Genomic DNA, 144,179 nt, shown 5'->3' with positions numbered 1-144,179 from the left:
CACAAAAATAATTTATTTCCAAATTCTCAACCCTTCACCAAGTTCCAAACTCTTGCCATTCACAAATCAGCACACTACAAGAGGTCAAATCCTTTATGGCACTTGACCTAGGGCTTGGTTAGAAAAATTACAAAACACATGCTCCAATTTTGGAACCCTAGAATATTTAAAAGGATCCCACTAACTACCATTTCCCAAGTGGCCATGAAATTCCAACCAAAAAAATTGCAGTTAGATACCCATCTTTCCTGAATGCACCTAAATGTTGTCCTAAAAACCTAGTTTCGCTAAAAATTCAATAACTTGAGCAAGAAAAAACTTAGAATGATGAGATCAAAATAAAATAAATTTTTATTAAATATATATCTAAAAAATTGATTAGATCTAGTCTAATAGTCTATACAGTTCATGCAGGGTGCAAACAATAATAAAAATGACTCCAAAACTGAATTTTCTTCTTTGCAACTTCTTCCAATCCGCACATTAATGCCCTCCAGACCTCAAAAATGAGATATATATATCTCCTATTTCTAATTCAATAGTTAAAACCACTATTTTAATAGTTATAACCCTTTTCCCACCAAGTTGCAATTTTGAGCAACTTTTACAACTTTCAACAATGCAACTTTGTATAAAAGTGCAATTTTTACATTTTTCACTTGATTCCACTTCCAGGACTTGGAAAAGGTTCAAAAATACATTAAAAATAAATAAAACCACCTAATCCTAGGCTTTATTGACTAAAAACATTAAAAAAACCCAAATTTTCCTAATGAGCAACTTTTGCTTATAAATTGCATAAAATGCCTCAAGCATACAAAATGGTGTCTTGTTTTGACAACCATAGAATTTTCATCCAAGATTTGTTTATTTTAGCCTAAGTAGGTGAAAACAAACATGAAAACCAACATATAGACTAAGTGCCTTGGTGCTTTGCACCATACTCCCTAGGTGAAAAGGAACTCAAGTCTCTTGATTTGGAATGTCTTCAAGTTTGCTCCCAAGCTTTTTTCATCTCAGGTTTGTTTATTCTAGCCTAAGTAGGTGAAAAAAATCATGAAAACCAACATATAAACTAAGTGCCTTGATGCTTTACACCATACTCCCTAGGTGAAAAGGAACTCAAGTCTTTTGATTTGGAATGTCTTCAAGTTTGCTCCCAAGGTTGATGATGTCTTTCTTTGAAAGACAACTTGCATCCTCTGTTGTTTTATTTTCCCACTTGACCAAGTATTTATAATATCCTTTCCTCCTCATATTTTTTGTTTTCCTTTTGCCCAAAATGGCTTCAATGGTAGGTTTATGCACTTGTGGTATTTCTTGTAGTAAATTTGATTCTTCTTGCTACTGCACTACCTCAACTTCCTCATTATCTTTTGGAGCCTTGAATGCATAGATATTGGCCACATTAAAGATATGAGAGATCCCTAAATCATTAGGTAAGTCAATGTGATAGGCATTATTGCCACATTTCTTCAAAATTTTGAATGTTTCTCTCTTCTTTATCATTAACTTAGTATACTTCTCCCTCGGTATTCTCTCCTTCCTTAGGTGAATCATTACTAGATCCCCTACTAAAAAATGTAGGTCCCTTCTGTTCTTATCAGTATTTTCCTTGTACTTTCTTGCTCAAAGGTCCAACTTATCCTTAAATTGTTGATGGATGTCCTTCATAACCTCCACAAAATCTTCAGCTTGTGACTATCTCCCAAGTCTCTCAACTCCAAGACTCCTCTTGGATGGCCTCCATATACAATTTAAAATGGAGTTAAACATATATGTCTTTTCACTGAATCATTATATGAGAATTCAGCCTATGGAAGAACAACATCCCAAGAAACTCCATGTTCTTTGGTTAGACATCTTAGTAGGTTACCCAATGACCTATCGATAACTTTAGTTTAGCCATCTGATTGGGGATAGTATGCTGAAGAAAATGGAAGTTGTGTGCTCAGCCTCTTCCATAATGTTCTCCAAAAATTTCTAAGAAATTTAGAATCTCTATTAGACACAATGTTCAGTGGTAATCCATGGATTCTAACAACTTCCTTAAAGAAGATACTTGCTATGTGAGAAGCATCATGAGTTTGTTTACAAGGTAGAAAGTGAGCGATCTTAGAGAACCTGTTAGCAACAAAAAATATGCTATTAAATCCACTTTTGGTCCTAGGAAACCCCATGAAAAAGTCCATGTTGATGGAGTCCCATGGCTTAGTGGGTGTAGGTAAAGGAGTATACAATCCAATATTTGTTGATCTCCCTTTGGCCTTTTGACAAATCACACACAATTCTATAAACTTCCTAATATCTACCCACATCTTTGGCCAATAGAAAAATATTCTAACCTACTTTGAAGTCTTATCAATGCCAAAGTGCCCTACAAGACTCCCACAATGCTTCTCTTTGACATTGTTCTCCCTAACTGATCCTTTAGGTACAAAAATTTGATTAACTTTAAATAATAGTCCATCTTGTAATATAAACTTAGAAAAATTAGTATGATACCTTTCATTCATTGTTTGACAAACCTCATATGCCTCCTTGAATTCTTCATCTCCTACATACATGTTCTTCATGGCTTCAATACCAACACTACTCACTTGAATTTCTTTTACTATCAAATTCCTCCTACTAAGGGAATCTACAACTTTGTTTGATGTCCCCTTCTTGTGTTTTATGGAGAAAGTATAAGATTTCATGAATTCCATTCACTTCATGTTCCTTTGTTTCAACTTTTTTTTTTTTCTATTCAAGAAGCTAAGAGCTTCATTATCAATAAATAAATAAAAAATTCTTTGGACACCAGATAATGCCTCCACTTTCTCAAGGAGGAACCAAAGTATACATTTCTAGATCATAAGTTGAAAACTTTTGTTTAGCTCCATTTATCTTTTCACTAAAGAATTTTATATTAGGCCTCTCTTCTTGGCTTAACACTCCTCCTATTGCCTTGTTACTAGCATCACATTCCACTATGAACACCTTGCAGAAATTAGGTAATGCTAAGATTGGTTTCTTTGCAAATCTTCTCTTAAGATACTCAAATGACTTATCTACCTCATTATCCATACAAATTTACATTTTTTGCCCCTTTTATAGTATCAATCATAGGGGCACAAACACCACTAAATTTCTTCACAAATTTTCTATAAAAACTTGCAAGACCATGATTTTTTTTTAACTCAGTGGTTGTCCTAGGTGTAGGCCAATTCAGAATTGCTTCTACCTTGGATGGATCCATCTTTAACTAATTTTTGGAAATGATGAACCCATGGAACACCAACTCTTCCTAAAAAAATGAACGCTTCTCCAAATTTATCTTCAATTGCTCTTTATGTAACCTTTCAAGGACTAACTCCAAATGCTTTAGGTGCTCCTGCCTACTCCTTCTGAAAACAAGAATGTCATCTAGATAAACAACACAAAATTTGTTAATTAAAGGCTTTAAGACTTCATTCATAAGTCTCATAAATGTGGTAGGTGCATTAGATAGGCCAAATGAAATCACAAGCCATTCATATATTCCCTTATTTGTCTTGAAGGTAGTTTTCCATTCATCACCTTCCCTTATCTTGATTTGATGGTAACCACTCTTTAAGTCTATCTTTGAATAGTGATTTGCACCTACTAGGCAATCCAAAAGATCTTCAATTCTTGGCATGGGGAACCTATCTTTGATAGTTATCTTGTTAATGGCTCTAGAATCTGTACATAACCTCCATGTACATTCCTTATTAGGAGCTAGTAATAGGTACAAAACAAGGACTAACACTTCCTTATGAAGCCCTTGGCCAACAATTCTTTAATTTGTCTTGCTAATTCTACATTTTTTTAGGAGTAAGCTTTTAGGCTACCTTATTAGGTAATGTAGCACCTGGTATCAATTCTATACAATGGCTTATCTCCCTTTGTGGAGGCAAACATTCTAGTTCCTAGCCTGCAACAACACTCTTATATTGTTCAAACAACTTCTAGACTTCTCTAGGTCCTACTTGATGTTCCATACTCTTGGCTTGGGGCTTAGCTTTTACTTCATTCTTAGGTTTGACTATGACGGAAAAACATGGTGTTTTCTCCTCCTTAATGGTCTACAAAAATTATTTACCTCCTACCATTATGACACTACTCACCCTATGGCTTCCATCATTAGGGAGTGGCCTCATAGTGTAGGTTTCTCCATCCTTGGTTATACTATAGATTTTTTATTTCCCATCATACCTAGCATCTACACCATACTACCAAGGCCTCCCTAAAAGCAAATGGCAAGCATCCATTTTAGTCACATCACATAGAATTTTATCTTTATACTCCCCAATCTGAAATTGTACCCATACTTGTTCACTATAAAGGCATGTTACTCCCTATTCAACCAAGACACTCTATAGGGGTAAGGATGAGGTATTGTTTGCAATCCTAACTTGTCTACCATCTCCTTAGAAGCCAAATTATCAGGAACTAGAATCAACAATAACTTTACAAACTTTACCACTTACCTTGCATGCAGTTCTAAACAATGACCTTCTTTGTGGTGGCTCTTTATTAGTAGGTACCTTTAGAGAGTTCTTTTCAGCATGAGATACTCTCATATCTCTAGATCTATTGTCGTGGCATAAGAACTTGTACTTTGTACATCCTCATCTTGCAACAAATTAATTCTTCTTTCACTTGGGCTGCTCACTGATCCTTGCTTCTTTGGACACCTAAAAGATTGGTGACCCACTTGATTGCAATTGTAACACCTTCCTATAAAAATAATTGTTCCCCTTCTACCAAATCTACCTCTTTGATTACATCTCCTTCCTCTAAAGGAACCCCTTTTGCTACTATCATTATTAGCCCCTTGACTCTTCTAGCTTCCCCTTGGTTTCTTGGGTAGTTTCCTTTTCCTTGAAATCTACCTCTTCCTCTAAAAGAGTTCCCTCTTCCTCTACTACTTTGTTCACCTTTTCTTTTTTGTTTCTCCTCAATCCTAAGAGCAAGTTGATAACATTTGTGGACTGATTCTATTGTCACCAAGGTTGGTCCATCTTGTATATTATATCCAAGCCCACTAATATATCATGCAAGCTTTTTCTTTTTATTTTCATACAACTTAGCTCTAAGAGTCAAAGTATGAAATTCTTGAGTATAAGCACTTACATCCATGTCCTTTTACTTGAGGCTATGTAGCCTTTTGTGGAGCATCACTTCATAGTCCTCTAGAACAAACTGCTTCATGATTTCTTCCATCATCCTCTTCCACGTGGCAATGGGTTGCTTCTTCTCTTCTACCCTTTCATTTTGGAGAAAGTTCCACAAACTTAGGAATGGTCCCTTCAACTTGGCTTTTGCTACTTTCACTCTCTGATTTGTAGGTATCTCCACTGCTTTAAAATGGTTTTCAAGAACCTCCAACCATTCCATGCATGCTTTAGGTTCCAACTTTCCATTAAACATAGATAAATCCCCTTTGTCTTTTCTTCCTACCCTCTATAGGGCTGCTACCATGATCCTTTGATCTTTAGGAATATTAGGAAATTCATCTCCTCCTCCTTCTTCTTCTTCTTCTTTAGACTTCTCACGGTCTCCTCTCCATACTTGCCCTAATTTCAACTTATCAATTTCTCTTCAAATTGCTCTATTTTTCTCTCTAATTGCCCTACTCTTAGCCATTTGTTCTTTCACTATTTTTTATAACTCAATGTTGGTTATCCTCAAAGGGATATCCTCTCTTTCTACAATTTTTTTTCCCAAAATATATTTAGTGGCTCTGATACTACTTAATGTAGAGAGCACAACTAAGAAGCTTCAAAATGGACTTCCCACTCTTGCAATCAACCAACTGGCTATCAACTCTTCAACCTTCTTAAAAGGTTTCAAAATACTTCAATCCTCTAATGGATCAAAGAAATACATTGGCCAACTTCACCAAGAATCCAAGGACAAAGAACCAATCTTGCGCACTTTATGGGTTTTGCACAAATCTCTCACAACTAGGTCAGTATTAGGAAAAAACCCTAAAAGTTTTTACCAAGGGTTCTAAGATGTTAAATGATCTTAGGGAACCTATTTAACATAGACTACACTACTAGTTTGAATCATACACTTTCATAAAGCCTCAAACCCCAATTTGGCCTAGCAGCCTTATGAGCCCCTTTTAGCCCTCCTAAAATTGCTTTTTGGATCTAACTTCACAAAGTTTCAAACAAGACCCAAAAAATTAGGTTTTTGAATACCCTTTTTTAAAGTTACTTCAAACCCCAAAGAACTAAGTTCTATCGCCACTCCAATATTCCCTTTCCTTCACAAAGCAACACAGACCTAAGTGATCAAGTTAGGCTTAGTTTACAAAGAAACAAATAGGAAACTTGGTTGTGGGAATGAACTCAATACTTAGGAATGACCAAAATAAATAAAATAACTGATGTCCAAATTATAAGCCCTTCACAAAGTCCCAAACTCCTGCCATTCACAAATTAGCACACTACAAGAGGTCAAATCCTTCATGGCACTTGACCTAGGGCTTGGTTGGAAAAATCACAAAACACATCCTCCAATTTTGGAACCATGAAATCTTCAAAAGGAACCTACTAACTACCATTTCCCAAGTGGCCATGAAATTCCAACCAAGGAAATTGTAGTTAGAGGCCTATCTTTGCTTAATGCACCAAAATGTTGTCCTAAAAATCTAGTTTCACTAAAAATGCAATAACTTGAGGAAGAGAATACTTAAAATGATAAGACCAGAAGAAAAATGAAATCTGATTCAAAGGTATATCTCAAAAAACCATCAAATTTGGTTTGACAATCTGTACATTTTGTGCAATGTGCAAACAATAGTAAAAATGACTACAAAACTTAATTTTCTTCTTTGCAACTTCTTCCAATCCATGCATTAATGCCTTCCAGACCTCACAAATGAGGATGTATCTCTACTATGTCTATTTTAATGGTTACAACCACTATTATAATAATTATAACCCTTTTCCCACCAAGTTGCAATTTTGAGCAACTTTTACAACTTTCAACAATGCAACTTTGCACAAATGTGCAATTTTTACATTTTTCACTTGATTCCACTTCTAGGACTTGGAAAAGGTTCCAAAATACCTATAAAAAATTAAAACCACCTAATCTTAGGCTTTCTTGACCAAAAAATTAAAAAAACCAAAATCTGCCTAATTAGCAACTTTTGCTTATAAATTGCATAAGTGACTTAAGCATACAAAATGGTGTCTTGCTTTGACAACCATGGAATTTTCATCTAAGGATTGTTTATTCTAGCCTAAGTAGGTGAAAACAAAAATATAAACCAAGTGCCTTGGTGCTCTACACCAAAGCCCCCCAACATCTTTATTAATTCTTGCATATAAATATCTCTTGCTTTTGTTGTTAAATATATTTTCATTATCAATAAATATATTTCTATATAGTTACAACTTGACTTTTCATTCTTATCTTGAATTCCTCCTTTTATTTACAACCTTTCGTGCAATGTGATATGAGAGCAAACAATACTTAAAATAACAAAATTGTGTTAATAGGATGGCAACAGAAATAAATTTTCATATAATACATTTAGTTGTTTATTAAGTATTTTTATTTTATTTTAAAAATAATTTCATTTTTTGTAATGTTGGAAGAATCAAATCTTTGATTTGGTATACCATTTCCCTCATCCTACAATATCATGCATTGTTATTTTTTCAAATAGTTGGCTTCTTGGGTAGTTACTATAACCACTTTCATAAAACTTCATTCTAGAGAGTTATTCAACTTTACAGAGTTTTAAAAAGCCTACTTATGCTAGAGTGTTTCCAAACTTGATAAAATTTCCAAATAATGTGAAATGTTTGATTATTGTGCCCATTGAGGAACCTTCCACACGAGGACATCAGACATTCACAATATCTTATTCTTAACTATAATACATTATACTCTATTAAGAGACAAAATGTGATACTATATCTAAGATATAAATCAAGAAATTAATGATACCTATTGTCATGGTTAATTAACAAATACTCAACAATCCACTCTTGATTTGCGCTTTCTTGTTTCTTCACCATGTATCCATGCACATGTCTTCACAACTCAATGTATTTCATAAGTCATTAAATATTAAATGCATGATTATAACATAACCTTTCTTATTATCTTATCTAGAAAATTATTGAAATGTCACATAAATGTCAAAATAAATGCTCCCAATTTCTATAGGTAGAGGTTTTTACATTCATGTGTGAGTATAATATGGCTTAAGTATAAAAATTGGTTTGTAAATTAAAAATCTTGTAATTGTATTTCCCTAAATTTATTTTGTGTCCTAGGTCTCTAAGATTGGTTGACATTGTTCACATTTTCAAATATGCACAGGAAGTTTTTTTAAATAAAGCCCTAAAACCCCTTTAAAAATCCTTTTATCATGAATTTTCAATAATTCCATGAAAATATGTTTTCCTTAGCACTTGACCCATCTCCAACCTAAGTTTACGTTTGGTTACCCCATCCTTTGTTTCATTTTAGTTTCTTAACCCAAGGGAGTCTTTTGTGATCATTAGATTTTAGATGATTGACAATCATCAATTTCCCACTTTTGGAAGATGCATGAAGTTTAGCCAAAGAGAGAAAGTGAGCATTGGATACATGTCTTAGTGGGACCCGGTGGTGGTGACATAGCATTCAAAAGGTGTCAACATTCTAGGAGATCTCAATGGATCAAAGGAAGAGATGTCTCAAAGCCCCATAATCAATCATAGCCGTTAGATTTCAGCAGATCAATGCCTGTTGCTTTCCCAATTTTCAAAGATACATGAAAATTAACTAAAGTGAGAAAGTGAGCATTTGACACATGGACATAGTGGGATCAGACTTGGGTGTGGACCACAAAAGGGTGTGTCAGAGCAAGTTGATAAAGTGACATGTTCTCGTTGGCTGGAGGTGCTGACTATAACAATAGAATTTCAACTGTATAGAGATCATTGATTGGATGTAGATCAATGGTTGTCCCTTTCTCACTTTCTTAAGTTGCATTAAGATTAATTAAAGCAAGAAAGCAACATAATGACACATGAAAATGGTAGGCCCATTCAATGTTGTGAATCACCAAAGGTTGCTGTTAGTACAAGGTTCCAAATGGAAAGTCTTGATTTGCCAAAAATGTAGAGTGTAAAAAAGGGTATTGCTTTTTACTAATCATTGATTGAATCAAGATCAACTATCATTGCTTTTCTACATTTTGAAGATATGTAATATTTAACCAAAGTGGGAAATGCATGAAGAGAGACACGTCCTTGTGGGCCACTCCTTTTATAGCTAGTAAAGATGTTAGGGGAGATGATAGGTATTCATATTTAATTGGTTGTTCTATAGAGTGGGGCTAGGCACATAAGCATAAAGAATTTGAGACTTGTGACATTTGAATCTCTGAAAGTTACAAAAGGCAATGCATCATAATATTGTAGAAGCAAATAGTAATGGTTTGTAAAGCCATGAAATATAGCTAGGCATATGATCAAGAGGTAAAAGAAATGGTTAAGAGATAACTTTTGAAGTTAAGAAGAGGCTCAGTTACCCATGATCGAGAGATCATAAGGAAAGAGAAGGTGAAGTCCGATGTTACGCAAAGCTATGATCGTAAGATCATATGGGCTAAGACACATGTTGGAGATGCTACAAAAAGGTTTATAAAATGCTAGGTGTAATTTTGTGGCTCCAAAAGAAGACATAGCTTTTAGTGTTTTGATCTTATGATAAGTTGTGGCTTGTAAGATCGTAAGAAACTTAAAGGGCCTCTTTCGAAGAGATGAAGGGTTTGAATTCCAAGTCATCATAGGCTTGACATGGTAGTGAGAAAGAAGAGGATGATTTGACAGAATAATTCAAAGATATAAAGGCCACATGGCAAGGTTGACCATTGAATTCAATTGACTCAATGACACCGTTGACCTAGCATTGTTGTAAACACTATCAAAAGCAACTCATTGATGGTGGACAAATCCTTTGATCACCTGCATCCACCTTTTTAGTGTTCTTAGTGCCTGATAAATGAAAAATTTATTCTACCACCATCATGGTTATCCATCTACCAGTTAGAGTAGTTATGGACATCACTTTTGTCTCTTCAGGGCTCAAGTTTGCATGTAAAAATCAAGTTTTTCTGCATAGGGATGGGCATCTGATCAAATATTCCTTGGATCAATAGTTATTATTCTCTACAACTTGAAGATATTGGTTGAGTTTTAGGGTTTCAGTGGAAGTCTTCTTAGTTATGCCTAAGCTATAAAGGAAAATTGTGTAACTCTTTCAAAGGGTTGGTCTCTTCTCTGATTATGTATCAATTGTATTGTATACTCTACTACTGTAATATTATTTTCCTTTGATTAAATATATTTCTCTTTTGTACCTCTTTGTTCCATTAATACATGTGCAAAACCTTCTTGCCTTATGTTAATGTGTTTCTTCCATTCTTCAACCTATATGTTGTATCTATTTTTCCTTTGAATGATATAGAGTGATGATCCTTCCTTATAAAATTCTATTAGTTTCTAATATACATGTGGTTGTTGAGTTAAAGCAAAGATTGAATATGTGTACTTTGGGAATATATTGATGAACTATGTAGTTCTAGGTAGAGATAAGACTGAATGTGCTATTTTGGTGTATCACCCCTCTAGATTAGACTAGGTAGTTTGATTTCATGCATTTCCTTCTATGAAGTAGTTGGAGATTGTTGTTTCACAAGGTTTCCTTTAGGTCAAACTTTAGGCAAGGTTGAAAATTTTTGTGACAAGATTTTTTGGCATGCTCGGTGGGACATATATTGAAGCACTTCTGAAGTCTACTAGTTCTTTGGTGTCAAGAAAGGAATTTCAAACTTATGCTAAGGGAATAGTGTTGCTCTTAGCATTTCAAGCCTTCAAGAGGCTCTCATTCAAAGCATTTGGAGACTCCATCTCTACATCTTGGTTTCCAAACTAGAGTTGTTGTAAGTCATGCACAAGGTTCAAACAAGGGCATCTTCTAGAGGTATTTTTTTAGTTTTGTGAACTTTCATTTTCAAACCCTTAGAGGAAAAGAAATAGACTCTCTCTATCACTAGTTAGGAGTTTAGAAGTAGCACATACACCTACTAGATCTCTTTCTACTCCTCTAGATGATAGATCACAACCTAGAGTACCATTTTTTTAATCTAAATAGACCATTATTCCACCTGGCCCTCCCTAGGAATCAGGTTTTTGCTACCTTCAATGGAGGGAGTCCTCTCATCTTATCCCAAAGAGATGACATCCCAGTATATGCTCTTAAAAGTCTACCAGATTTTACTAGTGAAACTTCTATTTCCTGAATAGAACATATTCAAGAAGTTTCCATTTTTGCAATATACATGGTATTATAGAGGATGATGTTGTTGTTAGACTTTTAGCCTCATCACTAAAGGGAAAATCTTTACAATGGTATAGGGGATTACCACATAGCTCTGTCAATAACTAGGATGAGTTAGGGGAAGGATTATGCAAACATTTTGAACGTAAAAGTGATCACCTATCACTTTTAGAGAAGCTGACTATGATTAAGAGAATACCCCATGAATATATGATAGATTTTAATTATAGATTCCAAAATGCATGGGATAGAATACCTACTATAGTAAAACCTTCCCCTGGTAATGATTTATTGTATTACCTAAGAGCTTTCAATAGTGATATTGCTACTAATTTACAAACCTTGGGAGGGGATACCTTACCACTTGCATTTAAAATTTCCATAAGAGAAGAAAATACTTTGATTTGGGGAGGGAAGTTAGCCCCAAGTCCTCCAATGCCTTTCTTTCCTGACATGCCTGCTCATTAGCCTATAGTAGGCCCCATTCCTACCACATCCACAAGTAATTTTTTTTCCATAACTCCAATAGCCTCTACATCTTCTAATGAGTTAGGAGAGTTGAAGAACATGATGTAAACTTTGATGCAAAATATTGACAAGATCAAGGATCAAAGCACAGATATGGCCAAGAAGTTTCAAGACCATTCCTTAATAGTTCTAAATATGAATAATAAGTTGGTGACCTTGGAAAGGAAACAAGCTCAAGGTAATAGGCCCTTTTAGTCTCATTGTAAAAACCCCACATATAATAAGCCATCAAATCAAGGTCAAGGTTATGTTCCATACAGCCAAGATAGACCTATGGGTAATGCCTTTGCTGCAAATACAAGCATAAATCCAATAAGGAAATTAGTTGCTCAAAATAGTCTTGCTCAAGAAAAAGAACATTGTCCTTTTAGAAATTATTTATATGAATATTGCTTGTGCCATAAGGCAGAACCATCTTAGACATTAGTCACATAGGATCGAGTAGCAGGACAGTAGTATGGTGCCCATCAACCTACTGATGATTCTCATCTATAGTAGTAAGGTGATTTTTCTTTTATGAACCATCAGCTAAAGGATCATTGTCATGCTAACCATGATAACTATGATGCTATAGCTCATAATACTAGAAGAAAAAGAAGAACCATTGAGAGTGTTGTACCTCCTCCATCAAACTAGGCTTCAACTTTAGGTATTTCCCTCATGCTTTAATTATAAATGCAAAATTTAATGTTGTCCCCAATAGAATAAAAATGTAAGCAAAAAGAGGTCTACTAAACCTCAAGCTGCTCAAATTTTGTCATCAATTCCTATATTCCCTAAGACTCTAGTCAAAATAGTTGGCACTCCTCTCAACATAATAGATAATATGAAGAAGACTAGTGTTAATATTCCTATGTGGGATGTTCTCACTATGCCACCATGGTTGGAGCTACTACAACAAAAGTTAAAGAGTGTGAAGGTGTCAAATTAGTCAAATACCTTAGATGATGCAACAAGTTTGGTGCAACCAAAAAAAGAAGGGGACACAAGTAAGAAAAACAAGCCTCCTCCTTTTTATGTCTCCTTGATTATAGGAGACAAAATAGTTCATAATTGCATGATACATTCTAGAGCTAGTAGTTTTGTGATGCCTAAATGTACAACTGAACTCCTTGGTATTAAATATGAACAAATGATTAGAGATGTACTTTAGTTAGATGGTAGCTTTGTTACAACAGTAGGAATCTTGAAAAATGTGGCAATGGCATTGCATAAATGCCCTATTTGTACTATCACTCAAGACATGTTAGTAGTTGAGCTTCCTCCACATTTTTCCATCTATCTTTCACTACACAGATAGGTGATTATATTGTATCAGATTGGTCCTATATGTTCGTTAGGACAAGATATGGGACAAAAGCTTCCCTAAGGGAAGAACTTTTGGCCCTTAATCACATAGAGACATACACACATAGCCCTACAAACATGAACTACATAATTCATGAGATGGATGAGGAGTGCATAACTCATGAACATGCTACACTCTTAATAGAGGTGCCTGATTATCTTTTAGATGAGTGGGTCACTGCTTTCAGAGACATGCCTTGGAACTTATTACATATTTGAGAAAGGTGCTCCTATTCCAAATCTCATAAAAATAGAAGAGAACATTGATGGAATATGGAACATGTTCTTTGATGGCTCAAGGAACAAAAATGGTTTAGGTGCTAGTATAATGCTTGTTTCCCCTAGTTTGGAGAAATATTACTTTTCATATAGGCTCTAATTCAGTTGCACTAATAATGTGGTTGAATATGAAGCATTGATTTGAGGCCTCCAACTTGCACAAAATAGGGGGATCAAATATTTAAAGGTCTTTGAAGATAGTGAGGTGGTTGTTAACCAAGTAAGGAGCCAAAATATCACAAAGAATAATGTTATCAAATCATACAAGCACATAGTTTGGGATTTGCTTGAGGGCTTCCAAGCATTCAATATCTAAAGTGTCCCCAGAAGAGATAATAAAAATTCTAACAGACTTGCAAAAATAGGTGCTCACTATGATGTACCAGAGCATGTTGAGGACAAAAGAGAGCAACACATTAGACTAGTTGTAAGACCTATAGTTCTAGAAAACCATGCCAATTGGCAGGTGTTTGACTCTAATGTGTAAATTGTCAACTTTCTGCAAAGTGAAGCAAAATTCTCTTATAGGAATCAATCCAAGAAAAAAATTCAATATGGTGATCAAATCATGAATCTTGGCTCCAACAAGTTGCCTAAGGGTCTAATCACTTTAAAGGGTATTTTCAATCCTAATGATCAAGCAAGGAGCGAGATTCTAAACCTAGCTACAAATAAAGATGATCACATACCAGTTTGCATTGCTAGTGGAAAGGTTCTCAGTTTGGGAAAGGTATGCTTTGAAGCTAAATGAGAATTATTTTTTCATTTATGTCAAGAATTCAATGATGTATTTGCATGGACGTAAGATGATTTAAAGGGTTTTGACCCAAGTTTGTTTCAACATACCATAGATTTAAATAGTGATGCAAAGCCTATTAGGCAAAAGAAAAGACCAATCAATCCTAAGATTGAACCTATGATGAGAAAGGAGCTATAGCTAATATTATTTTTCCAATTAAGCATTCCTCTTGGGTAGCGAACCTTGATCATGTTAGAAAGAAGAGTGGAGAAATTAGATTGTGTAGATTTTAAAGACTTAATAGGGCCTCTCTCAAAGATCACCATCCTCTTCCTTCCATGGAAAAAATATTATCCCACATTAGTGGCTCTGAAATATTTTCCTTCCTAGATGGGTTTTCAAGCTATAACCAAGTGTTATTCTAGGAGTCTGATAGATACAAGATAGCCTTCACTACTAAATGGGCACTTATGCCTATAGAAAAATGCCTTTTGGATTAACCAATATAGGTGCTACCTTCCAAAAAGAAATGGAGATGGATTTCAAGAGCATACTCAAGAAATTTTTTGTTAGTCTACCTTGATGACATAACGGTCTACTCAAAGAATGTGGCAGACCACTTTGGTCATTTGAGGCAAGTGTCCATCTAGTGCAAAGAATATGGTGTGTCCTTAAATCCAAGCAAGTGTGTATTTTCCACTAGTTAAGGAAAATTTCTAGGACATATTGTATCTAGGGATGGCTTAACCATTAATCTAGAAAGAATAAAAGCAATTCGTGCTCTTCCACTCCCTATTCATAAGAAGGATCTAAATAGTTTCCTTGGTAGAATCATCTTTCTAAGAAGGTTCATTCCTAATTTTGCTGCCATGGTCAAACCCCTTACAACCATGTTGAAGAAGAATATGGTTTTCACTTGGACAAAGGAAGGGAGAGCTAGCTTTGAAGAAATCAAAGAAATAATGGCATCAACTCCTACCCTTATCAATCCCAACCTTGATAAAGATTTCATTCTCTATACCTTTGGGGGTGAGTCGAGAATATCAGTTGTCCTAACACAATTGAATGATGTAGATGAAGAGCAACCTATAGCCTTTTTTAGTGAAGGGCTAAAGAATTATGAGGACAAATACAGTTATGTGGAAAAATAAGTTCTTTCTTTCATAAGAGCTTTAAAGAAATTTAGACAGTGCCTAGTTCCACATGCAAGTGTGAAGGAGTTCCTCTTGAACAAAGATATCATTGAGAAAAAAGCTGGATGAATCACCAAGGTCATGGAATATGATGTTGACGCAAAATCACAAATCTTGTGAGAGGTAAAGGATTGTGTGAGTAGATGATTTCATCCCAGGAAATGAATGAAGAGATTGCACTAGTATTGAAGGATAAACAACCAGCAAGGGATGAAAATCTAAATAGTTGGATACATGATATGACAACCTTCTTATTGGGAGGAGGATATCCACAAGGATTAGATAGAGCTAAAAGAAGACAATTCATATTGCAATCTATTGATTTTTGTCCTAATAGATGGGATTATTTTTAGGAGAGATCTCAATGGAGTCCTATTAAGATGCATTAACCCTAAGAAAATAGATAGAATGATCAAAGAGTTTCTTGATGGCCCTAATGGTGGCCACTTCTCAGCTAGAACAAAAACCATAAAGATAATGAGAGCTAGTTATTATTGGCCAATTCTATTCAATGACTATCATAAGCATGTGAGGAAATGTGAGAAGTGTGCCTTCTTTTCAGGTAAACAAAGGTTAGCAGCTCTTCCCCTTCATCCTATTCAGGATGATCAACCATTTTCCTAGTGGGGTTGGATTTCATTGGTCCAATCAATCTACCTTCTAGCTCTAGTCACAAGTGGATCTTAGCTACAACATACTACTTTACAAGGTGGAAAAAAGTAGTAGCCTTGAAGTATGCCACGAAGACTTTAGTAGTGGAATTCCTTGATGGAATTGTTACTAAGTTTGGTATCCCTTCAAAAATTATATTAGATAATGCCAAGTCCTTTATTAGGACTCACATTTTCTCTTGGGAAGTTGATTATGGTATCTATTTGAGCACTTCCTCAAATTACTATCCCTAGGGAAATGGCTTGGTTGAGTCCTCCAATAAGAACCTAATCATAATTATCAAAAGAAAAATTGAAGACAATCAGAGGTGTTGGCATTCAAAGTTAAGAACAACTCTTTGGGCTAATAGGATTACACCTAAGAGAGAAATTGGGAGCTCACCCTTCATGCTAGTATATGGAAGGGAAGCAAGGTTTCCTATTTCACTAGAGTTTCCCTCTCTTGAATTAGCTCATCAATTATAGATGATTGAAGATAATTTCATGACAGTCAGGATGGTGGAATTGATTAAACTAGCAGAAAAAAGATAGCAAATTATGCAAACACTTGAGACACATCAGCAATAGATCAAAATGATTTTTGAAAGGAAGGCTAAAGCTAGGGTTTTCAAGGAAGGAGACCTTGTTCTCAAGTGGATGCAAACAAAGCTAAACTAGGTAGACACTCCAAGTTTGATGCTATGTGGAGAGGCCCATATGTTAACACCAGTTGTAAAGAGGCCAATTCTTTTCAATTATCCAGGCCTAATGGTGATATTCTGCCAATTCTAGTCAATGGAATTTACCTTAAGCCTTACTTCTAGGGAAGGTTAAGGGTTTTTGTACATAATAGAGTAGTTTCTCCATTTTTAATAAGTGCATGAGCACAATTTATTTCTCTGTGAAATAGCAAATTTTTGAGATTTTTTGCAATTGTGAAGGTTATAGTTTTTTGCTGTAGAACAAGGCTCATTTTTTGAAATTTTGTGCCCAACAGATTGCTAAGGCCACTAGTCTATGCTTAGCAAGCAAGCATCCCCTTTGAGTCACCAAAAATGTTAGTCATTTTAGTAAACCCCTAATTGTATTGCCCTAGATGTCTTTTGTGCCATAGGTCTCTAAGATTGGTTGATGTTGTTCACATTTTCAAATATGCACGAGAAGGTTTTTTAAATGAAGCCCTAAAAAAAAGCTTTTTATTATAAAGTTTCGCACAACCTTTTTAAATAATTCTACAAAAGTCTGTTTTCCCTGGCACTTGACCCATCTCCAACCTAGGTTTACCTTTGGTTAGCTCATCCTTTGTTTCATTTTAGTTTCTTAACCCAAGGGAGTCTTTTGTGATTTTCAAATCTCAAATGATCAACAATCGTCACTTTCCCACATTTGGAAGATGCATGAAGTTTAGCCAAAGCAAGAAAGCAAGCATTGGGCACGTCTTAGTGGGACCTGGTGTTGGTGATGTAGCATTGGATAGGTGTCAACATTCTAGGAGATCTCAATGGATAGAAGGAATAAATGTCTCAAAGGCCCACAATCAATCATAGCTGTCAGATTTCAGCAGATCAATGCTTTTTGCTTTCCTTGTTTTCAAAGATGCATGAAAATAAACTAAGCAAGAAAATGAATCTTAGACATGTGGATGTAGTGGGACTAAACTCAGGTGTGGTCCATAAAAGGGTGTGTTCAGAGCAAGTTCACAAAGTGGCATGTTCTAGTTGGTCAGAGGTGTTGACTATGACAACATAATTTCAATTTTATAAAGACTATTGATTAGATGTAGATCAATGGTTGACATTTTCTTGCCTTCTAAAGTTGTACAAAGATTAACTAAATCAAGAAAGTGACATAATGACACATGGAAATGGTAAGGTCATTCTAGGTTCTAAATCGCCAAAGGGTGCTATCAGTACAAGGTTTCAGATGACAAGTCTTGATTTTCCAAAAAAGTAGAGAATAAAAAAGGGTATTACTTTTCCATGATCATTGATCAAATTAGGATCAACAATCATCACTTTCCTACAATTTGAAGATGTGTAATGTTTAACCAAAGTGGGAAAGCAACAAAGAGACATGTGTCCTTGTGGGCCACTTCTTTTGTGGCTAGTAAAGATGTTGGGGGATATGATAGCTGTTTATATTTTATTGGTTTTTCTACAAAGTGGGGCAAATAATTTGAGACACGTGACATTTGGATCTCCCAAACTTATGAAAGGTAATAGATCATAAGATCATAGAAGAAAATAGTAATGGTTTCCAAAGCCATGGAATACATCTAGGCATATGATTGGGAGGTAAAAGTAGCAGTTAAGAGATAACTTCTGAAGTTATGAAGAGGTTCAGTAACCACAATCGAGAGATTGTAAGGCAAGAGAAGGTGAAGTTTGATGTTATGCAAAACCATGATTGTAAGATCGTATGGGCTAAGACACATGTTGGTGATGCTACAAAAAGGTTTATAAAATGCTAAGTGTAAGTTCATGACTCCAAAAGAAGAAATAGCTTTCAGTATTCTAATCTTACAATAAGTTGTGGCTTGTAAGATCATAAGAAACTTAAAGGGCCTCTTTCGAAGATACAAAGGGTTTGAATTCCAAGTCATCATAGGCTTGACATGGCAGTTAGAAAGATCAGGATGATCTGGCAAAATGCTTCAAATATATTAGGCCACATGGTGAGGTTGACTATTGAATTCAATTGACTTGATAACATAGTTGACCTAGTGTTGTTGTAAACACTATCAAAAGTGGCTCATTGATGGCAGACAAATCCTTTGATCGCTTGCAACCACCTTATTGGTGTTCTTGGCCCCTGATAAATGCAAATTTCATTCTACCACTATCATGGTTATCCATCTACTTGTCAAATCAATTATGATCATCATTTCTATAGCTTCGGGGTCCTAGTTTGCATGTAAAAATCAAGTTTTCTGCATAGGGATGGGCATCCGATCAAATCTTCCTTGGATCAGTAGTTATTGTTCTCTACAACTTGAAGACAATGGTTGGGTTTTAGGGTTTCAATGGAAGTTTTATTAGTTATGCATAACCTATAAAGGAAAATTTTGTAACTCTTTCAAAGGGTCAGCCTCTTCTCTAATTCTATATCAGTTGTATTGTATACTCAGCTACTATAATTTCCTTTGCCTCCAAGTGAATATATTTCTCTTTTGTACCTCTTTGTTCCATTATTACATGTGCAAAACCTTCTTGCCTCCTGTTAATGTGTTGCCTCCATTCTTCAACCTGTATGTTGTATCTATTTTTCCTTTGAATGACATAGAGTGAAAATCCTTCCTTATAACATTCTATTGGTTTCTGATCTACATGTGGTTGTTGAGTTAAAGAAAAGATTGAATCTGTGTACTTTGGGATTATATTGATGAACTATGCAATTCTAGGAAGAGATAAGACTAAACGTACTATTTGTTTTATCACTCCTCTAGATTAGATTACGTAGTTTGATTTCATGCATTTCCTTGTCCCTTTTCCTTCTAAGAACTAGTTAGGTGCACCTAATAGTGAGGAAGCCAACCTTCTCCGGAGACTCACTCTCATTATTCAAGTCCTATAGCTTGGAGATTGTTTACATGTTTCACAAGGTTACCTTTAGGTCAAACTTCAGGCAAGGGTGCAAACTTTTGGTTCAAGTGGTGTGATGAGTTTATTTGCCTTATGACCTTTATTAATTAATTGAACATTTTGTTGTTCTACTTTGCTCTTACATTAAGTGGGTAAATGTCGAAACGTATGTATCATACAGCTTATAATTCTAATTTTTGAATTTAATTATTAATATTATCTTTGCTTATTATTTGTGAGCCCACTCAAAAATGGCATCTAATATATAGTTATTGATTATGTTTTGTACATCTTATATATTATTATGATGTGAATAATAATGTGTAAAAGAATGATTAATCATTTTGGCAGGAGCCTAGAATACAAGGGTAACTTGTGGGCCTTTCATGAGGGGGTCTTGGGTTCAAATAATACTCAAACTTAATACATAATAATAATAATAAATTCCAATAAATTATATTAATAATAATTAATCTAGGCTTTGGTCATTTACCACTATAAAAAAGAACAATTTATCATAAAGGATGCGTAAAGACATCTTTGATAAAATAGTGGTGTATATATTAAGATTCATAAGATTGTGATTGTTGAGGAGTTACACCAATGACTACAAATCATGACCAACTTACTCAAAAATGGGCATCTAAAATACATTTATTCATTATGTTTTGTATTCCTTATTATATATTGTGAATAGGGATGTGCAAGAGAACAATTTATCATGAAGGATGTATAAGAACATCTTCGATAAAAATAATGGGATGATGAGTTACATCATTGATTACCAATCTTGATAAACTTTTAGACATATTATATTATGTGTCACATAGTATCTTTGGCAAATATAGTGGTGTAATAAGTTTTAAGATGCATAAAAGCATAATGGTTGAGAAGTAGCATTATTGACTATGAAGCATGGTGAACTATATGCCACATTTTATTATGTGTCATGAAGCATCTTTAGAAACAAATTATAGAGCCAAAATAAAGCACCCAATTGGTAAGTGGATTATGAGATAATTGTTGAGCATTACAAGAATGTGAAAACATCTACTATTATCAACATATTGACTCATCATGCAAAATGGCTCTAGAATTGAGGTCTAGATTTAGGCACCATGTATGGGTCATGGTTTTGACTCATGCTTAATGGTTTACCACTTATGGGTCCTTGTACCAAATCTATACATCTATTTCATAAAATACAACATCCCTAACAGTATCCACAACAAGTACATGCCTTCATCCAAATAAAAATATAAAAAACATATGTTGTACAACTAATATTTTGAGCACATATTCCACCCTCTATCTTATAATTTTTCAATAGGCGAAATACCCTTCTTAGAGAGTGCGCACATACATTCAAATGACTTTATTAGTCTTCTACCATAGGTATGAAGAGTTTAATAAGACTCACACTAAGGAAACAATGCTTTCCATAGGGCTTCAAATTCATTCATTAAGTGATATGTTCTATGGATTCATGAATAAGTTTTTATGGGAGAAATTATAATCTAAAATTCAAAAAATAAGTGAGCCCACATTATCGCTTCACAAGACATCATTAGAAATTTACCTTATAGACTTTAGATAAATTTTTAAAAGAAGAATTATCTCTCTCTTTATGATGTTAATATAATAATATATTTATTTTTTAAAATCATAAAACCACTAACTTTTTGAAAAATTTTAATTATTTTTTCCATTAACTATTTGTTATGCCCTACATACACGTCCTTACATTTTGTGAGCAAAAAGTTGGGTCCCCTCTCTTCGTTCTTGACTTACCTCATTTGGGGTAGGTTACTTTGTTTGGTTTTGGTTTTTGGTTTTTCGATTTTCATATCCCTATCCTGGATATGAGACCTTTGCATGTGGAAGAAGGAAGTGATGATTCCCGACCTTGGGGCGAGATGTCCTTGGTCTCCATAAAAAGTTACTATTTGATCAGGGATGAATCTACTCTCGTGTGTCTTGGATGGCAGGGGGAGATTTCTATGGTCCTAAAGCTAGACGTGCGGTAAAGTTCATTAATGAAAGATAAGTACAATTGATGCACCCCTTTATCTATCATGATAACCATGCTATTTAAGACACCTAAAAAGATTAATTATTAGTTTGTTTGATAATCATAGTTGTGCTCTACAAGAAAAGGTGTTGCTCAGGTTGTCACCCTACCTAGAAGTGTTTGTTTTGCAAGTCCACAAATGAGTCTTCTCAAGGCCGAGCTAGTTCTGGTTCGCATTTGGATACAGACAAGTTCTAACATTGTGATACTCCCCTTACCCCAGTGCTCCTTGTTGGTTGTTTTGGTTCTCCTTTTGTTGCATTTATTTTCTTCTACAAGTCATGTCTTCTAGGTCCTTTTTGCAAAGTGTGTTCTTTCTTTCATTTGTTCACTTGTCTTTGTTTCATGGTTTTCTTGCCACTTCAGTGTAGTTTTTGTGGTCATGCGGATCCTCCTTTGGTTGAGTTTGTGTGCTGCAACTCATCATTTTTTTTGTTTGTCGTTGGTCAAAGCCACTTGGACTCCACCCTTTGTGTGTTGTCGAGCTAGTTTTTGTGTTCCTTTAATAGTCCAAGTTAGGCAGTTTGGACTTTGGGATCCTATGAAGGGTGCCTAGAAATCAGAGTTCAAAACACATCCCTTTAATGGGGGGCATAGTCAATTCCTTTTGTGTTGTTTGGTTTGGTGGTGCCAGCTCCATTTATTCTAGTTTTTTTAGTGCTTGCTCTACCAAGAGGTGGTCTTTGCAATCTAGGTACTCTCTGGTACCCTATTTTGCTCCTAGTTTTCATGTGAGGTTGGATCTCTTTGGGCGACCTTCTTTTGCTCGACCAAAGAAGTTACAAGCATACCTCCATGGATGTCTGGGTGGTGGTTTTTGGCTCTGAAAAATGAAAAGTTCAATTATGTTGTTACTATTACATCCACATGTGCAACCTCAACCTTGGTAGGATGAGCAATGGCTTGTTTGGTGTTGCGCTAGCAACTCCATAGCATTTTGGGTGGCAATGAGTGGTGGTTTTCCACTTTCTTCGTCTACCTGGATGCAAAATTCCTGCTTGGGTTGAGTGTCTCACATCATTTATAATTTATTTACTAGTATTTCATATTTGAATGGTTGTCACATCAAAGGCACTGAACATTTATTAGTCCCATGTGTCACGAGTGTATGTTGAATAGTATTCTTGTCAATCGTGTAGGGACAAGTCAACGACATGAGCTACGTCATTGAAAGTTTTATTTGGGTGACACATTTTTGGGTTTCTAATATACAACAAAAAATATGATTTCAGGTTTTGAAACTATACAATTTGGCACTTGAGAAGTTTGAAATTGCAACTTCTCAAGATTCAAGGATTCTTCACCCCATTATTGGTGAGAGATACTTTTCATGCTCCCAAGGTATGGCTTCTAATTACCTTTCTTTTGTCTTTTGTTAGTTGCTATATCTATTTGGGGTTCTGGGTTTCATGTTCCTTCTCCATGTGGCACATTTATCCTTTGTAAGGATGAGAAGGCATGGAACCCCGAATCCTTAAAATCTTATATCTAATAAATGAACTATTGTGAAAGGAAGATCATGGTATTAACAAGTGTCTAATCTCTACAAGTGGTAATGGGTATTAGCTTTGGAGGATCGACAAAATTGTTCAGGTATCATGGCTACACAAAGACTAATGTAAATTCTAGAAGATGGAGGTCTCCTAATCAAAATAGTATCCCCAGAAAAAGATGGGAAGATGATATTTTGATGGGTCTAGGTTAGTAGGGTCCCAAGATCCAAACCATGGAAGGTTCAACTAGCAACATAAGAGGCAAGGCTTCCCAAGAACACAAGCCCTAGAAGCAATGAGTTAGCAAATGGAAAGGTACTAGCATAATTGGCACTCCGCATGAGCGAGTCAAAATTGTTCATCCTCTGAGGTTGATGAGGCTTCCCCTTCCACTTTCAACCCTTTTGATGTCATGATGTGGGAGAGTACATAATGAAGACCTCCCTACAAGCTAGATTTTTTGGCCAACTTCAATAAACTACTCAATGGGAGTTTCACTTGCTTTTAGAGGCACCACAACTCTGTGGAATACAAATCCAGGTCTAGGGATTCCTTTTCCTCATGACTTCGTCGGGTGATCTTGAATTACATGGTAGCCAACAACCATTGTTCCATGTTCAAAGGTTTTAGAACTCCAGTCCTTCTAATGCACAAACAAAGGTGCTTAGATTCCTTCCAAATCCAACCTTCCACCACCAATGTGGCCGATAGACTCATTAATGATGCAGTGGATAGTTAATGATGACAGATAAAGAATTCCTCTTTTGTCAAACTTTGTGTTTCCCCACATACCCAATGCATTTAAGGTTGTCAAAGAAGTGGAGTTTTCTTATCAATTTGTGGGCATCTAGAGGAGATAACTGATAGAGATGTGACAGAAAAAGTGTATAAAGATCAACATTTACAGATCAGATTTTCCTTGGGAAATCCCTTTTCTCATTGCCCACTTCTTTCTATCCTGCTTTCATGGCTTTTCAAGTGTAATTTCCTCTTTCATTGCTATTTTGTGTGAAGATAGCAATAGATTTTGTAAATCTCAAAAATGAAGGCACTAGGTGAATTAGTTAAGGTAAGAAGTTAGTTTCCCATCTAAAGTTGTAGATAGTGACCTATATATAAGATCGTTGACTATTCTAGGGTCTATAAAATTGATGATTTTGTGTTCCATTTCATTGTAACACCATTGTTATGAATGAAAGCAATACTACCTTTTCTTTTGCAAATTGGCTTCCTTGAAGCGTTGTTCAGCCCAGTGCTTGCAGATATTTTGAGATGTTATTAGAGTAGAGGAATCCTGGAGTGCTTGCTATGGGATTCATTTATCGTCAAAAGCAGTGAGATCTTTCTATTTTATCACCGTTATCTTCCTTGTCTTGGATAAATTTAAATGATCTTGTTTACTTCGGTATTGTTTTATTTGCAATACTTAGTAATGTTAGATTGATTGATCGAGCAAGTACTTAAGTTGTCCCACCATTCAAGTATGTATAGTTGATAATACTGGTGCAAAATTGGACTATATGTAGATTAAATCTCTAACTCTATAGGCTCTATACTTTCATGTTATTTTCTTCCTGTAACCCCCTTTGGTTCCATCCTATGACATTTGCCCAACCCATTTCAAGTGACCTATTGCCAAAATCTAATTAACACATAATTGTTGAAGACTCCACCAACCTTATTGTAAATTCAGTCACCTCCTCATCCAACTTTGCCCATTTCTTGCATGATCAAGATCCAATCTATAGGAGCTTGGGAGTCGAGAGTTCCTCCCTCTGCTTTTTCAGGCAATATTGGTCGAACATTCCAGTCCAGTGACAATTGTTACTCTATTGGCAATGTAGGAAACAAAGTTCTATCAACAGTATTCTTATAAAAATTTATAAGATTAAAGTTTCTCACCAACCTATATTAAATAATTAAACTTATCACAACCTCAACCTCTCCCCCATTAAACCACAACTTTAAGAAAAATAAAATTTAAAAAAAATTAACCACATCAATCTAAATGAAATATTCTTTACATGGCTAGGGAACTAAGGGCTTGCTTTGTTGAAATTGAACCAAAATTGATAAGAAAAAAATCTAAAAAAATTTAATCATCAATTTGAATGTATTGACCTGGAATTGGAATATGAGTTTAGAATTCCCATTTTTGTTCAAAATGAAGATTTGTTAATTCCATCTCAAGAAGTAATATTGAAATTAGAATTAAATTAAATTTTTATTTTTATGTTTTCTGCTCAACAAAGCCCAATATTGAATTAACAAATACATCTCCCAAATTCTAAATATAAAATAAATACAGCATTTGCTAATGCCAGCAATCAAACACACTCGAAACTGAGTCCAATTGATGCCACCTGAGCAGTTTTATAACCCTTTATCCAGGATCATCTTGAGAAAATAAATACGCAGCAAGAGGCTTTTCCTAGTCAATGTCTCTCTTGTGCCTCCGGCACATAAACTAATAATATAACTTAGCTATTTTTAGACTATGTGAATCCTACATTACATTTTCGCCAGTTGAAGTCGATTGATTTGTAGAGCAGTATTCAGATTCGAGCCAAGTTTGTTGTTGATTTCTTGGGGTAACACTTCTTGAGCAGTCGTTCTTTTTATCTTCTTCGCTAGCACTACTGTCTTTCTCTTTTCTATCTATAAAATCAGCAAATGCTTTCAGTGCGTGTAAAATTCTCGATGAGCAGGATGATGTAGAACGATCTTGCGAGTTATTATAATTCCGAACAAATTGAAAGATCATGCGAACCAAAAAGACAATGAGAGCTACAAATGATGCCACTCCACTGATCAAGAAAAGACCCCAAAAACTTTTCAATTGAAGTTGAGTTGATTCAACCTCCGTGGCTTGTGTATCACAACGAGATCTACTTAACCATTTGTCATGAATTCTCTGAAGCTCGCCACTTTCTGAAAGGGTCAGGATCGCCGTTGACATATCAATTGCTAGCTGTGAGTCCTTTTGGAAAACCTGTTAACATGCAACAGAAAATGAAGAGAGTTTGATGTTCGGCGACTTTTATCAGCCAAATATCATGTATGCAAAAGGAATGTTTAGAAGCAATCGACATAATCAATTGTTTTACTTACAAATCCCCATCCTGATTTGGTAAATGCTGGGCCAACAGTTGTGAAACCGCATTGCTTAGAGAGAAAGAGCTGGATAATTGGCGATGAATCCACAATTGCTGCTACCCCTCCAGGTTTGCTTGGTCCTAGTGTCAATGCTCTCGCATAACTTTCTGGAGAATTAAGAGGAACAAGTCTGGATTCATTTATATTTAACTCCTCCGATAAATATCTTCTTATATACGTCCCTTCTTGATACCCAACTGGTTCATTGCTTTGGATTAAACTATCAATCCCATTTATTGTCGGTGAAAGCTGTTGTACCGTAAGAATTGAGGTCAGGCTTGCAGTATAACTGGAATTAATGATCAAAACAACAAACAACCATATCAAAAGCACCGCTCGCCCCAGGTTGGTCATAACATTTTCTCCTGCATTAACCCAAAATAATTGTCAGATATTGCCAGCATTAACATGCGGCGCCTCATAAGACCATACGACTAGGAAAATTTATCAAACCTCTAAACAACATTCTCTATAGTTTTGCTTACACTACTGGATAATTTGACAACTCATAAGAAGGGGTTCGAGAAACAGAGCCAAACGGAAATATTTGGATTACTCACTGTGAGCGAAAAACATTGTTGAGAAGCTGAACCTGCAGAAAAACATTAAGCAAAGCATCAGATGTTTCATCATTTATCCTGAGAATATGGCTGAAAAACCATGAGCTCGTATTATTACCTAATGATGCAGTACAAAATAATTTTGAAGAAATAACAGAAAAGATAAAATAGAATAACGGAATAGCATTCAACAAGACACGAATTTATGCTAAAACCTTGACAGAGGAAACATTCAGGAACAAAGTATCAGCAGTTTTATTGTTCAGAGGAAAATTTACAATTTTCGCATAGCTGCTGCTATTACAAGTTGATTGTCCTTTCAAGGTTACACACATATCTATAATATCTTCAGGATAACGATAATTTCAACTTTTAAAAAACCTAATTTTTTTTCCAAAGGAAATTATAGATTATCTCTTAAGAAAATGTAGTTTTTCAGATACAATTTTTTTGGTTATGTTGTTGTCACAGTCCAACACTCTCTGCCTAAGCAATAATTTATTTGATACCAACCCATGCCCATTCATCACCTTTTCTGCAAGCCAAGAGAAGCCAAACTCCAGAGTAGTATTGGTTTTGTAAACATGCCTGCATAATTTTTGGCATATGAACTTTCTCAAGAACTACTGCACTTCTATCAATAACTTTTTTTTATCTGCAGTATGCTTGGCCATGCTGTGATGAACAGAATTTTAGCTAAATGGATAGTACTTTGACTATCATAGAATAAATTTACATTGCGCTGCATTTCTTCAAACTCACCCAATATACCCTCGACCGAGTTGCATCTTTGCATGCATGTGAGACAGTCTTCATGCAAAGATACTATCTTTTATATATTATCCATCAACTGTTCCTTGTAGTTTTGACTTCCATGAAGGCTTGACATCCACCAAATAGGTTCTCCAACAAGAGTGAAGACATAAAGTAGATCTTTTGTCCAGATCAACACAACCAAAAACTAAATCATTGCAACCATTTAAAACTTACAGTCACTCATGCCTATAAGATAATGAAGCAGCTATTTCACTTTTGCCCAATGCTCTTTATTCGGATTTTGTATGTTTTTATTGACAATACCAACTACATGTAAAATATTTAGTCTCGTACATACCATCAGTGCATCAAACTTCCTACTCCAATAGCATATGGTACAAGAGACAGAAATGATATAACTCTTTTCTTCTTTATTACTAGAGCATAAACTTGAAGAAATCTTAAAATGGGAAGCCTAAGGCATATTTACTTATTTCACATTCTTCATTCAAAATCTTAGGACAATCTTCTCCACTTACTTTTGTTATGATAAGAAAAGGTTACTATATTTCTTGTCTCTGTGTATTTCTATTCCCAGAATTTGTTTTATTGCTCCTAAAGCCTTCATATCAAACATCCTTGTCAAGTGGAACTTTAACTTGCTAATACCAACATTGCTTTTAATTCTTACAAGCATATTGTCAACGTGTAACACTAAGATAATGAATAAACTGTTTTCAAACTTTTGTAGTAAAACTAAACACAATGGTCATATTCACTCCTTTTAAAGTTTTGCTTCACCATGAATGAGTCAAACTTCTTGTCCCATTGCCTAGGTGACTATAGTAGCTCATATGATGACTTCGTTAGTTTGCAAACATATCTTCTTTTGTTGTCTTGAAGAAACCCTTTTGGATGTTCTATATATATCCTCTCATTTAGATCTCCATATAAAAATATGCTTTTACATCTAGTCATTCTAGCTGAAGATCAAGTAAAGCAACTAGTAAAAATACTGCTAAATACAAAAAGCTTAACAACAAGTGAAAAAGTTTCATGAATATTAATATTTTGCATTTGAGAATATCCTTTTGATATCAATCTCTCTTTATCCCTTTCAACTTTATCATCAACACCCTTCTTCAGTTTGTAGACCCATTTGCAACCAATGACTTTCTTGCCCTTTGGGAATTCTACGAGGCCCAATTTCATTCTTTCCAAGGCATCCATTTATTCTTCAATTGATATTTTACATTTAGCACATCAAATACCATTCATCGCTTCTTGATAGCAACTAATTTCCATATCATTAGAAATAATAGCAATAGAAATATGATCTTCATATATCTCAGGAGGATTTCTGACCCATGTAGGTCTCCTTAGAGTTGGTTGTAGCATTTTTTCCACATTTTCATAAATATTTTCTGCACCTTGTCTTCTTCATTTTCCTTATTTTCTATAGATGTACGAGTTCCCAACTGAATTTATTGATATTCTGGTACTTTTTAAATTCATTTCAACTTCTAATATGTCTGATTTTATGATAGGAGATTACTCAAATGCTACATCTCTTTTAGTGATTGTTTTGTCGGCTGTAAGATCTCACAATCTATATCAGTCCACTCCATCACCATAACCAAAAAATATATACTTCTTTGCTTTGAAGTCAAACATAGAATGCTGAGCTTTAAAAATAAAAGTCTATGCATCACAACCAGAAAGAAGTAGATCTGAGTAATCAGGAAATGACCTATCCATACCTCTTCCAAAATCTTACAACAAATGATGGTAACTGTTTTACTAGATGCTAAGCTATAGGGATTGCTTCTTCCCACAACTCTTGTTATAAATTAGCATTACTAAGCATCCTGATGATGATTTTTACTTTCTCCCTATGCTTTTTATCATCTTGATTATGGACTACAGAGTGTGATCTGAAACATTGATGTATAAAACTACACACAATCTTATCCAGAGGTAGCAAAATAACTGAGACTCATGGTTGTGGAAATATAATATCGTTAATCACTGAGAATTATCCTCTCTCCTCTATGAGGGTCATGTTCATGTATTCAACAACATCATTTTGCTAGAGAACCGTGGTTTTGTGCCTTTCATCACAACTTCCTTGCAATAATTTTCATATTTCAAAAATGTGAACATGCTCCCATTATCTGTTCTTAAGAAGTTAATTCACTTATTAATATTCTGTTCAACCAAAACTTTAAACTAGTTAAATACAAACAAAACATCTTTACCTTGGAAGAATATAGACCCCAGACCTTTCTTGTCACAAGATATGATGATCCTCCAAAAGAAACTGGGGGGGATCAATCCTTAAACATATGAATGGATATAGTCTAGAATACCCTTGCTTGTATGACTAGCTGTTTTAAACTTCTATCTACACTTCTCAAAAACATAATACTTATAGAAACTCAAATTTGGAAGTAACTAACGATTTATCTGTACCTTTGTCCCTTTCTCATTTACATGGGCTAGTTGTTGATGCCATGAATGAATAGATTCATTCTTCCTCAAATACTACCGCCACTTCACTTATTCCACTACTCCTTTTTAGCTTGAAAAGATTCCAAAGTATTTGAAGCCTTCATAACCAACAAAATGCCTTTGGACACATTTATTGTTCAACCTTAACATATAAATTTATAACCTCTAGAACCCAAAACTCTCAAGGAAACTATTTTTTTCAGAGTTTAGGTATATGTCTTACCTCAATCAATGTCCTTAGAATACAATCAAACATTTAATCTTAAATCTCTGTATGTCCCCTAATTAGGTCTAGTCTCAAGTAATACCAAATTAACACAGATTTGATATATATGTCCCAAGCGAAGGGATAGAAGACATTTGAAGTTAAAAGAACTATTTGTTTATTTAATTACATTAAGTTATCTGTGTATTTGTTAACACTCATATCTAGCCTTATTGCTGTTTTGACTCAATGAAGGAAGGTGTAGACATTATCCAAGGTGCCTAGAGACCAATTGCAATGGGCTCCCTTACAGATCCAAGCCCTAAGTCTATCTTGGGACTATGCCCACAAGGCGCTCACCATTGCTGATCCCTACCCTATCTAGGGACAGATAGCCATTGCTTGAATTTACATAAGCCCCTCCTTGGAAACATCACAACCTTCCCTTTCTTAATCCAAATAGAAAATAGAGTTGAATATCTTTGCAAAATCTAATTATAAATATCTACTTGTATGTTCAAGTATATTCATCAATTATTTAACAATAGTTTTCAGCACTTTTCCTGATATAGGAATTTATGTATATGACAGTCTGAGACTGGCCTTATTCCCTGCCAATTCTGCCGGCTGTACAAATCTCTAATCCTTGTTCTTATTTCACCGGGGTAAGATCGATTGGAAAATACAGTAGTTTCATTTCTATGTGGCTCAGTATTCTACGACACTATATACTTATGCATTATTATTGATTTCTACTATAGATCTTACAGGACTATTACTAATTCTCTGAAAAATGAAATTGGCATCACTCTATTGTCACCCAACAATGCCACCTTCCACTACCTCTAATATCTTTAAAATAGACACAATGTAAGGTGTTGTTTCTCTTCTACTCTAATCATCCCAATCCATTCACTTAATTGTGGACCAACTACTGCCGGCATCCACACTTGATATTACTTCTATGCTGGTTCATTAATAATTCCAAGCTGTACTTTAAATCCATGCTCTCCCGATGACTTATTTGTTGTTATTGGTATGTTCTAATTGTTGTCAATAACTAGTTATGATTTGTCAGGAAAGTCAAACTATAGTCGTTCTTTAATGTTGCGTAGATTGTCCCCATATATCTATTTAAGCATACATATATATTTCGGTGAGGGCTTCAACCATACCCTACTTGGTCGCTGTTTACTACACTATCAAGTCAATGCTTACTATATCTTACCATGTTGGGATTCTGACATGAATTACTGTCTTCCTTCCGCCATGGTTTCCTTATCAAGATGACTATTGTTTAATGTTTGTTCTATGTGAGGGTCGTGTCCTTCATTCACATCCCTACACAAACCGTCAGCACCTCTAGGTTTATGCTGGTCATCACATATCTTTGTTTGGAGTTTCTTCCACCAATATATTGCTTAATGGTTTATTCCTTTATTTATTTATTAATAAATATTTATATATTAATTGATGATTATTTATTGATTAACTAATTTCTATTTATTAAATGATCTATATAAATATGATTTATAACAAAAAATGCTCCTACAACATAATCAAATTCTAGAGTGTTTGTAATGCTAAGCGAATGGAAGTAACTAAGTAGTACATGTGTTAGTGTAGTTTTTTATTTTTCCTATTTTGATAGGTTTTTCCTACACTTCTAATAATCTCGCTTAGGTTAATAAAGCATGTCTTATTAGGTGAATGGTTGTGAGGTGTCACCTTCTTACATGTGAGCATCCATTAGCTATCTTAGGAAGATACTTTGCTATCTTTAGTCCGATAGATGGTTGCTCCTCATTGGTTGGTGTTGCCACCTCCTCCCTCTTCCTAGCCTATATAAGCATGCTACCTGACTTGTATTTGTATCTTTTGTTTTTGCATCCTCTTAATGCTATTTTGCTTCCAGCATTTGCATTACTCTCTTGGAGACTAACTCTATGATGCTATTTTGATTTTGTATCATTTGCATTCATAGTTTAGATATTTACTCTTTGCACTAGTTTTCTGGGTTATTAATCTTTTCAGATTCTAACATGGTATCAGAGCTTTTCTATGTGCAAGAGTAGATTTTAGTTTCCTTATTTGAGAGATTCGGAGGGGGCAAATAAAATTTATTGTAGTTTTTTGAAAAACGAAGTATGCTCTTCTCTTGCATCTTTGGATGATCCTGAGAATCAAAAAAGTTTTGACAAAAACAATTTTTCTCTGGGGTTTCAATCTCAAATCTGACAACCAACTTGCATATTTGGAGTTTTCAATCATTTTTGCAGGTTCCAACATGCCATTGATGGACTTAAGAAGCTGATCCAGCATTTGCATGTCATATTTTGGTTGCTAGGGTCGTTTTCTGATTTTTGGAGCCGTTTTTTACTGTTAAAGGCGTCTGATTTACACTACAGCAACATCTTCTGTTCATTAGCAAGAAAAACCATCTGGGTATCTTTTAGATTTTGCATGCAAGCTGTATATTTTTCAGAATCGAGCATGCAAAGCTACAGCCATACCCCTCTCCGTTGGCAGCCACAGATTTGAATGCAGTTTTCAAATGTCTCGTTCTTGCTCATACGGACTCCAATTTTGATGATTCTTATTATGAACTTGGCTATTTTTTTGTGCTCTATCCACTAGTGGAGTTATTTTTTGATTTTCATGCATGAATTCTTCAGAAATTGCAAATTCTCAGCCGTGACTGTGCACAGTTCTCGTTTTGGAAACTTCAGAGGATCATAACTTTCTCATACGATCTCGTATCGAGGCAATTTTTTTTTGAAAGTGCATGATTTTTCGAGTAGATCGCAGTGGTGCTATTTTTTTCCTTGATTATTGTGCCCAAGTTTCACTTTTAGCATATGCTCTTCATGAGGGTTTGTAATGCATTGAAATCAAGACCACTAAGTATCTCTTTCTAGTGGTAGTTGTAAATGCACTAAAATAAAGTGCCAAATCATATTTCTTTGGGGGGGGTTCTTTGATTGAGTAAAAAGGGGGGGGCATTGTCGTGGCTGGGTTTTCTTCTTTTTAGCATTTCTTTGCATTTCTTCATCATGGATCAAACAAATATGCCCATCCTAACTCCATAAATTATTTTGAGTGGAAATCAAACATGATAATTCACTTAAGGAAAGCTGGATTAAATAGGATAACTATGGGACTTGAAACTGAACCTGCTAAAGATGAAGATAAGCCTAAGTGGTTTAACAAATGTGATGAGGCATTTGGAACATTGTGTTTGTCTGTTTCTCCTGACTTGCTATTTCACATTGAGTCTTTGGATACACCAAATGAAGTATGGACAAAGCTAGAAACACTATTTGGCACACAAGATTCAATGAGGGGTCATATGTTGGAAAATGAATTAATAAGTTTGAGTCCAAGCAATTTCAACACAATCCAAGATTTCTTCACCAAACTGAAATCACTAAGGCTGCAGTTAAAACAATGTGGAATTGAAAAGAAAGATGAACAACTGATTCTTAGTATTCTCTCTAAGCTAAGTTCAGAATATTCTGTGTTTGTCTCTACCTTCTATGCTACTAAGGGTGCACTTGGTACTCAATTCACCATGTCATCTTTAGATGATTTTGCTGTCAATCTCACTCGAGAACAGGACAAGCTAATCCAGATGGGCATTCTTAAGTCCTCTAAGTCACATGCCTTGGCTGCCAACCAAGGCACAAAAGAACAACAAGGACAAAGTAGTAACAACAATAGTAAGGACAAGAAACAAAAGAATAGCGAGGAGAAGAAGGATCAGATATCGATTTCTTCAAAAGCAATTATTGATACACCATCTTCCAAGTGTGATAAGCCTAAGAAAGAAAAGATCAAATGTGCCTATTGTAAAAGACCTGGTCATGATGAACATAAATGTTTGCAGAAACAACTTGATCACTTGACATACATTCTTGAGAAGAATAATATCAGTGTTCCTGAGTCTATCAAACAAAGTTCTAATGAAGGGTCTAACAAAGAAAAAGAAAATAGCAAGGGGAAAGGAAAAGGCAAGGCTCTTTTTGCAGTTGCTTCCTCACCATCCACTTGGGTTCTTGATTCGGGTACTTCACACCACATGGCTTCATCTAAGGAAGAACTTGCATCCTTGAAGCCGTGTACTATGCCTTCTATTTTGATGGGTGATAACACTCTTGTTGAGGTGAGTGGGAGAGGGTCTTTTGATGTGGGGCATGGCACATTCCATGATGTTCCTTATGTACCCTCATTATCAACTAATCTCCTATCGGTACACCAGATCACTCACACAGGTTTAGGCAAGCGGGTTGAGTTCACTCCCGATTCAGCGGAGATACGTGAGTTGCACAATGATTCTACAGTTGCAGTTGGGAGAGCAAATCATCAGTCACGACTCTATATGTTTTCTCACTTTGTTCCTGATCCTCTTTTGACTGTTTCACTCACTCACTCTAATGATGTGAGCAAATTATGGCATGAGCAGTTTGGCCATCTTAACTTCCACTACTTGCATCAGCTTAACCAACAGAGCATGGTCACAGGGTTGCCTTCTACTTTGACATTGGAGTCACTTGGAATACATGATAGATCTTCTAATGGGTCAGATTCACTTGAGCAGTCTTCTACCTCCACTTTTGATGCAGAGAGTGATTCAGAGGACTCACCTCCTTCCTCTCCTAGTCATTATTCACAGGTTGATGATTCTCCTCTAGATTCTCCATCTTCTGGTCCACTTTGGGCTAGACAGACCTCCCAATTCGCAGGTGATTGGGTTGGGGATCCATCAGACACCAAGCAGACTTGTTTACAATTCCAAGATGCTCTACATATCTTCATTGCTATTGCCTCAAATCCACAGTCCTTTCATGAGGCTTCTGGTATTTCTGAGTGGGATACAGCTATGCATGAAGAGTATAGTTCCTTGATGAGGAACCACACTTGGGATCTTGTCCCTTTTCCTAAGGGAAGAAAACTTGTTCGATGTAAGTGGATCAACCGGACAAAATTTGCAAGCTTTACTGGAGGTGCGGGATGCTTCATCTTTTGGGGGGGCCTCTTCCTCTCACTTGGAGTCCTAATTTTCTTTGGGGAGTCTCTTTTCTCTCTCTTTTGGGGGAATTTTATGTACATGGTTACCTCATCAGGCTTGACTTGCCGGGACCCATTTCTACATCCACCTAAGCTTCGCTTATGGGGGGGTGTTAGTGTAGTTTTTTATTTTTCCTATTTTGATAGGTTTTTCCTACACTTTTAATAATCTCGCTTAGGTTAATAAAGCATGTCTTATTAGGTGAATGGTTGTGAGGTGTCACGTTCCTACATGTGAGCATCCATTAGCTATCTTAGGAAGATACTTTGCTATCTTTAGTCCGATAGATGGTTGCTCCTCATTGGTTGGTGTTGCCACCTCCTCCCTCTTCCTAGCCTAAATAAGCATGCTACCTGGCTTGTATTTGTATCTCTTGTTTTTGCATCCTCTTAATGCTATTTTGCTTCCAGCATTTGCATTACTCTCTTGGAGACTAACTCTATGATGCTATTTTGATTTTGTATCATTTGCATTCATAGTTTAGATATTTACTCTTTGCACTAGTTTTCTGGGTTATTAATCTTTTCAGATTCTAAAAACATGATCCAAGCGGTGAATACAATAATGTCACAGCATTGCCTTCATCTTTGAGTTTTACACCCATACTAGTTAATTGGCACATAAGATTTTCAAAACATTTAAATCATCAATAATTTTGTCACCTCCCTTTATTTACGAACTGTCTGATTACTTTTCCAAGAAAGTTTGATTCATTAAAGATTTTTTCATGTAATGACTTTTCCTTCTACTCCATAAGCCTATTGTTGTTTCCTCTCCAACAATTGAAAAGAACATCTACTAGACACAACTGAATTATGCTAAGAACTCTTGTATCTAGATCTTCCAATCCTCATTAGTGTTAGAGTAAACGGTTCTTTTCCATTTCACTCTTCTATTAAGTTTTCTGAGGTGAACAAGTTTATTAGGAGGAATTATTTGTTTTGGATATTATTTTTAGGAGGATATTGTTGAATCAAATTTTAACTCGAATTACTCCTAAAATATGGTTAAACCCAATTTGGACACCACCCTTCTAGATGATAGGTGATCGATTTCATGAGGACTCTACTTCCTCCAAGTTGGGACACTTGTCTCAACCTTGTCCTAGCCTCCAACTAGATCTTGCCTATAAATAGGCTAGCTCTTATGTATTTCATCATATTGGAGATATATTGTATATGCTAGGATAGCATAATAGACATTTCACTTGATGTTGTTATGCCTCTAAGCATTTACATCAAGATTATCTAACAACTTTATTCTACTTAATTTATTTCTAGTTTTGATCTAACACTTTCAATTGGATTTTGGATTGTATCTATTTTCTTAGCAGATTCTAACAATCAAAACTATATTTGCAGATTTCTTTGGCTTCCAAAACCTTGTGTAGGCCTTTTTGTACTAATAAATGATGCAACTTGAGCTTCCATGTGTAATGCCACCCTAGCGACATGATTCGAGACTTATTTTGCTTCATATATTTTAGGATTGTAGTAGGAGGCTAGATGATACTTTACATGATGAGTTTTGAGATACACTTTCTATGATCCATTTTATATGCTATCATTTATGGATTATAGATTTCTAACCCTACTAACCCATCTAACACTAATATTATTGTTGATATGATTCTATATGATTACAATGTTATTTGTAGATATGCATGTTGGTTGGTCAATGATGCAAGTGTGTGCATGACCAGGTACTAAAGCCTCTATACTATTTGTTGATTCGGAGATGAGACCATGGTTCCAATAGACACCCTACACTGAGAGGATCTATTAGGGAGTTAATTACCCATGTCTGCGAACTTGGGTTTTTCTTTTAATATTTGTTTGGTTTAATGATATCTTCATTGTGACTTCATTGTAACCTTTTTATTTATGTTTTGAGTACTTAGATATAATGATCTGAGTATATATGGGTGCAAACATATATACCCAAATAAATATGCTTACATATATTAATGTGTGTGTGGGGTTTTAGCTCTTGCTTGTTAAGTTTGCATAAGGTCTAATTATTTAAGAAATAACAGAGGAAACAAATAAAATAAATAAGAGAAATTTGAACTAAAAGTGTTTATGAGGTTCTAACATAGAGCCTCCTACCTTTCAATGGCACCCACAACCAATCCACCTACCTAACTCTTCATGAAACATAAAATGGAAAAAGGAATGTAACTCATGACTTCGTAAGACCAAGTTATAAAGATAGTAAAAGATCACAAGAATTGAACCCTTGATCTCTTAGAGAAAATCGAGGAGACTTAACCATTGTGCCATGAGAATCCTTTGAGCGAGGACTTCTTAACAACCTAAATAACCTAGTAGTTAGTTAAATTAAAACAAAATAAAAATTATTAATTAAAGGTTTGATTTATTTAATCAAAAGTTAGGGGGTGTCGATTGCAACGGATGCAACGACATATAGTCTCCTATTAATATGGGGTTTTCTCGAGGAGAAAAAAATTGGAAATAAATTGGTGGGAAAACTATAGGAAAGATTTATGCAAAAACTATAGTCAAAATTGCCATTAGTGGATATTTGCACTAAGGAAACTTCAGAGAATCTAAGAGGAAGGAGAGAACTAGGGAATCTTGGAAATGTAGGAGTGCTACCTGTAGATATTAGGAAGCTTGGCTACACCTGCAACCTTCTCAAGAAAACAAGTAGGCCAAAATCTCACTTCTTCTATCTCTCTCTCTATGCATCTTGACAATATTAGGAAAATAATAATGGAAACAAATCTATTAATGCTAAATGTATAAAATGAATTTATTGTTTGTAACTGGCTGTATGAATCTATGTGTTTTTATTTCTCTCAGAGTGTGGATGTCTTCTCGTTTGCATTTGGCCATGCTATGGCTTGAATTTCTTGAGATTGGATATCTGTATAGTTTCCAGCCTGGTGATTCAGCCTAGGAGTATATATGGAAAGCTGCCCTATATCAAAAACAAATCTAGAAATTCAACTCGTATCATTCTTTATATTTTTTTGAGTTCTCAAGAACAAATGCGAACGAATACTGCACAAATGCGAAGTTTTGTGCATTGACAGCTTGTCAAATACCTTAAAAAAAATGCGCAACAATAATATAAAAGTGCAGAAATAGGAAACAAAAATGTAACCCTGTTAAACAAAAGCGCAACAATAATGAATAGATGTACAGTTTTAAGAAATTGAAGAAAAGCGCGGCTACATTGCATGGATGTGTGGGTGTACTGCATGGAAGCACAACAACAATGAATTAATGTGCAAGAATATGAAACAAAAGTGTAGGAGTAATGAACAAATGCACAACAATAGAGTTAACTTAGCCAAATAGGCAAATTTTGACCTCCAGTCAACACCAATGTATAACATAAAATAAACATTGACGTATAAGTGTTTCTTATACTTTGAGTTACATTTTATGTTATACATCCTGCACCTTTTGAGATAGGTTTCATCCTCATAGGAGTTGAAATAAAGATTTTAGATTTTGAGGTTTAAAAAAAATTTCAGACTTGGTCAGATTTTAGAAAACAACAATTCAGCCTGTCTTTTTATAATTTGAGACCTTTGTATCTGCATCTAAGGCATTCTACTTCTTAGAAAGGTGATATTCTTTCTTATAAAGTGTTTGACATAAGTTTTTTTTCTTTTTTTGTTGCTTATGTATGAATTAGAGTTTATTGGATTGACCTAGGGGTATGGGACCCTAGAAATGTGCCCAAAACTAGTTCTTGCTCTTGAATGATTGATTTGCATTTCAAATTGAATTTGTTTTGGTCACCAGAGGCTTATGGACTTTGTGACTTGTTAGAAGAGCAAGTTTCTTACAAAACTGTGATTTTATAATGTTGCTTCATATGAATATTCTTTGATGTATGAGTTAGGGTTTTGGATGAGGGGTATGGGACCCTAGTTTATTATGCCCTATAACTCTTTGTGCTTTTAGATTATTTTTGTGAGTAGGGTAGAGACCCTAGTTGAGTGGCTCACCATAGGTGTTGGTGCTTGGAAGTGGCTTCCAGAGGATCCTATGTGTTAGACACTAAAGCCTTGCGCAAGCTGGCTCTACCTGTGAGTTGGTTAAAAAGTGATGACATTAAAACTTATGGGTTATGGGGATTTGGGACTTCACATTAATTAAGATAATAAGGATTTATTGTTGGAGTACTCAGAGAAAAGATGTTCTATGGAGTAGGACAATCTTTGACTCAAGGGAATGATCCCAAAACTACAGGATTGTACATATCCTATTGGAGTACTCGTGGAGAAGACATTCTGTGCGGCAAGATAGTCTTTGGCTCAAGGAAAGGATCCCAACACTATATGTTACATCCCAAAATTTTGCCCTAAATTTTAAATTCATCATAGCCATTGGTTTAACGAATTATTTTCATGTGAAGTGAGTTAGTTAATTATAGACGTATAAATTTATTTCTTTCCTAAACATGTGAAGTGAGTTAGTTCAATTATATGCGTTGTATCAACTGATAATGAGTTATTTTCATGATCATGTGAAATGAGTTCGTTATTATAGATGTTGATGAAATCTCTAACGATCACTAGATGATCGCAATGGTTTTGAATTAACAATTAATATATTTTGAATTAATGTCTTGGCGAGAATGTTTGTTTTAGTGATTGCACGAAGAAGACTAAAGAGAGGGGAAGCATTGCTAAATGGGATCATCAGAAAAGGATGGTCAAATGATCCAGTAATCAGAATCAACAGGTTTGACCTACAATTACCCTGGCAAGGATACTAGGATTTGACAATATATTGCATTGTGGAATAGCATGCGCTATTAAAGAAACAATATAATAAATAATATAAATTAAACATAATTCATACCTTTGAAGAGTTGTTAATGAATTTATTATTTAATCATTATCATACATTCTCAAATATGAACATATGTATATAAAAATAAGGTGACACCAATAAATTATAAGTTATAATCTAACGATGCCACTTCATCAATGCATACACATGAACCTACATAAGAATGTATAATAATAATTAAATAATAATAAAAACTCTTTAACTTCTTATTTTTACTTTCCTTCTCTTTATTTGATTTGAAAGGCATTCGAACAGCTTCTTGTAACTGTTGGTAGCTGAAGAGCCAAGCAATTTCTTTTTTTTATAGTCTCATGATCGTGTCTTAGCACAATCTTTTTATTCTTCCTTCTCTAGTATCGGTGGCTCTCTGTTCTCTACATTTGCATATAGTGGAGAGACTAAGAGTAATTTCCGACTGAAACCACTGCTCTTCCGTTTTTCTCCATATCACCTTCACGGTCCATATTTGTGGTATTCTGAGCAAGGAGCGGAGTCCATTCTCCCAACCATAGAGAATCCAAAATAGAACAAAGGTGTCACGTAAGATACTGCCGAACTATGTTTCCCTTTTATATATTCTTTCATAATGCTAAGTCTGTCGTGATTCATGTAGAACATAAAGACCAAGCTCAGATACTATCGAACCTTGTTTGCATTTCTTTTCATGTTGTTGCATCAGTTGTGTGTCCTTTTTGTCAGCCGACTGGATTGTCGTCAGTGTTTCTGTAGCCGACGAGGTGATTGTCGTCGGTGTTTCTGTAGCCGACGGAGTGATTGTCGTCGGTGTTTCTATAGCTGACGGGGTGATTGTCGTCAGTGTTTCTGTATTCTATAGCCGACAGGTAAATAGTTTGTAGTAGACATAATGTTTGTGGTCGACGGACCCTTTTGGGAAGGTTCGATAGATAGTATTTATATCCCGTTTGGGATCATTGTATCTCATCTTCTATCATTCAACCTATCTTATCAAGCATAATGTAATGTTCTGGCATATGCGAATAATCTAAAGAGTTCTGCTGTTCGTGTTCATTATCTGTGTGCATTTCTTAGTTAACCTATGCAGTAAACATTTGGCGCCGTTGTCGGGGATCGAACCCAAGTCACCCGTGTGACAGGCGGGAATACTCACAAACAAAATACATTAACGGACTACAACAAGAAAAATATGCTTCTGTCACATCACTTTCACATTCATCCCGCTGCATCTGTAGCTTTCTTGCATAGAATCCAAAATACTGATGCCTATTTATTACAAACCGAATCAAGGGGACATTAAATATATTTAGAACATAGAATCTTTCATTTCTATCATTGATGTTCCTTAATCATGATAGTGTATCAATCATGCATGAACAATTAATTCAACTCAGAATTTATTACATCCATTTATATCACACAGAGATGAAAATAATATCATGAAATTCAACACTGAGGAATGCATCGGCAATAATGCCATTATAGATGAAGAGGTGTAAAGCAAATATAGTGGATAAAAACTCACGAGCACCTAGGAATCACCAGCATGGTAGCCTGAGAAGGTGAGGAGGTGTAGAGAGTCTGGACAAACAAGAATGGAATTAGAATAAATAAATAATAAACAAGAACTATAATAGCTCATGCAAGTTCCAGATATGAAATATGTTGTCGAGTGGTGGAGATTGGGTTTACGAACCCAACTTTGAAATCCTTGGCCAGGGTAGAAATAGGCAGATATGCCGAGCATGTGATCTTTATTGTTTGTCCAAACGCTTCAGTTATTTTGGAGAATAATTGTTGCGACACTCAACCCACCTGATTACTCAAATGGCTGGGCTTATGAACATCCCAAGCCCAACCCTGAGGTAGGGAGGGTCGTTCTATTAAGTTAGGATGTGTGGGGATAAGTAATGGTCCGCGGTTGGGAGGTTAAGCCTATGTCAATGCTTCTCCTCTCACCAATGCTGAGGCTTGGATAATGAGATAAATGGATTCTTTTATTATAACTGCATGTTTCTTTTACTTTTAACTTTAGAAGAATAGATAGAGACATTAATTTCTAGATGGAGTAAACATTTACTTTTATGTTGAATAAGCATTTTAGTTGATATAATTAGCCATTACTTTATTTTCAGTTGAATATGTTAGAAGTAGTTAATTTGTTAGTAATACATAAACATTTCTTTTTGTTTCACGTGAAATCAGCTCTACATGAAAGATAGTTAGAATGGAAAGAGTTTCTTTCAATTATAATCAGTTGGTAGAAATCATAGTCATGTGAAATAGAATCAATTACTTATAAAATCAGATTATTAGGAGTTTAAAATTGGTTATGAAAAATTTGCATGGGCATTGGGTTCGACACTGAACCTAGGGCACCCTACCTTCTTGAAACCAGAAAGATTTTGGATTGGTTACAGGATGCAAGTACGTAAAACACCCTGCAAGAAAACTCGACACCCCATCTTTCCCTACCTCATTAGAAACATGACTAAATATGACTACACCTGTTGTTCTATACCCCGAGATGATGAAACTTTGAATCCAACAATTTAGCGGATGAAGAAAGAAAGAGTCAAGTGGACTCCTGCCAGAAAAGCGGCATATAGAAACAAGCTGATACAAAGCTGGAATGCTCAGCAAAGCAACCCTCTTTTACAGTTTCATAGATCCTGGATGGTGTGAGATATGTACCAGTCTGAACCAAAATGTAGTGTTGCAAAGCAAGATTAAATGTTATGTTGATGTAAACCTCCTCAATAGAGGAAATTTTGTAAATAAGGTTGCTTAGTGAAGCAATGAAATAAATTAAGTTATTTGAAATCATGTGATTGTAAGACTTTTCTTTATTGTAAAAGATATCTTCTATCCACATAATTGACACAAATGCAAATTAACAGATGGGAATCGTAAACATAAAAATTAATAGCAACGAGAACACTAAAAACCAAGATATAATACACGAGAACCCTCAATCTTCCAATGAACTGCTACTCCAAATCTTGCAAGAAACACAATTAAAGTTAGAAACCATGGAAAAAAGGATGAGTGAAATGGCAGCCCAAATAAGGTAGAACTGCGAGGAAGTACAAACCACACCACCTCTTAGAGCGGAGAAGAAAGAGATAGTAGCTGATTTATTAGCAGATATAAAGAAAATAAAACCACCTAAGTTTTTCAGTTCTGAGTCCGAGGAGGAAGCAGAAGCATGGTTGACTGAGATGGAACAATATTTTGAAATTAGGAATTTCTCTGAGACCTCAAAGGCAATTTGGGGAATATATCATTTCACCAGAGAAGCTGCAACCTGGTGGGGAAATACCAAGGTCGAACAAAACATTAGAACCACTGAAATTACCTGGAAGAAATTTGTGAACATATTTCAAAAATGTTGGCTGCCTCAAACCTTTTATGATCAGAAGCTTTTAGATTTCCAAAATTTAAAGTAGGGAAACATGTCAGTACATAAGTACTAGGAGAGGTTCACCCGATTGCTTAAATACGTACCACCTTATTAGCAAGATACTAATTTAAAGGTGAATGGGATTGAACAATAGGATAGAAGGAGTTGCTGATGTTCTCGCTCCCCAAACCATGGAAGAGGCCCTAGAAAAAGTTGTTCAACAGGAACACAAGATCAGAAAGGATGACTCCATCTGAGACAACAAAAGGAAAAATACTTGGAATTCGGATGGTGCTCATTTTGGACCTCATAAAAAGCAACTTAAGGACTATAAGAATAACAAACCTGAGTTAAAAAGCAATGGAGCAAGGGATGTCAAAAGAAATTATTATACGAATAAGAACAACAGGAACAATGAGAAGAAGGGACCACCAGGAGGATGTTTTAACTGTGGAGGGGATCATTGTATGAAACAGTGCGCCATTAAACCCAACATCAGCCAACCACAACGACCATCTTTGTTGCAGCAGCAACAAGCCTTTTAGCAAAGGATTCACTCAGTCCTAGATAATAGACAAGCAGAGCAGTAGATAGGTCCCATTGAAACTCCGGGTAAGATTTAAAGGAACCCTATGTCCATATTAATTGATACTGGAGCATCTGAATGTTTTATATCAGCTAGTTTGTTAGGTAGATTTTTTAAAAGATCTAGTTTTATGGCAAAACCACGGACAATCAAGTATGAAAACCAATCAAGGGCTATGGTAGAGCAATGCCTATTTGAAGCTCAGGTTGACTTCCCAAATTTCTCAATGGAATTGAACTTATATGTAGCACCCCTAAGGTCATACAACATTATCATAGGAATTAATTGGCTCAATGAACATAAGACCAAAGTAGATTGTCTTGCCAAAACTATAAACTGTGTGGATGATCAAAGCAGACCAACAAGCATTTCAGGGATTAAACATGAAATTAGATCAAAACAGATTTGTACAATGCAACTTAAGAGATGGGAGGAAAGGCTGTAAAATTTTTGTAGTTAGGATTGAAGATACAAGGGAACCTAAAACAATCACATATGGGAATGACTACATTTATGAATATGGGGAAATCAGACAAAAGTTAAAAGAGTCCTTCGAAGAAAAATTCCCTTATTTGAAGAATTATCAAGATGTGTTTCCTAAGGAACTTCCTGGACTACCCCCTTCCCAAGCATTTGATTTTGCCATAGACTTGATACCAGGATCGGAACCCATATCCTGAGCCCCATACAGGATGACAACTACAGAGTTAATGGAGTTACAAATTCAACTTCAGGATATGCTAGATAAGAAGATGATTTGGCCTAGTGTCTCACTGTTGTTTGTAAGAAAAAAGGATGGAACCATGAGGTTATGTATAGATTATAGGATGCTTAATAAAGTCACCATCAAAAACCGATACCCATTGCCGAGGATAGATGATCTTTTTGATCAAATGAAGGGTGAGACAGTATTTTCAAAAATTGACTTAAGGTCAGGATACCATCAGCTTCGAATAAAAGATGAGGCTATACATAAAACCGCATTTAGAACCAGGTATGGACATTATGAGTTTACAGTGTTACCTTTCAAGTTAACCTATGCCCTAGCGACTTTCATGAATTTAATGAATAGTATATTTCAGGATTGTCTAGACAAGTTTGTATTGGTCTTTATAGATGACATTTTAATATACTCTAAGAATGAAGAAGAACATCAGAGACACTTGGAAATAGTTCTGCAAAGATTAAGAGAACACAAGCTATATGGGAAAGTATCTAAGTGTGCTTTTTACCAAAAGGAAATTCAGTATCTAGGGTATCTAGGGCACATTATATCAGCTTAGGGTATAGCAGTAGATCCATCTAAGATAAAAGCAATTAAAGAATGGCCCATACCTAGAAATGTATCTAAAGTTAGGAGCCTTATGGGTTTAGCTAGGTTCTATAGAAAGTTTGTCAAAAAATTTTCAAGGATAGCCTATCCGATCACTTCACTTCAAAGAAAGGGAAAGAAATTTATTTGGACAGAGAAGTGTCAATCAGCCTTTGAGTTTCTGAAAGAAATATTGACTACTGCACCTATTCTAAGGGTACCTGATCTACAAAAACAGTTCATAGTTATAATAGATGCATTCAGAGAAAGATTAGGAGGTGTGTTAATGCAGGACGAATAGGTCATTGCTTATGAATCTAGGGAACTGAAAAATTATGAACAGAATTACGCACCCCATGATCTTGAATTAGCAGCAATACTGCATGCCTTGCAAATGTGGAGACATTACTTAATCGAAAAACCTTTTGAGCTTAGATCTGATCACCATAGTTTGAAGTATATTTTCACCCAACCGAATCTTTATGTTAGACAAAGGCAATGGCTAGAATTCTTAGCAGATTATGAGTTCGACATAAGTTACATTAAAGGTAAAGAAAACAAGGTGGCAGATGCCCTAAGCCGGAGAAGACACATCTCAACGATAACTACTGTAAACATCAGGTTGAGGGACCAAATTTTACGACACCTGGAGCATAATGAGTTTTATACAAAAATTAGCTTGGCTCTTATTAGAGACCCACTAGATCCTAAGTATTCAGAGTTTAGCTTAGAAGAGGATGGATTATTAAGATACCACCATAGAATCTATGTACCCAACAACCCTAAACTTCGAAAACTGATTTTAGGTGAATATCACTCAGCTCCATATTTAGGACATTCGGGAGTAACGAAAATGTTATCCGATATAAAATCTTTATACTTTTGGAAGGGAATGAAAAGAGAAATAATCAAGTTTGTAGCAGGATGTTTGGAATGCCAGAGAGTAAAGGTAGAACATCGATGCCCAGTAGGTCTGTTACACCCAAATGAAGTACCCAAGTGGAAATGGAAGGTGATCCATGGATTCTGTACAAGTGTTACCTATGACTCGGAATCGACACGACACTATTTTGGTAGTGGTTGACAGATTGACTAAGGTTGCTCATTTCATACCATGGAATTTATCTGATGGAGCACCCAAGATTGCCCATAAGTTCATAAAAGAGATTTTCAGGTTGCACAAAATTCCGAAGAAAATTATTTCAAACAGGGATGCTAGGAAAACTTCCAGATTCTGGCAAACATTATTTTACAGCTTTGGGCACCAAATTGAATATTAGTTCAACATATCATCCTGAGACAAATGATCAGACAGAATGGGTAAATCAAGTATTAGAAGATCTAAGAATGTACTGTATGGACCAACAGTACCAATGGGAAACATACTTACCCCTGGTAGAGTTTGCATATAATAACTCCTATGAATCCACCATTAGAATGGCTCCCTTTGAGGCTTTGTACGGTCATAAATGCAGGACTCTAGTGAGTTGGAATCGGTTGGAAGATAGAATCATTGTCGAGCCTGAAATGCTTCAGGAAATGGAGGAACAAGTAATTTTGATTCATCAGAGGTTAAAGGAAGCAAATAACAAATAAAAGAGTTATGCTGATGCCAAAAGAACACCCAGGGAATTCTCAAAAGGGAACAAAATGTTATTAAGGGTTAAGTCTTAGAAAAGTACTATTAAATTTGGCAAGAATGCTAAGTTAGCCCCGAGATATGTAGGACCCTTTGAAGTTTTGGAGGTTATAAACCTAGTGGCTTACAAGATTGCTTTACCACCAACCCTTGCCAAGATGCATGATGTCTTCCATGTGTCATATCTTAAAAATTATATTACCCACCATGAACATATGATTGATTGGAAATTGCTGCAGGTGCAAGAACCAAGAGTGGTAGAGGTAAGACTGCTCAGAATACTCGAGGTGTGTAAGCTACGCTTACAAAATCGGGAAGTGATAGTGCAAGGTCCAGTGGGACCAGTATGTTGAACATAATGCCACCTTGGAGGATTATCATGATATTTTTCAAAGATATCCCTATCTTTTCTTTGAGATTGAAAACTGAATATTTCTTTTCTTTCCGTATAACTGGCTAAGTACTACTTAAGTTTGCTATTATTTTCATTGAGGATGATGAAAAATTTAAGGGGGTGGGTATGTTACATCCCAAAATTTTGCCCTAAATTTTAAATTCATCATAGCCATTGGTTTAACAAATTATTTTCATGATTATGTGAAATAAGTTAGTTATTATAGACGTTGATGAAATCTTTAACGGTCACTAGATGATCGGCAATGGTTTTGAATTAACAATTAATATATTTTGAATCAATGTCTCGGCGAGAATGTTTGTTTGAGTGATTGCAGGAAGAAGACTGAAGAGAGGGGAAGCATTGCTAAAAGGGATCATCAGAAGGGGATGGTCGAATGATCCAGTCATCAGAATTGACAGGTTTGACCTAAAACTACCCTCGCAAGGATACTAGGATTTGACAATATATTGCATTGTGGAACCGCATGAGCTATTAAAGAAACAATATAATAAATAATATAAATTAAACATAATTCATATCTTTGAAGAGTTGTTAATGAATTTATTATTTAATCATTATCATACATTCTCAAATAGGAACATATGTATATAAAAATAAGGTGACACCAATAAATTATAAGTTATAATCTAACGATGCCACTTTATCAATACATACACATGAACTTACATAAGAATGTATAATAATAATTAAATAATAATAAAAACTATTTAACTTCTTATTTTTATTTTCCTCCTCTTTATTCAATTTGAAAGGCATTCGAATAGCTTCTTGTAACTGTTGGTAGCTGAAGAACCAAGCTATTTCTTTTTTTATAGTCTCATGATCGTGTCTTAGCACAGTCTTTTTATTCTTCCTTCTCTGCTATTGGTGGCTCTCTGTTCTCTACCTTTGCATATAGTGGAGAGACTAGGAGTAATTTCCAACTAAAACCACTGCTCTTCCGTTTTTCTCCATATCACCTTCACGTTCCATAGCTGTGGGATTCTGAGCAAGGAGCAGAGTCCATTCTCCCAACCACAAAGAATCCAAAGCAGAACAAATGTGTCACGTAAGATACTGCCGAACTATGTTTCCCCTTTATATTCTTTCATAATGCTAAGTCTGTCGTGATACATGTAGAACATAAAAACCAAGCTCAAATACCATTGAACCTTGTTTACATTTCTTTCCATGTTGTTGCATCAATCGTGTGTCCTTTATTGCATAGAACCCAAAATACTGATGCCAATTTATTACAGACCGAATCAAGGGGACATTAAATATATTTAGAACATAGAATCCGTCATTTATATCATTGATGTTCCCTACTCATGATAGTGTATCAATCATGCATGAACAAAATTAATTCAGCTCAAAATTTATTACATCCATTTATATCACACAAAGATGAAAATAATATCATGGAATTCAACACCAAGGAATTCGTTGGAAATAATGCCATTATAGGTGAAGAGGTGTAAAGCAAATATAGTGGATACAAACTCACGAGCACCTAGGAATCACCAGCATGGTAGCCTGAGAAGGTGAGGAGGTGTAGAGAGTCTGCACAAACAAGAATGGAATCAGAATAAACAACTAATAAACAAGAACTATAATAGCTCATGCAAGTTCTAGATATGAAATATGTTGTCAAGTCGAGTGGTGGAAATCAGTTTTACGAACCAAACTTTGAAATCCTTGGCTAGGGTAGAATTAGGCAGATGTGCCGAACATGTGATCTTTGTTGTTTGTCCAGACACTTCAATTATTTTGAAAAATAACTGTTGGGACATTCAACCCACCTGATTACTCAAATGGCTGGGCTTATGAACATCCCAAATCTGATCCCGAGGTAGGGAGGGCCATTCTATTAAGTTAGGATGTGTGGGGATAAGTAATGGTCCGCGGTTGGGAGGATAAGCCTATATCAATGCTTCTCCTCTCACCAATGCTAAGGCTTGGACAACAAGATAAATGGATTTTGTCATTATTATTGTATGTTTTTTTTACTTTTAAACTTAGAAGAATAGATAGATACATTAATTTCTAGATAGAGTAAACATTTACTTTTATGTTGAATAAGCATTTCAATTGATATAATTAGCCGTTACTTTATTTTCAGTTTAATATGTTAGAAGTAGTTAATTTGTTAGTAATACATAAACATTTCATTTTGTTTCACATGAAATCAGTTGTACATGAAAGACAATTAGAATGGAAAGAATTTCTTTCAGTTACAATCAGTTGGTAGAAATCATAGTCATGTGAAATGGAATCAGTTATTTATAAAATCAGATAATGAGGAGTTTTAAATTGGTTATGAAAAATTCATATGTTACACTATAGGAATGTACGATGACACTCACCTAGGTGTGGTTGAACCCCTCACTCTGTTTTCGTCTCTATTTGTCCATTCTACTTGTGATTTCATTTTGGGCACTATGCTTTTGTGTGGCCTTATGTTACCTTTGTACTTGATTTTGGGTATAAGCCTTAGACTACCTTAGAGCCTATTTGGATCATGGTTTTGTCTCATAGCTCTAGGGAGTGGTTCCTTATGGTTCTACACGATTTGGTGCAAAAACATTTTGAGGCTGTACTGTTCAACATTGGAGTTTCTATGATGCTTATGAAGATGATAAGAAAATGTTTCCAAATTATTATATACTTGATGTATTTTGCATTGATGTAACATGTATACGCTAAAGGGCGGGAAACTTATTGTTATATTCAAAAGAAAGTAATATAAAAGGGGTGGGTAAATAGGAAAAAGGGGTTTAAAGGGGAACTAATGATAAGTAAGATATTGTTGACGTTTCCTTCTTTGAAAGTTTAATAATGGTAAATGTTGTGGTTATTCTTTTGGAAAGTATAATGTACAAAGTATTCATTATGAAATGTGTTCAACCTTTGTGTTATGATCTTTAATTTACAAGTACAATTTTTAATGTAATTATGTCTTAGAGAATGGACTTACTTAGACTAGTCAAACTTAAATACTTTAAGGAAATGAGTCTAGGAACTTAATTGTTAGGGAACCTATTAGGATTCTTACACCTATGATCAAAGAGAACTGAACAAGAAAAAGCCATTTGAAAAATAATTTACTCACCAAACTTAGTAATATTTAGACTTATCCTTTCAAGTTCACTGTTGGGGCATTACACCATGGCTCAAAATTATTCTTCACATTAAATTTCACCACCTCAAACCTTGCATTCAAAATATCATTTGATTATATAAAACAAATACCAAATCCTAACACGGTCATTGCAAAAAACAAGAAAAGAACTACTTTAATACCACTTGCGAAAATGTGAGCACACTTAATTGAATAATATTGTAGCGCAAATTAGTTAACAAGGAAAAAAAAGATGAAATGGAATAAGAGAATGATGCTCAACAAAGCATGCATGTACATGGTAAAACCTTGACAATTGAAGTTGATAAAAGAAATAGAGGAAATGAAGATTGTATTGCAGTGCCTAAAGATGTATTCAATAGATACATAAATAGGAAAAGAAAGTGTTGGTTACGTAATTGATAACCACCCAATTGAAAAACAACCAAACTAACAACGTTAATGTAGTAAAAACGTTCCCCCCCTTAATACATTAGGCCTTAAAATGAATCCCGGAAAGAGTTCAAACTTCACCTTGCCAAGAGGCTTAATGAGTATATTAGTAACATGTGAAGAAAAGGGACAAAGATGGAGCTGAACATGGTGCTCGATCAGCTCTCCTTGAATATAATGACAATCAATCTCAATATGTTTGGTGCGCTCATGAAAAATAGGATCCTTAACAAGATTCAATACATCTTGATTGTCACAAAACAAAAATGGTGTCTAATCCTCTGAAATATCCATATTTGCAAGGATGTGACACAACTATATCACCTCATGCACATTTTCTCATGCAACACAATATTCAGATTCTATGGATGAAAGAGAAGTAGCATTTAAATTCTCACTTATCCACAAAACAGGTCTAGATCCAAGAGGAAAGATATACCCGGATGTTGATTTCCAATTATCTAGATATCCAACATAGTTCGAGTCAACATATCCTTGCGAAAAGAATATTTTATTCTTCTTATATTCCAAACCATACTCAAGAGTGCCTCGGACATATCGCAAAAAATACTTGACTGCCACCTAATGATATTGCTTTGATTCCTGTATAAAATTGGGTAGATAGCTAACAACAAAGCATAAATATGGTTTGGTATATGTCTAGTAAATGATACTCCCAACATGCTGTCTATAGAGAGTCGCATCTACATGAGGTGAATCCTAGAATCGGTTGTAATAATCACATTTTTGTATAAGATTGGATAAAAATTAAAATAGCAATAATAAAATAATAATTTATAATAATATAATTACATAATAATAGAAGAATATGATATAATATTAGATATTGAAATAATAATATAAATTGTAATTATGATATATAACAATAATTAAACTAGAAAAACAATAAATAATGGAAAATTGACTATGCAATACCTCTATGTTGGTCGATCCCTAAGCTTTTCCCACATGTAGACAAGAACCATAGAATGAGTGGCATGATAATTAGAGTGTATGATCAGAGGAGATGAGTATAAAATATCACCGACGGCTTTGTAACTGAACTCAACCCATTGTGTCACAAACTCTAAATACTAATACACTGTGATCATATTTATTAATGTAAGGTTGGCAACATAATAGGATAGAAAAATAATGATCATCGTGTTCATTTTTTACTCTTCGCATTTGTACCACAAAATCATTGCAGGAAAGAAAACTCTTATCTAATATCTGATTAATCCATTGTGAGTTTTGTGTCAACGAATTCCACAAATGATTTTTGGGGAAATAACGATTAGAGTTTGAGTATGATTGCCCATGATAAAAGCAATAACATTAATATCGATTGATTAAGATGTATTGTTTGGTACATTAACAACTATCTATTTCACATCGCTTGTAATACATTTCAACAAATTAATTATCAATTACTGAGGAGGTCAGAAGGTGCATTACTGGAAGAGACACACTTATTGAAGGTATGGTGCATACATAATCTATTTGAAGCCATTAAATTGGGGAGGAAGTCTATATAATACAAGAAGACATAGGATGTGGTGGAGAATAGGAATAATCAGCAAGAGAAGCGTATATAATGTAATAACCCCAACTGGTTATAACTTCGTGAAACACCAAATTCTTCTCTAATTCAATTGTTTGACATTTCGTCTAACACTTTGCAAGCAAGCTCTAATACCACTATAATATCCTTTGCCCAACCTAACTAATTTTAGCACAAGGAATATTGTCAAACACTTATATGTCGCCTTTCTCTTTTCTAATTATTTTGTGTTTCAAATTGTTTGATATAGTTTGAATGATGCTAAAAAAATTTAGAATGTTCGCAAATGATATTACAATACCTCTTACAATGAACTAACATGCAAGTGCAGTTCTTTGTGGTATTGTCAATGCATATACAAGGAAACTAGATATGGAATGCATATCTTGTTAATTTTAGGATTGCTACAAATGTACTAACATGGCCACTATAATTGACGATTTCCAAATGCAGATTTGGATCTCATATAAATACAAGAGGAGACATGTCTCTTCAAGAGACATGAAGAGGCACATCTCTATACTTAATCACCATTTAGTTAATAAATAACTATATGTATAACTCACCTTTAAACATATATATAATATTAATATATTAACCATATATGTAATATTATATTATATTATTATATTATTAAATAATAATATATATATATATATATATATATTATATTACATATATAATATATAAATTATATATAGAAGATATATAATACATAATATAAATAATATATATTATATTACATATATATTATATATTATATATATAAGATACTTATCTTAAGGATAATTTACCATCAATGAGGTAGCTTTGATAAAATGAATCTAACAGAGGCTACAACAAAGTTATGCCCTGTAGAGACGTGGTGGTGAAACAATTACATTCAAGAGCTTCATTACACAATAGACTCTTCTGATTATAAGAGCCCAATTAGTTAAGTAATTTATGAATACATGGACGTGTGTGTGTGTGTATATATATATATGAGACATAGAACAATGTTCATATAAATCATGAATACAAATACTCAAAGTAATGAGTATATCACTTTGACCGATGCTATACTTCAACACTCCCTCTTAGCAAGGCAAAAGTGACAAAAAAATATTTTATGAGATATCAGTATGAAGGATATCTATACACAACATATTATCTGACCTTAACACTCTGAAATACTGACTTGTGAAATAGCTACAATCACAAGGTTATAAACATTATCATAACATATATTATGATCTCTAATTGTTCGAAACAATATTTAGAGAAATCATAATGCATTTGTTATCAATGATCTATAGTTATCTGAAACAATATCTAGAATTTTCATGATAACAGGCCTATCATTTGCAAGATCGTCATCTTACAAAGATTACCTTCTGTCTGTTTGTTATCATGACGTCTGGCAAAATCCGGCCCATAGAACCATGATAACAAGTCTACCATTTATAAGATTGTCATCTTATAATGGTTACTTTCTGTTTATATATGTAAATGAAAGATCGTCACCTTTCATTACATATCATAAGTGAAATATTAACCACCATGAATTCAATGAGATGGTGGTACAAAGGCTTTCACCTCAATTCCCTCTCATAGAGAAGAGCACATTATAAAGAATTTCTCTTAGAACTTCTCCTCAAGGAGAAGATATCATCCACAAAGTATTGTATCTCAAAATTTCTCCCTCTAAACATCGATCTTGGGAAGTCAAGTCCTCTAGTTACCTCCTTAGAAACTCTCTTTACCCAAAGATGCCTATCACACTAATCACTCCCTCATGATATATGTAGGAGTAAGCCCATAAACATCATACAGTCACTGACATGTATTACTAGACTCCCTCTGAGTATCAATCTTCTAGGCTCCTGCATTGGCTTCGAAGAAGTGTCATACTCCCTCTTAATGTAGAAGAATCTCATAATCTTAATCATCAAAGATATTTCTTCAAGAGCCTCACTTTATCCATCTTAATCGTCAGGGTCTTTGGAACTACTATCATTAAATTTAGTCTGCACAATATTTGGTAGCATATGTGAAGTACCAACCTTCTTTTCTTGTAAGAATATCCTCAAACATAAAGGAAAAGATCAAGGAAAATAACCCTTATAGTATGTATAGAATTACAAATAAGTTAATAGATAAATGTAAAAGATACAAGTACTTATCTGCCCATGAGGGTCATGGAATATCTCCTTTTCTAAGGATGGTTCAACTGGGAATGAAACATTGCCTATTATTCCCCCCATAATGTAAAATTCTCACTCTTATATCATTAATCACTTTTACATCACATCAAATTTGACGACTTCTTTCTAAGTTCCAACTTGCTCTTTTCATCCACTAAAGCGCCAAACATTTATTAATCTTAATAGCAGAAGCTAACACAAGCTCGTCCACAATATGCCAATATCTTGATTGAGTATGATTGTGCCACTTGAATGACTTTACAACTCATACATCAAGTTTCATTTATCAAAGAGAGACTCGTAGTTATTTTAATTAAAGTCACAACTTTCTTAAGATGTACACAAGGGGTAGGTTGTAATGTCCCCATCTTTTTAGCCTCTCAATGGAGTTCTTAGCCTTTCATTCTTTGAAGGCTAAGTGGAGAAATAAGGTGAAATAATTAAATTAATTTCTTATAAAGTCATTAAATAATTCAAAAATTAAAAGGTGACTTTATATTTAATTAATTTAATTAAAAAGTGACAAATAAATATTAAATCATAAGTCACTAAAATAATATTATATTATGGAAAAAGGAATCTTCTAGAAGCACAACTAATTATTGTTGGAAAGGAGGAAGCTTCTAGAAAAGTGCAATAAAATAATATTTTATATTCTTCTAGAAGGGGGAAGGAATAGAATAAATAGAGGAGAGCATAATTGTAGGGCATCCAGATTTTGGTATTGACATTTGCTTGTGCACTTGTGGAGCCAAGGGTTTCTGCAAGACATTTCAGTCATTGAGAACGATAACTCTCTTTAATTGGCAACTTTGAGGCTGTGAAACTATCAGCTGATATTGTTGCATTTGCTGGAGGTGATATTTCAGTCATCTTATTGAAGCTTATTGAGTTATTGTAGCAATTCAGGAAGAAGATACACTTTAGATTTAAGGGTCATTCAATGCTCTCGTTTTATCTGCACTTTGGAAGGAGTTAAGTAGCGAATTCAGAGGCATATTAGGAAGTTCATACCCATTTACTACAGTGTTGTGAACAATACCGCTACAATGAATGACTGATTCTAATCAATTTTAAAGCTGCCTACCAATCTCAGGTTCCTTCATTTTATCTTCATGTTGATGCATTATCATCTACATGGTTCTGTATGGATAGTCTAGTTAAATTGTTGAAGGCATTGTAACCTTATTTTATATCAGAATTTTATATCAGCAGAATATCAATTTTGAAGTTTGTAATATAATGTTAGTTTGCATGCTAATTGTTTGACATAATGTAACTTGGCTGTAAGTGTTAATTTGCATTGAATAAATGTCATATATTGCATCAAGAAAAAACAAAAAAGTTGCATTTCATGTTAGGTGTAGTCTAAGCGGAAGAGAAGTCATTTTTCAATCATCCTATGATATTAGAAGTCATTTTTTTAATTCTGAAAACAAACTAAAAATAAAATCAGTCATATATCCCATTACTGTACAAGTGTTTGACAAAATTCTTAAAAGCAATATAGCAAGTTTCAATCAGATTTGGACAGGGATATTACATAGGCCCATTCACATAGTTGCATGAATTTCTGTCCTCTTGACTGTTACAATTTATCAATTACTGAAGATTCCATCACAACATATGTTTACTCCCTCTAGATTAATATGATCAAAATTGTTGATGGCACTCAATTTCCCATGAGACTTCCCACATGGAATCCGTCTTCAACAGTAATGGTTACTTATTCATGTGGTGGCCATGACTCTTGTTGGAACTATTGGACAAGATTCTCCTATGAATTTTCAAGCCAAACTTCCTGCATGTGATAAAATGGCATTGTCCTCCATTTCAGCCAAAAATGAGCCTGCAAATTCATTAGGCCCGATTTGTATATACCATCGTAAGCTTGAGACGTTCTTCATTAGTGCCTTTCTCCCATACGGAACCTATCTATGCTTGATTCAATTGTTTTGACAAAACTCTTTGGCATACATCGTACAATCTCACTTGTCGGCTTGTGATCATTATGTCTCCCGCCAATGATTGGTATGATCTACACACTACTTCTATGCCTATCTTCACATTTTTTTTTGAAAGTTTCAGATTGTAATCGTGCAATCAGAATTCATTTTGTTTGCACTGTATTCTTCTACATTCTGCACTAGTCTTGGTTAGTGCAACAATTTTTTATTTTATTTTATAAACTAAAACAATCTGCCATCCTCCTCTCTATTGTGACCGAATTTCACACCATGCTTGCAAGCTTCCATTATTCAAACACTTGTTTACATTTGCAGTTTGGCTCTGATACCATGTTAATTTTAGGATCACTGCAAATGTATTAACATGATCACCATAATTGATGATTTCCAAATGCAGATTTGGATCTCATATAAATATAAGAGGAGACATGTCTCTTCAAGAGACATGAAGAGACACATCTCTATAGTTAATCACCATTTAGTTAATAAATAACTATATTTTCAGCAAAGAGAGATAAGATATTATCACATAAAAGTCATGAAACTAAGAAGGCTATCTTCGAAATTATGGCATCCTATGTATCGATAAAAAGAAATGATAGAAGATTCGTACATTTTCAAGTTAGTGATATTGGACTGATAATCACTATATATCGACATATTAGAGCATCTTTCAGAGATAGATCATTATTGGGCACAGATTTTGATTATGGCTGTATAATATCCATATCTAAAGTGAAAGCACATTGCCATTAGTAATAAGCTATTACTACATATAAGTACATATTTGTGTAAAGAATTCATGGGTATACCATAGAAAGATCCAATCACCCAGCATATGTTTAATCCTAAAATCAAGGATAACAATAAAATTAACATTAAATATATTCTTACAAGTGGTCTAACATATGTGTTGTTCTTGAAACAATAATACCAATATCTACATATATCTTATCAATTACAAAAGCTTGCATCGATGAACCATATTAGAGAACATAATAAGGTTTGTAGAAAAGAAGTTTCTAGCAAGTGCCTTGAAAGGAAATTGTCTCAAATTCCCAAATTATACCAAAGAGGGACATTATAATGGTATCAAAGCATAATCCTACCATCCTGTGAGTGAAGGCTTACAGAAACTTATGAAGGATAACAATAAAATTAACATTATATTCTTACAAGTGGTCTAACATATGTGTTGTTCTTGAAACAATAATACCAATATCTACATATATCTTATCAATTACAAAAGCTTGCATCAATGAACCATAGTAGAGAACATAATAAGGTTTGAAGAAAAGAAGTTTCTAGCAAGTGCCTTGAAAGGAAATTCTCTCAAATTCCCAAATTACACCAAAGGGGGGACATTATCGTGGTATCAAAGTATAATCCTGCCATCCTGTAAGTGAAGGCTTACAGGAACTTATGAGAGGAGGATAAATAAAACTACAATGAATGACTTAGAAATGAGGTGAGATCCTATATGAACGACTTAGAAAATGAGGATGAATAAAACTTGGAAGAATCCATTAGAAAAGCAAAAATGGTAGAATCAAATCCTTCAAAGGAAAGATCTAAGAATTTTTCAGCAAAGATAGAACATAGAAACAATGACTCAAGAAAAGATCCTAAAGAAAAAGAATGTTATTTCTGCAAAGGACAGTGAAGTGTTGTGCATCAATGCCAAGGCAAGTATGCTCTCAAGCAAAAAGAGGATACAATGAGGAAAGGTCTATGCTTTCAGTGCAAAGAACCATGGGCATCAAGACACAAGTATAGCAAAAGAATCAAATCAATAGAATAGAAGCAACATTTTAGAAAGAAATAGAATAGTCACATAAGAAAGAAAGAAATGATCCTAGAGATCCCAATAGTATCCAAGCACAAAATGAAGGAGAGAAGCGATGGGTTTTCGAAGAAATTCCACTTGATGAATAAATTTGAAAATGGAGTTAGTAACCAATACTAGAGGAGAAGGGAAAATAAAATAGAATAAGAAATAAGTAAATTTGTTCACTTTCAGTTGGTGAAAACTATTCAAGGGTCAACAAATAATATGGTGAACATTTGATTATCAATTTTTTTTAAATATATATATATATAGAAGGGAAAATAAAATAGAATAAGAAATAAGTAAATTTGTTCACTTTCAGTTGGTGAAAACTATTCAAGGGTCAACAGATAATATGGTGAACATTTGATTATCAATTTTTTTAAATATATATATATATATATATATATATATACATATATATATTAAAAACAAATTGAAAATTTGAAGTAAAATAAGAAAATTAATACAAAATATTTAGTTGTATTTACCCACACCCAAGGTCTTCTCACAATTTCCTAGTATGGAACTACAGAGATCATACACTTCTAGAGACTTGAGAAGGGATAAAGTCTCTCCCAAAGGATTATAGAGATGGGTAATCCTAAAGGGATATCCATAGAGGCCTTAGGACGAGATAAGGTCTCTTCTGAGGGTTAAATAGACGGGTATTCCTAGTGGTCTGGTATGAGATAAAGTCTCTCCTAAAGATTAAATAGGGAGAGATATTCCTAAAAGGATACCCCTAGTGACCTTAGATGAGATAAAGTCTCTTCTAAAGGATAATAGAGATGAGTCCATCCTAAAGGTATACTCATAGAGACCTCACGGTGAGATAATGTTTCTCATAAGGATTGTAGAGATGGATAATCCTAATTAGTTTTGCTTCTAGAAAATGCACTCTTTAGAAGCTTCCCACTTTCCAATACAATAATTAGTTGTGCTTCTAGAAAATTAAATTAATTAAATATAAAGTCACCTTTAGGTTTATTTATTTATTGACTTTACTTTAAATTATTTCTCCTTATTCCTCCACTTAGCCTTCAAAGAACGAAAAGCTAAGAACTCCATTGAGGGTCTAAAAGATGGGGGACATTACATATAATCAAACACAGTTAGCGGGTGATGATTGTTGTTATCAACAAAATAAACAATAAAAAGAGATAAGATATTATCACATAAAAGTCATGTAACTAAGAAGGCTATCTTCGAAATTATGGCATCCTATGTATAGATAAATAGAAATGATTTTAGATACGTACATTTTCAATTTAGTAATATTGGACAGAAAATCACTATATATCAACATGTTAGAGCATCTTTCAGAGACAGACTATTATTGGGCATAGATTTTGATTATAGCTGTATAATATCCATATCTGAAGTGAAAGTGCATTGCCATTAGTAGTAAGCTATTACTACATATAAGTACATATTTGTGTAAAGAATTCATCGGTATAGAAACATCCAATCACCTAAGATACTTTAATCCTCAAAGGATAACAATAAAATTGACATTAAATATATTCTTACAAGTGGTCTAACATATGTGTTGTTCTTGAAACAATAATACCAATATCTACATATATCTTATCAATTATAGAAGCTTGCATCGATGAACCGTATTAGAGAACATAATAAGGTTTGAAGAAAAGAAGTTTCTAGCAAGTGCCTTGAAAGGAAATTCTCTCAAATTCTCAAATTATACCAAAGGGGGACATTATAGTGGTATCAAAGCATAATCCTACCATCCTATGAATGAAGGCTTACAAAAACTTACGAGAGGAGGAAAAATAAAACTACAATGAATGACTTAGAAAATGAGGTGAGATCCTATATGAACGACTTAGAAAATGAGGACGAATAAAACTTGGAAAAATCCATTAGAAAAGCAAAAATGGTAGAATCAAATCCTTGAAAGGAAAGATATAAGAATTTTTCAGCAAAGGTAGAATGTAGAATCAATGACTCAAGAAAAGATCCTAAAGAAAAAGAATGTTATTTCTGCAAAGGGCAGTGGAGTGTTGTGCATCAATGCCAAGGCAAGGACGCTCTCAAGCAAAAAGAGGAGGCAATGAGGAAAGGTCTATGCTTTCAGTGCAAAGAACCATGGGCATCAGGACACAGTATAGCAGAAGGAATCAAATCAATAGAATAGAAGCAACATTTGAGAAGAAATAGAAGAGTCACATAAGAAAGAAAGAAACGATCCTAAAGATCTGATGTAGGAGTATCCAGAGGTATAAGGGCAATCCTGTGTCACCCAAAAAAAAAATATACCTAGATATAGTTTTTGTTTCATGTGTTTTCATTTATGGATACCCATTTGGGTCAAATAAATGTTCCAAATCTCATAATTCCACTATTAGTGTTCTGGGTTAGAGTTTTTAATCACCTTGGGATACGTGTAAATGCCAGAAAAATAGGAGTATGTAATTGAGCCATAATTTTGTGAGTTAGAAGGTGTAAATTGGCCAGATGATTGTAATTGTAATTTAGAACATTCTAGAAAAAGAATCAGGTCAAAAGGCCCCATGGTTTGAAAGTTATTGCAGTTTTTCAGCTTCTGGGGGACCTCCTAAGAATGCTTCAAAGTCAGGTCTGGGGCATTAAATGACCTCACATAGGGCCAAAAAATGGGGTCCATAGGGCTATAGAGTGCTTTGAGAGCTTTCTAAAAATGTAAACGGTTTGTCAATCGGAGCTACGGTTCAAAAGTTATGCCTTCCGAAAGTTCGGCTACCATTTCTAGATTCTTCTAATTTTGCACTGACTTCTAATGCGACTTCTGGAGCCTTCTATTTGGGCGGTGGATGCCAACTAGGGCTTTCTAGAATGTATTCCTAATCCTTAACACTTTGGGGTCTATTTAAGAACATTTCTGGCATTGTAAAAGGCAGTTCGGAGTAGAGTTGGAGAGGAGGTACTGGAAGGAGAAATTATCTCCAGATTTAGACTATTGTAAGCCCATAGGGTATGTTTTGAAGTCTGTTTCCTCTGTACTGAGTGTATTAGCATATTTTCATAATTAATAAAGTTTCCCTTTTCCTGTTGCGGCCATCTTGTTATTTGGCTTGACCCCATCAAGATCCCAATAGTATCCAAGCACAAAATGAAGGAGAGAAGTGATGGGTTTTTGAAGAAATTCCACTTGATGAATAAATTTGAAAATGTAGTAACCAATACTAGAGGAGATGGGAAAATAAAATAGAATAAGAAATTAGTAAATTTGTTCACTTTCAATTAGTGAAAACTATTCAAGGGTCAACAGATAATATGGTGAACATTTGATTATCAATTTATATATATATATATATATATAACAAATTGAAAATTTGTAGTAAAATTAGAAAATTAATGCAAAATATTTAGTTGTATTTACCCACACCCAAGGTCTTCTCACAATTTCCTAGTATGGAACTACAGAGATCATACACTTCTAGAGACTTGGGAAGGGATAAAGTCTCTCCCAAGGATTATAGAGATGGGTAATCCTAAAGGGATGTCCATAGAGACCTTAGGACGAGATAAAGTCTCTCTTGAGGATTAAATAAAGGGGGATAATTCTAAGGGGATATTCCAAGTGGTTTGGGATGAGATAAAGTCTCTCCTAAGGATTAAATAGGGAGGCATTTCCCTAAAAGGATACCCCTAGTGACCTTAGATGAGATAAAGTCTCTTCTAAAGGATCACAAAGATGAGTACATCCTAAAGGTATACTCATAGAGACCTTAGGGTGAGATAATGTCTAGAGATGGATAATCCTAAAGGGATATCTACAAGAGGCCTTAGGAAGAGATAAAGTCTTACCTAAGGATTAACTAGAGAGGGATAATTCTAAAGAGATACCCCTAGAGATTGAGGAAGAGACAAAGTCTCTCCTAGGATTATTCGTAAGGAGCCATCATGGAGAAAGCAATAGGAAGTGTTACATTATATCAAGATAAGCTCCTTCTTTAAAATCATTCTTAGTAATTTAAATTGAATTTTGAGATCTTTGAATTTATATTTATAACTATATAGTCCTACAATCGAAATTGTATTGCAGGACTATGATCAAATCACACTGGAGATTTGAATTGCTTGAGGACAAGCAGTTTTGGGAAGGGCAGACTGTAATAACCCCATTTTTGTATAAGATTGGATAAAAATAGTAAAATAAAATAATAATTTATAATACTATAATTAGATAATAATAGATAATACTATAATTAGATAATAATAGAAGAATATGATATAATATTGGATATTGAAATAATAATATCAAATAATATAAATTATAATTATGATGTGTAACAATAATTAAACTAGAAAAACAATAAATAATGGACAATTGACTATGCAATACCTCTATATTGGTCGATCCCTAAGCTTTTCACACATGTAAACAAGAACCATAGAACGAGTGGCATGACAATTAAAGCGTGTATGATTAGAGGAGACGAATATAAAATATCACTGACGACTTTGTGACTGAACTCAACCCATCATGTCACAAACTCTAAATACTAATACACAATGATCATATTTATTAAAGTATGGTTGGCAACATAATAGGATGTTAGAGAAATAATGATCATGATATTCATTCTGAACTCTTCGTATTTGCACTGCATATTAGCTAATGACCACAAAATCATTGCAGGAAAGAAAACTCTTATCTAATATCTGATTAATTCATCATCAGTTTTGTGCCAACAAATTCCACACATGATTTTTGGGGAAATAAGAATCAGAGTTTGAGTATGACTGCCCATGATAAAAGAAATAACCTTAATATCGATTGATTAAGATGTATTGTTTGGTACATTAACAACAATCTATTTGGCATCACTTATAATAAATTTCAACAAATTTATTATCAATTAGTGAGGAGATCAGAAGGTGCATTACTGGAAGAGACACGCCTATTGAAGGTATGGTGTATATAGAATCTGTTTGAAGTCGTTCAATTGGAGAGGAAGTCTCTATAATACAGGAAGACATAGGATATGGTGGAGAATAGGAATAATCAATGAGAGAAGTGTATATAACCATACACAGTCAGTGGCTAATGATTGTTGTTATCAACAGAATAAACAATAAAGAGAGATAAGATATTATCACATGAAAGTCATCTGCAACTAAGAGGGCTATCTTCAAAATTATGGCATCCTATGTATAGATAAATAGAAATGATAGAAGATTCGTACATTTTCAAATTAGTAATATTGGACAGATAATCACCATATAGTGGCATATTAGAGCATCATTCAGAGATAAACCATTATTGGGTGGAGATTCTGATTATAGCTGTATAATATCCATATCTGAAGTGAAAGTGTATTGCCATTAGTCATAAGTTATTACTACAAATAAGTAGATATTCGTGTAAAGAATTCATCAGTATAGAAAGATCCAATCACCCAGCATATGTCTAATCCTCAAATCAAGGATAACAATAAACTTGAAATTAAATATATTCTTACAAGTGGTCTAACATATGTGTTGTTCTTGAAACAATAATACCAATATCTACATATATATTATCAATTACAAAAGCTTGCATCAATAAACCATATTAGAGAACATAATAAGGTTTGAAGAAAAGAAGTTTCTAGCAAGTACATTAAAGGGAAATTGTCCCAAATTCCCAAACTATACCAAAGGGGGACATTATAGCAGGAGACTTGTAAACCTTTTTCCATCGGCTTACAATCAGTCTTTCCAAACTTATCCACAAGTGTCTTGTCATATTTCACCTGAGAAATAAAGATATGATGCTTTTGCTGCCAAAAAGCTAAGCCAAGACAATAATGTAGTAGCCCCAAATCAGTCATATCAAAAGATTTTTTCAGATCATGCTTAACAGTATCAATGATATTATAATGATAAGATCATCCTCATACAGAACAAGTATGACAATCTTTGTTTCAACCTTTTTGAATATAGATTAGGACCACAAGAGCTATGAATAAAATCATGCTATAGAAGGTGACCATCTATTTTAGTGTACCAAGCATGAGGTGGTTGTTTAAGTGCATATTTAGATTTGATTTGATGACACACGTTGAGAGGATCATGTTCATCAATAAAGCCTTGGGTTGGACTATATAGACTTCATCTGTAAGATCATCATTCAAGAAAGCACTCTTGACATCCATCTAGTGAAGCTTCCCCCCTTTTTATGGAGATAGAAACGCAAACAACTCGAACAGTTTTGAGCTTAGCAGTGGGCACAAAGGTCTCTTTATAATCAATTCCCTCTTGTTGAGCAAATCTCATTGCAACAAGACATGCCTTATACTTGTCGATAGATCCATCTACCTTGTACTTAGTTTTGAAGACCCATTTGCATCCTATGGGCTTCTTTCCTGTTAGCAGATCAAGAAGCTCCCATTTACAATTTTTAACTAAAGACTCATATTCAACATCCATGGCATTCTTCCAATGCGGTTGACTAAGAGCCTTACGTACTGTATTAGGTTCAATGCCATCCTCAGTTGAACTCACTAGGGCTAAATTTATGTTATTTCTTGTTTGACTCTATGTCCTAGTCCTTGTAGAGAAATCTAGAGGAGCACTTAAGTGAGAGTCTCGAATTGTACTTTGAACTTATTTAGGATGAGGATGTTGGTGTTGATTAGATACCTCCAAAATACCTAGATCCACATATAGATCACGATATAACTCTTCTTCCCCTCTTGGTTGAGAAGAATGCTCGATCTCATCATCAGATTTTGAATCTTATGAAAGGAAAATGGAACTTTTGTGTGTAGTTGAGAGTCAATAGAAGATTCATCAAAAACCACATCTCTACTTACAAAAATATTGCATGCCCCAAGATCCATGAGACAATACGCTTTCGACTGTGAAATATAGCCCAAGAATATACACTAGAGTGTCTTTGAATCAAGCTTCTTTTGTTTCTATGCTAGGACATGCATATATGCAGTATAACCAAACACTTATGAAACTAATGGTTTTAGCCACTGCATACCTCTTCTGGTGTTTTACTTTGGAGAGCCTTAGTGGGAACTCTATTGATTAGGTATACTGCAATTTGAATTGCTTTTTCCCAAAACTATTTACTCAACTTGGTTGTAGCAAGCATGCATCTAGCCATCTCCATGATAGTTTGGGTGCGTCGTTCTGCAATACCATTCTGCTGAGGGGTATAGGGAGAATTCAATTGTTTCTTAATACCATGGGCCTTCAAGAACTTCATGAATTCAATAGAAGTGAATAACCCCCTATATCTGAACGGATAACAAGATGAGAATTTCCAGATTTATGAAATACTTGAGAATAGAAGGCTTAGAAATGAGATAGCCTCACTTTGCTTCTGAAGAAAATACATCCATGTCTTTTGAGAGAAGTCATCTGTAAACAAATGAAAATAGCAGCAGCCCTAAAACGAAGCAGGAAGAAGTCCAGAAAGAACGATATGAACAAGAGCAAGTGGTGAAGAGGCATGATAGGTGTTGGATTGAAAAGAATCTCAATGTTGTTTCCCTAAAAGATAGTCAGAGCATATAGGAAAAGAAGAGGAAAGAGGAGGAAGACCTCATACCAATGAATGTGAGCTCAACTGAGAGAGTGACTAGGCATGGAGAAGGCCATATATGTATTGCCAGAGAGAAGCTGATTCAATAGTAGAAGCACAGAGAGAAACACTTGAGGAGGAAGCAGTATCAAGAGAAAAGAGATGACCACTTTTGAAACCACAAGCAAGTACCACTCCATCTTTTGAGATATAACAGGATTTAACAGCATCCTGGACATGAAACTCTACCTTAAGTCTATGATTCAAAAGTTGACTAACAAACAAAAGATTACTAGTGAAACTATGAACATAGAGAACATTGGTTAGAGTGTAACTTCCTATATCAAGAGGGATAGTAACTATACCAATTCCTTTTGCCACATGTTCCTTATCATCAGCAATACGAATGAGACCACCGATAGGTGTGGGATTCAATGTATCAAACAACCCTTTATCACCAATCATATTTTTACTGGTGCTAGAATGAATGAACCAAACATCTCATGGGGATGGAGAGGTTTGGGAGACAAGTACTAGATTCTAATTAATACCAAGCATGTGTATCCTCATCAGAGGGTCCATCAGAAGTCTCATCTTGTTGTGTAGTAAAATTGCCACATTGATGATGTTGATGAGGGCATCCACAAGATTGGTGAGAATAGTTGCAACTAGAAGAGCTCTCTTTACTAGAAGCACCTTGAGTAAGACCATTGTACCAACATTGGTCAGTATCATGAGTGTGTCTATTACAAATGTAGCACTAATGAATGAAGGGCTTCGGTGCTGGTAATTGTGGTGACCGGGATGGTTGTGGCAACTGAGAAGGTCCCATGTGAGCTTTTTAGCCACATCTGCGAGAGACGAGTTTTTTCCTCGAACTCCTCATGTAGAGAGTGGAGTGTTTTTTCCTATAGACAAAAGTTTATCAATTCTTCAAAGGAAACTTGTTGTTTCGTGATATTAAACGTAGTGATAAAGGTCCTAAATTTGGAGGGAGGAGCACACAAGGTGATTGGAATAAAGAGTTTATTCTTTGGTGTAGGAGCACCTTAAGCTTGTAACAAAGGCCTAAACCAATGGGGTTCCAAGTGGGGTAGGAAAAATATAATAGGGTCACATGGATCATGTAGACCAAGTGTAAAGGGTTGGAGTTACTATAAGCCAAATCCGGCATCAAATTGTACTTCAAGACCAATTATGAATAGTTGCTCATTTAGGATCAATTGGGGTCAAACTAAGGAAATTACCCCTTGATCATGTTTCTAATGTTGTTTCATGTTCATTATAGTCATGCTAAGGGGTTAGTGGTCCTATGGTACTTAGGACGTTGCAAAATGCAAAAATTGTCAAGTTATTGAAAAATGTTGTCTAGTTGTGCAAATTTGTTGTTAACAGACAACTAATTCAAAAATTGGTTTTGAACCATTGGGAAATGGTTCAAAAACATCTATAATGGCTCAAGAAAGGGTGGTGAAGTATTTTGGCAAGTTGGGAGATCAATACATTAAGGAATTTTTAGCAAATTGTGTTTTACAATTCACACTTTTCATGTATTTGGATTGGTAAGCAATGATCGCTCCTAGATCCTCGTAGAGCATTGTTTTACCTTTCATTTGCATGTACTTTAAGTTTCTAAAGTTGTAAGGGGAAGGAGGAATAAGTATTTTTGTATCACTTGTTTAAAAACCTTACTAACTAGGTTTTGGGGGCAAATCATGGATTTTGGACTTTCATTCACAACTCAAAATTTTTGAAACTTGAGGGATTGCAAGGTCCAATCATGTACTATAAGATTCTGAAACCCTTTCCGTTGCCACTCCAATTGGCTAATTTTGGGAGCGAAACCTAGTGCTTGGCATCTCAATGTGACAAGCGTAATTGTGTAAATAGAGTAGCATAAATTGCATGGATGAAGCAAGGGGTTTGAACACTTTGGGAAGGTGAATTGGCATGTGTTCCAATTGATTGGAGTGTTGAAAAGACCAAATTGCGTAGAGAAATGCCCAAAACAAGAAGTTATAAGAAAGTCTATAGGTCGAATAATCACCTTATAAAAGAAAAAGACCAAATTGTGTAGAGAAATGCCCAAAACAAATTGTTGAAAAGACCAAATTGTGTAGAGAAATGCCCAAAACAAGAAGTTATAAGAAAGTCTATAGGTCAAATAATCACCTTATAAAAGAAACCCTAAACAAATGGCGAGATCTTGTCATGAACTTGGTAGTTTGACAAAGGTCCAAATAGGTATCCAAATTGGAGGTTTTGTTTTGGGAGGACTTATGTTGAGTGGAAGTTATAGCCTGAAAATTGAATAAGGAGGCCTAATTGGGGCTTACAAGCCTAATAACCCAAATAGGTGAGATCGAGTATTTGGAGAAGGTTGAATCTTTGAAACCTATCAAATTTGTATTCATTTGACCCTAGATAGATAATCCTCATGTTAGAAGAGATGGTGAAAAAGAGAAGTGGGCAAACTACTAAAATGCTCACATTTTGAAGACTTGTGCCCATTGGAAAAGGAACTTGTAAAGTGTATCCTTTGGTTCCATGATTTGTGAAGGTCGTGGGTGCATTGTATCATGTTGAACAAGTGAAGAAGAAAGTTGATAGATTCCAAGGGCTTGCTAGTGACTCTTTTGTAGGATAGGCTTAGAGGCCTATTGTAAGGTGAAAGACCATCAAAGAAGCTTGCCTTATCAAATTGGTATCAAAGCAAGTTGATCTTTGGGAGTAGGAGAAAATAGGGCTTTATGTCATTTCAAGAATTAGAAGGTGAGATATCCATCATGGTGACCAATATAGAGCTTGCAAGAACAAGAAGCATAAAAAGAAATGGCTTAGATAGGAGTTGGAAAAATTGAAGGACCAGATAAAGATAGTGGGGAAGAGATCTATTAGAGAAGGGGATGGAGATGAAGAAGAAACCCCTGGGTAGGATGATGAAGAAGAGGTTCTTGCAGAACAAAGGCCATTTCTTAAGGTCCATAAGTCCATGGGAGTTAGGGCCATGGAGGGAAAAGAAGAGATAGCCACATTCACTAGTAAAATGGATGCAAATGTTGTGATGGATTGGTTGGAAGCCCTAGAGAACCTTTCAGAATGTGAAGGAATGCCTGAAGGACAGAAGGTGAAGATTTCCAAATCAAAATTGAGGGGAGCAACCCTCACACGGTGGAACTTTATCTAGACAAAAAGGGAAAAGTTAGGAAAGAAAATGATTTCTTCCTGGAAGGGGACAATTGCATAGAAAAAGTTAGAACCTAAGGACTATGAGGTACAACTGCATAGAAAAAGTTAGAACCTAAGGCAAAGAGAAATGGATCTAAATGCATAAACTAAAGAATTTTAGAAGTTTTGTATGAGTTCTAGGATTGCAGAGGAATGTGTAAAGGTGGCCAGGCATCTAAATGGCCTTAGAATGAACATCCAGGAGGAGTTGAACCTTTTCTGCCTTGATATGGTACATAAATATTATCAATTAACCCTAAAGGTTGAGGAGAAAACAAAAAGTAGACAAGAGAAGAGTGGTAGAGGTAGAGGGAAGAATAATAGAGGCAATTTTGGTGGAAGATCAGGTGGCAAAAGCAAGAGACTCAAGTAGAAAAGGTAGCTATAGAGGAAGAAGATCTAATGACAGAGGTGGAGAAAATGAATCAAGTAGAGGGTTCAAGCTTGCTAACATGAAATACTTTAGTTGTAACCAATTAGAGCACCCTTCATATAGGCATCTAGAGAAAGCCTCTACTTCCCATGGTCATGAGAGAAGAGCCACATCAGTCCAAAAAGATGAGAGAATTATAACTTCTCCTAAGTTGAACTTGGCCTCAGATGTAGGAGAGACTTTGATGATAAGGAGGACATTGATCAAGAAACCAGTCAATGCAGAGAAGAGTAATCTACCCCAAAGGAGAGCATTGTTTAGGATCAATTGCAAAATACAAGGTAAGGGTTGCAAAGTAATCATTGATTCTGGTTTTACTGATAACATAGTGTCTAAGGAAGTTGCTAACAAGTTAATGTTAGAAATTGTGCCCCATAATAGCCATACAAGGGTTGAAAAGTAATCATTGATTCTAGTTCTACTGATAATAATGTCTAAGGAAGCTACTAATGAGTTAATGTTAGAAATTGTGCCCCATAATAGCCCATATAGAGTCTCTTGGTTGAATAAGGAGCAACAAATAGTGGTGAATGAACATGCTTGGGTAGAACTCAATATGGGGGTTATAAGGACAAAATATTATGTGACATATTTCTTCATGGATGCTTGTCATCTTCTCCTTGGAAGACCATGGCAATTTGATAGGAAGGCACATTTAGATTGGGAAAAGAACACTTATTCTCTTCAAAAAGATAGAATTTTGGACATTGGACCTACGTCCATGGTTCAAAAAGTTTGATGGATTTTGGACTTGCATCCACAGTTCAAAAATTTTGAAACTTGAGGGATTGCAAGGTCCAATCATGTACTATAACATTCTAAAACCCTTTCTATAGCCACTCCAATTGGCTAATTTTTGAAGCGAGTCCTAGTACCTGGCATCTCAATGTGACAAGTGTAATTGTGTAAACAAAGCAGCATAGATGCATGGATGAATGAAGCAAGGCATTTGAACACTTTGGGAGGACGGATTGGCACGTGTTCCAACTCATTGAAAGTGTTGGTAGGACTAGATAGTGTAGAGGAATAACCTAAAACAAGAAGCTGTCAACAAATCTGTATATTAGCCCTTATAGGTCTAATAATCACCTTATAAAAGCAACCTTAATCAAATGGTGAGATCCTATCATGAAACTTGGTAGTCTAATGGAGGATCCAAATTTTGTTATGGGAGGGCTTTTGTTGTGTGGAAGTTATAGCTTGGAAACTGAATGGGGGGGTCTAATTGGGGCTCACAAACCTAATAGCCCAAATAGGTGACCTTGGGGTACTGCAAGGTCCAATCATGTACTATAAGATTCTGAAACCCTTTTTGTAGCCACTCCAATTGGCTAATTTTTGAAGTGAACCCTAGTGCCTGGCATCTCAATGTGATTGGCTTAATTTTGTAAACAGAGTAGCATAGATGCATGGATGAATGAAGCAAGGTGTTTGAACACTTTGGGAGGGTGGATTGGCATGTGTTCCAACTCATTAAAGTATTGGTAGGACCAAATTGTGTAGAGGAATAGCCTAAAACAAGAAGCTATCAGCAAGTCTGTATATTAGCCCTTATAGGTCTAATAATCACCTTATAAAAGCAACCCTAATCAAATGGTGAGATCCTATCATGAAACTTGGTAGTCTAACAGAGGATCCAAATTTTATTATGGGAGGGCTTTTATTGTGTGGAAGTTATTAGCCTGGAAACTGAATGGGGGGGGGGGGGGGTCTAATTGGGGCTCACAAACCTAATAGCCCAAATAGGTGAGATTGGGTGTTTGGAGAAGGTTGAGTCCTTGAAACCTGTCAAGTTTGTATTCGTTTGACTCTTGGAAGATAATTCTCACATTAGAAGAGATGGTGAAAGGTAGAGGTGGGAAAACTCCTAAAATGCTCATGTTTTAAAGACTTGTACCCATTGGCAAAGGAACTTGTAAAGTGAAAGACCATCAAAGCAACTTGAATCCTCATCATCCTCTACTGTCTCTCCAAGAGCAAGAAAATTGGCTCAGAGAACAGACACACGACACAAAAAATCGGCAATCTTTTCACCAGCTTGCACATGAAGAGTATGCAATTTAAATTGCAAGTGAAGTACCTTGGCCTGATTTTCACCTCAAATATCATGGAAAGAGTCTCCCAAGATTCTTTATACGTGTTAGCATCACGATTATAAGGTTGAACTACATCAGATATACTCAGAGTAATCAGCATTAGTTCTTTTGCATCAGCATTGTCAAACATCTTCTATGCATCAACATCAATCGGACGTTTAGTAACGCCTGTAACAATCTCCCATAAGTCTTTGAAGTGAAGAATAGTGCACATCTTGATCTTCCATGTGGCATAGTTAGTCCCCTTGAGAAGTTGGGTGTCTAACAAGAGTACTTTCAGTGCAGACATGACGATCTCAAAATAACACTAAAAAAAATAATATTCTATTGATAATCTTTATTGAGGAAGAGACAACACACACTTTATGAAAAATAAGATAGTCCTTTAAGGACAAAGAGAATTAAGATAGGCACAGTAGTCGTGTGCAGTGAGATGAGGACACTTCTGTGGGTGGTCTACCTCATCTTTGTCATCTGCATTGTAACCAGCTTCAAGTTGCACATTGATCTTCTTGGCCTGGCAATGAACATCAAACAGGAACTAGTCGAGGATCCCTTTCCAAATCAGCTCATCAAACTTGAGATTTCTGATGTTTTGAAGAGCATCAAGGATAGAAAAATAAATAACAGTACTGTCAGATACTGGTTTTTGTGTTCCATGATTGCTCTCCATACTGCAGGCATCATAGGGAGTATGTGACATTCACCCTAAGAACGTGTGTCTAGGAAATAGTTTGTGTGACTGCTCATAACTACGGGATTGTGTGGGAGTCCACAGGGAGAATTTTGTTCAAACCTCCAATATTGGCAGCCACCACTCTGCTACCACAATCAGATACTGTAGAGAACACTACAGCAAAAAAAACAATGTCTCCAAAAAAAATGATAACTCTACGGTGTGCAATCCTTGCATGGATTTCTGCTTCTTTTGTGGGTTGCTCCGACTTTCACAGGCTTCCCAAACACATGCACCCCTTACTGTCATCAGCAGATCTCCATGACCACGGGTCCTATGCTTCCGGTGCTACCAACCAACTTGGAGAATAATATGGGCTATGTGCATGTTCTTCAATACACCACAGACTATTATGCATGTGGTCTTCAAATAGGCTGTGTATACCATACATAGGCTGCAGCCTTGTGGATATGACAATGTACAGTCAATAAATAAAAACTCCTACGGCTCCTCATTAGTACCAGAACCTCTACGCTTCTGTTGAAGGCTGCAATACACAAGTTTTCGATAGCAAGAAAAACTACTAGGCTTGCAGGCTCGAACACTCTGATACCAATTGAAGTTGATAAAAGAAACAGAAGAAATGAAGATTGTATTGCAGCACCTAAATATGTGTTCAATAGATACATAAATAGGAAAAGGAAGTGTTGGTTGCGTAACTGGTAACTACTCACAGAAAAACTATCAAACTAACAACCCTAATATAGTAATGCTAACATTAATATGCCCAGGAAACATCCAGGAATTAATGGTTCCTATTAATTAAAGGAAAACCCACAATCTCCAAATAGCTGTTGCTATTAAAAACTAATTTTCTTCTTAGGGTTCAAATACCTATATAATATGTTTCAGATAACAATCACCATCAAGCATTTAAAAAATTAAGTTTCTCTCTTAAGAAATTATAGCTCACCTTTGAAAAATTAAGAAAAACTAACTTTTTGATTCTGTTCTGTTACTATAATAGTCTAGCAAATACAACTTCAACATCAAGATCTCTTTGCTTGAAACTAATATCTATTGAAAAGAAATCGCTAGAAAATAATTTAAAGGATATTATTCAATCAAATCCCACCAATATAATCTGATCATAAAGATTTCTATAATTTTCACATTTATTTCTTTGTCTACGATAAACCTGAACACATACAATCCAAACTTTTTACAACGGAAGTTTTTTTTTTTTTTTCCAAATATTCCTCAATTCTGCAACAAATGTTCAACTATTCTTACTGTTGCAAATATTTGTTTTCCTTCAGGTAATATCATAATACTTCTTGATATGATCTCTACGACAAATTACTAGATGGATCATACTGATCCTGGTATCCAACAGTTGCAAATCAGTAACCCGGATGAAAAAATCAGTGTCGTCGGGATGTCTGACAAAGTGAAAGAAAGGCAGATTTAGGGTCGCTCATACTAAAAAGACCAGATGAACCATAAGATATAACTAGCAGTGGAATTTAAGTCTTGATTGCAAACAATCATATAGTCTGGTTTGGGAGAAAAGTGCATGAAAGCAGATTCTCCAAGGATAATAATAATGATAAGAGCTGTCTATGGTAAACAATAAACATTAGGTTCCCCAATATTTATGTTAGATATATGCTGTATTTTTTGAATGTTTTATATTCTATCATGTTGGTTTAGGGATTTGAGGACCATTGGCATTTGAGTGCAAAAGTTGTTGCATTTGAATTAAAATTGAGTTCATTTTTAAGGTGATTTTTTTGTCTATAATTTTTTGTGTTCATTGTATTGTGCTTTTGTTTAATGCTTTCTTATAGTTGTGTGTCTATATATAATTGTACATTGATATAGATTGCATGCAAGTGATAATTATGTATATTGAACAATGGAGATAATACAACTAAGTGCTATTTTTGGTATTTCTTTTGGAGAGGGTTTCCTAAGATAAATAATCGTGTTATATTGTTATTGCACCACTACTTTCTTGGCCTTGCACTTAATATTTTATTAACATTCCTTCCCTTGTATTGAAATATTAATATCATTTCTCATTTTGTGGCATTGAAGGTACAGTGTAACTACATCTTTGAGATGAAGGATTTACCAGCCTTGTACTAGCCCACTTCATGTGTAAAAGCTCTGTGCAGGTGTGTCTCATGGGAAAAACAAATGACTAGAATTTCAAGAATGAAAATAGAGAGACTAACCAGTCAAAAAATTGAATTATGAAAGTTGAAGATGGAAGATCTTCCTGTAGATAAAGATCAGTGGGTTGTGGCTGCAAACAAACCCTCATTTATAGAAGGATGGGCAAATATTGATATGAAAGGGAAAATCTCAATCTGATTGTGCCTTTCAGATTTACTATTATTCAAGATCTTGGGAGAATTGAGTACTAGGGAACTATGGAATTAAAAAAGTCTTTGTATTAAATAGAGTCTCTACTACATATACGCTATCTTCAAAATGGAATGCAACTCTGAGATGAAGCATTTAAATGCTTTAAACCATAGTCACCAGGAGATGGCTATTGGTTCTAGTATATGAGATGGGTATGTTCTCTCCTAATTTGTACTGAAGGGAAGTGTGATTGTGAAGGGGAGGGTTTTTGTGTAATACTTTATTGCACCTCTTTCATAATAAGTTAGGAAAATATGTTTCATTCATAGAGAGTTACTTAGAACATTTGTCCTTCCTGCTCTAAAGGTAATTAGGTGCCATCCTTGCCTCATAAGTGCCACCACTACCTACTTGTTTAGTTTCTCCCTTCTAGGCTGATTCTAAAATCCTACTTTTTGCATTTATCAAGAACACAAAAATATAGAGAAAACCAATAAAAGGAAAAAGAAAATCTCCACGAGAACAATGATCTATGATTGAGGGCAAACCAACACCAGGAAATGAATTCCCCATGATATACATGAAACCTCTGGATCAAAATGATTAATAAATTTCCCATTAAGAAAAATAAGAATGAAGAATCTCACATACCAAAGAATAGTAAGAACTTGCTTCTGTGGATGTCCACGAAAATCATCATTTGATCTATGCTCCAAGATCCATACAACAGCTCCTATGATGAGAAAGAATGCCGCAGTTGTACACCACATTTCTATTGTGAATGGCTTCATAAAAGCCCAAGTGCCACTAGGAGTGACCCTCTGGAGAGAAGTCGCCACAGTCAGCCCTGCTTCTATGTAAGGTTGAGTAAAGTCCACAATCTTTGACCGATTGGTCACAATCAAGATGTCCCCAACTGCTGCATCAAATTTCTACAGTACTCCAGTAATAAATAAATACTTCAAGAATATAAGCAAATTTACTTGGTGCACAAAAAAGACAATGCGAGAATTATATGAGAACTATAGCCTGTAGCTGATCATATTAAAGCATATTAGGAGATATAAAGCCAAGAGTTCTGCTAGTACCAACCTTTGAGGCAACCTCCCGCACAAGCTCATTATAATTGGGGTTTGATTTCCCATTTCCAAAAGGTTCAAATGTGTATGGAAGGGCATAAGGTAATAAGGCCACTGCAGCAACAAACACATCAATAACGAAGCCCTTCATCATGTTGTAATTACCTTCCACTGGATGCTCAAGCTCTTCAAATCCCACCTTTCTGGGCACAGCAATTATAAGATGCTTTCCATTATTAGGAAATACCCACCCACGTGGTATTAGTTTGTTTTGACCTGGCCATACTATATCAATCATTTTCTGACCCACAGTTTGCTGGTTGTGTGGTTTGGCAACTCTGATTTCAGGAGGAACAATAGAAAGGCCTGATTGATTAGCCCAATAACTTACCTTACGAAATCCTGTTCCAACTATATTAATGATCTGAAAAGTAGCACCAAGCAAATTTCGAGTTTTATCAAATTTTATAGGACCAGTTAAGCCAGTGAAATTTGTTTGCAGTAATATTTTCCACAACTGTGGACCTCCTATGAATACCTTTAACTCTGCTAATTCTGTTTTGTTTCCACTTGCATTGGAGAGCCGAGGATAACTTGTAAAATTAACTGCTCCTTTGCTCAAGAAATTGTCAATAGAACGGGCAATTGTCCAGACTGCATCATAAGCATAGAGTCCAAATGCATTCAAGTGGAAATCAATGATTCTAGCTTTGTAAAGATTGTTCCACCTTACTGTAAAAGCATGCTCCTGATCAGAAATCGGAATATGCCTACGTATAGCAAGGACTCCTTGAAGTGAGTTCATGGTTTCATAATCAAGTCCATATGAGTCCAACAGGGAAGAAAGCCAATCTGTAGCTAGCCAGACATAGGTACTGTTCATCATTCCAAGGTAAAGTGCCTCAGAGAAAAGCTCAATACCTGTATCTGGATTCATATGAACAACAAATACCCTCGACTCCATCAAAGCTAACTGCACCAATGCACTTTCAATTTCACTTTTACTGGCTCCAGGAGGAAATGGTATTTTGGTAACAATCTTAGCTTGTACTTCTTCTAGTGCATCATTCAAAGCTGCTATTCCGTTTCTCCCATAATCATCATCAGTATATGCAACTACAATATCTTTCCAGCCATACAAACCAATCACAGCTGCAACTGCCGTCATTCCATATATATCGCTGTGTGTCATGCGAAAAAAATAAGGATACTGATATGATGAGAGAGTTGGATCTGTTGCTCCAAATGACAGAATTGGTACGTGAAGTTCACTGGCTACATGTGAAACAATATGAGCAATAACCGAAGATTGTGGTCCTACTATTGCAACATTGTCTGTTTTCATCAGCTCCAAAGCTGTAATTATAAAGGGCGTTAAATGGATAGTAGCTTATAACATTTGTTTTGTCTCAGTACAGTAAAGAATAAAGCCTAAAAGATAGACCAATAGACTCAAGAAATTGTAATACTGAATAGTGTGACAGAACTTCATGAATATAGGAACTTCATAAGTGTTTTATGACCAAGAAAATGAGGTTCTATGAAATAAGAAACATATACTCAATGTAATGGTGTTGATGTGCATATACAGACCTTTTTTCTTTAGTTAGGTCTTCAGTTTATTTTATGTTAAAAAATATATAGTAATTTTTTATTTTATGTAATGACTCATTTTTTTGGAAAGAAGCTTCTCAAGAAATCAGTCAATAAGATTAGTTAAGAACTTTATAAATAAGAGCTTTCCTCACTGAAAATCAGATAGAAAAATAAAACTATTTTTGTTTTGTTCTAGGAGAGGTTATAAAAATATTTTATTCTAAAAATAATTAATAAATTAAAACAACTGATAAAAAAAGGTTGCTGGTCTTCAAAATACTCATGGCACATAAATTTTAGAGAATCCAGAAAATCAAGATGAACTGAGAATAGGCAATCAAAAAGTTTGGAAACTCTCCAAATACCATAGACAAGACATAAGCACTTCTTCCCCTAAGGATGGTATGTGTTCTAGGCTAAGTTACCGATTCGAGCTTCCTGCCCGTGGGTGCGGATGCTGAAGCAGACGGATTCCGGATGCATCCGGAAGCCTTGCAAAAGCTGGCTGGAAGCCAGCAGCAAGCTCCCGGACGTGTCTTTGGCTTCCAAACGCATCCAGGAGCCTGTGGCTGGCTTCCAACCAGCTTCTGCAAGGACTGGCTTCCAAACAGCTTCCACAGGGCTTCCGGATACATCCGAGAGCCCAGCAGCCAAAAGGCCCAAAAAAACAATAAAAAACAACTTAACTTTCCTATTCAGCACATGTTTTAATTTCTTTTTTTAGGGTTTTTTGCTATGAAACCCTAAAATGACCCTAAAGGTGAATATTGAAGCATTCAAAACTCTTTTTGGAACTTTTTTGCACCTACAGTCACTTCTCATTTGGTCTCTAGTTTGCATTGTCATTGTGAAGCCAAGTTCAGCATTTTCGAAAAGGATCAATCAAAGAGCGAGAGATAGCTTTCTCAAAGGAGTTAAAATCATTCAAAGGGTCAATCCCATTCTTGAGTATTTTGATGAATTTTTTTGACTTTTTGATGAATTTTTTCAAGTTTTTGAAGAATTTTTTCAAATTTTTTTTTTTCGAAAGATATGTAGAAGCAAGTTTGGGTATCTATTTTAGTAGTTTTTTCTCACTTCTTTCCACTTGTGTGCATGATGTTCATAGATGTTAGGACCTAATTAGAATTTATTTATTTTCTTATAGAATAGGTTGCAAAAAACTAGGCAAGAATGGATACCGGTAGTGGTGCTAGTCAAAGTTCAGTGGGGGGCCAAGGAGGGGAAGGGACTAATAATTTCAAAACTGATATAGGTTCTCCTTTGTGGAGACATACAACATGAATATCATAGGTTGCAGGAGGTGGCTCATAGTATTGGAAGTGAAATTATTCTCGAAGTAACAAAGGAAAACCTTTCAATAGCTCATATTCCCGAGTAAAGTTTCATTTTATGGGCCCTGTTGGCAAAGGATTTGGAATGTGCAAAGGCAAAAATGGTACTAGGATGACTAGTGCAGAAATACTTTCATTTGTAAGAGAACAAGAAGTTGTTGATGCATTGATCAATAGATCAAAAAAAGCTACTATCAAGGTCCATCCTCAAAGAGCAAGATGCATGCACCTACTGAACCAATTGCATCCTCCCAACACCCATTCTTGCAAGTACCTATGCCAAGAGAGGATGAGGAAGAAGTGGGAATTTCAACCCTCAAAAAAAGCCCATTGCACATCGCATTAAAATGGAGGCAAGAGAACGTGCTAGTGAAGCTATTGCAGGTTGCCTCTATGCGAATGGGTTTCCTTTCAACTTGGTGAGATCACCATATTGGAAAGAAATGGTGGCAGCAATCAAAGAATCACCAGTTGACTACTCAAGCCTGGGGTATGAAAGGTGCACACAACTCTATTGCAACAAGAGAAGACATTTATAGAGAAAGAACTTCAACCAATCAAAAATATTGGAAAATTTCGGGTCTAACTATTGTATCGAATGGTTGGAAGAATACAAGAAACTGGCCACTAATTAATGTGATTGCAGTTTCCCCCAAAGGGGCAATGTTTTTGAAGGCTGTTGATTGTGAGGGGCAAGTGAAGGATTCTGAATTCACTTCTAGAATTAGCACCAAGGCCATCGAGATGGTGGGTAGTGAGAATGTGGTACAGGTGGTCACAGACAATGCCAGAAATTATAGGGGTGTGGGTGCTTTAGTTGAGAGTTGGTATGAGCATATTTTTTGAACCCCATGCACTTTTCACTCCCTTAACTTGATCATGCAGAGGATGGGCACTAAGTAGATTGAGTGAAGAAAATATACCAAGAGAGGGAGGACATACAAATGTTTGTGACAAACCACCAAATGTCACAATCCATTTTTAGAACATACTCCAAATTGGGGTTGCTAAAGGTAAATTAATTTTTTTAAATTACCAAGTTTCATGGATTTGTAATTTAGTTAAAAAATAAAATTTATAATTATATTGTCAATTGACATATTGTTAACTTGCTTAGGTTGCTAAGACCCGTTTTGCATTGGGCCAAATGATCATCGGTAATCAATGGGGCATATAGGTCTCAAATTCAAAAAGAGCACAAAGGATCAGGGATTTGATCTTGAATGAGAGTTGGTGGGCTCGTGTGGCATATGTATTGGATTTCACCGAGCCCATCATGACTATGCTCTGTTTTGCTAATACAGATACACCTTGCTTGGGGGATGTCTATGATGGCATGGACACCATGGTTGAGAAGGTAAAGCAATCTATACAAGCACATGAGAGTGACCCCACACAAAGCGAAGCCTTATGCAAACAAGTGCAAGCAATTATCCACCATTGTTGGAATAAGATGACTACCCCATTGCACCTCCTTGCATATGCCTTATCTCCTAGGTACTATAGTGAGGAGGTAGTTGGTATGTCGGGTAGAGTTGCAACATTTTCGAATGAGGAGGTTGTTGAGGGGTGCCACAAAGCTCTTACAAGACTCTTCCCACTGGAAGAAAAGCATGAAAAAGTGAGGGAAGAATTTGGGTTGTTTGCTTCAAGGTTAAAGCATTCTCCATTTGCACTAAAGGACCAAAATAGAATGGGAGCTATCACATGGTGGTACATGTATGGTCAACCTTTCAAGCATCTTCAACCTCTTGCAATCAAGGTCCTATTACAAGTAAGTTTTTTATTTTGTTTTGTTTTGAACTTTTATGTTTACATTTGCATTCTAGAATTTAGTGTTTCACACATTCTTTAAAATTAATTTTCTTTTCGTCTGTATGTTTTGTGACAACTATCTAGGCTGCTAGTTCTTCTGCTACTGAAAGGAATTGGATTACATACTCCTTTACCCATTCGGTGAAGCACAACCGATTGGGCTCCGAGAAAGCTGAGGATTTGGTCTTTGTCCACACCAACTTGCATCTTTTTTCACGTAAGAATGATCATTACAAGGAAGGGGCAACAAATCTTTGGGATGTAGCCCCTGAGTATGTAGATTTGGATGCAACACTTCATGATCTTATTACAGTCGGAGACGGTGATGATTATAGTGTGGCACGTGTTGCATCTAGCATAAGTGGAACCATGTTTGGTTCAAATGATCTTTCATCAGTTGGAGATGCTGATGAGAATGTGGATTTTCTTGTGAATCCCTTTGATTCAAAGTCAAACTTTGATGCAAGTTGATTGAATCTTCAATCATTAACTAAGTCTTTATTTTGTTGGAATCTTGAACATGACCTATTTGAACTTATTGTCTAAGACTAAGCTCTAATGTTGGACAAGCACATATTGATATATCATATGAATTTTGATAAAGGGTTAAGTATCATAGTCATACTATCAAATGGTTTGTTTTTGTATATTTCTTGCATTAATTTGCATATATATATATATATATATATACATATATACACACACACACATATATATATATATACATATATATACACACACACACACACACACACGTTTTCTCCCGCATCTACATCCAAAAAAAAAATCTCCACATCTTGTATCCGCTTCGGAATCTACATCCGAATTGGTAACTTAGGTTCCAGGTATTAAAATTAATGTTTGCTCTTGTAATGTCATAAACTGCATGCCATGCAATCTCACATTACATAGGCATTCGATTTAGCCAACTCTATGACAATCTTTACTTTTTAATTTCTGTCAACTTGCCTTGTCACTTGTGACCTCATTTTCCTGACTATTTGACCCAGATCAATCATAGACACGTGCGCCATGGAGGCATCCATGAGCCATGGGTTCATCCTACATATCTCTGCAAACAAGTTGGTCATTGGAGGGTTACACTGTCTAATTACTTGTAGTGTAACACCCTTGTGGGCCTCCATCAACATTAGGGTGACACCCAACCCTCCATATCTCTCCATCCTGAACTCATTTTGACAATAAAACAAAGGGATTCATTCTCTCAAGATCTCACACTCTCAATCTCATATTTTCTTACATTTTCCTCATCTCCATTCTTTCTCATAGAAAATCTCTACCAACTTGGGAGGTATATGCTCTTCCTCACAAGCTCTTCATTTGGTGTTGAAGGGAAGTGTCTTTTTCCTAGTTTATCATATTTACATTATTTAGCAAACCTCTTATGCTAGCTCTCTCTCTCTCTCTCTCTCTCTCTCTCTCTCTCTCTCTCTCTCTCTCTCACACACACACACACACACACACACACTCATTCATTGTTGTATCGTTTATCTATTTGAAGCATTATCTATTTATCTGGCTATCCATGGAGGTGGAAACATCAAAATGAGTCTTTAACTGTAGAAAATCTCTTATCACAACTACCCCAACATTTTTGTCTTTAAGAAAAGTTTTTGAGAATCTATGATTGTAAAAGTTTTATCATGCAATTGGAACTTATTTAAATCCGACCTCATTTCTATATTGGAGGTTGATTTGATAATATGGTTATAAACCACATTTTATATATATATTGCAAACTATAGAGTCAGTTGTAAATCAAACCTCAAACATTATAAACCTCGCTTAAGTGGCCAATTACATTGTTAATAACACCAAACTTCATTAAGTTTGAATGAATTATTAATACTTGTAATGTCCCCTTTTTCTGGGACATTATAATTCAGTATTGCCAGCTCACTCCGCCTAGGTTTCGGGGGTGAGAAGGTTCTTTTTGGGGTTCAGTTCGAGATTTGGCCTAGACATTTCTAGTTTCAGACCCATCGGAGCAATTTTGGTAGGTTGTCCGAATACTTACTATTTTTAGTAAGTGAACAGAGCTCAATATTCTGGATATCTCAGTGTTGGTTTGGAAGTGTCTCGCCAAGATCTTTCCAACGAGCTATTGCATGTGCTTATCTGAGTTCGTTTGTGACTTAAGGACAAAAAGGTGTTTTATCCCACATTGCTAAAAGATGCGTGCATCACATTGAGAAATGTGATAAAGGCAACAGACTCTACATGGGCACATATATGAAGATTATATTATTGAAGACAAATATCAATCTGGGAGCTGGAAACAGTTTTGGTTATTTCTTTGAGGACACAAACCCTTGAAGAAACTTTGAAGGTTGGACACAAACCTAGCCTTCGTTCAGGTTCTATCTATATTGCCAATCTGACTGTTATTCCTGTTTGTAAGATTGGATATTATGAATTGTTGCATGTTATTGTATTGTTGTTGTATAATACAGTAATTTGGGTGGATTGTTTCACTAATTCCTGGTGCATATATGTATTTCTGAATATTGGAGGAAATGAACAAACTTTTATGAGTTTTCTTGTACTGAAATCTGTTGGTTATAAATTCATTAAAATTCTAGAAATTGTAACAAGTTCTGTTCGGATTTAATACTGCACTTTTATATCTCAGGTTTTGGGAAAATATCCGGAAAGGGATATTACAATGGTATCAAAGCTGGTTTTCCTGCTAACCTGTGAAATTATAACGGCAAATAAAGTACAGCATGGGCTTTTGTGAGAACGAAATTTCTCATGAATGACATTCTCTTCGCTATTGAAAGACAGAGTAGAGGGATTGATAGGCCGAGCACGAGGTCATCACATTTAAGATTGTTATTGCCTGCATTTGTCAAATACTCAATTGCCAGGAGAAGTTTGTACTCTACTGGTGTTTATTTGTAAAAAGTGAGTTGTTGGGTGGTATTTGAAAACATTTGGAGGGATTGTTTCATGTTGTACAAGTCTGGTTAGGCCCAGAACTGAATTGCTTGAGATGAGAGGAAGAAATTGTGACAGAGCCTTGCACTCCTAAGTCAAACCCTGATACATTTTTATATGAAACTGAGAAAAAAATAGATCATTATATTCAGACGTGAAGCCGTAGGAGGAAGAAGCTAGTATTTCTGATAAACTACATACCTTCAGCAGATATTTCATGGTCGGATTGCCAGTACGGCCTAAGAATATTCAGAAAAGGGTTGTGAATCTAAGGCAGGCTTACGTTAAACGCTAAGAAGTGTTGCTACAAGTTGGGCGTTTTTAAATATATACACATTGCAGTCATTTTTCCCAGCCATAGGAAGGGATTCAGTTTGGATAGCTGGGCGTTGGGCCTGCTAAGGTATTTATTAGATTGTTCCTTAGAGTTGGTGACGTCCTCAGCAACACAATGGCTAAATGGTGGAATAAGGGAGGATTTTCTTCATGCAGGGTTAAGGAGTATCAAATCAGAATGCGTGAACGAGGGACAAAGTTGGATAGTCACGCAAGGAAATATATAGCATTCTAAGCCGCGCGGGAGTACATCGAAACCATTATCGCGTGCTCAACTAAAACAATTTTGGAGTCACAGGCAGAGTCATTCGACACTACTAGCAGGGTGGCACAGGCGTTGAAAGTTGGGAGGTCACGTGGTCAAACCCAGGGCATACAGATATCGTGTTGCAGGTGTGAAACGTCAAAGTTGGAAGAAACACGCTAATGGAAAACTTGCAGTAATTGGTATCCCGGCTTGACTGGAGTGCTCGAACTGTGATTAAGTGTTTTGAGCCGACGTGAATACATCTAACTATGATTTCGGGAGGAAACCGCGAGTTCACAAGATTTGTAAAGGTTGCGATAGAGATTATTATCACCTCACAGGTTGTATGTTGTAAGCTTGAAATGAACTTACAACTATGCGTGACTATTCTGGGCCGTTGGGAATAACAAAACCAGAGTTGCAGTCTCGAAGGAGTGGATAGAGGCCAGTGGAGATTCTGGTGCTCACACAACAAACACAGAGGTTTAGCAACGCCCAGGACCCTTTTACGAGCTGTGGTTTGAAGAGTCTTTTGATACACAAAGTAAGGTTGAGGACTGACAGGTAATAGCTACCGGGTTCACCCTATTGGGACAGAGGCATTGAGTCAACTAGAAGGACACGCCAGTAGACTTATTTCCATGATACTACCACGGCTTTGGTCACCAGGTTCCCTACTATACTCATTCATATATATGTTTATTTTTTCTATTGTACGGGAATGACCTTGCATATTGTAGACAACGGCTTGTTGAAAGTTTGGATATTGTACATGGTAGTTATGTTGATGAAAATCTGAGAACAGCAGTTGGGAATAAATAAATATCTGCTTATTCCATATGTTCTTATCTCTACCAAATCTGCTAGTACCGGAAGAATATTTTGAAACATTGCCTACATGATAAGCGTTTGACGAAATTCCTATTACTTGAGTTCATTATTTTAACGTCCAAACTTTTAGAGCATAGTACAGTGGTATCAGCTTGACTAGCTCTGCTATCAAGGAGAGTGTTCGACATTAATCTCAGAGTGCTTGGGTATAGACCAACGTCCATCAATCTTGACAATAAATACGGTTTTCTAGTATAGAAATTTCATACGCAGTAGCTCAGTTGTTCAAAGTGTTGTTCTGAATATATTGGGGGGTGTGGTATATCTGTTTAACAAATTTCCAGTTACAATTCTGAACCTTCTAAATTTAAAATTAACTCAGAATACTACAGTGGTATGAGGCAAATTGTCGTATGTGTTAATCTGAATCCAGATAAGCATTCAGCATTGTAAGGGTGTGAGTACAACTATGAAACATTACCTGTTTCAGATCAGAACTTCTTGATTAAAATCAGCCTATAAATTTCAAAACAACAAGAATATTTGAAAACCGTTTTGGGGGATACTGCAAGAGAAAATAATTTTATTTTAATATTCCATTATCAGCTATGGGAAAAGTCAGGAAGGATATTGTCAAATGGCAGCACCAGCTAGCCCGAGATTTCCAACTCGATATTAAAACTGAAGTTAAAAGACTGTAAAATGAGTACAACAAATTTCCGTTAAAGATTCAAAAAGACTTCCCTTTCATTGATTATGTGGACTTTTAGCTAGAGCTACAAAACAAGACGGATATGATAAGAAACAAATACTTTGAATTGGCTCGAGAACTCCTTGCAGAGGACAGTTACAGGAATTTGCATGAGGAAGGCATTAATCAATTTGATAGTAGTTCTAAAAAAGAAGAGCAATCTTTGGATGTTAATACACAAAAAAATAATAAGGGCACCAATATACTAGCAGGTAATTGGGAAACAGAAGTATCTCTTGGAGCTGTTTACACTAGTCCTTTTGATGAGCACATTGATGGCCCAGGTAGTAGAGCTGACCAAACCGCCAATGTTGGCAACTCCAGCATCTTATTTGGTGACATGGAGATTAACTTGGATGAATTTTATGATGATACCAGGCTGGAAATTATGTCAAAAATTGAGAAGCAAATGGGCAGCGATGTTGGTAGGACAGATGATCTAGCACACGTTGAGTTAAAGGATATGTTTGAAAATGTTGTTTCCCAAGGTGCTGAAAAATCAGAAAATTCTAGGGAGAGCAGCCCACTTGTGTTTGAAGGAGATGGGCAAAAACCATTTTCGCTTCTTGACTTGTTGGATATGCTTTTGGTCAAAGAGGACAAGGTTATCCAAGTATTGACAAGGATAGATGATTCTTCTAAATTGGTTGAAGATCTCATGCGGAAGATTGTGATAGAAGAGAGACATGGTAGTGTATGTGGTGTCATAAGTCCTCACTTACATACTATTTTTGAAACTCTGAAAATGATAAAATATGAATACTTGCAGCTATTAATGGATAGAGATCTAGCAATAAAATTTGGAAGGGACAAGGAGAGTGAGGTAGATGAGCTATGTCTTCAGTTGAGCTTAACACATTATTCTATCCACAAAGCTGAAAATCAAACAAGTGGGGCAGCCACTTATGAAGAAGATGACAGTGGTTCAAGGGCACAAGAAATCATGCAAATCATTGAAGGAATTCATAAAGTGGGTAGATGTGAAGGCAAACAATGTGATTCAATCACGTGTTTCCCTTTTGATACTTTCTATGGTGAGACAAATTCTATGGTTCAGCAAGTTGATGAGTCTGAAAATTCTGATTTTTATGACAGCAGCTGTACATTTTCACAGGAGGACATGGTTAGTGATACAACAAGTGGGGATAATTCAGAGTTTTCAGCTAATGGTGAATCATCATTTTATGAAGACCTTGACATGAGCGAGAGTACCTATGGTGGAGTGGGAAGTTCAGATTTATCCTTTGCATGCACTGAGGGATTTTTCAGCTTACCCAGAGTTTTATCACCTAGCTCTTATGAGATGGTCACAGGCTACTTATTGATTGGTGATTTCACTTGTTGGTATATTCCAGCTATTAGTGGTTTGTCTATGTATGATGGTAGTATATCCGCTGATTCTATTTGGCCTTTAGGGGTCAATGAGTTATTTGCAGCTGAATGGGAGAGCATACATTACCCTACATACCACATTAGGTGTCTACATTTTTTACTCAGCAGTATACTGGAGACAGTGTTAGCATCCTTGATGTTGGTGATTCACCAACCACTCTTTCCTTTACCCAAGATCATGTTGATTGGGTGATCGGGGATCCAGGTGCTAATAGTATCTTACATCTGATGGTTTATGCTGTGTTGTTACACAGTCGCAGGATTATGATCTGTGTGTTTCAGCCTTCTAACATATCAGAGATCCAGAGATCAAGATTACTTCGTTTTCACCTGGGTGATTTAGTGATTGAGTTAGATTGTCCGGATCTAACATTATCATCAGTACAGATATTGCAGGGGTGGTAGAGTGGTACAGTGGTGCAGATATTACAGAAGTTGGTCAGAGGTATCTCAGACAGTGCGCGAGTTCTCACTTGAGATCCAGGCGGAGCATCCTTATGTATTGCCTTTCATTGGGGAGCTAGGGGGAGAGTTTGGATGTTATCATCTTGTGGTGGATATTGGCTTATTGCTGAGCTCCCATTTTCACTTGATAGTAGAGACTCGTAGGGTCACTTATGGAGTGAGACATTTGGTTTCTACAAGTATGAGCGGATTGCTTGAGGGCAAGCAATCTTTGAGAGGGAAGGCTTTGTAATGTCCCCTTTTTCTAGGACATTATAATTCAGTATTGCCAGCTCACTCCGCCTAGGTTTCGGGGCGAGAAGGTTCTTTTCGGGGTTCAGTTCGAGATTTGGCCTAGACATTTCCAGCTTCAGACCCATCGGAGCAGTTTTGGCAGGTTGTCCGGATACTTACTATTTTTAGTAAGTGAAATGAGCTCGGTATTCTGGATATCTCAGTGTTGGTTTGGAAGCGTCTCGCCGAGAGCTTTCCAACGAGCTATTGCACATGCTTATCTGAGTTCATTTGTGACTAAAGGACAAAAAGGTGTTTTATCCCACATTGCTAAAAGATGCGTGCATCACATTGGGAAATGTGATAAAGGCAACAAACTCTACATGGGCAAATATATGAAGATTATCTTATTGAAGACAAATATCAATATGGGAGCTGGAAACAGTTCTGGTTATTTCTTTGAGGATGCAAACCCTTGAGGAAACTTTGAAGGTTGGACGCAAACCTAGCCTTCTTTCAGGTTCTATCTATATTGCCAATCTGACTGTTATTCCTGTTTGTAAGATTGGATATTATGAATTGTTGCATGTTATTGTATTGTTGTTGTATAATACAATAACATATTTTGGGTGGATCGTTTCACTAATTCCTACTGCATATATGTATTTCTGAATATTGGAGGAAATAAACGAACTTTTCTAAGTTCTCTTGTATTGAAATCTGCTGGTTATAACTTCATTAAAATTCTGGAAATTGTAACAAGTATTGGTTTTCTGTTCGGATATAATACTGCACTTTTATATCTCGGGTTTTGGGAAAATATCCGGAAAGGGATATTACAATACTTTTATCAAATTGATTAATATGATGGAAAGTCACATAATTTTCAAATAGCAAATTCTATTTGCAGCCTAACATGTAATGTATAATTTAAATTCCATTTTTAATCTACAAAATGAAACTTCATAGCAATTCGTTGATTCCTTTTTGGATACCCATTATGTTGGGCATATTGCAGAGTTTATACACAATTTGGCAAGGGAATACTATGAATAATGTTATTCTAAGAGACATTTTGAAGGTCGGGGTCTGGGGGGAGGACTATCATGCCATTCAAACATCAATAATCCATCCATGAATACCATTAGAGAAACTAAGCCCTCAAGCCACAAAGTCATCTATAAGTCAACAATAAGGCATGACTTAGGTGCTTTTCAGCCCAACCACAAAGCAATGCTTCCCCAGAATTCTTCATGCTTCAAAGAGCACCTAACCACCTACAAAGAACCTAGCCATCTAGAAACAATTGCATGACAAAAACCTTGGTTCATCTTGATACATATACATGCATATCTAAAACACGATAATACAATGCCCCATTATCATGCTATGACAAAGTAACATGTCAACAAATTTTGCTTGGCTAATTCATCTATTTCCATATTCAGCGCCCTTTCCAAGAGTCATAGCTCAAACAAATGAATTTTTCTAATCTATCTTCTTAAAAATGGAGACATTTAGCATACGCTTAACTTGTTTAACTATTTATTTCATCATGCTCATGTACATTTTAATGCAATATTCATCTATCGTGATATCTAGATATGATTATATAAGTAATTGATTTTTTTCCAATGCAAATCTGGAACTACATACTGCATATTAACAGGGATATTCAGATGTACTTTCCCAATGCAATCAGTGATAATCAAAATGCAGATTTTTATAACAGCATATTGAATGATTATACGATATTTAATTGAAAAGGCGTACTATGTGTATGTATATATAATAAACATGTATATATCATATACATGTATAAATGTGTATGTAGGTAAAAAAATAGCAATTTCATGGTTTTTCAATCACATAAATGAAATTGGATTTCAGTTACAATCACAAGTTTTTTATATAAATTTACCTAATGTTCTAATGCATTTTCATTGTAACATTTCAAATTTTCCACTTTGTTTAACAGTAATAACAGATTTTATTTCCCATTTCATCTTATGAAATTTACATTCTAATAATCACATTTTCAATTTTTAATTGATTCATATAAGTATGAATTTGTATGAGGAAAACATGTAAATTGTAAGTAGAGTTCACTAGTCTATGCATGCAAACTAGGACTCTTAGGGCTATTTCACTATTCACATTGGAAGGTGAAGATCCACTCAGTGCAAGATCCTTGGGTTTAGGTGACTTTTGTGTTCCTTTGTGATGAGTTGAAAGGTGACTATGTAATTGTGGAAGATGAATGCAATATGTAGGAAAACGCATAGTGAAATGATGATTTTCAGCACACATAAGAAAACATAAAACTGATATGCAGATTCAGGTTGAAGATCTGGAAAGTACAGACGAAGATTGACCTATGATATGAAATTCACGTAGAATTAAGGGGACTTAGTTGCATTGAACAACCTGTGTTAGCATTAATGCTGATGATACTACATTGGGGGTGTATCCTAAGCGTTGGAGAACATTGATATGTTGTATTCATGACCATGTTCGTCATTGTCGACAAAATGGTATGGTTTTCTGTAAAGTTTGGAAGAATAGCAATCAGAGATCTTATGATGCATAGTAACTAAGAGTTAAGTGATGCGCAGTTAAGGATATGTTCCCGAGAGTGTCCTAATGACATGGTTAAGAGGACTAAGTTTGAATCGATGGTGTACAGAAGTTACACTTGATTTACTGAGAGCAGCGCAGAAACAGAGCATTTGTTTGGCTGCTTCTGATGTTTGCATTGTATCTCTTAGCCAAGATATAATAAGGTAATGCATAGTCAGCCAGTGACAGAAGACAGTCTAGTGGCGACGTCAGCAAGTGCACAAAACTTGAAGTCACACATATGAAGTTTTGTATAGATTGTGAGCCGACAACATTATTGTAATTGTGATTTAATTAATTATCTTATTTTAATTAATTGGGAAAGCCTCAAGGCCGACTCAAGGAATTATTATGAAGATACAGTATAAAGGAAAGTTGTTTTCCTTATTTGTAAATAGTCTTGGTGTAGAGGACCAAGTGGAATGTGAAATATTAGTGCGCAAGGAGCAGAATGCTTATTGAATGCATGTAAGCGATCTAAGAGATCATTGAATGCACAGTATGAGATTTGGTTACAAGATCTGAAGAAGCAGAGGTCCGATTGACAGGATAGAGATAGAGGAAGAAGTACATTTCAGTTCTATTATTTTGCAAGGAATAATACAGAGATCATTTGGACAGTGGGTTCATTGATCTTAACCTTGAAGTTCTTTGGGCAGTGGGTTCAGCTTTCTTCCACAACTCCTAACAGGGTTGGAATCTCCAAACAGGGACTCATATGTATTGAATGTTGTAACAGACTCCTAACAAGGAATATTTATATTAGTGCATCATCTTGTGGGTACCATTCCCACCGGGGTTTTCCCTTTGATCAAGGGTTTCCCTAGTTAACATATCTAGTGTTAATTGTGTATGAGTATCTTGTTGTGGTTTTAGTTTATATTATTCACCTAGTTAAGTTTGTTTAAGGATAATAATTGTGATAATAGTTCGATAACAGATTCACCCCGCCCCCCCCCCCCCCCACCCACACAAGTTATATCAGTGGACTATATATTCTAACCTGCTCCTAGGATTCAATTGCCTTGTGTGGCTGGCTCCTAATGTTTCAGATTTAATTACAGTCACTCAATAGTCATCTTGATGCTCAGTCATTCAAGTAAACGCATGTACCATTCCTTCCATCCACCCAACACATTGAGGCTCGTAAGTGGTATAGATAAGCTTGCATTCCCCATATAATTAAGTGATCACCTATGTAACCTTTCTTGTTTATTTTGAATTGTAATCCTATGATATATTTAGTCGAGTTTGGATTCAAAACTAGTAGTGAAATATCCAAGCCCTCTTCTTTCATTATATTCAAAGATTTCTAAGATGAAAATTATCAACTATCATGTGTTTAATCAAAATAGGTATATAATTATATTTGGAAGTAATGATATGATGTAAAAAGTTGGTAACAATATAGTGTGATGGTTTAAATTATGGCATTGTAGTTCTTGACATCAAGGTTCAAATCCTTTATGGGATGTAATTGTTGAGTGTTTATGTTAGGGATGAGATATTGTGATTAAAGCAAATTTGTGAGCATCCCTTTATCTTCCATAGGGTGCATGGTGTTAAGTAGCTCATTGTCAATCTCCCATCTCAAATTGCCGTTGTAGATTCTTAAGATATGTACTTTCGAATTCAACTGTGTGAATTTTGTTATCATCAACATTTCGGATCATATTTAATGATTCATCATCAAAGTGACCATATGCATTTCTTGTTTCTCAATCCTCGAAAGGAAGGTCAGAATCATCAGCCTTTTATTGAACTGATGTGAAACTCCCTATGTCCTTGCTTCTATCAAGTGATTAAGCATCTTCTCCATCTGCTCTTGTCCACTTGCTAAGGTCTTACTGAGTTGTTGTTGACTTCTTGTTAACTCCAACAAAGTAATTATATCCACATCTGCATAATTCCATCACTGGGTGTCATGATTCTCACAATAGGTTGGTAGAATCACCAACTCTAAAAGCACTATAATATACCAACGACAATTTGGTACTAAAATGCAATGATACTCGAACTCAATCTTTTGAGTACTCACTCTACACTTTACTATCACAATCATACAACACTTAATTAGCACTCTACTCACACACCTATACGGAAAAATAAACTTGACGCTTGGCCTTTGACACTCAAACTTTGACAACATTCAACACTCACCCTTTTGCACCCCTTGGCACTTGGTACCCTTTCATACTCAACCTTCAGCATTTGGCATCCTTCAATATTCACCCTTAGACAATTAGTGTTTTGAAGATTACTAGTGCAAAAAATTGTAGAAAAGAGCAAATACACATAGCACAATATTTTACATGGAAAATCTTGATAAAATTATACCACGAAAAAATTATATTATCAAACTAAAAAAGAATGAATGAAATTTACAATTGATCAATCCTTATACAAGAAGATTGTAAAACCTACAAACGAAATCCTAATAGGTAAATGACATTTAATAATTAATATTTAATTATTATTTGGAAATGCAACTGCATAAGAAGAAATCTTAAGAAGGGAGTAAAGGTAATTTAATAAATTAAATTAAATTAACCCTTTACTCTAATACCCTCCCTTAAGATGAGCAACAATGCAGCTACAAACAATACATGAAAAAACAAGGAAACTACAAAGCTAAAAGGAAACTTGGGTCTCGGCAACAAGGCATGATGAGGTACCCAATCATAACCAAATCTCTATAAAATAGAGAAATAGGGAAAACCATATGGGAAAAACCCTACTCATAAAAGAGATAGAAGCTAAAAAGAAAGAAAAGGAAGGACTTGTCACTAGGACCCCAAGGAAAAACTCTTTCACCCCAAGCATAGAATGCAGCTGAAGATACCACGCGGATGCAAAATTTTTAGTGAAGATGTCTACAACCTAATCAGTAGTGGGACTATACTCCAAGCTAAGAGAGACATCTTGAATCATATGCCTAATGAAGTGCATGTGAAGCTCAATGTGCTTGGTCCTCTAATGCTCAACTGGGTTGCAGGAAATGTGTATAGCACTTTGATTGCCACACCAAAGAAAGGTGGGACTATCAGGTGGAAATCCAAACACTGTCATCAATTCTCTAAGCCATAAAACCTACTAATTAGCTAGCATAGCTACCTTGTACTCTGCCTCTGTAGATGATAATGCGTGAGCATGCTGCATCTTACAAGACCATGTGATAGGTCCATAACCAAGACAAAAAACAAATTTATAAGTTGACTTGCAATCATCAATATCACCAGCCCAATCTGAGTTTGTGTAACCAACAATGTGAGAATCACCTAATGTGTAGTGAATGTCATAACATGTAATACCTTGAATGTACCTCAAGATATGTTTGGAAGCTTGCCAATCACTCTCATGTGGATCATGTGAGAACCTACAGACAAGTCCAACCGCAAAGGAAATATCAGGACATGTGTGTGTCAGGTACAACAAACTACCCACAAGTTGTCTATATAAAGTGGAATCCACTGTAGGAGTAGTGCAAGTGGTGAATAAAACAACTCCCGACTGAAAAGGTGTGGGAGTAGGCTTGCAATCAAACATGTTGAACCTGTGAAGCATATCAAGAGCATACTTCTGTTGGAGTATGGCTATCCCATCTAAAGATTGAACAACCTGTAGGCCCAAAAAATAGTGCAAAAGTCCAAGGTCTATGATCTCAAACTGCTCTCTCAAAGCTCGCTGAACACTCTAAATCATGGCAGATGAGCTACCTATAATGATGTAACCATCTACATAAGAACAAGTATCAATAAGTCAACCTCATGGTGCTGAATGTATACGATAGGATTGGAATGACACCGAGTGAACTGTGAAGCAAGCAAGAAGGAATCCATCTTCTCATACAAAGCCTGAGGGGCTTGTCTGAAACCATATAAAGACGTCTGAAGCTTGCATACAAAAGATGAGTTCTACACAAAACCATGAGGCTTCTCCATATAGATCTCCTCATATAGGTCTCCATGTTAAAAGGCACTCTTCATGTCCATCTAAGAAATTGTCCATCCCTGTACAAGGCAAATAGATTTCATCTTGGCAACAGGAGCAAAGGTCTTGGAGTAATCAATACCCTCAACTAGTGAAAAGCCCTTTGCAACAAGACGTGCCTTGTACCTATCAATAGAACCATCTGCAACATACTTGGTATGGTACACCCACTAGCACTAAACCAACTTTCTTCCTCTTGGAAGAGGACAAAGATCCCATGTGTGGTTCTTCATCAAAGAAGAGTACTCCTCATCCATAGCCCTATCCCACTCTAAGTGTCATGTTTGCTATGAAAAACTCTATGGATCATTTGAAATGGCATGACTCAATAGTTTACTACCAGAAATTTGGGCACAAGGGCCACGAGAATCTGAAGGATCACCTGCCATAGGTCTTGCTGCATCAACAGCATCACGAGCCCACTTGCGCACTCGCTAAACAACTAGTGGAAGTGGTGAAGGGAGATCAATATCAAGATCTTCATCAGAGGATGCATAATCTTGTGAAGGAGTAGAGGAAGTACTAGGTAATGAGGGAGAAGCTAGTGATGGAGGCTCCATCTAAGGATAACGCTCATCAAATTGGACATCTTGCCAAAACAAGACATCTATGGAATCAGGATCAAACAACTTGTATACCTTCACATCCTCACAGTAGCCAATAGAGATGAATGGTTGAGACTTCTTCTCCATGGATTTCCGCTGAGCATCTAGAATAAATGCCCAAGACTCACTACCAAAAATATAGAATGTAGAAACATTGGGCTTAACATGAGTCCAACCCTCCTCAGGAGTCGAATGTTGCAATGCCTTGTGGGGCATCCAATTCTGAATACAATTGGCACAATTGATAGCCTCAACCCAAAATGAAGAACTCATAGCTCGAGATTGTATCATACAATTGGCCATCTCTCGTAATGTCCTATTCTTTCTCTCTGCAACCCCATTTTGCTGAGGGGTATGGAGAACTATGAACTGATGCTGTAAACCATGCTCAATGCAAAAATCTCTAAAAGACTGATTCACATAATCCCTGCCATTGTCAGTGCTTATACGCCTGACAGAAAGACCAGACTACTTCTCCACAAATGTCTTAAAGATTCGAAATGAATCAAAGACATCAAACTTGTACTTCAAAAAGTACACCCATGTGCGGCTAGAGAAGTCATCTATGAAGGTAAGCATATCAAGTAACTAAAAAGGATGGAGTGGGGAATGACATAAGATCACTATGTATCAACTCCAATGGTGCCTTAGCACGTGTGGATCTACCTGCTGGAAATTGATCTTTGTGATGTTTGCCAAGTGCACAACCTTGACAAACACCGTCAGTACAAGAGATCTGAGGTAGTTCAATCACTAGCTCTTATGTACTCATCTGTTGTAGATATCTATAGTTGATATGACCAAAACGCTCATGCTAAAGCTTTCTCACTGTGTTTGCAAGAGCAATAAGAGAAATGCCTGTAGAATCAGAGCTCTCAAAGCCATCAAAGTGATATAAGTGAGATTGAAGATCAACACTCCTAGTACCAATAACCAAGTCAGGAGCATGAACGTCTCAAATAACCACATCATGTGGTGAGAACTCAACTGTCTTACCAGAGCCAGAATGACAAATCTAAAAGAGAGATAAGAGGTTCGTAGAAATGGTTGGAACTAAGAGAACATCCTGTAGTGAACCACCCTCTAAAGAGAGTTCCTGGACCTAAAACTGAAAGCTGTGTGGAGTCACCAACTGCAATTTGTGTAGTAACACTCTGAGCAAGTGAGGTAACCAAATCAGGTGAGTGTATCATATGGTGGGAAGCACCTGAATCAAGAATCCAAGTAGTTGTAAAAGACAATGCTCGTACAGAGAGAGCATGTCCTTTCCCTAAAGGAGGAGGTGGTGGCTTCGGAGAAGTAATACTATGTTGTTGCATGGCCTCCTCTAAAGCCTCAAGATTTTTCCAATGCCTAGAAAGTAGATGTCCTTCCTTGCCACAAAAGCTGCAAGGGTCACCTATAAACTTCTTAGTTTTGGAGGACGACTCACCAAACTTAGAAGATTTATCTTTTAGAGTGGATTTTTGAGCATCTGATTGAGTAATCTTGGAGGAACTCTCACTACTTTGGCTTCCAATTCGGCTTCCTTGTAGATGTCTGAGCGACCAATGTCTATGTCTTTGAACGTGTGATAGTATCCAATTGTGTAAGCTTGGATTGCTCTCTAGTCAATCGATCACAAAAAACCTCAAAAGTGGGCATGATTAATCTGGGACCCAAAGCATCCATAGTGGAATGGAAAGTAGAAGAGAAAATCTGAAAGTTTCCTCGAAGCTTTTATAGAATCAGATAGATGCACTCCTTATCTGTCTTCTCTTTTTTGCACCTTATAACAAAGTTCTTTGCTACTTGAACCTCATGAGAAAGTCTTCAATAGAGGGAAAAGTATGTGGTACAAGTGAAGTAAGTTGTGCCTCAATCTGAAGTGCTCTAAACTCGTTGATGGTACCAAACAAGTCCTTGAACTTGTCCCACATTTCTTGAGGAGTGGAACACTCATCAAGATGAAACTATAAGTTGTCTGAAACACTCAAATAAATCAGATCCATAGCTTCATCCATCTTATTCCTATGCCACAAAGTCTGATATTGACTCCAAAAACTGGCTGCACTATATCTAAACAAGACCACAAACCCTTTGAACAAAGAAGTTGTTGCATAGTAGATTTCCATGTGTGATAGTTATGTGGGTTTAGAAGAACTAGACAAGAAGAGGTCTCAGCCATTGTTTTAAGAAAGTGTTTTGAATTTTTCTGATATGCTGATATTGTACTAGAAAATAATGAAAAACACCCCCCACAATGCAAAGAATCGAACCCAAGCTGCTAGAAGGAATGCGTATACAAGAAAAGAGCAAAAAAGCTTCAATTGAATATCACAAATACCTGGTAAAAAATACTAGTGAAATGACAAAGAATTTGGGAAGTTCTTGAGAAGAGCTTTTTGATACTTTTTTCGAATTGGAAAACAAAGCTAAAACGAGCAAGTTATGCCCCCAAGAAGATAGAAAGCATCATCTAACTTAGAGCAAAAAAATAGGCACCAAACTGGAGAAAAGTCCAAAAAATACCTTCACCATCATGCCTATCTCGGAATCATCATTCCGACGCTTTCTTCAGATCCAAAAAATGCCTCTGTATGCTCAAGTTACAACCAAAAAACCACTAGGGCCTTCGTATAGAAAAAAAAAATGCAAACCCCCCATCCCCCACCCCCCCCCCCCAAAAAAAATAATTAAGGGGCTTAAAAATTTAGCCCCCAACCCCCCATGTGACCGGAGGCTAGGCGGTGGAGGTTAGGCGGGGCGTAGGGGGTACAAGGCGGCGAGCGGAGGCGAGCACGATGGTGGTGGCCGAAGGGTTGCATTTTAAAATGTGCTTATATATGTTTTTTTAAAAATCTGCATCGTAATGCGTGCCTAGGGCCATACAGCCCTAGTAGGCAAAAGCAATTTGTCTCAGATTTGCCCAGTGTTCAAAATTGAGAAATTTTGTATGAAAATAAGGGTTTTGATGTCTTCTGAAGCCAACCGTTAGGTTTGTTTGGCCTCAAAGTGCTCCAAAATTCAGAGACCCCTTTATTTTCACAAAAAAATCCGAAAACAACTAGATTTGTTCCAAAAAACCCTCGTTCCTGCTTTTTTTAAAAATTGAACAAGCTACAACAAATCTGACTCTGATACCATGAAGGATTTGAGCAATACAAATCCACAAAACTCGAAGAACACCTATATGCAAGAGCCTGTCACAAAGAAGAAAAGACAAAGAAGAGGCAAGGGTTTTACTCTAAGAATATGGAAAATTATATTATCAGACTGAAAAAGAATGAATGAAATTTACAATTGATCAATCCTTATAGGAGATCGTAAAACTTAAAAGAGAAACCCTAAGAGGTAAATGACATTCAATAATTAATATTTAATTATTAAATGGAAATGCAAGTGCATAAAGGGAAATCTTGAGTAAAGGTAATTTAATAAATTGAATTAAATTAATCTTTTACTCTAACACACAGTGTTACTCTAAACATGACTTCAAGTTGCATATAACAACCAAGTTGAAGATTCTTAATTACAAACTTATTACACTTATTATGAGTCATATAGCTACATGTTCAACAAATGTCCAAATTACTATTTTTGGTAAGTTACCAAATTGACTTACTATTAATTGTAAGTTGCCTCATAAAACCATCTATTTATGAATCAACCTCAATTGATGACTCAACCATCCATGATGAACCAACCACAACTAGTGGCAATCCATGATGACTTTACATTCCATCACTCAAAACCCTTGGACACTTGGCACTCTTCGGAACCCTTTAGCACTTAGCACTCAACACCCTTTGCCTCTCAAATTGCGACACTCTTCAACACTCGGTAATGTTGTCATAGTCTTCCAATTTGATCAGTGGTATCATGTTATGGTTTCACAGTGAACAATAATAAAATGTGCATAAAAATTAGATAAAAAAATAGTATTATAAATTTTATCAATAGATCTTCAACAAAGAAAATATCTTTATTATCGAGATAATCTCCAATGTTTTCTCAAAAGGAGAGTACAAAATTTCCAAATTATGCACAAGGTCAAATATCTAAGACAATATTTCCAATGTTAGATGGGAGTGAGGAATAACTGCCACTTGAACTACAAATATAGACTAGGGAGGGTCTTCCAACTCTAAAACTACATGTAACCAAACCATCTTTAGCCTTCATCTTCTGGCAATACAAAGAAGAGTTTAAATACATTCTATGATGATTCACAATGCCTAGCCATCTCCTTATAAAGAGCGCTCCAAGTAGCCTCTGAAAGGTTACAACACGTCTGCGCAAGTATCTAAAATGTTACAATACCAATATGGTTTATTATTTTATTATATTATTAATTAGGCCCCTTTACATAGTAATTGAACTAATTCTAAATAAGTCCTCATGATATAGTTTAAAATTTAAGAACAATTAATTAAGTCACCTTATTAAAATGGTATATGCAATTCTTGTTTCTCAATCCTTGGAAGGAAAGTCGGCATTGTCGACCCTGTATTGGACCAATGTGAAGCTTGCTTTGACATTTATTTTGTCAAGTGATTGAGCATCTCCTCCATCTCTTGTTGTCCTCTAACGAGGCTATTGCTGAGCTATTGCTAACTTCTAGTCAAATCCATTAATAGGGTTGTCATATCCACATGTCTATTTCCTATTCCATTACTAGGTGCCATGATTCTCCCAATAGGATGGCAAGACCACCAACTCTAATACCACTAAAATGTACCATTCACAATTTGGTACTAGAATACATGGATAGTTGAACTCAACCTTCTAGGTATCCTCTATGCAATTTCCTATCACAATCGTACAACACATAGTAGCTCTCTACCCACACACCCAAATAGAAAAACACACTCGACGCTTGGCATTCGACTTGACACTTGGAAATCAACCTTCAATAGCACTTAGTGCTCGGCCTTCAACATCCTTTATCCCGTTCAACCCTCAACCTTTGACACTCTTTAACACTTGGTACCCTTTGACACTCAGAACCCTCAAACCCCTTCAACACTCAACCTTCGGCAACACCTAGCACTCAACCTTTAACACTCTTTAGCACTCACCCTTTGAAACTCAACCTTTGACATCCTTTACCACTCACCTCTGACCACTCGACATGTTGTAACACTCAATCTTTGGCACCTTTTGACACTCGACAATATTGTCATAGCCTTCTAATTTGATATGTGGTATTTTGCAATGACTTCACAACAGATGATAACAAAATGTGCACACAAATCCAACAAACAATAATATTATAAATTTCATCAATAGATCTAGACAAAGAAGATATCTTTATTTTTCAAATCTCCAAATTTTTTTGTGAAGGATACTTTCCAAATTTGCACAAACAGACCCAAGGTGAAATATCTAAGATGATATTTCAATTCATAGATTGGAATGAGGAATAAATCCCATTAAACTATCAATAAAAACTAGGGAGGGTCTTCTGCCTCCAAAACTGCGACAATGAATTCAAACCACAATTCTAACTAGAATTGATTGATTATCACAATGCCCAGTTGACCCCTTATAAAGGCCTCTTAGAAGTGCCTAGAAAGTTACAATAGTTCATAGGCTGACATTATTTTATTATTTTGGCCGTTTTATTTAATAATTAAACTAATTAATTAAATAAGTTAATGTGATATTATTTAAAATTTAGGACCACTTAATTCACTTTATTAAAATTGGGGACATTACAGTCCTCTTAGCCCAAATATTGCTTTCCCTCAAGCAATCCATAAACTGTCCTCTATTAGACAAACTCCAGGATCCCAAACCATGCACAAACATCAGTAGCCATATCATTGAAATTTCCATGTTGCATCATGACCACGTTCGTACCCTCCTGAAACCATCTAGATCTGATACTGCACAATCTTCAATAAGCTTCCACTGCTCTACTCTGATATAAGCATGCCCTACCCACAATTGGAAGTAAATCCTCATGATCCCTTAAAGCATCTTTTTCATCATCAACAAATATTGGTCCATGATGCTAAGACTTGTATGATGTCACACCATTTCTGATTTGCATCTCCAATTTGTTCTTTGGTTCAACTAATTGTAGAACTAGCTCAATTAAAGGGTCATTGGTAATGCTTGCATCTCCATAAAGTTGTTCAACCAATGTTGACTTGGCAAAATTTGTGCAATAAGTTTTCTTCAACCTTCAGCAAGTCTACCAAATTGATGGCTTCACAACCTACAATAACAAAATGCACACATAGACTCGACAAACAATAATATTATAAATTTTATTGATAGATCTTCCACAAAGAAAATATCTTTATTCTTTAGATAATCTCCAAATTTAACTTTGAAGGAGACTACAAATAGGCACAAGGTAAAATAAGTAATATGATATTTCATTCGTAATGACACCCACCAAAACCTCAAATAGAGACTAGAGAGGGTCTTCCACCTATGAAACTACAATAAGGAATCCAATGTAATGTCTTGAGGGCCTGATGACCATATGGCTGAGGGACTTGGTTGTTAATCACGATTGTCAAAGACCAAACTAAGGTGTACGGTGAAGCTGAAACAAAAGTCATACAACACACCTGATGTTCATATGGTAGCAGCATTTGTATTGTGAGAGCTTGCTCAAAGCCATACATGTAGGAGGAGAAACACCATACAGTGTCTAGGAATTGTGTCATCTATGTTGCTTGTAGAGTCCATATGGTGGATTAAGGGTATAAGCGTATGGTGGAGTTTAGGTGTATGGTGCTTCTTCCTTCTAGCCCATGGTAAGGACTTGGACATATAGCCAACAATCTTCTGTTACGGGCGACACAATACCTTCTATTGCACACACCCTTTATGGTTTTGTCCTTTGGAGTTTTTAGTCTTTCAAATGATGTCGTAAGGTTCTATAATGCAAATGCTAATGAAAGCCATACAATAATACCGCATAGAACACCAAAGGATGAATGTCAATTATCAATGATGCCACAAACAATTGAAGATTCAAACCATGATGGCACTTTAGATTTGCCAAATCTAAAGTCAAGGAAAAACAAAACAAAATAGGGTAAGGGATAAATCCTACCAAAACTATGCTAGCCAAATAGGAAAGATTTCACTTTCCAAATGGCAAAATAGAACTCCATTTGGAATTCATAGTACAAATATAAAATCCTAGTTGCTTGAGAAATGCATCCTACATGCCAGTCATAAGTACCTTTGTGGGGCATCTCCCAAGGGTGCACAAAAAGTGTCAACACAACAACTACTACACTTATAGCAAAACTAAAAATGGGCCCGAGATATATAAATCAATCAAGACTACAAATATTATTATCTTATTTTATTTACTAATGTGGACATTATAGTCCTCTAGGCCCGAAAATTGCTTGTCCTCAAGAAATCACAAGTTGGGGTGCTCCAAAATCTATTTGCCTTCCCAAGTGGCATCCTTTATCAAAAGATCCTTCCAACACTCAAGGAACTCCTTGATGGTGCTTGTCCTTAGCTTCTTCTCCAAGTGTCAGTGACCTCAACTGGTTTTAGAACTAATTTTCCTTCTTCGTTGCTAGGGGGTAGATCCTTTAATACTGTGACATGTTGTCCCACGACCTTCTTCAGGCAAGACACATGTAACACATTGCGGATTCGACTCCCTGTAGGCAGCTCCAATCCGTAGGCAATTTTGCCTACCCTCCAAACCACATAGTAGGGCTTGTAGAAATGTGGTCTCAACTTCTTGCCACATGCCTTCAAAGAACATTATCGATAGGGATAAAACCAAAGGAAAATGAAATCACCAATTTCAAACCTATCTCGATTTGGTACCTGTTTGCATACATCTTTGGTTGGTTTTAGGCACTCTGAATATTTTCCTTGAGAGATCTCAAAATATCCAAACCTTCCTGTAGCCAATCCTTGCCCTTAGGCACCCAACTATCACTCAATGTCATATACACAAATGATGGAGGTTCATAACCATATAAAAATGCTTTGAATGACATTATCTCGATTGACATGTGGTATGTGGTATTGTAACAGTGCTCACCCAAGTGTAACCACTTAATCCATATCTAATGTTGTATCGAGATGTTATTCTTGAAATAACCTTCCAATCACTTATTTACAATCTCCATTTGTCTATCAATCTATGGGTGATAGCTAGTACTTTTTGACAATTTTGTTCTTGCAAGACAAAACAGTTTTGTCCAAAAGGTGTTGAGGAAATAGCTATCCCTATCGCTTACCATGTTTCAGGGAAGACTATGTAGCCAAAATACTTCATAGAAGAATAACTCTTCCACCTTTGCTGCTTGGCACCCAATGGAAATAGAGAAAGTGAGCATACCCAGTCAATCGGTCAACCACTATGAAACAACAATCCTTTCCTTACAGCTTAGGAAGTTGGGAAATGAAATGCACTAATATGTTGTCCCACTTTTGTTCTAAAATTAGCAATGGTTGAAGAAGACCTCCAGGTAGGGTGTACTCAGAATTGTTATGTTGGCGGCTAGCACATTCCCAAATGAACTATAGGATATCACTCTTGAGACTCTTTCATAAAAATATTTCCCTAATTTGCCTATATATCTTCAAGTATCATGGATGTCTGACCAAGGGTGAGTCGTGCATCTCTTTTAAAATTCTCTACATCTCGGATTCGAGTACCAAAAAAAAATTCTCCTTCCTTGTACCTGCCATCCTAAATCTCACCATTCATCAGCTAAATGTGTTCTTGGAGTATTCAACAAATAGGTATACCTTCCAATCTATTGAGATCAAATACAAATTGCATATGGCAAGCCTTCTTGACAGCATGTCTACTACAACATTATTTTTAACCTTCGCGTATTTAATATCAAAATCAAAATGTTGGATTATTCTCACCCACTTCAATTGTCATTTTCTCACTCCCTCTACTCTAGGAAATATCAGGTTGTTGGGATTCGTACAGACGAAAAACCTTGCTCTAACGAGTTACTGCCGAAACTTTGTGAAGGCATGCATGATGGCCAACATTTCTTTTTCGTAGATGAAATACAACTGTTCAGCTCTCAATTCTCGAATGTAATACAGTGATAGTACTGCATTAGCACCGCCTTGATGCCTTCCCCAGATGCGTCACACTCTACAATGAAAGGTTGAGAATCGGACAAGAACTCATGGCTTCCTTTAGCTTTTCAAAAAGGCATTGTGCCTGCTCATTCCACTGGAAAGATCTTTTCTTCGTCAAATCAGTCAAAGGCATACTTAGTTGTGAGAACCCCTTTACGAACCTTTTGTAGTAACTACACAATCTAAAGAATCAATGTTGTTTTGAGAGAGTTTTGGGAGGTGGCCCATCCAAAATGGCTTGAATCTTCTTCAGATGCACCTGAACCCCTCGTCTATTGCAGATGTGTTCGAGATATAATATTTTTGTCATTCCAAATTCACATTTAGACCTTTTGGTAAACAACTATATCCATAATCTCCAACACTTTGTCTATGTGTCTCAGATGCTTCTCCCATGTCTTACTGGAAATATGTATGTCATCGAAGAATAGCAACATAAACTTGCGGAGTTTCTTGTTGAAGATGTGATTCATGCAGTAATGGGATGTGGACGAGGTGTTTGTCAATCCAAACAGCATGACCAAGAACTCATAGTGTCCATGATGGAAATGGAAAGTTGTTTACTCCGCACCCTACTCCCTCATGTAGATTTGGTGATAGTTGTAACATAGATCTATCTTGGAAAAGTATATTGCATTGTGTAACTCATCTAGCAATTTGTCAATCATGGGAATAGGGTAACTATTCTTGATGGTCTTCTTATTCAATGAACAATATTATGTACACAACCTAAGGGTTCTATCCATCTTCGCCAAAATTACTGATGATGCAGAGGGGCTAGAGATGACCCTAATCCATCCCTTTGCAAGAAGCTCCTGGATTGTCTTTTCAATCTCATCCTTGAACTTTTTGGGATGGTAGTATGGTGTGGCGATTATGGGCTTGGCATCTTCCTCCAATTCAATAGCATGTTCAAATCCACAACTTGGGGGTATGTCAGGTGGAGTGTTGGTGAAGACCATGTGGTGCTTATCCAAGAGTGCTTGAATCTCTTCATCCTGGTTGTGAGTCTTCTATCCCCATATAGGTTCTGCTGAAACAAAGCAATGTATAGCCTAGACAATGTCATCATGTATAAAAATTGCCTCCATTCAATGTGATGAGATCTCCCTCAGGTCATCGTTCAACATTCCCCATATGACTACCTTTTTTCCATCCACCTCAAAGGAGAACTCCATTCTTTTGAAACTCTGCATGTATGTGTCCGTAGTCTCCATCCACTAAATGCCTAGTATAACCTCCATGTTATCCAGATCTACTACAAAGAAATCATTTGTTACCATGTGGTTTCCCATGGTGATGCTCAATTGCAGGACTAGATTGGTACAAGACAAAAGTTGCCTCTTGCCATCTTGAATTCAAACCCTTGGTGTGCGTCCATATGCAAACCCCTTTGGTTCACAAGTGATGAGTCGATGAAGTTGAGTGTGGCCCCACTGTCGAGATGACCACAACTTGCTGTACTTAAAGAGTATCTCGTACCTTGATATCGTGTGCACCTTGACATACTAGCAAGTAGAGTAATGATGCCTACTTGTACCAACATAGCAATCCTCTCTACACAGTTTAGGTAAACTTCCTTGGAGGCTTGTTGGCCTTCACCTTTGGTCTCAAATTCCTCATACTCGTCGTCATAGTACATCATGTTAAGGAATGTGAGATCTTATGGCAGAGTATTCTGATCACTACTTCTCTGATATTTCTGTGACTATTAACCTTGTTAGAAATATTAAAAGATTAAAACAATTAATACAAGGTGTCTACATCCTTTGCAAGATAATGGAGTATAGAGATAATCACTATTGTCAATGCTTAGTGATTTGTAGTAGACCGTAGTCTGCGGTGAATGTATTCCATCTGCAGAAGATCACAGATTGGAGTGCTTAATTATAAGTATACAAATCCCAGTTGCTTGAGATAATAACATGTATTGTGTTGGATGCTTTCTCTTAATCATCAGATCAATATATATATATATATATATGACAACAAAGGATCATGTCGATGTAGAGACATGAACCTACCTGGCATGATCCACGTAGGGTCACGTCCATACATGGACATGACTCGCGATAACATAAAAAGTCTCATTAGTTAAGCCCGATAACCTCAGGGCATAAACAAATATTATTCTAAGCCATTTCTTGAGCACACTATGCATGTGCAGACCCGATCAAGGGAAACATATATACTGCTACATAATCATGGTAATGGTTCAATCAATGATGAACATTACTATTATCACGGTAGCATCTTTGCACAGTGTCAAGGGTCTCCATTGATTGAGACTGATCACAAATATAGATTCCCAATATGGGCAATGCAATATATTACTATGGAGATCAATTAATTGGTTCTAATTTCATACATCAGTATATGTGCATGTGTGTGTGTGTGTGTATATGTATACGTATATGTATGTATACATATATATACATGCATATGTATATATATGTATATATATATATATATATGTATGTACTCTTATGCATATGCTGATGTTCCCTGATCAGATTCGAGTGATACTACATTTCAACACTTGCTCTTAGCGAGGCAGGAACTGATCAATCCAATAATGAGATTTGCATCAACAGTGTACTCACCAACAAGAGTATCTCAATAATTATCTGAATTCTGGCACATTCTAGGACAATGAAGTAGTCTATCAGACAATCAACCTTGATTACAAAACAACATCATAAGAATCATGATATCCGGCTCATTCTGGGACTAACATAGTTTATCATGATTCTTATTGTCATATTTTCCAACATGATCTTCAGACAACATTTTAATGTAGTCTTAACGACAATGAATCAAGGATTTAAAACAACACAAGCAGAATCATAGTATCTAACACAATCTGAGACAATAACTTAATAGAGTCAACTATGATACTTTTGTTATCATTCTCTCCAGCATAGTTCAAGAGAACACTTAATGAAGTCTATGATAACAGGTCACTCTATTGTTGAGTTCGTCACCTTACAACTGAGACCTAAGATCTCATAAGATGAAAGATTGCCACCTTTCATAAACAAACACATGTGCACAATACTAACTCTTTAAAAACTAAAAGACATACATAGTACACAAAACTGAGATTTTGGTCTCAGCAGTTACAATTACAATTACAACTTTGTCATACCAAGTTTTCCTCTGAAGTATTCCACTTTTAACTTCGCAAGAACTTGGGTGAATATGTCAGTAAACTGTTCTTCAGTGTTGATATATACCAACTTGATGACCTCCCTATCCACCATATCTCTAACATAATGAAAGGGTATCTTTATGTGCTTGGATTTCTTATGGAAGACTAGATTCACTGAGAGTTTGATACAGCTCTACTTATCACAATGTATGACTGTAGATTTTAGAGGTTTCCCAAATAATCCAACCAGTAACTTTCTTAACCATACTGCTTCTCGAGCTCCCTTAGATGCAGCTATGTAGTTAGCTTTGGTGTAACTCTGAGCAACAACAGATTGCTTCCCACAAAACCAGGAAATCATTGCAAATCCAAGACTGTAATAACCCTGATTGATTATAACCTTTAATGAACACCAATTTCTTCACTATTCAATTGTTTGACATTTTGTCAAACACTTGGCAAGCAAGCTCCAACGAGATGAAAGTATTTCTTTATGCAAGGTTGTTGTTTATAATTTTTGAACAGTGGTGAATGCAAATAGGTGAGCCACAAGTGACACTCCAACTACTAAAATTAAATAATCAATCAAGCTACTAATAGAAATTTTTGCTCTTAATGCCCAATTGCAATAGTGATCACTTCTTTTAAAGATATATCCAAAATAAACTTAAATCCACACCTCAAATTCCTCTATTCAATGAACAAACAAATTACAGTTTACGTGTGAAGAACCTGATATAAATTGGCTAGCAGCAGACCAACACACCAAATTAATCATCCCTCAGCCATCAGCAACAATGGTAGACCTGTTCTGGATGATTGCAGCTGAGAAAGAAGCATCTGCAGTCACCTAAAATAGATGTTCTTGCAGCCTATTACCTGCAGACCTGTTAGGGTAATCCACTCCCAGTAAACTCACAGCTAATGCTGCCCAAAACCAATAATTTCCAGCACTCAAGTCCAAGTAAAACAAAGCTACGAATGACACTAATAGTGACGCTTAGGTGCAGGCACAATAGGGGTATTCAATCGCTATTTTCCAACGCTGACAGTGCTATCCAAATTTCAGATTGAAGTGGCCTTGAAATGTAATGAATTTCTGCCGAGAATTGCAGCCACAGTCGTGCCTTAAAGCCCAGATTTATCAGACGCCCAACAGCAGCAATTCCCAATGCCAATCGGCCAGTATTTAAGGTGTCCAGAAATGTAGTTAAACAAACACTAGTTTGCAGATAACTTTTATGCCAATGCACAAAAGAATTCAGCGTCCCAAATGCATATCACAACTCATAGTAATAGACCAAACTCATGCCCAGTACAGGGGTAAATGAGCACACATATGCAAGCCCTCTAACCATCATTTCTTCAGCAACATAATATCTTCCTAGCCACAGAACAAACAGTAATGGAAGATACAAATGAACTTACAAAATTCAGAATGCCAATTCCATTATACCTCAGCAATGGAATGGAAAATCACCAACTCCAAATAATATCTCCTAGCCACAGATAAGCACAGTGCGGGAGACTCGGCAAATATTCAAAATAAATAAAATCACTATACCTCAGAAGTGATTCAAGTACCTCTCAGCCTCAAACCCTTACTTCAGCAAGGGCACACAATTTAAAAAAACTCAGAAAAGCCACAAAGGCAACAAAAGCAAATAAATATCTAACCATGCTTTTCTCAAGAAATGGGCTTGTATTTATAACTTCCAAATTCCCTTTTGTTGCCAAAATGTAACTTCACTCAAAAAGCTTCACCACAAAACATTAATTAGGAGCTTCCTTTAGATTCTCTCACTTCACTTGGCTTAACTAATTAATAAATGACACTTTCCAATGATAACTCAACTCTCAACTTAAGTGAAATTATAACTTAATAATAAGTCATTTAATAATTAATAATAATTAGGCCACTAAAAATATAATAACTCCCAAAATACTCATCATTTAAATATGTCATCTGAAATAGGAGTCATACCTATGCACTTTCCAAAAATAGAGAGTGTCCATCTCAATCAACACCAACTTATCACAAATAGTAAGTGCACAAAACTAAGCTCAAACGAAGTCCAATCTGAGCCAAACGAAGAGCAACCTCTAGCTCATTGAATTGTGGAGAAGACAAGACCCTCCTAAGCCAAGCCACTACCTCAGAAAACCCTCTATCCACAATAATTAGCCTACGAGGATCACAATAATAGGCTAATCCCTGAAACTCTAATGTCAACAAAATGGGGACATTACAAAGACTGAAGCAACATCCTGTAGTGCTTTTCCAATCAGTAGAATATCTAGCCCAATCAAAATCTGAAAATCTATGAAGTTGTACCTCAACTTTGTCATATTTTAGACCGAGTCCAATAGTGCCTCGCAAGTACCTCAAAACACGTTTTGCTGCCATGAGATGAATCTTCTTAGGTTCACACATAAACTGACTGTAATGGTCCTGCTCAAATCCGACCTTAAAATGCTGATTGAAGGCTCGAAGAATTTTGTCAAACACTTTGCATACAAGAGGTCATATGACTGATATAACTTTTCAGATTGCTGCAATGACTCTTGTTTTGATTTGCATCAAAGAGAATGCTTACAAAAAGACTCCAGATTGTCTAAACAATGACCTAATATGAATGTGCAACTAATTTTGGTAATATTCAATACATATATGTGACTTAAACTACTTGCAAAATGCAGCTACAGCAATTAGTAATTATGACAAATACTTTGGATGCAACCTAGGATGGCATTAATGCACTTACAACCAAGTGGCATTAATATAGACACTTAGTATGCAAAATTATAACATTATTTATGCCAAAAAGAGAACTTACAGCCAATTGACATTTTGTCAAACAATTGGCATGCAAACTAATAAGCTGATCATCAAACTCTAGGTTTGCAATATAGATAGTCTAAAAATTGCAATGCTCTTTCAATTGCAAAATCTTAGCCTTCCTTTGATACCAATAATGCCAAATGGCAAACAAAGACAAGTACAATACGAAAATAGTGAAGTGCTGAAGCTATATTTTGTACTCAGCTGAAAACCTACATTTCTCAAAAAATATGCCAAATGAGAAGTGAAGAACCTGATTGTAGATGGCTGTAATAATTGTCTACAATGCTGCCCCTTCTTCTTTGCTTTTTTCCAATCTGCTTTTTCCACTTGCTTTTTCCGGATTTGCTTTTTTCGTTTTTGCTTTTTCGAGCTGCTTTTTCGGATTGCTTTTTTCGGAGCTGCTTTTTCCGCCTGCTTTTTTCTGGGTCTACTTTTTCGGCCTGCTTTTTTCGGACTACTTTTTTGGCTTGTTTTTTTTCGGTTCTTCTTTAAAATGGCTTCCTACAATTTCGGACCCTCTAGAAATGACCTCCAATAATTTCGGCCCTGCTAAAAATGCCTCCTAAAATGCTGAAATGCTGAAAAATGGCCTTAGGCCCAATGATGCCCTAGCTGAAGTGACTGAAGTATCACCTCCAAATGTGCAACCCTTCAGAAGATATTTCACTTCCTCAGTTATGCAAATCCAAGGGAGTTTTCGTTCCCAAAGATCAACTGACTATCTAAAACCACTTGGCTCCACAATAGACTATGTGACTGAATCACAATTTGATGTCAAGAGAGAAATAAACAACTGGATGATTAGAATGAAGCCCGGGGTGCCTATTTATTCTTTTTTCTCCACTTTCTTCAGAAGCTTCTAGAACATTATTTTATTTTATCTATTAAGTGACTTTATAAAATATTTTATAATTCAAGTCACTTTATTAAATTAATTAAATATAAAGTTACCTTTTAGTATTTATTTATTTGATAACTTTATAAATAATTAACTTAATACCACTTATTTATTTAATTAAAATAATTAATTAGTCATCCTCATAAAATATTCATTATTTTGGATAAGCTAATTAATTAAATTAATTAAATCAAATTGCCTCCAAAATGGGGACATGACACTGACTTAGCACATTTGTAGCATAATAAATGTCAAGATGAGTGTTAACTAGGTACACATTAAGGATCCAATTATCTGTTTGTAGTATGTAGGATTTGTGGCTTCAAACTCAATTAGTTCAATTTTGAGTTTATGGAGATGTGTTTCCATAGGTGTGGATAGTGGTTTGCAGTCCATCATGCCAAATTTGTTCAATATGTCAATAATATACTTTCCTTGATTTAGGAAAATATAGTCTCCCTTTTGCCATACTTTTAAACCTAAGAAATAATGTAGAAGACCTAAATCTTTCATTTCAAATTCAGATATAAGATATTGTTTACATTTAACAATAAGGTGATCTTCTCTTGTTATCAGAAGATCATCAATATAGAGAACTAGTATTATCATATCTCCATTTGACTCCTTGAAGTATATGTTAGGATCTACTTCATTTCTTGTAAATCCTCATTTGATGAGGTGGCTATCTATTGTCTCATACCATGCCCTACGGACTTGTTTAAGACTATAGAGAGCTTTCTTCAGTCTACATACATGTGATTTATTGTCATGAATGACAAGCCCTTCTGGTTATTCTAGGTACACTTCTTCATCAATGACTTCGTTTAGGAATGTTGTCTTTACTTTCACCTAATGTATATTCCAACCTTCAAATGTAGCTATTGCAATTATAATCCTGACAAATGTGTAATGGGAAACTAGAGCAAATGTTTCATCATAATCAATCCCTTCCTTTTGTGAAAATCCTCTGGCCACAAATCTAGCTTTTTACTTTTCAATAGTGCCATCAGGTCCCTGTTTGATTTTAAATAACCATTGTGAAGAGACAATTGATTTATCTTTGGGTCTTGGCACAATATCCCAAACATCATTTTTCAATATAGATCGATATTCCTCGATCATGGCATCCTTCCAGGCTTGGGATTTCAGAGCTTCTTCAACATCAGAAGGTTCACACTTAGTGGGCTCATTTATATAACATAACATGAATGGCTTCTTGTCTTCTTGATTTCTCTAAGGGTTTCATCAGGGGCCATTATGTTTTCTTCAAACATTTTTCTTGCCCATAAAGGCCTTTTCTTATTGAGTGAGTTAGGGTTAGATGATGTGGGTCCATTATCTTTTGTACAATTCTCCCTCTCAATCATAGAATTTTCATTTTCCTTAGGAATGAAATCATCATTGAGTTCTTCTATATCTTTAGAAGTTTTACACGCAATATCTTCTTCAAATTTGGCATCTCTACTGATTTCGATTGTCCTTGACCCTGGTACATATACCCTGTAGGCTTTGGACAAATCACTATAGCCAACAAATATGCATTTCTTCCCTAAGAGCTCTAGTTTAGTTATTTTCTCCTTAGCGATGTGGATATATACAGGACACCGAAGATCCTTAAGTGACTTAGATCAGGTTTGTTCCCTAAAAATACTTCTTCGAGTGTTATGTACTCTAGAATTGCATGAGGGCATCTGTTTTGAATGTATACTGCAGTATTGGATGCTTCGGCCCAGAGTGTTATGTGAATGTTTTGATCATGCATCATGGCCTTGGCAGCTTCAATAATAGTTCTATTCTTTTTTTCTGCTACTCCATTCTGTTGAGGATTATATGGTACAGTATAACTCTCTCTTAATCCCAACAAATATGTATAACTTTTTAAAGTTTTTGGAGATATATTCTCCTCCATTATTAGATCTTAAAATTTTGATCCTCTTCCCCGTTTGATGGCTTTAAATCTTTGCATTTACATAGGACTTCATTTATCTCTTTTAATTTAAGGAAGTATATCCAATCTTTTCTAGAATATTCATCGACAAAGATGATGTAATGCAAGTATCCTCCTAATGAAGGGACTAACATGGGCCCACATAGATCAGTATAAATGAACTCAAGAATTCTCTTAGATTTGTGTCAATGTGAGGGAAGGAAGTTTTAGAGTTGTTTCCTAATGCACACCCTTTACAAGTTCCCTCATGTTCAAGTTTTAGATTAGGTAAGCCTTTCACAATTTTCTCTATAAAGGGTAGAGCTTAGAAGTTTAGATGACCTAATATTCAATGCCAAATCTCATTTGTTTTCACGTCTTCATGGTTTGGGGCTAGGTTTGAGGAAGTACAAAGGTTGTATAGACTTCCATCTCTAAATCCAATACAAATTGTGTTCTTAATATTTAAATTTTTGGGCCAAGATAGAACTTTATTTTCTTGAAAGGTAACTTGATACCCTTGATCTACTAAACCAAATATAGAGATAATATTTGTTTTGATTCCAAGAACAAATAGGTCATATTTTAACTATAGAGTGACTCCAGTATTTATTTGTACTAAGCAGGTCCCAATTCATTTCACAAGATAAGTGGAGTCGTCTCCTATACTCACTTCTTTGGTTGAATATCCTTCAAAGGTTTTGAACTTATCTCTAAATCCGGTTATGTGTCTAGAGGCTCCACTGTCAATTATCCAAGTATTTTTATTAGAGTTTAGTTCACTCGATAGAGCAAGAAAGAATATTGAGTTTTCCATTTCCTTGACTTCAGCCATGTTGACAGATTTTTCTTCCTTTCTAGAAAATACATGTGAGAGTGGCCAAATTTGTCACATTTGTAACATTGAATTTCTGCTAGATCTCTTTTCTTATAATTTGTATTTTTCTTTCCTCTCTTCCTCTTAAATTTATCCTTCATATTATTTGATTTTGCATGTAATGCTTGAATCTCTTCCTCCTCATTAGGAATGATACCTCTTGAAATTAGTCAAGACTCTTCTTGAGTGCAGTCTATTGGACTCAAAATTGAAGCTCTAATTTTGAGTAGCATCCAAAAAATAAGCCCTATAAGCGCTTTTTGATGCATGTGTACCCAGCTGTCTGTTCAAGTCCTAAGAGGTGTTTAATTTTTTAACACCTTGCATTCAGTACAGCTATGTGTTCTATAAAGATAAATTGCCATTCCGAGTCATTCCATTAAGTCCCGTTTTGAGCAATGTCCAAATTTGCATTTTTGCCAGTGTCAAACAGCAACAGAAGGCCTTGTTTGCATTTGAATATCTCGCACCCAGTAATATTTCATGACTCACCGCTTTGGGAGTGTTTAGTGTCCATACTACAGAACTTATGTTTCAGATTTTGAGTTGTTTTGATATGTTTCGACTAGGTTTTGAATCCCTCAAAGTTGGTTGTTTATTGTTGTCGTGCTTGATGCAAATTGTTCAAAATTTTGGGAGGCCCTATTTGACTTGTTATAACTTTGACCCGGTTAACCGAAATGAGAAAATTTCTTTTGTATTGCATTCTAGAGGTTAGAGACTTGCTATATTTCAATTTTGAGCTTATGACGAATCCGTTTGATTAGTTTTTGAACACAATTCAATATGCAATTTGCAAAGTTTTACTGGTGTCAAAAGTGCAGATTGATCGGTACCCCTATTCGTGATCTCATATCTCTGAATCCGTGATAGGTGAAATCGAATGGATTGTATCATTGCGTTCTACTCTGAAAATTCTTTAAGTGTGCCAGTTTGCAAATCTTGACGAATCCATCTGCACATTTTTCCAGGTCCATTCCATTTGCGAAATCCACTTTTTTGCCAGTGTTCCCAGCTCTACACATCTGAGTAGCCCACTTTGACCGGTAGCCAAATGCGTCCAGTTATTCGTCATGAGCCCTAATCCCAAATTTATGTTGTCCTCATGACAGTGAACCAATGCCCCGGTTTTGGTGCCCCCAAGTATCAGTTTGCCCAGTCTTCAAAGCCATATCCGAGCACAATTTATTATTTTCTAACACGTTTGCTTGTAGGTAGTTCTAAGAGGGAAACTTTGACAATCAATATCTTTTGACTGAGAATTCGTCATGAGATGAGGTTCAGCAAGGTAAAAGTATGTGGAACAGAGAATCAATATGTTTGCTTTCAAAACTTGGTCAAATGTTTTGGTCATTTTATAAGGCCAGTCAAAAGACCTCCTAGCACAAAGTCATAATTTGCAGAAAGAGGTAGAAATGAATTTTAATAATGCTTCAAGTGGTCAATCTTGATTTAAATCAGTGTCGGTTGTTCATTGGATCATTTTGAGATGTCAGGTGTTCAAAAACAAAAAAAAATTAGCCAGACCCACTTTGGAGCCCAACTAATTTCATTAGATTTATGACATCTATGAGGATTAAGGTTGTTTTAAAAAGGGATGATTATAACGACACTGATTTTATAAGGTCTTGATGTATGTATATTGTTATGTGTAATAACCTTAGATGGATTCGAAAATAATTAAACGTTGGTTCTGAACTCAGATTGATTTCATCAAACAATTGTCATGAAACTAAAACCCACACGAAACCTGTTACTATTATACTACTGCAGAAAACTAACAGAAAACAATGTATAGCAGATCATCAACTAGTTACTCAAATAATCGAGATGTTTCATTCAAACCATCCAATGGAAGTTAATGTATATAAGTGCTGCAACTAGGAGTTTAAATGATGTATATCTACACCAATCACTCTAGTATTCTGAACATAATACGCTATCATTTATGATTATTCTGTGAATGATAGTAACAAGTGCTAACATACTGTTGTGAGGTTTTCACACATCGCCCCAAAATCTTGGGGACCCCCTTTTTAATCGCCTTTAGGGCCAGTGGAGAAGGTTAGATGTATTTTTCACCCGGTTTCAACTTGATTTTCCAGAGCTATCAGTTCTATCCTTAGGCCGAATAAGTTCAAAATTGATTTCAACTTGGCAGGATAAGATTGTGAATTTTGTACTTAGACGATTTCTTTTGAAAATTTGGATTTAATTGTAAATTTGAATGATTTTCAAATAAGGAAATTTTTCGTTAGACTTAGGTTCTTGGAAAATCTTATTTTTTTTGGTGAAATAGAATTTAATTTTGTAAGATGAAGTTAAATTGCAAAATCGATTTTTACTCTAGAGGCAATTTTATTTTTTGTCATAAAATTTTAATTTTTTAGCAAAATCGATTTAGAGGAAAATTGCAAAAATTGGCTTTAATAGATTAAATTTGCCTTGAAAGCTTTTGGTATTTAATGAAATTGGTAAATTAATATTAAGAAATGGCTTTTGGTTAGCCAAAATTCAACTTCAAGGATGTATTAATTAGCAAACCCTCATTAAATAGAAATTTTTAGCATCCCCAAGGCACCATTTAATTTCGTTTTGCAATTTGTGGTTAATTAGTAAATTAAAAGTGCAGTTTTCATTTTAGAAAATTAAAATTTTGGCAAAGTATTTAAAGTGGGCCACTAACTTAGCTTTAATTTTGGTTTTTTTTCCTCTATAGGACCAAGTCGGCCAGCCTGGGAGGAAGGTGAAAGCTGCTATAAAGGGAGTCCCCTCCCATTTCATTTTCATCAATTCATTTGCTCCTCATGCTTGGGCGAATTTGAAGCAAGGGCAGATTTCCAGACTTGGGCGAAATTGGTGGAAGGCAGTTTTTTGGCGATTTTTGGGCAATTTCTCCATTGCCATTGTTGGGCGATTTGTCTAAGGGCCAGATTTTTTGCGTTTTTGGGGATTTTTGCTCCACTTTGTGGACTGCGATTTGTGCCCTAGGTGGCAGATTTTACAGATTTTGCTCCTCCTTTGCTTGGGCGAATTTTGTGGAAGGGCAGATTTTTTTTCATGCTTAGCCGAATTTTGTGGGGGCCGAAGTTTGTGGAAGACAAAATTCTGATTTTCTAGAGGGGCTGCAATTTTTATATCAGATTTGGGCAATTTTGTTGGGAGAAGAGATACATTTGAAAGTTTGATTTTTGCATAGAAGGCAAGTGTTGGATAAGCTTAGAGGCTTTGTTTTCTAATTTGCAAAGGGATTTGTAATTCTTTGATGTCATATCCCGGGTTCCGAAAAGTTGCTGTAAGATTATTAGTTAAGGTGAAAGTCATCATCTAGAGTTGCAAGGAGTGCTTAAGCTGACATCCATTCTTTCGCTCTTTTCTAAGAATTGCACTATTTGGTTCTTCTTGCCTTTTGGTCCACCACTCTACCATCCCGTAATAGGGCGACGAGCATGGAGGATGATAGTGCAAGTAAGAATCCCAAGCGGGCAAACGCTAAGAAAGACAAAGAGGATATGACGCCCAAAACTTCCTTCTTCTCGAAAATGAAGAAAATAACCGATACTAATATCGCTACAGTGGACATGATACGGATGAGGGACAGACTAAAGGAAGGACAATCCCCCTTGGCAAAGAGGATATACAAGAGCGGAATTGTACATGCAGCAGCTTTTCCTCCTACTTTGCCTTGTCCGGAATTGATTATGGAGTGTGCATCCAGATTTGATCTAGACAGTAAATCCATCATTTTTGGCGAAGGGAAGAGAGTGTTGGCCAACATTGGCGAACAAGCAATTGAGGAGACATTTAATATTCCCCAGAGCAAGGGCATGACAGTTGTAATGGTGGATCAGGCGGCCAAATCATTTCAAGGTAACCAAGAGGCCTACTTCTCACATCTAAAGCGGAATTGGATACACGAAGGAAGGAAAGGAGTTAACAAATCAACAAGGCTTACAGTGGCAGATTTCAAGCCGGAATATGGCGATCTCATTGTTCTTCTCAGCCGGATCATGGGCCTAGCTCAAGCTATGCAATTCGAAAACTGGATGTACTTCTTCATTGATGAAATTGAAAAGGGAAAAGGAAAATTTGATTGGGCTAGGATCATAAGTGAAAATTTAGAGTTGCAACTTAGAACAGTTCAAAACCAAAGGCAATTCTACATGGGATCCTATCTGTTTTACTTAATTGCTAGATTGTATGAGAGTCCGGGACTTAGGGCCTTAGGAGAGATTGGTAATGGGCCGGGGCAATATTTGGTGCATGAATGCTATCCGCAGCTTCATTTGCACAATAACAAGGATTACAAGATGTTTTGCGATGCATTCGCCATGAAGATAGTAAGGGTATTACAAGGGGCGCCTGCTAAGAGACTTTCATCGGAAGCAGAAGCAAGGATTAAGAAGTTTGGGAGTTGGTTCATCCAATTCCCGCAATTCACATACATTAGAGTGGCAGGAAGTACAGTTTGTCCCAAGAGGCTTCCAAGATACCCGCCCGACAAGGTAGTTTTGATGGAATTGGCTAGGCAGCTTGAGCACTATGATAGAGTAATGAGGAATGAGGGGAAAACAGGCATTTCCTTCTCAATTATAATTGGCAATGATAGTTGCCCAAATCGGGCCACCTTTGAGGCTGCGGAAAAGGAATTGGAGTGGTATCATCTAGGATGGTACAGAGCAAGGCAAGGATTCGACCCTGTTGGTCTTATCAAGGCATCTCATGGAAGCGAATTTAAGCATGTTCCCACTATAGAGGACTTTTGGGCCAATGCAAAGGATGATTTTCACGTGAGAAAGCTAGCTTTCTCGAGATTGTCGGTGAACATGATGAGAGATATCAGATGGAGAGGCCTTGATATTCCCGATCAATTGGAGGATGATCGTAGTGTGTTGAGAGAAGACTATGAGACAATAGTTGTAACAGAGTTGAATCCAGTGGATTGGGACGATCATCAGGATCCTTCCTTGGAGGCAGTCACAAGGACAGTAGATTTGCATACCGAGTCGTGGTATAATGCCAAGTTGAGAAAGCTACAAAGACAAAAGGTTCTCCTTACTTATGAGATGATGAAACCGAAGGAAGGTCTAGTAGAATCAATCGGACAGAAGGCCGAAGGAAGTGGCCGGCAATCGGAGACAGTTAGAAATAGCAAGAAGAGGGCTTTGGAGGTAGAGAAAAGCCAAGAACGTTCGGAACCTCCAGCCAAGAGACAGCGGGCAGCGCCGTCAAGGGAGAGTATAACTAAGGCTAGAAGCCAAGAGGTCAATTCGAGTGATAAAGGGGCCGCAGTGGAGGTGAGCTTTGATTCGGAATCAAGTGGCTACAGTGAAAGTACGGAGTACTCCCCTCTCTCGGAGAACCAGCAAGGAAATATGGCAGAAACTAGTAGAGAAGAAGATGGGCCGATTGATATTGAAGAGATAAGTCAGGCGTCTAAGGCCGTTGGTGATGCTTTGTTGGTCGAACCGAATCCGGATTTGGGGAGATGCACTGCACCACTATGGTTAAGGCAAATGCTTATGCCGAGAGGCGAGGTGGTAATGGCTCACGCAGTTGATGATATCCAAGGACTAATAGAAAAGGATGATAGCGAGAACCAAAAACAGATGGCAAATACGGTGGCAAGGGTAATCAGAAGCGACAGTGATGGTCACCGAAGGGTTCAGATTGCTATACCAACAGTCAATAAGGCAGCAGATGAGATTGCAGCCCGGGAGTACGAAATAGTAGAATATAATTTGGGAAGAAATACAGATGATATGGAATGTGAGGAGGTTCAGGAAGGCATAGCATCAATCAGAGAAAGATTGAGGAAGGCAAACGAAAGGATAGTAAAGTTGGAGGCTGAAAACAAATACTGGAGAGATTGCCAGCCAATCCAACAGCTGCATCAGGCAGCCCTTACTCAAGACAGCGGGAGCAATTCAGAAGAGGTATCAGCTCAGTTACATGAAGTAAGGGGTTGGATCTATGATACAATCCAAGATGGGCGAAATTTCTTGCCCTCCTTCATCTCAACATTCCAGTCATTGGTGACTATTAGAAACAAATTCAGATTATTTGAAGAGGAATGGAAGAATTTTCCTCCCATCAAGGATTTGGTTATTCCTAGGCTGCAGGCGTTCATTAGGCTACCGGAGGCATATTTGGAAAGAGCCCGGTTGGTTGATGAGAGAGGATTGAGCATAGTTGAATCTTGGTATGTCGCATTGACTACCAAATTCAGAACACTTGAAGAAATTCATGATGAGATTGCACAACACGGCCCAAGCATCGACACTTCCATTTCGACCATGATGAGCGACGTTGGGGTGGCGCTTGATTTTGAGGGTATTAGAGAGGAGGATGTCAGTGAGACAGGATTTGGATCGAGATTGGATGAGTTAGGAAAGGCTGCCGTCAAAAGGAAACATCTGAACACCCTTTCCTCACTCAATGCTTTTATTGGGTTTGCAAAGGAATATGAGAAGGATCACGAAAGGATACTACAAGCAGCAAACAGCGTGGCAAAGTCAGCAGAACTCCGAGCGAAGCACACACCTTGTCCTCCTATGGAAGAAGTTAACGAAAGGCTAGCTAAGTTCATTGCCTTAGCTAAAAGAACAAAAGAAAAAGGAAGAATTATATTAGAAGATCATCTTATGTAAGCCCAAGTGGCAACTTTCTCTTTCTTCTAGAATAGGACAAGTGTTTGTTTCTGATTGGCCACCATTTTGGTGCCTTCTCATTGGTTGCCACTTTTGCACTTTTTTCATTGGTCCATTGATGAGGTGGCATCTTCTCATTGGCCGATGGGGTGGCAACCCTAATTAGGGTTTTTGGATCCAATCTGGATCGTCGATCTTGTTTTGATCTCTACCGTCCATTGTATTTTGGACCTCTATATAAGGCCATTGGCTCTCATTTGTAAAGGGGGAGGGGTTGGAGAAATTGTTGCGAAAATAATACCAAAGTGCTCTCTTTTTCATTGCATGTTGACTAAGAACATTGGGTGTTATTGCATGTTTTCTACTTCCACATAGTTAAATTTTCTTTTCAAGTTGAAGCAATTTCATTTCAAGTTGTTAGAGTAAGAGTAAAATAAAATGGATAGTTGCATGGTAGCTTTGGTAGATGTTTGATAGGGGTCAACACTAGGCCACTAGCATCCTAGCGGCTGGTTGGGAGGCTTTGTGTGGTGATCTAGTTTACTTTCCTTTGAAGCGTTGCATCTATGGAGGTAGGGCCGCTGGTTAGCCTTCATTAGATTCGATCCCCGTCCATCTGCTAACCTTCCATTCTTAGGAGTAGGAGTAGTTGAGTAGCCAAATTTCATGCTTAGAAGAGGTTAGTTAGAGAAGTAAACCAAAACATCGGCATTCTCACCTTCCATCGCCATTCACCCTACATTGCCATCATCGCGCCATCAACATCATCTAGCATTCACACCGAACCACCATCTCCATTTTCTCACCAAGATCCAAATCTTTCTCAAACAAGAAAACGTAAGGCCGCCTACGTGATTACCAGCAAATCACATTGATAAAACTGAGCGAGTATCCAACGGTGTAAGGAACATTGGAGTTATACTCATGTCCCATGAGAGATAACTTTTCAAGAGAGGAATTGTGTATTTGATATTTTGTATCAAGCATCCAATTACTAATATGTTATGTAGTGACACAAAACTCGCATCAACACATACCATGAGTTTATTTGGAATACACATCACTCCATATTTGTTCTATTCGATCCGGAAAGCAGTTATAGAATGCACGTCTGATTTGATACTGCCTGTGTGCACACTCTACTGGCCGCAGCTTGTATGATTGACACAATATATATGCCTTGCAGAACCCTGCAGCTGCCTTCTGATACCTGTATGTGCCCTCTCACACGGAATTTTAAACGGCTTCCAACTTGACTGATATAACTTGTTCAACCCAATTGCAATATCACCTTGTTCCACTATGGAGTGTGGCCGACTGCTTATAGCTTCTTCTCAACTTGTCACGAACTCAGCCTGCCGAATGTGGGAAGTGGAAGCCACGCCTTGAGTGCCTGTCTCCATATTATATGCAGCAGTTAGAGTCTCATATTCAAGGCGCTAAAACCATGTCCCAACTTCTCACGTGATTAATGAATCGCCTCGAATAAGACCTCACCACATAGGAAATGTTGCAATAGTTATTCCCTTAGCCATTTCCTCAACCCGATAGGACATACCTAGTTGTTAATATTTATTACCCAGGCACCTGCGATTTAATCAAATGTATTTAGCTATTTCACTTGCACAGACCAGACTGCACTTACTTCATTTCTTGAACTGTGACTTCATGTCCTTGCCGATTTCCTGCCCAAGCCAATGAAAAAAACTGAAATGAGGGAGGAATGGGGTGATGTTCAGCTCCCTGATGTTTCCACAACTGAGGGGTTTCATCCTCAGTCTCAACCAGTCACATCAAGGCAACTAGAACCCGAGATCCTTTTCTTTTTCATAAATCTTGTATGTTGTAAATCCCAATGCAACTCTCTTTTTATAACCTTGAATTTCATTCCAAACACTACGTACAAGGAATGTGGGATTAAACACATTTTCGTCCTGTAGTCACTTAAGTCACTTTTATAAAGTAAATGACTTAATATTCATAAAGTAACTTTAATAAAATACTGAAATATATGAAATAACCCTCTAACGTGACTGGTGGACATCCTATTAATTCATTCCATTAATCTATCTGGATGTCGAGATAGATTAATCCTATGGCCAGATACTAGAATTGAGAAGGGGACATGACATTATGCGAAACCAACGGATGTGTGGGGGGTCTACATGAAGAACCAGAAGCCAACACAACAAAGAGGCTTTGTAAGGAAACAAATGTAGATGTTGTCTACAAAAACCTTGAATAGGATCTACATCTAAGAACCGAATTTGGAGTTTGAAGAGATAGAGGAAGGAATGGTAGGGGATATGATGAAGATGTTCAAAAACTAAATATCTCCAAGTCCTTCCTCATCTGAAGATCGTGATATAGGAGCAAATAGTATTAATGTATTTGGTGAATGCAAAGCATGAAGTTGAGTGACTATAATTGGCTGCAATGTTTCAGAATGCTTCTGAGCATTTGTGCGACCTAGACATTCTTGCAGTATTTTAGAAGTTTTTGGTATGATAGTTGTACTCATATGTTTCACTAGATATGTATATCTATAGAACACCTTTATCATCATGGGAGGGAACTAAATGTGAGGAAGCTTTGGCACATTTTCCATCGATCCTAGTGCCAGCTCTTGTTGAAAGTTACAAAGTTCAATGTGATACTCTCTTTCACCTTCTAGCTCTCCCTACTATGTTTTCTTCTGCCATTGAGCAAATGAAGATATCACGGGGTCCTCAAATAGACTGCCTTCTTGCTTAGCCTCCACCATTACCAACATCATTGCTATCTCGATATAGTGGAAAGAGATCTGATAAAGAGATCATGAGCTCTGAATCTTACCTAGCTGCTGCTAATCTCTATTATCACGTTCTTGGTCCAGTGAACTGTGCAAGGAAGATTGGATAAATCTTGATGTACACTTAATTGCTTATGAAGCATGTGGTACTCGCCTGAGCTTTTCCACTCTTCCTACATGGACAAAACAAGTGGAGGCGTCTTTCCTCATTTCTAAAAGAAGCGTTTCCTTCCATCTTTGCAAATCATAGGCTTGAGTGAAGTCACCTCAGTGCTCTTTTTGGTCTCCCACAAATAGTTTGGTGTAGGCGTTGCCTCTGCAGCATGAGGGAAACGTTATCTATGTGCAAAGAAGCTCTATTGTTGTGCATAGGGATGTGATATTATCGGAAAGGGTGTCATTTTTCATATACAAAGAAAACAGAGCCACGGAAGTAACATTTAAAGGTGACGCCTTTTGCAGTAAAAAATCAGGCAGTTGTGTGTTTCGCAATGTGCACCGCCAAAAGCACAACAATGAAGCCTTTTCTGCAAATGGCTGACTTCCTCCACTACCCCTCTCACATTTCGACGACATCTGTAGAAGCCATCAAAGCCGTCATTATAAACATTAATCAAGACCAAGAGAGAATTAGAGTGATCTTGCATGCAAATTACAAAAATAAACGTCTTACCAATAGCGTGGACATGACAAGAACCAGCAAGATTCCACAACATGCCATCTTCTGAACCGGATGAAACCCAATGAAGAAGGTGAGGTGAAGTTGTGCAGATGGGGAGAATGTATACCAATCATGGGGGTGTGGTTGACCATTCGGCAATGACTAACCATCAAGCAATACAACATCAAATGTCAAAAGGAGGAAAAGACTAGGAGCAAGCAGAAAATAGTTAGAGAACATTATTCCACATTGCCCGTGTTGGGCAGTTTTCATGCATTTAAATACAAGAGAGCACAATGTCATAGTGTCTTGAAAGACACAGGCTTTTGTAAGCCACAAACAGCAAACTATGGGACTCGTGGCCGGCCGGAGGAATAAACAAATTTTGAACAAACATGCCAGATAAGATGTTGATGTTAGCAATGACATGAACCTGAGAACAAATTCAAAATTGACATGTGGCAAATTTGTGAACAAATCACAAATCGACAAGTGGTGAGGATGCTTAGACATGGTGCGGATTCCTAGGTGACACATGGCACGTCGTGCCACGTGTCGCAAGGGCTCATTACCACTTGCACAGTCAACAGCTGCAACTGTAATGCGGTAATGCACCTAGCCCTGGTCGAAGGTGACGTGGTGGTCCACTTAGCGGATCACGCAATGGTGACAGGGCAATACGAAGAATGAATCAAATGCCGACACATGGCGATGACATGTCAGCTAGTCAAAAGGTGCCATGTGGTGCCCGGGTGGATGGTGACGTGGCAGATGCCGACCAATGGTGTGCTGCCATGTGGCAAAAAAGATGTCAAACTGGGTTGACCCAAAATTCATGGGTAAGGCAGGAAATCAAATTGATTAAAAAGTAATTTTTAAATTGATTTTTTTTAAGAAATCTGTGCAAGTCTTTTAATTTTTTTAAAAGGTATAACCTAAAGTTTTGACTTAGGAAATATGTAAAATTTTTGCATAATAATTTAAATGAAGTGCAGACTGGATACTCTAGCAGGGGCATATTTTTCAAAATGGGTTTTTGGGTGTTTCTGAAAGGCAAATACAGCAATATTATATATCACTGGAACCGGGAGAAGACGAACTTTCCATTTATGGAGTTTGTTTTCGCAAAGGAATCCATTTGTTCAGGTTATATGAGGTTTTGTTCCAGATTCCCAGTTTAAAACCGCAATCAAGTATTGAAGTTCAAATGCGTTTTCTAGCAGGGTGATGAGCTGAATGTGTGTAAAAAACAGTAAAAATGTAGTTAGGGTTGGGTTTGGTCACCTTCAAGATGATTAAATCCATATTTTATCAGCATTTCAAATATTTGAGTGACACAAGGGTTTTCATCATTCATAAGAGATATTTCCAAGTTGGTTACAGAATAATGATAAAAACTAAATCAGATTTCAAGGGTAGAAAGAGGAGAGATGTTTTACAATAGCAAAGAATGGAGATTCAAGTGGACACGTCACTTCGAGATCAGATCCGGAATTCCATTCTTCTATATCTTCTCTTTCTCATCCATTGTAAGGGTGGGTAATGTTTAGTGTGATACCTCATTGTTGATTCCAGTTTTGTCTATAAGACCACATTGTTGGTTCCAAAATTGTAATTCCACCATATTCTTCAGCATATTTTCTCTTTTATGAACAGCAGTAGTGAAGATATATAGCTAGTTCTGATCTATTTAGTGGTTTTGTGAGCTGTTTTACATGCATCTGAATGTATAGTTTCAAAGAAATGAATACAAATGAGTAGGAATCTCCTTAGTTTCATTCTGATTCTCGTCTCCTATCTCTGTGATCTACAATCTTATGTTGTTTAGGTACAAAGAACTAAGACCCATTTACATCCATGTTTGATATATTTTGTTGTTGGAAAAAAGGACCAAATAAATGCTTGATGTGATTGATAGGGTAGCTGGTTATTTTGAGAAGGATACTTCATGAGAATGAGGTCTTTATGAACATCGATGTCTGAATCGCAAGGTGATAGGATAGATCTGATATTTTAATGTATGGAATATGTTATTGGTATCACAAATGTATGTATTTCATTTGTGGAATTGCCCAATAGATAAGGCATTGATCAGCTATAGGATCAATTTGTTCTTACTGTTGCATATTTGGGGTTTTTCTGAAATCAACATCATTAATCAAATATCTTTCCCTTTAATGTTGAAAAACTGAAAAGGATGCCCTCACTTAGCTTGGCAATTTATTTGACCATGTTATTAGCTATTCCATGTCTAAGATCTTTGTGTTAGTGCTAGAAGATTTAGAGTTTTTATCTGCTTTGTCAAGATTCAAGTGTATGTTTTAGCACTGGTACCATATAAGTGAATCTTAGGTACACCCGCCTAGGTTTTGCAGAGCCTGAAGTAGAAGGGTCTAGCCCTATAGTTGGCCCGGTGTTTGAAAGGGTATGTTGAAGATGGGAAGTAGCTGCCCCTAGATATATCTCATCCTCATCGGCATAATTTGAAACCGTGAAGTTTCAAAACACGAACACAGTCGATCTTGAGTTAATTGAATTTAAGTAGTGAAGGTCAACTAATGCATTGGATAAAAGATTCCCAAGAGATTGGTGGTCCTCTAAGAGCTATTAGAGATAGTTCCTAGTCTTCTACATTATTTCCAATAGTGGAGAGTTAGTCTCTCCATTCAGAATTTCTCAAGAAATAGAATGAAATTGTTTTTCCTTTGTTCATTTGATATTTATGAGTTGCTGTTTTAAGGTAAGCAATCTGCTTCCATTGTTGATCTCATATGTATTTTGGATGGTCATTAGACAATGTTAATCTTGATATAGATGGAAGAATATGGTCTTTAACAGCATCAATGATTATTTTCTTAGCCTTGTCATTACGTCTTTTCCATGTTGTCTAGTTCATTTTTGGGCTTCTTTTTATCTTCTATGAATGAATCCAATTCAAGTCCTTTAAGAATTGCTAGAATTCGAATTTTCCATGAGACAAAGTTTGAAGCACCTCCAAGACTATCCTCAACTCTAACACTGTTCACCATGATTTCTCCTTCTTTGATCCTAGGTATAAATTTGATATTTTGATTCAACATTTCTCTTTCTTAGATTTCTCTACCACTGAGGCTCTGATACCATGCTAAGGAATGTGAGATCTTATGGCAGAATATTCAGATCACTAATTCTCTGATATTTCTGTGACTATTAACCTTATTAGAAATCTTGAATGATTAGCACAGTTACTGATTTATCTTCTATGATAACAATGCAGGGTGTCTACATCCTTTGCAAGATAATGGAGCATGGAGATAATCACTGTTGTCAATGCTTATCGATCTGTAGTAGATTGTAGTCTATGGTGAATGTATTCCATCTGCAGAAGATCACAGATTAGAGTGCTTAATATATAAGTATGCAGAGCACAGTTGCTTGAGATAGTAACATTACTGTGCTGGATGCTTTCTCTCAATCATCGGATCAATATATATATGAGAACAAAGGGTCATATCAATGTAGAGACATGACCCTACATGGCATGAGCCACATAGGGTCATGTCCCTACATGGACATGACTTATGATAACATAACAAGTCTCATTAGTTAAGCCCGATAATCTTAGGGCATAAACATATATTATTCTAAGCCATTTCTTGAGCACACTGTGCATGTGCAGACCAGCTCACAAGGCAACATCTATACTATTACATAATCATGGTAGTGGTTCAATCGATGATGAACATTACTATTATCATGGTCGCATCTTTGCACAGTGTTGGGAGTCTCCATTGATGAGACTGATCACAGACATAGATGCCTGATCTAGGCAATGCAATATATCACTGTCAAGATCAATTAGTTGATTCAGATTTCATGCATCAGTATATGTGCATGTACATATGTGTGCGTATGTGTGTACTCTTATGCATATGCTGATGTTCCCTGATCAGATCTGACTGATACTACATTTCAACACATCACCTTAATATAATGGATTTTTCCCTGATCAGATCTGACTGATACTACATTTCAACACATCACCTTAATATAATAGATTTTTCCTTTGCTCAGGCATCAGTGCCCTGGACCCTGTGGCTCCATTCAGTTAAAACAAAGTTTTCTTCTTCTGAGCTCCTGTTGGGTGGCCTCAACTAATGACAACTTCTTTGTCTTTGTTGCCTTTCTCCTTTGAAGCGAGTGGTAGCTTGGGATGTGAATAATTCTTGGAGGAAGAAGAGATGTCAACATGTCTCGTGCCTTCTTAATTGCTTCAATGCAGGTGACAAGATTGAATCCTTTCACCTTGTTAAGTTTGTAGTTACAATCAGATTGATATGATCACAAGTTTCATTATTGATGATAATATAAATAATCCTTTATATATATATATATATATATATATATGGTTAGTTATATTATTTTATACTAACTAATGATGTTTAAACCTTGGAGACATGTCTCCTTCTCTCATACTTGTATGAGATCCAAATCTGCATTTGAAACATATCTATAACAATGGCAATATTATTACATTTGCAGAAACTGATCCATGTTTTCTAACACACCCCAGATTTTAGAGGTTCCATTAGTCCATCCATGAATAATACAATTTGGTGCCTCTCCGAGATGTCCTTTACTAGTATATAAAGCCTCTGAAACTCTGCAATATAACTGTCAACTAATCCTGTTTGCTTTAGTTTTACCAACTCCTTGAAAATAAGTTTTGGATCCTTTCTGTCTAAGTGGTCAATGAGCCTCTTAGTGAACTCAGCATAAGAGGTTATTTGATCATGGCTGAGAGTAACCATTCCATGATGCCACCACTCATGCGCAACTCCTTCCCAAATGAAACACAAGAAATTTAATTGCTTCATCCTCAAGGATTGGGGTGAGTTGGAAATATGTGTCGGCCTAAAGTTCCAAGGCCCGTGCAGATATTCATCCCAATCCATCAAAGCATGATAGGTTTACCTTGCCTCTCTGTTTTTTGAGGTCAGCATTAGAATAAGCACAACAACTGCCACCTCAATATCTCATACTTAGATTCATATAACTTATGAAGGTTATCTCTCATTCAATCACCGTGTTCCTCTAGTCTTGCATTATTTGCTCTTGCGTTTCTTGGAAGGTTGGTTCATGCTCCCTCTGATGTGTGTCGGCTCTCAGCGAGAATGTCGACATTGATTGTCGAGAGTGTGAACAAGGATTTACTTTCCTTATCACCAATTTATTGCTGTTCCCATTATTTTATATGTCTGTCTTTCCTTCGACTAATTTTTTCAATGCCTCTTCCATGAGCCACTGATGTTCTCCTCTAATTAGCATGTCATTGAACTGGGCTTGACTTTTGGTGAGCTTTCTCAATAGTGCCATAACTTTCTCGGTACGATCTGGTGGTTCCCTCACTCTATCAAGAAAATGATACCCCTTCTCCTTGTGGAATAAACTTGCATTCACCTTCCATAAACTAGCGAAATCACTAGCTCTAATACTATTGTAATGGTTGGAGGGCTTAATAACCGTATGGCTAAGGGGCTTGGTTCTTAATCATGGGCATCAAAGATCAGAGTGGGGCATACGATGAGGCTGAAAGCAGAGGGCATAAAACACACTTGTTGTTCGTACAACAAGATTGTTTGTACGGTGAGAGCTTGCTCAAAGTCGTACAGGTAAGAGGGAAGACATCGTATGGTGTCTAGTAATTGTGTCATGCTATGTTGCTTGTAGGGTCCGTACAATGGATTGAGTATGTAGGTGTATGGTGCTTCTTCCTTGTAGATGTGTTAAGGACTTGGATGTACACCCAACAACCTTTTGTTACAGGCGATAGGATACCTTATACTGCACACATCCTCTATGGTTTTGTCCTCTAGAGTTCGCAATCTTTGAAATGATGTCGCAAGGTTCTATACTGATAGATGCTAGTGTAATTCACACAATAATACTGCATAGAACACCAAAAGGTGAATGTTAATTATTAATGATGTCATAGGTAATTATTGATTCAAACAATAACAATGCTAGCATCAGATTTGCCAGATTCAAAGCCAAGGAAACTTGGAGCAAGATAGGGTGAGGGATGAATCCCATCGAAACTACACTAGCCAAAGAGGAAAGATCTTTCACTTCCGAAATGACATAATAGAACTCCAATTGGGATTCACACTACAAATATAAAACCTTATTTGCCTAAGAAATACATCCTACACACTAGTCATAAATACCCTTCCAAAGTTTTCCCGAAAGTGCAGAAAAGGTGTCAACAGGGCAACACCTACACCTATGACCAAAAAAATGTGTCCGTGCCCAAGATAAACTTAAATCAATTGGAACCCCAAATACAATATATTATGAACTTTTATTTAATAACGGGACATTATATCCAATCCCCAATTCCAATTAAATAGCAAATACATGAATATCAATGAATATCACAATGCCCAACCATCCTCTTATAAAGGCCTCGTAAAAGTGTGACAAAATTATAATAGATCATAGACCGACACTTATTTATTGTTTTTCCTTTTTTTTTAACAATTAAAATTAATTAAATAAATAAATTCTTATGATATTATTTATTTAAATTTTAATATTATCTGATTGATTTAATTAAGTCACCTTATTACAATGAAGAACATCACAGATATAAAGATTTTTTTCCCAATCAAATCCTGCAGAAAATCTCGTCGGTCAGCAATATACGATGGGTACGTAATCGAAGTACATGGACCATCGTGTGAGCGCCGGCTAAAAGCCCGATTTTAAGATGAAAAACATCCACGGACATGAGCGATTTCGATCACGACGCTAGAGCTAAAATAACAATTACGAGACCACGGTCATGGTCTCCCAGAACAACAGCCATTTTTGATGGCTAAGTGCGGCACGAGCACCGCGACGACAAAAAAGTTGCACAGCTGAGTCACTCAGGCGTCAAGTCCGTGGAATATCATTGACCTCAGATACTTGATAAAGTGAATTAGTGATGTCAAATCCCCGAGACCTTCAAGAACCTCCTCGAATGTGTTCAAACCCTGTCCAATCCCAGTCTCGATAACTCTTGAAGTTGTTGGAATAGCGGGAACGTCCCCCCCAAGCCATAAAAGGAAGATTAGATTGATGATCATTATCTTTCTGTCAATTGTTGAAGGACTGTCATGTTAATGTAACTCATTAAACTTATTCTGTACTGTGCGTGAGCCGAACCTGGTTGTCTATAACTTGTTAGCTTAGCGCAAAAAGTAGAAGTATCTGTCATGAACAAATTTATGCTCCAGAAAATTATAGAGGACAACAGTTAACAACTGATTATGCATTCTTAACAAATTTCTAGCCCATTTGTGCAATTCTTTGGGGTAAAGTTTTATGGGCATAACACCAATAGCATAAAGTTGTTTTCCATATGATTTTTGAACATTTATCTCAGTTCTTTTATTCAAATTGGGAGCTAGCACCGGGTTTGGGTTCAGTGGTTTCCCAATATTGTTTTCTGAAAATCATTTTGGTATAAACATTATATACATTTTGATTAATTAGATAACTTATGGGTAATCACACTAATAGATAGATAAAATACATGACGTATGTTAAGATGAAATAGATAGATAGACTAATTTCATCTGACCAAAATCTGTTTCTGATAACATAGCTTCCAGTAAAATTACAACATTTTTCCACTTGTGTGGGCATTGTAGCTGATTTCCAAGAGCTTTCAGATGGTTCAAACTAGCAGCTAGCAATTTTTAGTCTCCTCGCTCTAATTGTTTGACGAAAGTATGAATCACAACTATAGGTTTGAAGGTTTTATGGTAAAAACATATAACTTACATACTCTGACGAAAGGGACTATATTCATTCTCCGAGTCCCATTGATCTATTTTTGGTAACTCATCTCCCCAAGATTTTTCTAATGGAATCAGAGAGTTCAAGTGCAGGTCTCAAGAAAAATAGCATTTAGTGAAAACAAAATCCCAATAAAATGACTAGTCATGCCAACTGCGTATAATCCTCATCATCCCACACATAATCTCATAAGCATACTCAAAATTTGAAACTATTTAAGTGCTATTTGAAATGTGAACTAGACATACAAAAGTCCTATAGAGAAAATTCAACTCCCAACAAAATGCTCTGTCATGCCGAACAAATTAAACCCCCAAAAAGTCATTTTCAGTTTGATCAAATTACTGGCAATCCCATATATAGCTTCATAGAGATATCTAAATTTGTTAACAACCTTATAGTATTGCTCCGAGTGGGAAAAACCAAAGAATTGGGCATAGCATACCTGCTGAAGTGCCAATGAAAGCACTGCAATTGGTGTCCATCATGTTGAGCACAAGTTTGGTTCCATTGAGCACAGCCTTATCATTATTAACATCTTCTACTGCCAACTCAATTGCCTTCTTAGCCACTCTTCCGATGGTGGTATGGTAGGCCACAAGGGCACCCACATTCACAGTTGCAGGTCTACCTCCATTTTGTGCAAGGCAGAGACATACCCAATCAGGGAGAAGCACAAAAGAAACAAACCCCAATGCCAGCAGTGCTAACCAATTGGTATGCATTTTTGTGAGAGGCATTCAAATCTGTTACAGTTACCATCCTTGCATTGTGTTCTCCTGGGTAATATAAATCCCCTGTCTAAACATGGAAAAGAAGCTAGTTAGTGTGTTGAGTACTCGTGTTTTAAATAGGCATATTTGAGGAAGTCTGATGAGAGAATATTTGATTTGACTTGAAACAGCTATTACCATTGCTTGAAAATGTAATTTTCAAATTGCCCATGACTTCCAAAACACCGGTGTGAATTGGAATGGTGTGCTCTTGGTAAATCGATTTGGGTGAAACTGGTGAAGCATTTTTACCCTCTCCCAAATTGTTTTCCATGTTATATATCTCAACACTGTTTGTGAACAGGACATAGCACTTATCCTTGCTGAAATGAAATCTAGAGCTTTAAAGTTGTAAGTACCAGTTAAGAAACCACCAAAAAGAACAGAATCGGTTAAGATATTTTGAAAAATCTATGTGAACAGCGTACTTTGAAAGAATAAGCCTTCAAATATTTTTCAGTCCACTTTTGTCAAAAGATTATTTCATTGTCTATCTGGTGGAATAATGCCCTACTGTCCCCGCTTGCTTGTACGTTAAACAAAGGTATTTTCGGCGAAAACAAAGAGAATAACTTTGAAAAAGACGAGAGAGAAAAAAAAGTTCGCCATCTGATGCTATAAAAGATACGTTAATGATATGAAATTGTAATTAAGGGTTTCCTGTTGAGGTATTTGTCTCCGGTCTGGGGTTTTGTCACCTTTGCGGTTTACTTCTACGGTTGTGGAAGGTGGGGTACGTTCAAGAACGTGGTGACAATAAGGGCCCGTTTGGTTTGCATGGTATTTGATTTCAAACCCTTGCTGTAGAATTTCGTTCACACTCGTGGATCAAGGAAGTTTCGAGTCAATCTTCACTAGTAGCTGAACAAATGATTTACTAATCAAAGTCAAGTTGGAAGTGGGCATGTAATACCAATCCGCGTTATAGTCTAATTGGGATGCGTTATTGGGCAATTTCTCATGTTCGCATTGTTTCCCTAGGGTAGTGGATCCTTGAGCAGCAGAAGATATGGGTGCAAGGTGACCAATCAAACATGAGCCGAATCATTCATTTTTATGCATTGATCCCATGTATATGTAGAGGAATCCCCAATTAAGGACTAGCCTTTTGACTATTATTCAAGGGGCCCAGGGGTTCAGGTGGGGAGATATTGGTTGCCACTGCTGGATTGAGTCAGCCATCGTTTAACAGTGCTCTCGAACCAACCCCACACTCCTGATTATTGAGAAGAAAGCCATGATATTAGAACAACGAAGAGAATACAGAAAATGCGAAAGCACCTTCCAGCGAGAAAGTTAACAGCAGAGCTCACCAAACCCCAAAAAAAAATCAACCCCTACCACAGACCCGACGAGATTGTCAAATATGATTAAGTGAGATTGAGAATGGGAAGGGGCATTCCAATTACAAGTATTTTTGGGATTAGACAAAAGCTCATTTTGGGCTATTTTGAGAATTTGTAATCCTATTCTGCATTCTAATTCTGCCAACCAAACACAGAATATAATTCATATTCTAATTTTCAATGCCAATTCTCGTACTATTCCAGCAACCAAACGGGCCCTAAAGGAATTTGGGATGTGGGTTTCTAGAGATTGAAAATCCTTAATAGTAGGGTTCGATTGAAAAGGGTTAAGATTAGGGTTATGTGAGTTGATATGGTGTTGATTAAGTAGTAGGGTTAGATTGTAAAGGGTTAGCAGTAGTTTAGTTGATAGTCTTGATTAAGCTTCATATAAAATGTGTAAGAATTTGCCTTAGGGCAAGATTCACCAAAGATCGTAGAGCTCGAACACAAGCACAACTGTAGACCAAAAAGGATATGATCAATATATCAGAGTATCTCCTCATACATTGCTCTATATTGTATGTACAAACACACTGGAAGTGCTTGTATATAAAGGCCTCTTAGAAAGCACCTAGAATGTCTTTAGAAAGAGCCAGGAGATAATATAAGCATAACAACTAAGCACATGTCTTATCCATCATTTTAGGTGAGAGGATAAGAATGACAAGGTGTATCTCAAGTGGAGATGTTGTAGACACCATGTGCTTAATTAGTGTACTAACTCCTGTGTTGTAGACACCGTGTGCATAAAAAAGGTGCGAACTCCTGTGTTGTCAACATGACAACTCACAAGAGTACACATACTCCTAAGTGGCTAATAATTAAATAATAAAAATATGCATTAACCTAAGTAAACTTAAGTAAGTGTAAATAGTAAATATTTATTTACACCAACATGTAATGATCCCATCTTTTAGCTGTCACGTTCTCCAAAGTCTAAGTGGAGGATAAGAAAATTAAAGTCATTCAATTAAAATTAAAAGGTGACTTTGTATTAATAGTTTCTAGGGTATGTATTAATTATTGGAAGGACGGAAGCCTCTCGTGATTTAATTAATTATTGCTAGGGAGGGATTTCTAGAGAATGCATTAATTATTGGAAGGAGGAAGCTTCTAGCTCTTGCAATTAATTAATGTTTTAGTTCCTTCTTGAAGGATGAAGAAAAGGATAAATAGGGCTGAAAGTCTCATTGCTGAGCATCGGATTATTGTATTGGATGATGATGACTTGCATTTGATAAGAGATTGGATGTGTGAATCACACTCCCTTCTTTTGGCAATAGAGGACGTTCATTCTCTGTTGTAACATTCTAGACGTCATTCCCTTAGGGTTTGGCCTTTGGAATACATCTCTTTGTAATTGATTGTAGCATTCTCAGCATTAATATAATGTCAGCCTTGGTTCAGCTTTGGGCATTCTTGGGTATCCATTACAGTGGTATCAGAGCTTGCTTACAAAGTGTTTCATGAAGTTATAACTAGTAGGTGCCCATTACAGTGGTATCAAAGCTTGCTTACAAAGTGTTTCACGAAGTTATAACCAGTAGGTGCCCATTACACAACACCCCCTTCAAGTGCAACTTAGGGGAATGCACTTAAAGTTCACAAAAACTAGGATGAAATGCATTATGGGTCCTGGCTACGAGGCCATGTTAGGTACCCATGTTCATAATGATATGCAATCTCTCATAAAGCAAAGAAAGAGGGAAAACCTTATGGGAAAAACCCTCCCCCAAAAAGAGAGATGAAAAGGGATGCATGGATGGATGGAGTAATCTAGACCCCCCCATTACAACATGCATCCAGTATATATAAGTGAGAAATAGGAGAAGGAAAAACCACGCCGCCCCTCCCCCCCCCCCCCCCCCCCCAACCCAAAAAAAAGGAGAAGAAGGAGACGAGGTAGCCTCCCCCCCCTAAAAGTAGTGTGCCAATCAATGAGAAATGCTCCAATGTAGAAGTTGATCCATGACCATTAGATGATGTTCCTCCCCTTTGGAAGAAACAAAGGCAATGGTACAAATGAGATGTGTCCCCTGTATGGAGAAAGAATCTTGATGATGTAAGGTATCTCTGAAACCTTTTCAAGTGTCCCTGTGTCGATACTGATGGTTGCTCCCTCCAAGATTGCTGAAAAGAACATATGCACATCGAGCAAGGAGTGATGTAGAACTTGTTTCAAGGAACCAACAGTCTTCTCAAATGACAAAGAGACCTTCAACAATTGTTGTACATAAGTATCCACAATCATGCCAACCTATAAAGACTGATCATGTAGAGAATGGACATGAGGGTTAGAGTGGCCCTCACAAAAATTGTAGAAGGATCGTCCTCGTCAAAGAGAAGCTAAATATCATTAAAGAGGTCCTCCAAATCTATTGTGTGTGACTCCACGAACAAACTTGAGATGTCAGTCAAGAAGTCATCACTTGAGGCTGGAACTGGAAGACAAAGTGTACCCTGTTGTGCTGAAGTACATGAATCTATCATTGTGGCAACGGATGAAGAATTCGCCTAAAAAAAAAGATGAATATCATCTAGGATGTCTCACACATCTTCAATGTGAGACTCCATGAATAGGCCTGCAATGGCAGACAAGAAGTCATCGCATGAAGGTAGAGTAGGAAGACATAAAGGGTCCCGCTGCACTGAATCTAACACATCTGTGGTTGGAGCAGGATTAGTAGGAGCAACAAGAGCTAGAGGTGTGATCTCATCTAAAGAGGATGCATTTGCAACTAGAGGTATTAGATCTTTTGGGAATGGAGGAATTTGTGGATCTTCATATGTCTCCCAAAGATGAATCCAGTAAACATATGGATCAGATGACTTAATAGGCGCAATTGAATCTAGAACATCGTCATCCATATATAGAAAGAGAGTACTCCAAATGAAGGAAATTGTGTCAAGATCATATTGAAGTCCTCTTGCATATGGTAGTGTATTGTGTTGACTAAGATATGGGATAACAATTTGAATCCATTCTTGATAGTTATTTGGGGTCAAATAAATCAAATCTACCTCTTCCATGATGGACTAATCAATGTAACCTCCAAAGAATCAAAGAAACACCAACCCCCCCCCCCCCCCCAAATGAAAGATTCAGTGCTTTATAGGTGGTGTGTGTACAATAGGCCACTTGTCAAAATGTACAAGATGGGCTTACAATAGGCCACTTGTACAATTGCCTTTTGAGGCCTAAATCTGGAACTAAGCATTGTAGCTCAGATATATAGTAATACTAAAAAGTAATACAATGCAGAAAAAGCCCTAATGTTGAAAGTGATATTTCTATCCATATAATTCTGTTATCTGAATGCAGATCTGGAAAGTAGACAAAAAATAACACCCTTAAAAAAAAATAGAACCTAAAAAGGAATCCAAAGAAGCTCGTACAGAGCATTTCAAGATGCAAAATGCAAGATTGGACAGGTATAGTCACCAAAAGACACAATTTCTGACAAATCCATACACGAAAACTAGAAAAGAACAACACCAATGAAGAGTTCAAGAAATTCTACCCAAAATTAAAAAAAATCACACCTAATTTAAAATCTGGATGACCGAGTTATGCCCTCTCAAAGTTGGGCTGCCAAATCAAAACTAAATTTAGAGAGGGGTCTAGAAGAAAAACTGCAAGCTTAAATTTGACGGACAAACAATTGTCACTACAATTACAAAATCTTTAGAAATGACGGTTAGATGGTCATCAAATTTAACATAGTAAAATGATGACGTCAAGGAAAAATGTCCCCTCTGCTAATGTGGTAGTACAGTCAATACATGTGGCGATACGGCAGTCCACGTGGCAAGGTATGGCTAGGTACGAAAGGGTGACACATCAGGCTAAGTCAAATCTTGCATGGCAATATGGTTCGTGTGATGTAGCAATGGTACTACTTATGTAGGTGAGTATGTGGTGACAGGTGTCATGGGCCAATTGGATGTTTTCCATGTCTGTCTGTTGACCGGTCAGTCCATTGGGGCAGACAGGTGTTGAAGCTAGCGTGTGCTACCTTTGTTGACGTGGATGACATGGATAGGTGTCTATCCACATGTCTCTGAACAATGACTGCAGGGAAGCCGCATGGCAGAAGGCATCAAGCCGCGTGTGTAGAGTTGGGACACGGGCCGAAATTTAGTTCACAACACCTAGGAAAGAGTTTATTGCTGGAGTGAGAGCGCCTGCAGCTGGAAATATGTATAAAATGTTGGAAACCTATATAGCGAGGGCCAAATAAGTTTTATGGGCTGGCGGTGTTGGGATTTAATCCCACATGCATTGTGGATTGGACTAGCAATAAGTTTAAAATGCAGAGCCCAGTAAATAAGAGTAAACCAAGCCACTAGGGTATTATTACTGGCCGGTAGTGTAGTCGCTGGTGGGTTGGCAGTCGATAATCTTTCATGCTCACCAAAAAATGAGACAGTAGTGTAGTGTCATCAATTGATGTGGAATATTCTATTGACTGTGAATATTCCCAACAGGAGCCGGGGTGTCATTGCTCGATTCCTACAAAAAAATTTCTCTACAGGGACAACTAACGGAAAAAAAATTCCAAATGTTGTAGGAAAATAATGACTAAAATAATGACTAAGATCTGAATTAAATAAAATTGTAGATCAAAAATATCACACCCGAACTTGTAAATCGGTGCCTCTGAGTGCTGGGTTGCAAAAAAAAATTGCCTCATGATCAACTTTGGCCCAAGGTAGGCAACTTTATAGCCGATTTTCATTGAATCAGCGTTCCAGATGCAATGGCGAGGTTAGATCTGGCTCTAGACACTCCCAATGATAGTGATATTGTGGATTCAGGATGAGGTGTTGAAGCAAGAAGATGGTCTCGAACAGCTTTGTGAAGAGAGATTCTCCAAGAGCTCTAATACCATGTAAGAATTTGCCTTAGGGCAAGATTCATCCAAGATCGTAGAACTCGAACACAAGCACAACTATAGACCAAAAAGGATATGATCAATATATCAAAGTATGTCCTCATACATTGCTCTATATTGTATGTACAAACATACTAGGAGTGTCTATCTATAAAGGCCTCTCAGGAAGCACCTAGAATGTCTCTAGAAAGAGCTAGGAGATAAGATAAGCATGACAACTAAGTGCACGTCTTATGCATCATTCTAGATGAGAGGATAAGAATGACAAGGTGTATCTCAAGTGGAGATGTTGTAGACACCATGTGCATAAAAGAGGTGCGAACTCCTGTGTTGTCAACATGACAACTCACAAGAGTATGCATACTCCTAGGTGGCTAATAATTAAATAATAAAAATATGCATTAACATAAGTAAACTTAAGTAAGTGTAAATAATAAATACTTATTTATACAAACAAAATGTATTAAAGAAAGATTTAGATTGGTAAAAGCAAATTGTTTTTTTAATTTTTTTTTGTTGGTTTACAATTAAAGAGAAATAAATTATGAAGAATAAATGGTAAAAAATTTATTTAAAAAATAAAAAAATTTGGTCAAAAGTGTATTTGTATGGAGCATAGTCACATCTAGTTGATATCTTGTTCCATTTTTTCTTGTAAGTCATTTTCTTATAAAGAAAAACATATTGAACTTTATTAGATTTTCGGAGGCAAATCATCTAAAGGAAGTGAATATTGTCTATTAAACAACTATAAAAAATTGGATGCAGATAAATACAAAAAAATATCAAATAATTTAAATCATGGAGTATCTCAAGTAAAGCAAATGCAAAAGGAGAAAATTGCAACTTGCATTCACAATTCAAAAATTTAGATTCAATCAAGAAGAAAAAGAAATTATTTTTAAGGTCCACAAGATTAAAGATAGTTTGTGGGATAGATCACCTCACACACTATTTTTTGCACTCGACTCTTTTCTTGTGCAACTTGATGATGAGTGTTACCAAATTCTCAAATATCCACTTTTTGAATAAATTAACCCAAGAGTTGGCTATCAAAATATTAACAAAAGTCACACTACTATCCTCCAAGGAATCACATCCTACCATGAAATGTTTTTCAATTTCCACTTTTCTAAAAGTGTTAAAAATATACTCTCTTTCTTCCCAAGTTTTTTTTGGTCTTTTCCAATGTTTGGTTTTACAAATAGGTGATGAGAGAAGGTCCTTAAATGAACAAAAAGAAATTTGGCTCTCTAAAAGATATTGATCCATACGTATGCTTTGTTGATGATGATCACAAGGCAAAAAGAATTTTGGTTCTCCAAAAGATATTTATTCCAATGTACACTTTGTTGATGATGATTAAAAGTCAAACTAAACTCTTCATGGTACATTTTCTTTCTCTTTAGTTTGTTAACCCAAGAGCTCTTGTGATACTTATCCATAAAAAAAATATTATAATTTGAGGGGTACAAGTTCAACTAAATACTCAATTTACTAAACCATTTGTTATTTTCTATTTCGCCAAATGCAAATTTCCTTTCTTTTGCACAATATGCCATTCAAAATAACCTTGTGTAATTTGCCCTCCTCCTTTAGCTTAATTAATTATAGATATCTAATGATGCACACCATAGTTATTGCTCCAAGAAGAGTATCCCTTATATCACTCAACATTATATCATAATGGGTTGAACTTTTGATTTTGAACTTTTTTTTTTTTTATTGAATAATGCAAAAAGAATAATATACAAAAAGTCAATCAAAAGTTCCAAAAGTTCATAAAGTGGACAGCATAATCAGCAACTAACCGGCTCTAAAGAGCTACAACCAATCAGCAACTAACCAGCTCTAAAGAGCTATGACCAAACAAAGAACATTACAGCTGAATGTTAACACAACCAGCTCAAAAGAGCTACAACCGAACAACGAACATTACAGCTTGAATGTTAACATTCGTTGAAGCTCCTTTGAGCAAAAAGCATCGCTTTTGAAAAGCTGTAGCAGCTGGTATTTAATCCTGTCAAGCTAGTTACTAATCTTCAACTGGGCCTTGGGTCCTCCCTGCAAAAGTTTACACAAAAAAATTGTCTGGAAAATGATGTCAGAGTAAAACTGAAAAATTTCTCCTTCAAGATGCATTGTAGAATTAGAAAATACAGCCCTACATCTACACTTCCAAATGTTAAGTAAAATGATCTACCGCAAAGAGTCGCCCACAATATTACTTTTAAGATTAATACCAAAAATAGCTTCCTTCCAACTTAAAGAATGTTCGAAGATAGCTGGAAGAAAGGTGAAGACAGCAGTCCACTTTTTCTTCGCCCATATACAATCCCAAAAGAGATGTTTCATATCTTCCTCTTGCAAACAAAATAGGCATTTAGCAGGCTGGGTCAGCAAACATCTCAGCCTACTACCAACTGGCAATTTGAAATGTAAAACTTTCCACGCCAAGAGTTGAGCATTAGCCTCAACTTTAGAAAGCCAGATCTGTGCACTCAAATTACTCCAAGTGGTTTCATTGAATTTGCAATTCCATTTATTATTAAGTCGTGGATTTAAAGGCATTGGCGGCACAAGATTTAAATAGATTTTCCTGAGGGGGAAGTGGCCAAATTGATGAGTAGATAGCCATAACCAATCCTTTGAAAAGTTGCATTCCAATGGAGTGCAGATTTTCATGGCAAGCTCGATAGGGACTAGTGATTTAACAAATATAATAAAGTCTTTGAACTTGTTGTGCAAAAAAAAATTATGTTTAATGGTTGTCCAAGACGCCCAATCAAGAGAATTGAAGTCCCACAAATCTTTGAACTTACGAACTCCTTTCTTAAAAAGATAATGAGCATGTTTATGAAAAGCTACAGCAAGAGGTTGTTCATGATATTGAACCAATTTGTTCCACCAAATAGAAGAATCACTGAAACTGAAACCATGCTGTAAGGAAGGATTTCTCCAATTCAAAAACTTGCAAACTGACTGCCAAGCTTTCCAGATAGACTGCAAAGGAAGGGAAGCTTTAATTTGAAAGGAAGGGGCCAATAGAATTTTATCCACCCATCTAACTGATTGCCATCTATTATAAGAAGATGCTTGAGAAATACAAAACCGAACCAACGTCTTCCAAGGTTCCTCCCCATCAATAATTCTAATTATCCACTTGGCAGCTAGGCAAACCCCTTGAGTTTGAGTGTCTAATAAGCCCAAGCCACCCTTAGATTTAGGTTGAATACAATGCAACCATGAGGTAACTGTATAACCAGCATTACCACTCCATTTAGACCATAGAAAGCCTCAAATAAGTTTAGTAAGATCATTATAACATTTTTTGGATGGCATCCAGCATGAAGAATAATAGACATGAGAAGCCAAAAAAATACGATTAACCACTTGGATCTTGCTAGCTAGAGATAAGTACTTATTTTCCCACACATACAACTTGGATTTGAATTTGTTAAGAAACCATTTCCACATATTAGCCAAAGAGACGCCCAGTCCAAAGGGAATGCCCAAATTACGAGAGATTTGGCCATGTTTTATTTGCTTCCATTCTTTAGGAATCCAAGAAGGGACTACATCTATATGAGTCATGATAAATTTTGTTTTATGATGTGCTAACTTAGAACCAGAGATTTCACAATAAAGATTGATCACCTCCATAGTATTAGAAATCTCAGCTTCATAATTTTGCAAGAAAAGCATGCTGTCATCAACAAAGTGAGAGTTTAATACCACTAAATTATCGAGGATGGAAATACCCTTAATAAGATTCATTTGGTTATATTTTTGGAGCAAGTAACCGAGAGCATCAACTGTGAGCACATAAAGGAAGGGGGATACCAGACACCCTTGTCTAATAGAGCGCTGCAAAGGAAAGGGATTAAGTAATTCCTTATTTATAATCAGCTGAGCATTGGCATTAGCAAAGAGCATTTCAACATGCTTGCACAACTTAGGACCAAACCCCAACCATTGTAAAATTTTAAGAATAAACCTCCAATGCATTCAATCATAAGCTTTGTCAAAATCCAACTTCACAAGGATAGCATTCTGGCCTGAGTGTTGAGCCCAGTCTATTGTTTCCCATGCTAGAATTAGATTGTCAAGAATAAACCTCCCACCAAGAAAACTTTTTTGTTCTGGTCTAACAATGTTTTGAGCCACGAGTTTGATCCTAGTAGCCAAGGCTTTAGCAATAATCTTATAAGAAGTGTTTAATAAAGAAATAGGTCGCCACCCGGATATAGTATCCTCATTTTTCCCTTTAGGAATGAGCTTAATAATGCCTCTATTGATATCAGCTCCTAATGAGCCAACCTCCACAGCCTCTAAATAAAGACGATAAAAGTCATCCTTGATATATTCCCACATCGTTTGGTAGAATTCTATTGGGAGGCCATCAACTCCTGGGCTTTTATCGCTTGGCATAGAAAAGACAGCATGTTCTAATTCCTCTATGGTAAGGTTTCGATCCAAATATTGGCTATAGTCCTTATCCACTTTCATAGGAATGTGATCTTTAACGTTATCTTCTAATATTGATTGGACATCTAGCCAATTATTATCCTCTTTAAAAAGATCCTCATAATAATTCTGAAACAAATTTTTAATCTCCTCAAGCCTCGAATGGATAATGCCATTATCATCTCGAATAGCCCCAATGTGTTCCTTCCTATGTTTATAGTTAAGAAAATTAAAAAAGTATTTAGAACCCCTATTCCCCTCCTTGGCCCAATGTAATCTTGCCCTGATTTTAGCACCTTGGCCCCTATAATTGTCCATTTTTCGAATTTGGGCTTCCAATGCAGCTATAGAATTTTGTAAGTTTATGTCACTAGGTCTGCTATTCAATAATTTTCTATCATGTTCAAGTTTTCCTTTAAGAGATTTTTCTTTGCGTTTACATTTCCATGCCATCCTTCTACCAAAAGCGCAAAGAAAATTAGCACTCTTGAGAATAGCTTGATTCCACCAATCTCGTTGAGAAACTTGCTCGCTGTCCTTAGGAATGAACTTCCATAATCCAATGAGAGTAGCAACGCAAGAAGGATTCTTTAGGTGAGAAATATTGAGTTTGTAAGGCAGCTTGGAAGTCTCAATAACCATAGGAGTACC

The 144,179-nt window shown here is 36.2% G+C and overlaps 1 protein-coding gene across 2 annotated transcripts; it reads right to left on the bottom strand.

Moving 5' to 3' along the window:
- Window positions 1-25,442: 25,442 nt before the first annotated feature.
- LOC149541053 (glutamate receptor 3.1-like) lies at window positions 25,443-133,061 on the bottom strand. 2 transcript variants are annotated; one of them, XM_089802043.1, is made up of 8 exons: window positions 132,956-133,061; window positions 132,490-132,845; window positions 76,717-77,534; window positions 76,192-76,602; window positions 75,751-76,031; window positions 26,962-26,993; window positions 26,357-26,766; window positions 25,443-26,237 (listed from the first exon to the last, which is right to left on the bottom strand). In XM_089802043.1, exons 2-8 carry the CDS (start codon window positions 132,782-132,784, stop codon window positions 25,752-25,754), a joined length of 2,733 nt encoding a protein of 910 aa, XP_089658169.1. In that variant the 5' UTR covers window positions 132,785-132,845; window positions 132,956-133,061; the 3' UTR covers window positions 25,443-25,751. The 2 variants fall into 2 exon arrangements, with proteins under 2 accessions (XP_089658169.1, XP_089658168.1); XM_089802042.1 differs by having other exon boundaries at window positions 76,192-77,534; window positions 132,956-133,060.
- Window positions 133,062-144,179: the final 11,118 nt, after the last annotated feature.

This window comes from Cupressus sempervirens, chromosome 9 (genome assembly GCF_028749045.1).
Source record: "Cupressus sempervirens isolate cs-2001-9-10 chromosome 9, ASM2874904v1, whole genome shotgun sequence".
Classification (NCBI taxonomy): Eukaryota; Viridiplantae; Streptophyta; class Pinopsida; order Cupressales; family Cupressaceae; genus Cupressus; species Cupressus sempervirens.
The sequence above is the reverse complement of the archived record's forward strand: the minus strand, read 5'-3'. Positions and strand labels throughout refer to the sequence as shown.

Excerpts from the sequence above, each read along its gene's own strand:
- LOC149541053 (XM_089802042.1), bottom strand. The coding sequence starts at position 132,784 with ATGCCTCTCACAAAAATGCATACCAATTGGTTAGCACTGCTGGCATTG. Across the intron at positions 26,767-26,961 it reads AACAATGTTTTTCGCTCACA|GAGAAAATGTTATGACCAAC; the intron begins GTGAGTAATCCA and ends GGGTTAATGCAG. Across the intron at positions 26,238-26,356 it reads CCAAATCAGGATGGGGATTT|GTTTTCCAAAAGGACTCACA; the intron begins GTAAGTAAAACA and ends GCATGTTAACAG.